Source organism: Lampetra planeri, chromosome 61 (assembly GCF_965212315.1).
Source record: "Lampetra planeri chromosome 61, kcLamPlan1.2.h2, whole genome shotgun sequence".
Taxonomy (NCBI): domain Eukaryota; kingdom Metazoa; phylum Chordata; class Hyperoartia; order Petromyzontiformes; family Petromyzontidae; genus Lampetra; species Lampetra planeri.
In genome coordinates this window covers 344,569-488,747 of record NC_136167.1, presented here as the reverse complement: position 1 = coordinate 488,747, position 144,179 = coordinate 344,569, and the positions used below count along the sequence as shown (strand labels likewise).

At 50.9% G+C, this 144,179-nt stretch overlaps 5 protein-coding genes and 1 long non-coding RNA gene across 8 annotated transcripts; 3 read left to right on the top strand and 3 right to left on the bottom strand.

Annotated features, from left to right (window-relative positions):
* Positions 1-950: 950 nt before the first annotated feature.
* Positions 951-2,971, bottom strand: LOC144736578 (uncharacterized). The gene is made up of 2 exons (XR_013588775.1): positions 2,916-2,971; positions 951-2,771 (listed from the first exon to the last, which is right to left on the bottom strand). It is a non-coding gene; the product is annotated as an uncharacterized LOC144736578 (long non-coding RNA).
* A 3,063-nt stretch (positions 2,972-6,034) lies between these two features.
* ZBTB34 (zinc finger and BTB domain containing 34) lies at positions 6,035-17,164 on the top strand. The gene is made up of 4 exons (XM_078619067.1): positions 6,035-6,426; positions 10,653-10,799; positions 11,802-12,010; positions 13,334-17,164. The coding sequence occupies exons 2-4, from the start codon at positions 10,653-10,655 to the stop codon at positions 14,826-14,828; spliced, it is 1,851 nt and encodes a 616-aa protein (XP_078475193.1). The 5' UTR covers positions 6,035-6,426; the 3' UTR covers positions 14,829-17,164.
* Positions 17,165-28,846: 11,682 nt separating this feature from the next.
* RALGPS1 (Ral GEF with PH domain and SH3 binding motif 1) lies at positions 28,847-105,211 on the top strand. Its single transcript, XM_078619140.1, is given in 20 exon segments — positions 28,847-33,389; positions 34,002-34,115; positions 35,997-36,047; positions 38,216-38,299; positions 41,031-41,120; positions 42,668-42,760; positions 43,816-43,942; positions 76,714-76,851; positions 80,113-80,203; positions 80,668-80,735; positions 81,833-81,852; positions 81,854-81,996; positions 83,009-83,160; positions 84,939-84,993; positions 85,934-86,014; positions 90,161-90,269; positions 91,642-91,734; positions 96,313-96,418; positions 99,826-99,917; positions 102,100-105,211. Coding segments are annotated over 20 exon segments (1,797 nt in total). The 5' UTR covers positions 28,847-33,329; the 3' UTR covers positions 102,130-105,211.
* On the bottom strand, positions 46,039-65,264 carry ANGPTL2 (angiopoietin like 2). The gene is made up of 13 exons (XM_078619083.1): positions 65,258-65,264; positions 62,763-62,882; positions 62,154-62,232; positions 60,786-60,888; positions 60,641-60,739; positions 58,214-58,324; positions 55,797-56,149; positions 54,348-54,757; positions 53,652-53,852; positions 52,949-53,145; positions 51,073-51,209; positions 49,623-49,756; positions 46,039-49,375 (listed from the first exon to the last, which is right to left on the bottom strand). Exons 1-13 carry the CDS (start codon positions 65,262-65,264, stop codon positions 49,176-49,178), a joined length of 2,151 nt encoding a protein of 716 aa, XP_078475209.1. The 3' UTR covers positions 46,039-49,175.
* On the bottom strand, positions 66,466-75,289 carry LOC144736577 (uncharacterized). Its single transcript, XM_078619141.1, has 2 exons — positions 74,579-75,289; positions 66,466-67,211 (listed from the first exon to the last, which is right to left on the bottom strand). The coding sequence occupies exons 1-2, from the start codon at positions 74,999-75,001 to the stop codon at positions 66,660-66,662; spliced, it is 975 nt and encodes a 324-aa protein (XP_078475267.1). The 5' UTR covers positions 75,002-75,289; the 3' UTR covers positions 66,466-66,659.
* Positions 105,212-116,972: 11,761 nt separating the features above from the next.
* Positions 116,973-141,813, top strand: SLC2A8 (solute carrier family 2 member 8). 3 transcript variants are annotated; one of them, XM_078619132.1, is made up of 11 exons: positions 116,973-117,228; positions 119,942-120,170; positions 122,035-122,197; positions 122,871-123,077; positions 124,105-124,204; positions 125,511-125,737; positions 127,196-127,342; positions 128,855-128,963; positions 130,892-131,095; positions 131,360-131,505; positions 133,011-141,813. In XM_078619132.1, exons 2-11 carry the CDS (start codon positions 119,977-119,979, stop codon positions 133,296-133,298), a joined length of 1,785 nt encoding a protein of 594 aa, XP_078475258.1. In that variant the 5' UTR covers positions 116,973-117,228; positions 119,942-119,976; the 3' UTR covers positions 133,299-141,813. The 3 variants fall into 3 exon arrangements, with proteins under 3 accessions (XP_078475258.1, XP_078475260.1, XP_078475259.1); XM_078619134.1 differs by having other exon boundaries at positions 128,860-128,963; positions 133,011-133,255; XM_078619133.1 differs by lacking the exon at positions 116,973-117,228 and adding an exon at positions 117,432-117,446.
* Positions 141,814-144,179: the final 2,366 nt, after the last annotated feature.

The window sequence follows — 144,179 nt, the reverse complement described above, 5'->3', positions numbered from 1 at the left end:
AGCCCACGAGGTCAGAACAAAACTCTGGATTCTCAAAACGGAGGTTTGAGATGAATGTCTGAAAAGTAGGCCAATCGACAAAATAAACAAAATGGGACATCCAACACTTAAGCTAGTTACAAAGACTACAACGGAGATTTAACACGAGGCTGGTTCTAACACGTGACTGGGTCTAACTGGGGGTTAGTGGCTATTATAAAACCGGTCTATGGACCCCAAAGGCCAGGCTTAAGAACTATACAAGGCCCGGTCTTCTCTTTTCGGCTCATATACCGGTGTATATTGACACTGAGTGGCAAGGATTATACACCAGTGTGCGTATGGAACAAGTGTTAAATGATTAACACTTGATTTATACTCAAAAAGTTTCCTAAAAACTAGCTAATGCCACAATGGCCTGGGTCCAACTCCCTTGTCCTAAGAGTTTGCCATTGTAAACGAGACGACACACAGACCAGGCTTAAAGCAACTAGTTTTACTCGGCAAGCCTAATAATTAAAGACCAAAGTTGGGCCTGGTATGTAGCTTGGAGTGTTGGCCATTATAAATCCAGTACCTACACAGAAAGGTCAAACTATAAGGCAGACTGGTTCGACTTCCTATACAAGCTGGACTGGCTATTCCAACTTAAGCTGGGTGTCTATACTGTAAATGTGGAGCGTTGTGTAAAATTAACCCACTTAATAAATATAGGTTGAGTTTATTCTACAAGCTGGAGTCGTTAAGTTCAAGCCTCTCACCTGGGTTTACTATACCCTACAGAACTGCCTTAAATAAACATCCATCCCTGTCTGGGATTGAGTTTATTGCACGCTGGAATGTTGTCGACACAAATTCAATACGCAAGCTTTAAGAGCCCCCCCAACCCCCCCATCATAACGAAAACTACACTGCGCTGACCGCTAGGTGGTCCACATGAAACACGACAAAGTCGTGTAGCTGCCATAGGCTGTATATAAATCGTTGTTGTTCATAACCCAATCTCTCTCTCTTACCTCCAACACGCAGATCTCTCTGGGGGGTGAGGGGAAGAGAGGCTTAAGGCTTCGAACGCCTAAGGGCGCTCATTTTGAGCGTAAAAATGAGAATATTTATTAAAGAAATCGCAACACAATAGGACACACACACAGTCAGCCTGGCCCTGTTTTAAATGTGGATTCGCTTGTCTGTGAATCACTAACGGCGCCTCCGATTCGGGGAGAATTCGTGGCCAAACGCACCATTCCAGAATAATTTCTTTTCTAAATCTTTACCCGGGTGAGCCTTTCCGATTGCTAAAATCATCCCTTCTCCCTTCGCAAATCAATGTCAATCAACGTCTAGTGTTTACGACTTGCCAAAACCCTCCACCCGCCCGCCCTATCACCCCCTAAAATAACTTTGGCGATGGCTTTGCCACAACGGATGGGGCTTCGAAGCCATCTCATGGACGGGAAACTTTTGTGGTAGGCACAGTCGTCGCCGCCGCCTCTTCAAGTTCCTCTACAAAGATCGGTTTGGGTGGGAATGGGTCTCTTCCCAGGCTCGTGAGAAGCCCGCTTCAAACTCCCTTACCCTCAAATGTAGCTAAAACGCTCCCCCCGTTGTTTTTGACAAATTCACAAGTTACGCACACACTGCACTTTTTTTTAGGCCCGGCTAACACTCACACACGTAACTCCACTGCTAGATGACAATACAGTACAAACAATATACTAGGTGGCATATGCCCAGCATACTTTTTATCTAAAACACGTAGTACAGCCAAACATTGAACGCAACACTGCACACGAAAGCTTTGGAAACTCAAAGGTAAGGGCTGTGGGTCACCCTCATATCGCTAAAGGAACTTAGTTATTATAAAGCGCTGTCCAACTTGCTGCCACATTTCTCCCCCACCTCATGGCTTAACGATGCTACCATAGTTATCACTTTTAACCCGCTGTATAAATTGAAACGGTGGTTTAATGCCAAACTTGCCACCAACCACCACGCATTTTTGGAGAAAATGCCAACTTAACAAAAAATATATTAAAGCTGGAAATATCCCACGGATATTATTGGGATGTGGGGGGGGTGGGGAGACCCCCCCCCCCGCTTCTACAAAATCACCAGATATGGGATTCCTTTTTTTTATTTTAATGTTTAAATTAAATTATCTAAATTACGAGAACTCATCAATAATTCAAAATTGCCAACTCCGCTGCCCACTGACGCAAGAGCCAGGCTGATGACGTCACCGCCCGAGCTGCGGGGTTTCCCGCGGCCCCTGCAGCCACCGCCCAACGAAGGACGCCGCCGCCATTTTCTTCAACGCAGCGTAGAAATTTTTTTGTTCTAAATTTTTTTAAAAACTACCTCTGGTTTTTTTTTCTCCCTCCTCTCTCAAAAATCTTTAGACTTAAAAAAATCGCGGCCTAATTTTTAACCCCGTCTCACAGGCACACGTCGCGTTTTATTGCCCCAACGCGGTGTGCTGTGAGCTCATCTCAACAAAAATAAAATCGGCTCTTTCGCACTTACTATTAGTTTTTGATCCGGACACCCAAAGCTTTAAAGAGCTCGTTAAATGTTACGGTAAATCTTTTCGTTGGAAGTAGGTTTTTTTTTTGAAGCTGCCTGTGTAAACATTTGTTTTAAACGAAATAGTTCGAATATCTAGGTTTCTTCATCGGTGTTTGTTGGAGATGTCCACCAGAGGCCCGCTTTAAGGTCAATGGCCGATGCAATCAAAAGTCGTCTTCTCGGCATTAAATGTTCCTCGAGTCCACCCAACGGCAGAACAGCGTAACCTGGAAGAGAAGGAGCCCAAAATAAATACACGGCGGGAAAAAAAGAAACGTTTTTACGAAACATTACTTGCGTCCTTTGTTACATTTTTCTTTTTAACCAAAAAATCTTTAACGCGGAGACGATGTCCTTGCTTCCTCACGTACCTGCGCCCGCTCTCCAACTGACGCGGTCGCGTGACGCCTGTCCTTTATATTGCCAGGAAGTCACGTGCCCTCATTAGCATATCATTAACATATTTTTGAAAACGTACAAACATTTATTTTTTAAATATATTTCTTTGGTCATGGAAGGTTAGCGCAGACTCGTTAAAAGGGAGCGTAAGTAAAATTATTCTCGCTAGAGAATATATTTTTTGTTTTTTTAAAACGCTAGCGTGGGGAGTGGCTTTGACAAAAACCTAAAAAATATTCAAATGTAATCACGTGGTAGCCGCGCTAACCAATCGAGTGAAGCCTTTCCCTTACATTGCCAGGAAGTCACGTGCCCTCATTAGCATATCATTAACATATTGTCGAAAACGTAAAAACACATAAAAAAAAACATTTTTTGTTGTTATGGAAGGTGAGCGCAGACTCGTCAAAAGGGAGCTTAAGTAGAATTATCCTCGCCAGAGAATATATTTTTTGTTTTTTTTTAACGCAAGCGTGGGGAGTGGCTTTGACAAAGCCCCAAAGATTATTTAAATATCATCACGTGGTAGCCGCGTTAACCAATCCAGTGAAGCCACGGGGGCCAAGGCGATCACGGGCGTGGTGCGTGTCTGTGGCAAGCGAATTCTACCGCTTCCGGAAGATTCTTCCGACATGAGAAGACAACAACAAAACTTTAGCGCATCTTCTGGATGAGGTAGACCAGCCGCACTAAAATTGCTAAATGAAACGCAACTTCCTCTTCTGGAAGATTGGCATCGATTCTCTCCACACCACCCCCTTGCCCACCATATTGTGGAATCGAAAAGTCTAGTAATCGAGGCGTAGTAATCGAGGCGTAGTAATCGATTCCTCAACCGGGTTATAAGACGCACCGAAGAATAAGACGGCATCGATTCTCCACCGCCACCTCCGCCTTAGTGGAATCGAAAAGTCCACTAACCAAGGCATAGTAATCGATGCGTAGTAATCGATGCGTATTAATCGATTCCTCAACCGGATTATAAGACGCCCCTCCGAAGCTGTGCCTGCTACCAATGCTTAGTCAGGAGTAGTAAGTTGCAGTAAGGGGCCGTTCATAAATGACGTCACGCACCTAGAGGGGGGGGGGGGGTCAGACATTTGTGACGATGTGTGACGAGGGGGGGGGGGCTTTGAGAAACGTGACGTCACATCAAAATGCGCAACTTTAAATAAATATAGACAACACGTTCTACTTAATTAAAAATACTTATTAATAAATGTTTTCTCCTACAACATCAGAGTGCAGCGCCACATTGAATATAGAGTTAGCCTGATAACTTTAATCTACATTGTCTTATGGTTGTTATTGTTTGACTTGCATCCCACTGGGATTTTTGCACACAGCGTTGAAATGCGGTGTTTTTCTGGAAGACTTTGCTGTTTTATTCCAGAATTTTTCTGTTGCGTGTAGTCACTTTAAGATGTTTCTTGTTCATGTTTTTGTTTTGGTTGCGTTTGCACCCGAGTCAAGAGCCGCATGACTCACAGGGTTATAGATAATAAATGAATTATAGATTTGAAGCTTTCGTGACTGCAATGATTCATACTTTTAGTTCTTTCGGTAAAGTCACGTAGGTAAAAAAAGTGAAATTAAAATGAATAAAAATTAAATAATAAAAATCACGACGTTTCGGAGGCAACACAAGTCTCCGGTCCCACCTGATGACGGAGACTTGTGTTGCCTCCGAAACGTCGTGATTTTTATCATTTTATTTTTATTCATTTTAATTTCACTTTTTTTACCTACGTGACTTTACCGAAAGAACTAAGAGTATATTATTGGTAGGAACGAAGTGAACCAGCCTACAATAGATTATATCGTCCGTCCGTCCGATGTCCAATTAGGTGTAGCAACATGGCCCCCTACTGCAAACACTTGGCAGGACCCTACAAAAACCTTTAGACTCAGTGAGGCTTTCCTGGCTAAACAAGTGTAACATTCCCTTATAATTCCCTGAGATAGTTTTTAATTAAAACATTTAAATTAAAAATTAACTCACAGCGGCCTAAAGCCTACGGCTAGGCCTAAAGCCTAGAACTAGGCCTCAAACTCTCCCTTCGTATCGTACCCCCGCCATTTCATTTTATTATAGCCATTCATTTGTTCGTTCCTACCAGCCCACCCCGCAGGGACCTGTTAAATGAAACTGAAATGAAACTGAAACCACCAAGCACCACCGGACACAGCCAATTAGTAAGGTTTGTGTGAAGTGGCTGCCAAGGAGATCCCTTCTAGCGACAGTGGAGGGCAGCACTTTGCCACCTGCTCTGCCACTGCGAGTGATGTTCATGGAAACGAGAGATATAGCCTGGGATAAAGAAAAAACACAATAAAATAACCTCCCTGATTGGATTAACTATAGAACAATAATAGTTAGATTAACTCGCTAAGTAAGAAACGCTACATTTTCTGACTATCATCAACATATGCTAAATTGACTTGTTCTTTGTACTATTATCATGCGTTTGTATTGTTTGTTGTTGTAACGTTCTTAGCCGCCCATTTTCGCTCATCGGATTCCTGCAGTATAAATAAATATTCTGATTAATTTGGCATTGATGTCGAATGAACATCAGTAATAAAAAATCGCGTTACACCCATCTGCTTTGATCCACATTGCACACCGTAGCTGTTGGGCTGTTTGGAATGTACCACTCACGCACCGGGGGAACGACGCAAAAAGTTTCGAATGAACTTGTACTTTAAAACATTTTTAAAAAACAAGGCGCAGCATTATAAATGAGGAAAAATATTATTATAGAATAATTAACAAACTGAAATACAAATAAACGCAATATTTTTGTTTTCTTTGTAAAATTGTGAAATAATATAATCCAAACACCCCTGTGGTTGACAATGGTTTCTCCCTCCTTGGGTTGTCGCTACAGGAATCGCGGATAATTTTTTTTATTTAAATTGTAATTAACCTTTAAAATATGCTTTAAATATACAATACGTAGCCGTGTTCAAATAACCGCGTCAATTATTTGTTTTATGTAAATATTTTACAGGTCAGTCCAATGATGCCAAATTAACATCAGTAATAATGAATCGCGTCACCGCCATCTGCTTTGATCCACATTGCTCACCGTAGCTGTTCGGAATGTACCACTCACACACCGGGGTAACAACACAAATTCTGTGCATTGGCTTCTACTTTAAAACATTAAAAACAAACCAAGACGCAGCATTACAAAATCACGGCAATTTATCAATAACAATTAACGAACTTACATTTAAATCAACGTAATATGGTTACATTTAATTTGTAAAATTGTGAAATAACTCCATACAAACACCCCCGTGGTTGACAATGGTTTCTCCCTCCGCGGGTTGTCGCTCCAGCAGTAAGCTAGAGAAATTACGTTTCATTAAATTGTCATTAAACTTTAGAACATGCTGTAAATACACAACACTCTGCCGTGTTCAAACAACCGCGTACGGTAACAGGAAGAGGACGTGGAGCACAGGGGCTTAAAGGTGAGCTTAGACACTTCGCGAAAGCCAGGGCCCTATTGCTACTGTACCCAATCAGTGTCAACAACGCGAGCTGCAGTCGTGTTCGATCCACCGCTGGATGTTAAAGAGATGGGGGCCTTCACTCCCCAAGCTGACACGAGACGCGTCCTTCTCGCCACGGCACGCGAGCTGAGTCCATCGCTACAACTTCTCCTGTGGCGGTGATGGTGGTTGTGGTGGTGGCAGTGTTAGGGTGCGATTTGACGCACCTTGGGTACCTCTGCTCCTAAACATCTCCTCTTAAACATCTCCTCCTAAACATCTCCTCTTAAACATCTCCTCCTAAACATCTCCTCTTAAACATCTCCTCCTGCTGTTGCCGAGTCTCAAACCACATCGGCTGTCCTCTTCCCAAGCGCCCTTCTCACTCTGTCGGCAGTCGGCGCGATGTCGCTTAAGCCACCGCGCGTTCTCTCATCTCGGAGATGTTGACTACCTCGCCTGGTGCACAGGAGGTCGTGGGTTCGATCGCGACTCAACACTGCCCATAGACTCAACACTGCCCATAGACTCAACACTGCCCATAGACTCAACACTGCCCATAGACTCAACACTGCCCATAGACTCAACACTGCCCATAGACTCAACACTGCCCATAGACTCAACACTGTCCATAGACTCAACACTGCCCATAGACTCAACACTGCCCATAGACTCAACACTGCCCATAGACTCAACACTGCCCATAGACTCAACACTACCCATAGACTCAACACTGCCCATAGACTCAACACTGCCCATAGACTCAACACTGCCCATAGACTCAACACTGCCCATAGACTCAACACTGCCCATAGACTCAACTCTACCCATAGACTCAACACTGCCCATAGACTCAACACTGCCCATAGACTCAACACTGCCCATAGACCCAACACTGCCCATAGACTCAACTCTACCCATAGACTCAACACTGCCCATAGACTCAACACTGCCCATAGACTCAACACTGCCAATAGACTCAACACTGCCCATAGACTCAACACTGCCCATAGACTCAACACTGCCCATAGACTCAACACTACCCATAGACAAACACTGCCCATAGACAAACACTGACCATAGACTCAACACTGTCCATAGACAAACACTGACCATAGACAAACACTGACCATAGACTTAACACTACCCATAGACTCAACACTACCCATAGACTCAACACTACCCATAGACTCAACACTACCCATAGACTCAACACTACCCATAGACTCAACAACACCCATAGACTCAACACTACCCATAGACTCAACAACACCCATAGACTCAACACTGCCCATAGACTCAACTCTACCCATAGACTCAACACTGCCCATAGACTCAACACTGCCCATAGACTCAACACTGCCCATAGACCCAACACTGCCCATAGACTCAACTCTACCCATAGACTCAACACTGCCCATAGACTCAACACTGCCCATAGACTCAACACTGCCAATAGACTCAACACTGCCCATAGACTCAACACTGCCCATAGACTCAACACTGCCCATAGACTCAACACTACCCATAGACAAACACTGCCCATAGACAAACACTGACCATAGACTCAACACTGTCCATAGACAAACACTGACCATAGACAAACACTGACCATAGACTTAACACTACCCATAGACTCAACACTACCCATAGACTCAACACTACCCATAGACTCAACACTACCCATAGACTCAACACTACCCATAGACTCAACAACACCCATAGACTCAACACTACCCATAGACTCAACAACACCCATAGACTCAACACCGCCCATAGACTCAGCACTGCCCATAGACTCAACACTACCCATAGACTCAACACTGCCCAAAGACTCAACACTGCCCATAGACTCAACACTACCCATAGACTCAACAACACCCATAGACTCAACACTACCCATAGACTCAACACTACCCATAGACTCAACACTACCCATAGACTCAACAACACCCATAGACTCAACACTACCCATAGACTCAACACTGCCCATAGACTCAACACTGCCCACAGACTCAACATTGCCCACAGACTCAACACCGCCCATAGACTCAACACTGCCCATATACTCAGCACTGCCCATAGACTCAACACTACCCATAGACTCAACACTGCCCAAAGACTCAACAAAGCCCATAGACTCAACACTACCCATAGACTCAACAACACCCATAGACTCAACACTACCCATAGACTCAACACTGCCCATAGACTCAACACTGCCCATAGACTCAACACTGCCCATAGACTCAACACTGCCCATAGACTCAACACTGCCCATAGACTCAACACTGCCCATAGACTCAACACTGCCCATAGACTCAACACTGCCCATAGACTCAACACTGCCCATAGACTCAACACTGCCCATAGACTCAACACTGCCCATAGACTCAACACTGCCCATAGACTCAACACTGCCCATAGACTCAACACTGCCCATAGACTCAACACTGCCCATAGACTCAACACTGCCCATAGACTCAACACTGCCCATAGACTCAACACTGCCCATAGACTCAACACTGCCCATAGACTCAACACTGCCCATAGACTCAACACTGCCCATAGACTCAACACTGCCCATAGACTCAACACTGCCCATAGACTCAACACTGCCCATAGACTCAACACTGCCCATAGACTCAACACTACCCATAGACTCAACACTGCCCATAGACTCAACACTGCCCATAGACTCAACACTGCCCATAGACTCAACACTGCCCATAGACTCAACACTGCCCATAGACTCAACTCTACCCATAGACTCAACACTGCCCATAGACTCAACACTGCCCATAGACTCAACACTGCCCATAGACCCAACACTGCCCATAGACTCAACTCTACCCATAGACTCAACACTGCCCATAGACTCAACACTGCCCATAGACTCAACACTGCCCATAGACTCAACACTGCCCATAGACTCAACACTGCCCATAGACTCAACACTGCCCATAGACTCAACACTACCCATAGACAAACACTGCCCATAGACAAACACTGACCATAGACTCAACACTGTCCATAGACAAACACTGACCATAGACAAACACTGACCATAGACTTAACACTACCCATAGACTCAACACTACCCATAGACTCAACACTACCCATAGACTCAACACTACCCATAGACTCAACACTACCCATAGACTCAACAACACCCATAGACTCAACACTACCCATAGACTCAACAACACCCATAGACTCAACACTACCCATAGACTCAACACTGCCCATAGACTCAACACTGCCCACAGACTCAACATTGCCCACAGACTCAACACCGCCCATAGACTCAACACCGCCCATAGACTCAGCACTGCCCATAGACTCAACACTACCCATAGACTCAACACTGCCCAAAGACTCAACACTGCCCATAGACTCAACACTACCCATAGACTCAACAACACCCATAGACTCAACACTACCCATAGACTCAACACTACCCATAGACTCAACACTACCCATAGACTCAACAACACCCATAGACTCAACACTACCCATAGACTCAACACTGCCCATAGACTCAACACTGCCCACAGACTCAACATTGCCCACAGACTCAACACCGCCCATAGACTCAACACTGCCCATATACTCAGCACTGCCCATAGACTCAACACTACCCATAGACTCAACACTGCCCAAAGACTCAACACTGCCCATAGACTCAACACTACCCATAGACTCAACAACACCCATAGACTCAACACTACCCATAGACTCAACACTGCCCATAGACTCAACACTGCCCACAGACTTAACATTGCCCACAGACTCAACACTACCCATAGACTCAACACTGCACCATAGACTCAACACTGCACCATAGACTCAACACTGCCCATAGACTCAACACTGCCCATAGACTCAACACTGCCCGTAGACTCAACACTGCCCACAGACTCAACACTGCCCATAGACTCAACACAACCCATAGACTCAACACTGCCCATAGACTCAACACTGCCCATAGACTCAACACTGCCCATAGACTCAACACTGCCCATAGACTCAACACAACCCATAGACTCAACACTGCCCACAGACTCAACACCGCCCACAGACTCAACGCCGCACCTCCGATTAGCACTGTTGGCTACGTACGACTGCGAAAGAAGTTCAACGTACCTACATTACAGGACATGCACAAACGGTACTGCGTTGTTCATCGTGCCCGTGCGTTGCAGATGACGACGGATGTGAGCGAGGCCATCCCCTTCATGGCCGCGTGCCATGGCCCCACCATCCTGGCGGAGCTCAATCGCCTGCGCCTCGACGGGCAGCTTTGCGACATCACGCTGCACGTGGCTGGCCATGCGTTTGGCGCACACAAGGTGAGCCGGACTCTTCACCGTAACCCCTCGTGCCTCTCTTGCCACGTGGTGCTTCTGAGACAACGTCACCGCCTACACTACTCTAGCAAAGCTGTCCCTGTGCCTAATCCTAAACCTCACACTAAGGCAAAACCTTGCTCTAACCCTAAACCTCACACTAAGGCAAAACCTCACTCTACCCTAAACCTCACACTAACCCTAAACCTCACTCTAACCCTAAACCTCACACTAAGCCAAAACCTCACACTAATCCTAAACCTCACTCTACCCTACACCTCACTCTACCCCTACACCTCACTCTACCACTACACCTCACTCTACCCCTACACGTCACTCTACCCTAAACTCACTCTACCCCCAAACTGGTTTGGGCTGTACGCCGTATGGACCTGAAAACTAAAGTTCCCCGTACAAGAATACAGGATACACAGTACGGCTTGACACGTACGCATCTGACTGTGGCTAACCCCAACCTTAACCATATCCCCGGCTCTCACACACACCCCCAACTCTTATCCCCTACCTCCTAACCCTACCCCTGACTTGAACCTCGATCCCCTCAATCCCCTAACGCCCTATCCCCTCCACCCCCCCCAATGTTCAAGCCTGCGTACTTTACTACGCGTTCTTCGTACTCATTGACATGTACATTTTTTCTCTAACCCCTCCCTCTCTCTGCCTCCGCCCCCCTCTGTCTATTTAAGGCCACCCCACAGAGACGATCTCCCTCTCTGTACCTGTGTTACTCTCTCTCTATGTATCTTGGTGATATCTGTCTGCTTATATGTCCGTCTATAGTTCTCTGCTTAGAATTTCTGTTGCTATTTCATTTATACCTGATGACGATTGCTTGCGTTGCAATCGAAACGTCGTATGCTATTATTTAATTTATTATTTTATCTTTATACGTCACTTTTACCGAAAGAACCAAACAATAATTCATGCAGTCACGAAAGCTCCAAAATTAAGATTCCCCCCACAACTCTCCACCCCCACCCACAGGCCGTGCTTGCCGCGAGCTGCCCCTATTTCCGCGACCACGCCGGGCTGCAGGGCCTGAGCGCGCTTCACGTGGGCGTCGTGCGAAGCCCGCGTGTGTTCGCCCAGCTGCTGGCGTTCTGCTACACGGGCAGGCTGGTGCTGACACGCAGGGAGATCCTCGCCTTCCTCACCGCCGCCAGCTTCCTCCAGCTGCAGCCCGTCATCGACCGGTGAGATGGGGGGCGGGCGGGCGGGAGTGAGTAGGGCAGGTGGGCGGGTGAGAGAGAAATGGGAGTGAGATTAAAGGAGAGAAACGGCGATTGGGAGGGATGGATGAGAGGGAGGGCGGGCGAGAGAGGAGATGGAGGAATGAGAGAGAGAGAGAGAGAGTGGGGGCACCGCAGTCGCGAGGAGATGTTAACTCCCTCGCCTGGTGTACAGGAGGTTGTGGGTTCAATCCCGACCCTGACGCCTGCTGTTTATTTGGAGTTCTCGCATCATCATCATCACGGTGGCTAGGAGATGTTAACTACCTCGCCTGGTGTATAGGAGGTCGTGGGTTCAATCCCGATCCTGACGCCTGCTGTTTATTTGGAGTTCTCGCATCATCATCATCATCACGGTGGCTAGGAGATGTTAACTCCCTCGTCTGGTGTACAGGAGGTCGTGGGTTCAATCCTGACCCTGACGCCTGTTGCTGCATATTTGGAGTTTGCGTGTCTCTCTCATCATCATCACGGTGGCTAGGAGATGTTAACTACCTTGCCTGGTGCACAGGAGGTCGTGGGTTCGATCCTGACCCTGACGCCTGCTGCTGTATATTTGAAATTTGCATGCTTACTCTCTCTCTCTCTCCCCGTGGTCGCGTTGATTTTTCGACGAAGTCCTCCATTTTTTCCCTCCACGTGTTAGAATCAACATCGCGCGTTCAGAGTATTTGGTTGCAATACATTTTCACGCGATGAGCCTCTTTGTTGAGCTATCGTTTATGGCCAGGCCCCTGAAACACAGCGAGTTGGCACAGTAGGGGGCGCAGGTGGTGCATGTGCCAGTGATCGGTCAACCCATGGCACCTGCTGGGTCTGTCCAGTGACCTCCTGCCAGCAGCCAGAGCCTTCGACACTTCAAGTGGCCTTAAAGTGCACCTAGCCTGGCACAGGTGCCCTGGTGACGTCATCGCCACTTAGTGGCGAATGGCGGTTGTTGTGTAAGTGTATTGTCTGGGTATGTGCCTGCGTGTACGTATGGGGGGGCGGTAGTGCCGTGGTTAGCGCGCTGTGCTACTCCAATTTTCTGAACCGGTCCTGGGCCTCCCCTAGGTCGACTCGGCCTCGAATGAGTAGCTCTTGCGGTCTGTAAACGTCGCCACTAGGGAGACAGGAGGCCGTGCGTGGTTTCTGGCCACCCACCCCCTCGTGTGCCGTGCCGGCCTTCACAGGCGCTGCTACTCGCTAACAGCACTTGCCCCAACAGTTCTGTTAAGGCAATACTGGGGGCGGCATCTTTGTCTTTACCTTTGTTTGCGTGCGCGCGTGCGCGTGTCGTCACCCCAGCTGCGTGCAACTGCTTGCCGGGATGCTCAGCCCCACGTCCCACCTCACCGACTCCTCCCACGACTCTCCGGGCCTCCTCGAGCCCTCGCCTCCTCCCCCGCCTCCCCCACCTCCGCGGTCATCGTCGTCGTCGTGCGATCGGCCTCTCCTCCCCTCCACGCCGCCGGCCCATGTCCCCGGCTCGCACGGCCCGCCTCTCGCACGCGAGGACGAGTTGCCGGCGGTGGCCGGTGGCGGCGGCGGTGGCGGTGGCGGTGGTGGTGGTGGCGGTGGAGGCGGCGCAAGCTGCGGAGGGAGCGAGGCTTCCAGCTGGACCGAGCTGGGCTGGCCAGACGGGTTCGTGCAGGGCTCATCGCCGGAGGACGTCACTTTCCCTCCGGCGGTTTCGCGCCATCAGCATCACCAGCAGCAGCAGCAGCAGCAACGCCATCGGTACCATCAGCACCAGCAGCAGCAGCAGCAGCTGGTGCTGTTGCCAAGCCGGCGCCCCAGGAAGTCGGCCACGAGCGTCCGTCTCCAAATCAAGACGGAGCCGCCGGACGAGCAGATGCGTCGCGACGACCTCGACGACGACGACGATGTCAACGACGTCGACGATGACGACGAGGAGGAGGGGGGGAACTACAACAACAGTGCGGCGGAGGAGGAGGAGGAGAACGAGGTGGTGATGGCGGAGTGGGTGGGTGACGGCGGCGGCGACGACCGCGACGAGAAGCCGGCGGCGCGCAGACGGCGCAAGCCGCGGGTCATCCAGCACGCCGACCTCGCCGCCCGCCGGGGCCTCTTGGTGCCGCGGGCGTTCTCGCTCGCGCCGGCGTCGCTGGCACCCGCCAACGCCGCCGCCAACGCCGGCGTCATCCGCGCACGCAGCACCTCCCCGCAGCAGCACCCGGCGTCGGCCGATCTCTCGCCGCATTCGGACGGAGCCCTCCCGTCGGCCGCGGCCTACGCCGACTACTTGCAGAGCGCGGCCGGTGGTAGCGGCGGCGGCGGCGACGACTGCGGCGCCGCATCGGTCACCGGCGCGACGTCATCATCAGCGGCTGCGGCGGCGCCGACGCCGACGTCCGGCCAGGAGCGGTGGATGCGCTACAACCCGCGTCTGACGTGCCTCTACTGCGGCAAGTCGTTCAACCAGAAGGGCAGCCTGGACCGCCACATGCGGCTGCACATGGGCATCACGCCGTTCGCGTGCCGGCACTGCGGCAAGCGCTACACGCGCAAGGACCAGCTGGAGTACCACATCCGCACGCACACGGGCAACAAGCCCTTCCCGTGCGCGCTCTGCGGCAAGTGCTTCCCCTTCCAGGCGACGCTCAACCAGCACGTGCGGAAGAACCACGGGCGCGGCGAGGGTGGCAGGGCTCTGCGCGGCGGCGACGACGGCGGGAGGGCCGATGGCGGCGGCGGCGGTGGGGAGGAGGTGGAGGAGATGGAGGAGGCGCGGGCGGAAGTTGCGCCGGAGAACGATGTGGATCGGAGCGCGAACTCGTGACGGGCTTTGAAAGCGCGTCGGTGCGTCCCCCGGGTCGTCACCGGCCACGTTATTGGGCGTCGTCGCTTCCGCGTGCCGGGAGCTTTCTCACCCCTCCCCACCCACCCCTCCCCCCCACCGCAAGCCGGATTTGCGGAGCTCCGGGCGACGCGCCGTGCCGCGTTGCCGCGACGTCCGACGTTTCGCTACGCGTCCTGGCAGCTTAAATCAGGAACGGGGTGGGGGGCGGGGTGAGGATGCTACTGCCGGCGTGGGTTTTCGCGGCCGTGCAGCCCGGCTCTGCGACGTATTGTTGGGAGGTTGTGCCGCCGCGTTATTGGTTTTCCCTCCGCGCATTGTGTTGGGAAGCTGTGCGGCAAAGCAACGCCACTTATCTTCTTGGTTCTTTCGGTAAAGTCACGTAGAAGGGAAGTAATAAAATAATAAAAATAAAACACAATAATTTTTTTTATAATTTTTATTATTTTATTACTTCCCTTCTACGTGACTTTACCGAAAGAACCAAGAAGATTAATCCCTGCAGTCACGAAAGCTTTAAATCGAAATTCAACGCCACTTAATTTTTTTTTTACTTTTTTATTTATCCGTGCGTGGTGGCGAAACGTCGGACTCCATGCCAAACTGACACGCGCTCTGAGCGCCCCCGCGGGAACAACCGCGATAACGTGCGGAGTGTGGGAACGTACGGAGATCGGAGCGTATGGAGCGGGGAACCGTACGGAGTGTGAAACGTGCTCGCTTATTTTTTTATTGTACGAATGCTAGAAACCCGCACATCCTATTGGACGTGACCGTCCCTCCCTCCCAGCCAGCCAGCCAGCCAGCAAAACTTTTGATCCTATACGGAGCCTTGTCTCTCTCCACCTTTCTCTTGCCTTCTCATCGAGATGTCTCGCTTTGTCTGTTCCTGTCTTTCTGTTCCTAATCGCGATGGTGTGGGGCATGGGGTGACGTCACCATCGCTCAGACGTCCGCGCGATGACGTCATCATTGCGCAGACGTTCACGATGTGACGTCATCCACATCACCGAGGCGTTCAGCAGCGTCACCCGTGACAACAACAACATGCCTTCCAATCACTCCAGACCAGGTGCCAGCATCATGACCAACTCGGGCATTGAAGTCACCCAACAAGATGACTCTATTCCGAGGGTCCACTTTAGCCGGCACCTGTGACAGGAGGTCATAGAAGGCATCTGACTCATCGGCCTTGCCTGCATCCCTCCACGGATGTTCGGGCATAAGTAACCACGACCACCACTCCTCGCCTCCGGTTGATGGGAAGGCGAGCCCAAAAGTAACCTGGAGCTTACAGCTTCCCACACCTCACCGCCACGCTCCCACGCCCCCTTTATTCCCTGTTGTTTGGCAGTCTCCTGCCCCGAGTAGAGGATTGTCCACCCCTCGTGGTGGCAGAAGCCAGAGCCGGTCTACCGGACCTCCTGTTTACCACAGAGATCCAGGCGGTACCGGTCCAGCTCCCGACAGAGGAGTGGCAGCCTCTCCCCTCACCCCCTCCATCCCGGCCGATACGCTATCATACTCGCAGTATTAGAAAGAAAAAAAGTTTTGCTGGCTGGAGGGAGGGAGGGAGGGAGGGAGGGACCGACAAGGCCAAATTGACGTACGGGCAACTGAAAATAAACTATTGCACACGTGTACAAAATGTATAAAACGACAAAAATGTGTCTATTATCTGCTTCTCTGTAAGTCGTATGTTTTCTTTAACGATCGTTACTCCGATATTCCAAGCAATATGTATTTTTTTCATCGCCGCGTATTATTATTATTAATTTGAGCTCGTAGCTTGTGCACTATGAACTCTTAAGAGCTACAGGGCGGTGGGACGGAGGGGGAGGGAAGCAAAGCCAGTCCGTGTCTCCCAACTGAAATTCTCAGAGGACGTCCAACCGATGAGATGGAGCGATGAGTCGGTCGCTAATTCTTTTTTTCAACCGGGAGATCGAGCAAAGCGAGTAGACCGTGTCAAAGTGGTGGCGGTGACCTGCTGCGTGTTGTGTACGCATGCAAGTTGAACTTCTTTCGCACCATACGTAGCCAACCGTGATAATCGGAGGTGCGGTGTTGCGTCTATGGGCAGCGTCGAGTCTATGGGCAGTCAGTATGTCTGTTGAACTTCTTCTGCACCGTACACACTCATCCAGCAGTGGATTGACCACGGCTGATGACGACGACGATGATGGCCGTGACGATGAAGTTCAGATTCATCTTCTTGGTTCTTTCGGTAAAGTCACGTAGAAGGGAAATAATAAAATAATAGAAATAAAACATAATAAAATAATTCTCACGACGTTTCGGCCACAACGCAAGCAGCCGTCCTCAGGTGAAGAACAGGTCTGTCGAGAAGACAGCGTCATTCAGACACTGTGTCATTCAGACACTGTCTTTCCGACAGACCTGTTCTTCACCTGAGGACGGCTGCTTGCGTTGTGGCCGAAACGTCGTGAGAATTATTTTTATTAGGTTTTATTTTTATTATTTTATTATTTCCCTTCTACGTGACTTTACCGAAAGAACCAAGAAGAAGAGGGGTTCTGCTGGACAACGTCGCACATGATCTGGGCACGCGTGAACATCCACAGAAAATTAACGTCACACATGGGCGGTTAATTTACGATTAGCGTGGATTGCCACGTACGGTGCAAAAAAGGCTCTGCGTGCGTGCGTGCGTGCATTGTTGGCAGTCGTGGATATGTGGCGGTCGCTCATTGCACTTATTCTTTGTTTAATCGTCCTCACGAACGAATTGACCGTGCACGGGATTCGATTGCGCGAACTTCAGATCGTGCGTCGAGCACTCCCACCCTTGGCGGTGAGCCAGTCTGTTCGCCGTAACGCCTGTCACCTTATCCCGTCCTTGCGCGGTCTGCCAACCCCCCCCCCCACGTTTTTCCCAAGGTGGCCCCCATCGTCGTCGACGGAGGGCGCAACGTTGCAAAGTTCGTCCCGTCGAGCCGGCTCCGATCTCCAAAGAGAGACCTGGGGGGGGCGGGGGGGGGGGTATGAGTCTGCTGTCGGTAGGGGGGGTGGGGGCGGCGATGATTGCTTCGTGGAGTTTTTCCAATCGAATAAATTTGCGGGTACATTTTACCAAATGTGTGTGTGTTGCGTGCGCTCGTTTGTTGGAGTTCTTTCGCACCGTACGTAGACGTTTCCGCGCTCATCGGACGTGTGGGTGGAAGGACAAACTAAACGCAACACGTTGTCCTGCGGAGGGAGCTGGTAGGAACGTTGGGTTGCTCGGTCAATGGCCTGCAGGGTCAACGGCGGCGTGGTGTATTCCGCAAATATGCCCGACTGTGAGGGCGGGCACAAGCCGGCGTGAGTAGGTTAAACGTTGAGTTTTATAAGGGCACCACGGGGTGACCACCCCCCACCCAGCCCCACCCTCCCCACCCAGTCCCTCCCCACCCAGTCCCTCCCTGCACGACAGACGGATACAATAATCACCTGTGGGCTGGTGAAACCAGGAGGTTCCTACCAGTAACAGCCATTGGTTATGTACTTTAATGTTATACTGTATATATTTGTTCAATACTGTTACAAATTATATGTAATTTGCTTTATAAATTACTTGATTTGTGCTTTAAGTTGTATTTTTTTTTATACATAATTTGGTTCAATATCACACAAACTCTTGTGACGTGCAGTTATTTTTTTTAAAGCCAAATCGTCGAAACAACCAAATTCAGCACGTGGCTCGAACGTCCAACTTCCTCTGTTTCATCAAAGCTCTCCGTATTTTTTTATTTAACATCGTTACATTGGTTAACTATTGAGAACAATAGGGGGTGCAAGGCTGCAGTGAATGTTACGGACCACCGGTGTATAACCTGTCGTGTGCCCCCCCCCCACACACACACACGTAGGTCGACTCAGCCTTAAATGTGTACCCGGTTGGACGTGTTGACATGAGCGCAACAAACGAGAGTCAACAGGAAACGTTCCTGACCACGGCGATTCGCTTGCGACTCACCGCCACCCGCACACCCCACTCGCTCTTCACATAACTTCCAAATAAGCCGATGTTGTTGTACTATCGTGTGCGCGTGTGTGCGCGTGTGCGTGCGTGTGTGTGTTCGCGCGTGTGTGTGTGCGTGTGTGTGTGTGTGTTCGCGCGTGTGTGTGTGTGTGCGTGTGTGTGTGTGCGTACGTGTGTGTGCGTGCGCGTGTGTGCGCGTGTGTGTGCGTGCGTGTGTGTCTGTGTGCGTGTGTGTCTGTGTGTGTGCGTGGGGGAGCGGTGGTGTAGCGGTTAGCGCGCTGCGCTATGAACCCTGCGACCCGAGTTCGATTCCCGCTCAAGGCCAACACCACGTGACGATTATCTGAACCGGTCCTGGGCCTCCCCTGGGTCGACTCGGCCTCAAATGAGTACCTGGTGCGGTACGTAAACATCACCACTAGGGAGACAAAGGCGGTCGGGCGTGGTGCTGGCCACCCACCCCCTCGTGTACCGTTGCGGCCTTCATAGGTGCTCGCTAACAGCACTTGCCCCTACAGTCTGTTACAGGCTACACGGGGGATCTTTGTATGTGTGTGCGTGCGCGTGTGTGCGCGCACTAGGGGAGACAAAGGCGGTCGGGCGTGGTGCTGGCCACCCACCCCTTCGTATGTGCTACTCGCGAACAGCACTTGCCCCAACATTGTGTTAAGGCTACACGGGGGATCTTTATCTGTATTATTTGTGGGGAGTTCAGTCCGCGCTGTCGACCAATACCAAATGCCGGACCTTCCCCTGGGTCGACTTAGCCTAAAATGAATGCCTGGTGATGCGACGGTGTTACATTTCAGCATTTAATTATCATTGCCTTGTGTTCTACAGCGAGCCCTCTACACTAGTAGGGCTAGGAGATGTTAACTACCTCGCTTGGTGTACATGAGGTCGTGGGTTCGATCCCGACCCTGACGCCAGCTGCTGTATATTTGGAGTTTGCGTGTCTCTCTCATCATCATCATCACGGTGGCTAGGAGATGTTAACTACCTCGCCTGGTGTACAGGAGGTCGTGGGTTCGATCCCCACTGACGCCTGCTGCTGTCCTCCGGTCCTTCCCCCCCACTCTTACCACATTTAGAATCAACGTGCACTTAGAGCATTTGGCTACTGCTATCAATTACTTTACTATGCAAGTAAAATTGTGTTCTAATGGTTTTTTTCTAGGGCTTAGCTTAATCCGGAACTGCATGACACGCGGCCTGGTGGCTTCTAAAAGAGCTCTATCAGGGCCTTACCCTATAAAGGTTTTTGGGTTAGATCGCGTTATTTATAAATGTGTCGTAACCCTCCACCACCCGACACGGCCAATCAGCAAGAAATAACCTCTCCGCCTAAAAATCGTTGCACCTGATGAGTTAAACGATGACGCCACCCTGCTGCTGCTGCTCTGTTTAAGACCGGGAGAAAGAGCAGAGCCTCACCATTCTGGCGAATTGCCCGATGATGCTGGATGCAATTAGCAGCGAAACGTCGTACAACTCAAAAAATAAATTGTAAATATTGTGGTTTCACTCTTCAACACACCGGTGGGCTAAAGCGGTGAACTATTTTGTCTCTTGTCAACGTGACACTTTTTTGCTGATTGGCCGTGTCGGGTGGTGGAGGGTTACGACACATTTATAAGTAACGCGATCTAAACCCAAAAACGTTTCTTATGAATAATATTGGTCGCGAAAGCCTGCTACGTGTTAAACTTACCCGGTAAAATAAAAATATATAGTTGAGTCGTTCAGCCGTCTCCCACGTATAATCTTGAGCCCTGGGGTTAATTTCCACGCTTGCCCCAGCCTGCCCTGCCTCTTAACACCGATACCACATACCACGTACAACGTGTACACACACAATGTCCACAGCTGTTATTGTAAATACAATAACAGCTCAACAAAGTAGCAGGAGCCAAATGCTCTGAGTGCGTTGACTCTAAATGTGGTAAGAGTGGGGGGGAAGGACCGGAGGACAGCAGCAGGCGTCAGTGGGGATCGAACCCACGACCTCCTGTACACCAGGCGAGGTAGTTAACATCTCCTAGCCACCGTGATGATGATGATGAGAGAGAGAAACGCAAACTCCACATATACAGCAGCAGGCGTCAGGGTTGGGATCGAACCCACGACCTCCTGTACACCAGGCGAGGTAGTCAACATCTCCTAGCCACCGTGATGATGATGAGAGAGACACGCAAACTCCAAATATACAGCAGCAGGCGTCAGGGTCGTGATCGAACCCACGACCTCCTGTACACCAGGCGAGGTAGTTAACATCTCCTAGCCACCGTGATGATGATGAGAGAGACACGCAAACTCCAAATATACAGCGGCAGGCGTCAGGGTCGTGATCGAACCCACGACCTCCTGTACACCAGGCGAGGTAGTTAACATCTCCTAGCCACCGTGATGATGATGAGAGAGAGAGAAACGCAAACTCCAAATATACAGCAGCAGGCGTCAGGGTTGGGATCCAACCCACGACCTCCTGTACACCAGGCGAGGTAGTTAACATCTCCTAGCCACCGTGATGATGATGAGAGAGAGAGAAACGCAAACTCCAAATATACAGCAGCAGGCGTCAGGGTTGGGATCGAACCCACGACCTCCTGTACACCAGGCGAGGTAGTTAACATCTCCTAGCCACCGTGATGATGATGAGAGAGACACGCAAACTCCACATATACAGCAGCAGGCGTCAGGGTCGTGATCGAACCCACGACCTCCTGTACACCAGGCGAGGTAGTCAACATCTCCTAGCCACCGTGATGATGATGAGAGAGACACGCAAACTCCAAATATACAGCGGGCAGGCGTCAGGGTCGGGATCGAACCCACGACCTCCTGTACACCAGGCGAGGTAGTCAACATCTCCTAGCCACCGCGGTGCCCCCATGTTCCTACTCAGCGGCTTGTATATTTACTGTTATCATAAACCACACCAAAGACAAAGATCACCCGTATAGCCTGATCAGATTGTTGGGGCAAGTGCTGTTAGCGAGTAGCACCTTATGAATGCCGGCACGGCACGCGATGGGGTGGGTGGCCAACACCACACCCGACCGCCTTTGTCTCCCCAGTGGCGATGTTTACACACCACACCAGGTACTAATTTCAGGCTGAGTCGACCTAGAGGAGGCCCTGGACCGGTTCAGATAATCGTCACTGGTGTTGGCGGTGAGCGGGAATCGAACCCGTGTCGCCGGGTTCATAGCGCAGCGCAGCGCGCTAACCGCTACACCACCGCTCCCACAGTGTCCCACACACACAGACACAACAACAACAACCGCCATTCGCCACTAAGTGGCGGTGACGTCACCACGACGCTTGTGCCAGGCCATGTGCACCTTGAGGCCACGTGAAGTGTCGAATGCCCGCTGGCAGGAGGTCACGGGGCAGACCCAGCAGGTGCCACGGGTCGACTGACCGACACACAGACACACACACACGAGTCCCACCACCACCCAATGCACTCCGCGTGTATGTCCGTGTGTGTCTGTGTGTATGTCTGTGTGTGTCTGTGTGTGTTCTGTAAATAAGTGACTTGAGTCACGCGCAGAAAAGGGGACCGTCCATAAATGACGTCACGAGATTTTGGACGGTTTTTGACCCCCCCCCCCATCGTCACACGGCGTCACAAAAAGTCAGACCCCCCCCCCCTCAACTATGCCCCCCCCCTCAAAAAAAAACATGCTTCAAATCGATTTAAAGCTCTCGTGACTGCATGGATTCGTATTCTTGGTTCTTTCGGTAAAGTCACGTAGAAGGGAAATAATACAATAATAAAAATATTAAACATTACAATTATCTACAACGTTTCGGCACCACCGCCATCATCATCATCAACGGTCTTATTCACTGCTGGATGAACCCCGTCCCAAGGCGTCCACTAGATCGTGTCGACTGGACATCTGTGTATGAAGAGCTTCATAGCTCATCGGATTTCTCCGGTCTGAAGATTGTGTGATTCTGGGATAATTGGGGTTTATACTGGTAGGAACCTCCTGGTTGCACCAGCCCACATGCGATTATTGTGTCCGTCCGTCCGTCGTGCAGGGAGGGGCTGGGTGGGGAGGGGCTGGGTGGGGAAGGGAGGGTGGGGAGGGGCTGGGTGGGGAGGGTGGGGCTGGATGGGGGGTGGGAGGGGTAGGGCTGGGTGGGTTGGGTGGGGAGGGGCTGGGTGGGGAGGGGCTGGGTGGGTTGGGTGGGGAGGGGCTGGGTGGGGAGGGTGGGGCTGGGTGGGAGGGGTGGGGCTGGGTGGGGAGGGGCTGGTCACCCCGTGGTGCCCTTATAAAACTCAACGTTTAACCTACTCACGCCGGCTTGTGCCCGCCCTCACAGTCGGGCATATTTGCGGAATACACCACGCCGCCGTTGACCCTGCAGGCCATTGACCGAGCAACCCAACGTTCCTACCAGCTCCTTCCGCAGGAATGTGTTAGTTATTAAACAGATTTGTCGGTGGACCCTTGTTGTTTTATGAAGGGCCATTGGTCCGAAACGTCGCCTAACATGTCTTTACAGCCACAGTGTAGCTTCTAGGTTTGAAGCTTTCGTGACTGCAAGGATTCATACTCTTAGGTTTTTTCAGTAGGTAAAAAATAATAAAAATTAAAAGTAAGAAATTCTAATAAATCAATTAAATCACGACGTTTCGGAGGCAACACAAATCTGCGTCTTCAGGTGGGACCGTCACAGCTAAATTTGGATACAGATTTTGATACAAATTTACTTGATACAGTAAATTTAGCTGTGACGGTCCCACCTGAAGACGCAGACTTGTGTTGCCTCCGAAACGTCGTGATTTAATTGATTTATTTTCATTTATTATTATTTAAATTTTATTATTTTATTATTATTTTATTACTATTATTAGTATTATTTTATTTTATTGTTTTACCTACGTGACTTTACCGAAAAAACCTAAGAGTATAAACTTCAACCATTTAAATATCGACTTAAAGCTTTCGTGATTGCAGGAATTCATATTCTTGCTACGACGTTTCGATCACAACACAAGCGATCGTCATCATTGCTTGTTTTCTACCAGATGACGATTGCTTGTGTTGCAAACGAAACGCCGAATTTTTTTATTTAATTTATTTTTCTTTCTAAGGTGACTTTATCGAAATAACCAAAGCGTTTTCATCGCTTGCGTTGCGATCGAAACGTCGTTTTTTGAAATTTTCTTTACAACCTATCTACGTGACTTTTACCGAAACACCCAAAGAATACCTCTACCATTTAGTTTAACACGTAGGTTTTTAAATAAAATAAAAACTTTTTTCCAATCTTTGTAACGTTTATGAATGCGTGTTTTAACGATGAAGTTAATCGGCGCATTTAAAAGGTTTGCAGCAAGCGGGTCATCTCGTGGAAGAAGCGCTCGATTTCAATTGCCGACCCTGAGTCAGTGATGGAAATTCCACATTACCATGGCCGGGGTCCAGTATGCTCGCCGTACAGGTCAACCACAGCACAATACGAGCTCATTGTGACGACAGCAATCGATTGCGGATCGAAAAATCGATAACCAACCAAAACAAAATCGATGGTGTTTATCTCCCGTCACAATACACGTATCGATTTCTGACTCGACGAACCGATTTCTGCCGGAATCGATTAATCGACGAAGCCATCGATTTTGTTTTTGCATCGCGACTATCAAAATTCCGCGTGGCCGCGCCCCGCGTTTGTATTTCGCAGCGCGGACAAGCGTCAGCCGTCGAGTCTCGCGCTCCCATTGGCCGAGGGGCGTCCACCGCGCTCGACCAATCAGACCGCGGCGATTGATCCGAGCCGTTCGGGCTCTCCGTCGGCTCGACCAATGGGAAGCCGCGGAGCGGGGCCACCGCGCGCATGCGTTGTAGGGAATGTGAAGCCGCTATAACGGCCATGTTTAAGCGGGGGCTAGACGGTTTGCTGAGGGAAGCGTAATTAACAAAAAGGGGTTTCGTTAAAAGTGAGAATGTTTAATTGAAACGGCACGGGAGAGGATTCCGATATCCCCGGACGCGATCTGCGTTACACCTCGAGTCCGCCGGCTGCCGTCGAATTTACCCGGCGTTTTTGATTGTCCCTGGGAAGGGACTTTGCGGCCTAGTGCAACCCGCGGGAGAAGAGGCACCCTGCCCGGCGAGGGAACTAGTCGAGAGGCGGTGAATGTTACAGGTAGCATCGGAGTTAAGATTTTTTTGTTTAATTCTGAAATGTTTGCATTGTTAAATACTCGTGTCCGTGTCAAACCGTGCGCTGTGCTTGTTATGTATGAGTTTTGTTTGTAAATAATGCAATAAATGTAAAATCTATAGTGATGTTTTGGTAGGTACTGTGCCGGTAAGGCTGTTTGTATGTGTGTACGCACTGTATTTTACGTAAAAAATTGTGTTAAATGTGTAATACTTTTAGCTATGTACGAACCTGTATTTGTACACGCACGTATACATTCACGCGCTGTATGTATTTCCCCCGGTATTTTTGAAACATTTGTTTTAATTGAATGTAAACACACTTGTTAGAATGTACACACCTGCGGTATTTCGCAATCGTTCAAGTGTACGCGAAATGTTTATGATTAATGCTGCTTTGAAATGCTTAATGTGAACGGGTGCGCACAAGTACTGGACGTGTATATGGTGCTAATCGCACCTCTGAGTAGCACGGTTGGCTACGTGCTTTGCTAAAGAAGTCCCAACGTACATACAGCCCATCATCCCTTCGGGGGCGGTAAAGTTGGTACCACTTTGTGGCTGTCCTATGGATAAGACTCGCGGCCGCCCTGCGAATGTGGAATTTCCACCACTTGATCAGGGCTGTAAAACAGATGACCAAACGCCTCCGTGTCTCATTTGAGTAGCTCACTTTGAAATATTCGTTTATATGTATAGGTACGTGAATTACGCCGTGCTGAATTGTCAAGTACATACACTGTATATGTGTTTGTGTATGTCCAGCTTGTGTGTTTTCTATGTGTGTGTGCAGTGTTTTTTTTATGTGCACCTAGCCTGGCACAAGCACTGTGGTGACTGCGCTACCGATTAGTGGCGATTGACAGCTATTGCTACTCTTTTCGATTTAAAGCTTTCGTGACTGCAGGGATTCATCTTCTTGGTTATTTCGGTAAAGTCACGTAGAAGGGAAGTAATAAAATAATAAAAATAAAACATAATAAAATAATTCTCACGACGTTTCGGCCACAACGCAAGGCAGCCGTCCTCAGGTGAAGACCAGGTCTGTCGGGGAGACAGCGTCACCTGAGGACGGCTGTTTGCGTTGTGGCCGAAACGTCGTGAGAGTTATTTTATTATGTTTTATTTTTATTATTTTCTTACTTCCCTTCTACGTGACTTTACCGAAAGAACCAAGAAGATTGCTACTCTTGTTATGTGTGTGTATATATGTGTGTGTGTGTGTTTATGTGTATAAGGAAACATACATCTTTTAGGGAATATCTGAACCGGTCCTGGGTGCTTCCCTAAGTCGACTCAGCCTTAAGTGAGTACCTGGTGTGGTACTGTGTGTGCATCGTCAGCAGTGGGGAGACAAAGGCGGCCGGGCGTGGATTTCTTGACCACAACGCGAACTCTCACGTGCAAGAAGCCAAGCTTAATAGGATCTCATTTCGTACCACTTATCCCCCCCCGCCCTCAGCAGTGTTGGCTAAGTGGAGGATGTTGGTGGTTAAGGGTCTGCGTGAAACGCGTTAAGAGGGTGACAACATCAGGTTATTGTGCAGAATCGAGCTTTTTGGGTGAAATCGATAAAGCCGGCCACCACTGCTCTGACACGGCCTAATCAGTAAGGGGGTGTGTCACGTTAACAGAACGTGGACATTAATTCTAGATTTGAAGCTTTCGTGACTGCAAGGATTCATACTCTTTGTTTCGGTAAAGTCACGTAGATAAAACAATAAAATAAATGAAAACAACTCAATTAAATCACGACGTTTCGGAGGCAACACAAGCCTCTCTCATCAGGTGTAAAAAAATGAACCCGTAAAAACAAAGTTTTTCACTATAAATCCTTTATATGCGTGGCGGCTAGAGTCCTCTCGTCCTCTGGCTTGAGATGGCTGCCACCTATGGGTCAGATGATTGCCTGCCACCATTAAGCAATTGGTAATTAAATATAATTTTTTTTCCTTAACAGTGTAAAGTTATGGAAAAAAATGTTCACGAAAATAAATTATCACGCACAACGAGTCTGTGTGCAAAATGTCAGCTCGATTGGATCACGGGAAGTGGGTTAAAAAACGACCGAAAGATTTGCACGGTCATAAGCGCGCAAGCAAGCAAGTGAACTTAATATAAAGGATTTAAAAAGGCACAGCAAAATGGTTAGTTATTTTGCTGTGCCTTTTTTAGTTCGTTATTTTGCTGTGTCCTTTTTTACACCTGACGAGGGAGGCTTGTGTTGCCTCCGAAACGTCGTGATTTAATTTAGTTGTTTTCATTTATTTTATTGTTTTACCTACGTGACTTTACCGAAAAAAAACAAAGAGTAAGAACGTGGCCAATTCGTTACTGGTTCAGCACTAACCGGTTGTGTGTGTGTGGAGCGTTAAACCCACTCCAACATTTGCAATTCAATTCTGGCTGTCGTCTGATGAGGCTGCTTGTGGTGGTTGTTGTTAATACCGGCGAAACGTCACGGTGACTCCAATTGTAAATGTTGGAGTGGGTTTACTCTGTCTAACACGTGGGCTTTCGCGACCGATATCATCCACAAATAGAGGTTTTGTTGGGGGGTTAAGATCGTGTAAATATAAATGTCGCGTCGTTAAACTCGCCACCACCACCCCGCACCGTCAACTAGCAAGGTAGGTTTGTGTCACATAAACAAAACGTTTCGTTTCCCGGTACAGCCGCACATCGATTGTGCGTCGGAGAGTGAAACCCACGACAACATTTACAATACTCTTAGTTCTTTCGGTAAAGACCGAAAAAACGTCGTGATTTAATTGATTTATTAGAATTTCTTACTTTTTATTTTTATTATTTTTTACCTACTGAAAAAACCTAAGAGTATGAATCCTTGCAGTCACGAAAGCTTGAAACCTGTTGTTCAGCGTCTGTAAAACAATTTCAAGCAAATTTCTTGCTCTGTCGAGATCATCTGGAGGGGGGGAGGGACGAATGTTGATGTCGTTGTGCGTGCAGCCCTCCTGAGGGCCACTCCACTGCTGGATAAAGGCCTTCTCACTAGAGCGGCTCAGATACAAAATGTAGCAGGTTACTTTTGCACGTGCGAGGCTTTCGCGGCCAATATTATCCATGAAAGAGGTTTTTGGGTCAGAGCGCGTTTAAATATAGGTGTGTCGGGTGGTGGCGGGTTTAACGACACGTTTATAAACCTCTTATGGATACCAAGTTACTATTATTATTTATTCGTGAGAGATTGGAAAGAATGGAAATTTGAGGGCGGAAGTAATGCCAGTTCAATCTTGATTTGAAGCTTTCGTGACTGCAGGAATATATACTCTTTGGTTCTTCCGGTAAAGTCGCGTCGGTAGAAAAAAATTAACCCGTGAAAACAAAGTTTTTCACTATAAATCCTTTATATGCGTGTTCAATGGGCCACAACCCAGCCCACATTGGTCTTTGAAACGGGCGGCTAGAGTCCTCTCGTCCTCTGGCTTGAGATGGCTGCTACCTATGGGTCAGATGATTGTCTGCCACCATTAAGCAATTGGTAATTAAATAAAAAAAAATTCCTAAAAAGTGGTCTTTGAAACGGGCGGCTAGAGTCCTCTCGTCCTCTGGCTTGAGATGGCTGCTACCTATGGGTCAGATGATTGTCTGCCACCATTAAGCAATTGGTAATTAAATAAAAAAAAATTCCTAAAAAGTGTAAAATTTTGGAAACATTTTTTCACGAAAATAAATTGTCACGCACAACGAGTCTGTGTGCAAAATGTCAGCTCGATTGGATCACGGGAAGTGGGTTAAAAACGACCGAAAGATTTGCACGGTCGTAAGCGCGCAAGCAAGCAAGTGAACTTAATATAAAGGATTTAAATAAAAGCATGGTCTGCTTTCCCACCTGATGATGGATGCTTGTGTTGCGCCCGAAACGTCGGGATTTATTTTATTTTATACCTACGTGACTTTACCGAAAGAACCAAAGAGTAATGACAGTTCTTTGGGTTGAATTTAGCTGCCTTGTGGAAATATAGGCATTAATGCAGCCATATCTAAACATTGTATGGAGTCTCTCTTAGCCACATATGAAGATTGTCTGGGTGTTTCTTAGTCATATCTAAACATTGTGGGTTTCTATTAACCATATCTAAACATTGTATGGGGTCTCTCTTAGCCATATATGAAGATCGTCTGGGTGTTTCTTAGTCATATCTAAACATTGTGTGGGTTTCTATTAACCATATCTAAACATTGTATGGGGTCTCTCTTAGCCATATATGAAGATTGTCTAGGTGTTTCTTAGTCATCTAAACATTGTGTAGGTTTCTATTAACCATATCTAAACATTGTATGAGGTCTCTGTTAGCCATATATGAAGATTGTCTGGGTGTTTCTTTGCCATATCTAAACATTGTATGGGGTCTCTCTTAGCCATTTATGAAGATTGTCTGGGTGTTTCTTTGCCATATCTAAACATTGTGTGGGTTTCTCTTAGCCATATCTAAACATTGTATGAGGTCTCTCTTAGCCATATATGAAGATTGGGTGTTTCTTTGCCATATCTAAACATTGTGTGGGTTTCTCCTAGCCATATCTAAACATTGTATGGGGTCTCTCTTAGCCACATGAAGATTGTCTGGGTGATTCTTAGTCATATCTAAACATTGTATGGGGTCTCTCTTAACCATATATGAAATTTGTGTGGGTTTCTGTGAGCCATGTATGAAATTTGTGTGGGTGTCTCTTAGCCATATATGAAAATCGTGTGGGTGTCTCTTAGCCATATATGAAAATTGTCTGGGTGTGTCTTCGTCATGTCTATACACAAGATTGAGGGTTAGTCACAGTTGAAAGAGGAAGGGTTGAAGGCAGTCGTGGGCTCGTACTTGCTTGCGCAAACACTCTAAGACTCCTGTTACAGAGAAATCCGGTTCGGTTTGCGCAACCACCAGAGAGGCAAAGAGTCCAGCGGTGATGGCATCGGCCCAGCGCTTGCCCATTGCAGTAACAGGAGCGAGATGGAAAAACATCATCATCATCATCGGCGGAAAGTGGAAAAACATCATCACGAGATGTCTTATTTGCACTGTACACGTTCGTTGCGAAATGTGGATTTCCGTATTTGTGAAATGTCCGTGGTGTTCTTCTTCATACGATGGTGTGGCAAATGTAATTATCGTACTGTACTTGTGTGTTCCCACGTCAGCGCTCACCGACTTTGCCAACCCGCGCTGACCAGCGTGGTGAAGTATGCGGTTCTCTTTGTGGGTTGTCGGTGGCCGGGCTGCCGAGACCATCGGCACGTTACACTTGAGAGCCCCAATTTGATGGCAACAAGTCTTTGTGACTTTGTTGGATCCCTGTGTGTAAGTCTGTATCAGAGGTCGCAAACGGGTTTTGATTCCTTACCCGTACCCGTACCCGGCCGCACCAGGGTCGCAAACGGGTACCTGTACCCATACGTACCCGTACCCTACCCGTACCCGGCCAGATATCAGGTAAGGTACGGGTATCGGGTACCTGATTGCGACCTCTGGGATGAAGCCATGTTGCAGTCGCGGGTGGGTTGATTCTAGGAACTTGAATTGTGAGAAGAGACAAGACGTTGGGAAATGAGTGACAAACGGTTACTCACCAGTGATTCACGGCCTACCCGTACCCAGCCGCACCAGGGTCGCAAACGGGTACCCGTACCCGGCCGGGTACGGGTAGCCGGGTATCGGGTAGGGTACGGGTATCGGGTACCCGGTTGCGACCTCTGGTCTGTATGCCTCCTCTGCATAAGGGAATGTACGTCTGCAGGTCTTCACGCGAGTCTGTGTGTGGTCTGTCTGAGCCTGAGGGGTGGTAGTGTAGCGGTTAGTGCTACGCTGCGCTACGAACCCGGCGACCCGAGTTCGATTCCCGCTAGTGGCCAACATCTTTGACAAATATCTGAACCGGTCCTGCACCTCAAATGAATGCCTGGTGTGGTGTGTCGTGAACATCACCACTGGGGAGACAAAGGCGATCAGGCATCGTGCTGGCCACCCACCCCCATGCGTATTGTGCTGGCCTTCATAGGTGCTCGCTAACAGCACTTGCCCAAACAGTCTGTTAATGCTACACGGGGAATCTTTGTATTTGTGTGAGCCTGTGGATTCCATGTGAGTCTGAATTGCAATGTGAGTCTGTGGGTCTGTGTATTCTATGCACGAGCGAGGGAAGAGAGATGGGCTGATGTGGTACAGAAGGATGTGGAGCTGATCGGAATTGCCGATTGTTGGTACACGCGGTGTCAAGTTCGGCCTCTGTGGAGGAGGTCCGTGAAGGACGCTGCTGGGCAGTTGGAGGCAGTCGCCCTCCAGCAACAACGGAGGGCAGAGGGACGACGCTCACAACAACGGGCAGAGTGCCAGGCGGCTAAAACACAGCCAAGTTGGCACAGTAGGGGGGTACAGCTGGTCATCTCAGTCGGTCAACCCATGGCACTTGGGTCTGTTCCTTGACCTCCTGCCAGCGGGCATTCGACACTTCACATGGCCTCAGAGCGCACCTAGCATGGCACAAGCACCGTGGCGACGTCACCCCCACTTAGTGGTGGTTGTTGTGATAGCCTGTGCAAGTCTAATGGGTCTCTATATGGGTCGTTGATTTCCAGGGGCTGAGACCACCAACCACACTCCACTTGAGAAACAGGTTTAAGCACACTGATCAGTAAGACCCTTTTTTAAATCCTTTATATTAAGTTCACTTGCTTGCTTGCTTGCGCTCTTACGACCGTGCAAATCTTTCGGTCGTTTTTTAACCCACTTCCCGTGATCCAATCGAGCTGACATTTTGCCCACAGACTCGTTGTGCGTGACAATTCATTTTCGTGAAAATGTTTTTCCAAAATTTTACACTTTTTAGGAATTTTTTTTTTTATATTTAATTACCAATTGCTTAATGGTGGCAGGCAATCATCTGACCCATAGGTGGCAGCCATCTCAAGACAGAGGACGAGAGGACTCTAGCCGCCACGCATATAAAGGATTTATAGTGAAAAACTTTGTTTTTACGGGTTAATTTCTTTCCTTCATTGACACGCGGCCTTAAAATGATGTCTGCAATGCGATACGAACTGTGTTTGTGTTCTTGTCGACTCTGTGTCTAGGGGGGTGGGACACCCCAAGGGCCCCCGCGCCCACCCCCCCCCCCACAGCGACATCTGCCTGGGCCTCCCATTGAGCCCACAACCCCTCCCGCGACTCCCTTTGTGTCTGTCAAAACAAACAGCGGTCATAACGTCCCTTTATTCGGTAGCACCGCGGGAGAAACGAGGGCACCGAGGTGCCTGGGGGCGTCCGTTGGTTGGGGAGAAGTCCGGAGCCGGGCCAACTCCACGGGGTGACCCCCATGAGTCTGGAATCATGGGGGGGGGGGGGTGGGTGTGGAACAGCTAATTCGTATTTTGTTTTGTTTCTGCAGGCCCAAATGTGTCTCCGAGTACGGAAGGACCGAGTCCAAATAATCCTACTCGTTGGAAATTTGGGGTCAGAGGGAGGTCGCTGTTGAATGTAACAACGGGCTGCATGCGGACCGCGAGCCGATGACACGCAGCTGTGATTCCAGAGACTCAACACTACCCATAGACTCAACACTGCCCATAGACTCAACACTGCCCATAGACTCAACACTGAGACCCATAGACTCAACACTACCCATAGACTCAACACTGCCCATAGACTCAACACTACCCATAGACTCAACACTGCCCATAGACTCAACACTGAGACCCATAGACTCAACACTGCCCATAGACTCAACACTGCCCATAGACTCAACACTACCCATAGACTCAACACTACCCATAGACTCAACACTGCCCATAGACTCAACACTGCCCATAGACTCAACACTGCCCATAGACTCAACACTGCCCATAGACTCAACACTACCCATAGACTCAACACTGCCCATAGACTCAACACTGCCCATAGACTCAACACTGCACCTCCGATTAGCACGTTTGGCTACGTACTGTGCGAAAGAAGTTGAACACACATACATTCTACGATACACCACTATACACCACACTGGGATGCAGTACATAATTCACTACACTTACGTACGCCTCGGAGCTAGATCTGTGGTATCCTCTTCCGCGGGCCGTCGCCTTGACAGCGTCGTCTTGGCAACGTGAAAGGTCGCGGCAACTGCTCTCTGCTCTGCGAGATCTCCGAATGCGATCACAGTCGGGGGTGCGATACGGAAAAATGTATAAATAAAGTGGAAAGAACGCGTTGTTGTTGTTGTTGTCGGTGATTGTTGTTGTTGTTGTTGCGTGCGTCAGGTGCCGGCGCTGTGAGCCCATGACGGCGGGAGGCCCGGCCCTGAGCTATGGACATGGCGGTCGGGAACAAAAGCCACAATGCGTCCTCCTGTGCTCAGGCACCTGAGGTGGGTGATGGTGGCGGTGGTTGTGGTGATCCGATGGTGGTGATGTCATGGTGGTGGTCGTGGTAATGTAATGATGGAGACAGTGGTGACAGTGGTGGTGGTGGTAGCTTTGTAGCTACACTCACTGCTAGGGATCGTCAACATCATGATCAGATGTGAACTACCTCGCCTGCTATGCAGAAGGTCGTGGGTTCGATCCCGACCCTGACGACGCCTGACGCTATGTTTGGAGTTTGCGTGTCTCTCTCTCTCATCATCATCATCACGGTGGCTAGGAGATGTTAACTACCTCGCCTGGTGTGCAGGAGGTCGTGGATTCGATCCCGACCCTGACGATGTCTCTCTCCCCCGTGGTCGCGTGTTTTTTCTCCGGGTCCTCTGCTTTTTCTGAAATCGACGTCACGCGTTCAGAGTATTTGAGCTGCTATGAATTTCCACCTAATGGTGACAAGCCACATTTCGTGGCCAGGGTCACTTCTGAAAACGAGCAACATGGCTCAGTGGTGTGGGTGCCTTACCGGATAACAAAAAACCATAAAGCTTTTGTTTATTTATTTTTTGTCGTCATCGTCCTCTCTCTCTCTCTCTGTCTCCCGCCCGCCCCCCTGCCAGTCGACCAGCAGCACGGAGTCGATGTCGGAGAAGCCGTCGGCCGCCTCGCAGATGTCTAAGAGCTACGACGCGGTGGTGTTCGACGTGCTCAAGGTCACGCCCGAGGAGTTCGCGGTGAGGACCCACCTCCACCCACCTCCACCCACCTCCACCCACCTCCCACCACCTCCACCCACCTCCACCCGCCCGCAAACGCACTCTCGTCACGTGGAAACTCCACGTTCCCTCACGTCGGGAACCGAGTCCGTCCGTACGGAGGACCGGTTCCCGAGGAGGGAATCGATCCGTCCGTACGGAGGACCGGTTCCCCATAGAGGGAATCAAGTCCGTTCGTACGGAGGACCGGTTCCCCAAGGAGGGAATCAAGTCCGTCCGTACGGAGGACCGGTTCCCGAGGAGGGAATCGATCCGTCCGTACGGAGGACCGGTTCCCGAGGAGGGAATCGATCCGTCCGTACGGAGGAACGGTTCCCGAGGAGGGAATCGATCCGTCCGTACGGAGGACCGGTTCCCGAGGAGGGAATCGAGTCCGTCCGTACGGAGGAACAGTTCCCGAGGAGGGAATCGAGTCTGTCCGTACGGAGGACCGGTTCCCGAGGAGGGAATCGAGTCCGTCCGTACGGAGGAACGGTTCCCGAGGAGGGAATCGATCCGTCCGTACGGAGGACCGGTTCCCGAGGAGGGAATCGAGTCCGTCCGTACGGAGGATCGGTTCCCGAGTAGGGAATCGATCCGTCCGTACGGAGGAACGGTTCCCGAGGAGGGAATCGAGTCCGTCCGTACGGAGGACCGGTTCCCATAGAGGGAATCTAGTCCGTCCGTACGGAGGACCGGTTCCCGAGGAGGGAATCGATCCGTCCGTACGGAGGACCGGTTCCCATAGAGGGAATCGATCCGTCCGTACGGAGGACCGGTTCCCGAGGAGGGAATCGATCCGTCCGTACGGAGGACCGGTTCCCTTTGGAGGGGCCGTATTCGGGAATCGATCTCGGGTCGCCAGGTCCGCAGGCGCGGCGTTAACCGTTGCACTACCCTAACAACAGACGTTACCCACAAGCGAAACCAGCTTGTAACCACACGTACGTGCGCACGTTACGTACACTGCAAAAACGGGAACGGCGAATGATAGCGATATTTTCTGGATGTGCAAGCAGCCCAGCGCGCACCGATTGCTTCCGACAAGACCGTTACGTAAGCATCCCCCCCCCCCTTCTCCGGTTATTTTAATTAATTTTTATTTTCCAACAGCCTCCTAAAGCAGTGGCCAGGAAAATCTGCGTAATCTCTCTCCGAGCGGCCGAGGGAACGTCGGAGCCAAAATATTTCGCGTTGCCCGCGGCCACGTGCCTTTACCGTCGCGATCAAAGACAAAGATCCCTCCGTGTAGCCTGTTACAGACTTGGCTTTTGTTATTTTCAATGTATTATTTTTCTTTTAGTTTTTATTATGAAAATGTTATTTTAGTATTTATATTTTATATTACATTTTTCACATTTTTTGTTTTCTATTTACGTGACTTTACCGAAAGAAACTAGAATCTGTAACAGACTGTAGGGGCAAGTGCTGTTAGCGAGCGTCACCTATGAAGGCCGGCACGGTTTTCAGCACCACACCCGTCCGCCTTGGTCTCCCCGGAGGCGACGTTAACACACCAGGTGCTAATTTAAGGCCGAGTCGACCTAGCGGAGGCCCAGGACCGCTTCGGATAATCGTCACGGGCGTTGGCCTTGAGCAGGAGTCGATCCCGGCTCGCCGGGGTCACGAACTCGCTACACTCGCTCACACCGTGCAGAACGGCGGGGGGTGGGGTGGGAGGCCATACCAACTCTCCACGCAGAAAATCGCCCGAATCGGGAGTCGAACCCAGGTCTCTCTTGCCGTGAGGCGCCACAGCCAGTTGCCTATTGAGCCACCCTCCAGCCTGCACGGTTGTGTGTGCCCCCTGTCTGGAACAATGGTTTAATCTTGGTTGTTTTTCGTTACGCTTGCACACAGAGTCAGATAACGTTGATGGATTGCCCGGTCTTCAAAGCCATTCAACCAGAGGTAAGCTCCTTCACAATGGCAATGATAAGGATCTGGAAGAACAACAAGCCGGCTAGCCTGACTGGCGCAAGACACGAGGGCTCTGTCTTGTTTGGGGATAGGATCGTGAGAGTACAAATGTGGTCGCGTAAAACAAAGAAAGATGGTTCTAGATTTGAAGCTTTCGTGACTGCAGGGATTCATCTTCTTGGTTCTTTCGGTAAAGTCACGTAGAAGGGAAAGGATAAAATGATAAAAATAAAACATAAAATAATTCTCACGGCTGCTTGCGTTGTGGCCGAAACGTCGTGAGAATTATTTTATGATGTTTTATTTTTATTATTTTATTATTTCCGTTCTACGTGACTTTACCGAAAGAAACAAGAAGATAGTTCTAGATTTGAAGCTTTCGTGACTGCAAGGATTCATACTCTTAGGCTGTTTCGGTAAAGTCACGTAGGTAAAAAAATAAAATTAATAGAAATAATATTAGAAATAAAATAAAAATCACGACGTTTCGGAGGCAACACAAGTCTGCGTCATCAGGTGGGACCTTCACAGCCAGATTTACTGTATCAAGTGAGGCAAAAAATGTTTTCGTCGCGCAGCGTAGCGCTAACCGCTACACCACCGCTCCACACCATCACCACAGACAAATACGAAAGAGTCAGATTATACACATATACACAGACATTGTTACTGATGAGAACAGACAACACCAATGACAATGGAGATGATGAGTATAATGATAATGTTTAAAATGATGATGGTGTTGATATGAAGGTGATTATGGGGAGGGATGATGATGATATTTAAGATTATGATTACATTTCTTTATAATAAAAAAAATTTGTCTCACTCGATACAGCAAATTTAGCTGTGACGGTCCCACCTGATGACGGAGACTTGTGCTGCCTCCGAAACGTCGTGATTTATTATTTTATTTCTATTATTACTTCTACAACTTTTATTTTTTACCTTCGTGACTTTACCGAAAAAGCCTAAGAGTAAAGAAAGCTAGCCCTGTAGCCTTAACAGACTGCTGGGGCAAGTGCTGTTAGCGAGCACCTGTGATCGGCACTGTGGCACACGAGGGGGTGGGTGGCCAGCACCACGCCCGGCCGCCTTTGTCTCCCCAGTGGCGATGTTTTTCTGTCTCCACTCGTGCTGCGTGCATGACATAATAATCATCAGTGTGGTTAGGTTATAATTTACACTATGAGATCTCTTTTACCAGTGGCAAAATATAATGGTAGGTTTTTACCCTTTTAACTGGTACAAAAATAAAGGTGTCAGTTTTGTACCAGTTAAAAGGGTAAAAACCTACCATTATAGGTTATAATTGTGAACCGTGCTGGTCGCTTGCCGTTATCATTGTCGTCACGTAATCATTGTTAATAGTGTTGCGTCCTTGATGTTATCATCGTCGTCGTCGTTACGTTAGAATTGTGAATAGTGTTGCATTCTTGACGTTGTCATCGTCTTGATTTAAAGCTTTCGTGACTGCAGGGATTCATATTCTTGGTTCTTTCGGTAAAGTCACGTAGAAGGGAAATAATATTTTCTTTTGTTTTATATTAATATTTTTTATTTATTTCCCTTCTACGTGACTTTACCGAAAGAACCAAGAATATGTTGTCATCGTCGTTACATTATAATTGTGAACCGTGTTGCGTTCTTGACGTTATCATCGTCATCGTCGTTACATTATAATTGTGAACCGTGTTGCGTTCTTGACGTTATCATCGTCATCGTCGTTACATTATAATTGTGAACCGCGTTGCGTTCTTGACGTTGTCATCGTCATTGTCGTTACGTTATAATTGTGAACCGTGTTGCGTCCTTGACGTTATCATCGTCGTCATTGTCGTTACGTTATAATTGTGAACCGCGTTGCGTTCTTGACGTTGTCATCGTCATTGTCGTTACGTTATAATTGTGAACCGTGTTGCGTGCGTGACGTTATCATCGTCGTCATCGTTACGTTATAATTGTGAACCGCGTTGCGTTCTTGACGTTTTCATCGTCATTGTCGTTACGTTATAATTGTGAACCGCGTTGCGTTCTTGACGTTGTCATCGTCATTGTCGTTACGTTATAATTGTGAACCGTGTTGCGTTCTTGACGTTGTCATCGTCATTGTCGTTACGTTATAATTGTGAACCGTGTTGCGTGCGTGACGCCGGCAGGAGCTGTCGAGCTGCGGGTGGAACAGGAAAGAGAAGCACAGCCTCGCACCCAACGTCGTCGCCTTCACTCGCAGATTCAACCACGTACGCGCTTCCCCTCCGGATCAGCGGGGTTCCATCGCGATCGCTCGCTCGCTCACGCGCCTAGCTCGCTTTAGCTGCCGAACACATCGCTCGCTCAATCGCTCACACGCTCGCTCGCTCAATCGCTCACACGCTCGCTCGCTCTCGCGCCTAGCTCGCTTTAGCTGACCAACGCATCGCTCACACGCTCGCTCGCTCGCTCAATCGCTCACACGCTCGCTCGCTCTCGCGCCTAGCTCGCTTTAGCTGACCAACGCATCGCTCGCTCAATCGCTCACACGCTCGCTCGCTCAATCGCTCACACGCTCGCTCGCTCACGCGCCTAGCTCGCTTTAGCTGCCCAACACATCGCTCGCTCAATCGCTCACACGCTCACTCTCGCGCGATCGCCCGCGCGCTTGTTTTGCTCACTGTCGTACCGATTCCCCATCTCGCTCAATTGGGCGCTCGCTCGCTTATCAACTCGTACGTTCACTCGCTTACCCACTCAACACCTCGCTGGCTCACTCACTCGCTCTCCTGCTCACTCGCTCACTGATGCTCCACCTCGCTCGGCCATTCTGTTGTTTTGGTTCTTTTTTGTATTCCGCATCGCTGCACTTTATTTTGTTTCACTTTTTGTCGTTTTGGTGGCCCAGGTGACGCTTGCAAAACGAGACTCTCCCCATAGCGGGTTCCCTTTTGAGTTTTCACCTTGTCACACACAACAGCAACTCGGAACGTGAACTGACCCGCTCGCTCACCCCGGCACCTACCCACTCACCCATCCACTCACTCGATCACTCATTCCTTCACCCTCTCGCTCATTCACCCAATCATGAATTCACCCGTTCGCTCGGTCAATCTCCCACTCATTCACCCGTTCACTCGCTCAATCACCCACTCACTCATTCATCTCTCTTTCAAGTGAGACTCCTATCCTGGTCTCTCAAGGCTGGTTACAAAAAAAAACATCCATCCGGACCACTGCCTTATTCACCCACGCATTCATTCACTCATTCACCCACTCATTCACCCACTCATTCACCCACTCATTAATTTACTCAATCACCCACTTATTAATTCACTCAATCACCCACTCATTCACCCACTTATTAATTCACTCAATCACCCACTCATTCACCCACTTATTCATTCACTCAATCGACCCACTCATTCACCCACTCAATCACCCACTCATTCACCCACTCATTCACCCACTCATTCACCCACTCATTCACCCACTCATTCACCCACTCAATCACCCACTCAATCACCCACTCATTCACCCACTCATTCATTCACTCATTCACCCACTCATTCATTCACTCAATCACCCACTCAATCACCCACTCGTTCACCCACTCGTTCACCCACTCATGCACCCACTCAATCACCCATTCATTCACCCACTCAATCACCCACTCAATCACCCACTCATTCACCCACTCATTCACCCACTCATTCACCCACTCATTCACCCACTCATTCACCCACTCAATCACCCACTCATTAATTCACTCATTCATTCACTCAATCACCCACTCATTCACCCACTCAATCACCCACTCATTCACCCACTCATTCATTCACTCATTCACCCACTCATTCATTTACTCAATCACCCACTCAATCACCCACTCGTTCACCCACTCATGCACCCACTCATTCACCCACTCAATCACCCACTCATTCACCCACTCATTAATTCACTCATTCATTCACTCAATCACCCACTCATTCACCCACTCATTCACCCACTCATTCACCCACTCATTCACCCACTCATTCACCCACTCAATCACCCACTCGTTCACCCACTCGTTCACCCACTCGTTCACCCACTCATTCACCCACTCGTTCACCCACTCGTTCACCCACTCGTTCACCCACTCGTTCACCCACTCATTCACCCACTCGTTCACTCACTCATTCACCCACTCATTCACCCACTCATTCATTCACTCAATCACCCACTCATTCACCCACTCATTCACCCACTCATTCACCCACTCAATCACCCACTCAATCACCCACTCATTCACCCACTCAATCACCCACTCATTCACCCACTAATTAATTCACTCAATCACCCACTCATTCACCCACTCATTCACCCACTCATTCACCCACTCATTCACCCACTCATTCACCCACTCATTCACCCACTCATTCACCCACTCAATCACCCACTCAATCACCCACTCATTCACCCACTTATTAATTCACTCAATCACCCACTCATTCACCCACTCATTCACCCACTCATTCACCCACTCATTCACCCACTCAATCACCCACTCAATCACCCACTCATTCACCCACTCATTCACCCACTTATTAATTCACTCATTCACCCACTCATTCACCCACTTATTAATTCACTCATTCACCCACTCATTCACCCACTCAATCACCCACTCAATCACCCACTCATTCACCCACTCATTCACCCACTTATTAATTCACTCATTCACCCACTCATTCACCCACTTATTAATTCACTCATTCACCCACTCATTCACCCACTCAATCACCCACTCAATCACCCACTCATTCACCCACTCAATCACCCACTCATTCACCCACTCATTCATTCACTCATTCACCCACTCATTCATTCACTCAATCACCCACTCAAATCACCCACTCGTTCACCCACTCAATCACCCACTCATTCAGCCAGGTCACTATAAAGTGAGACTCCTCTGAAACCATCCGGGGTGGGTTTGTCGCTCCGTGCGTTGTGCAGGTGAGCTTCTGGGTGGTACGGGAAATCTTGAAGGCTCGCACTCTCAAGATCCGGGCGGAAATCTTATGCCATTTCATCAAAATCGCCAAGGTGGGACGTTTAACGAAAATATATTTTTGTTTTACCAGGTCAGGCCCCACTGAGCCGCTAGTTGTTATAGCTCTTTTTGTAGGAGCAACCTGGCAATCACAAATGATAGGTGAACGACTCTTTTGTTCTTTCGGTAAAGTCACGTATAAAGATAAAGTAATAAATTAAATACTAGCATACGACGTTTCGATTGCAGCACAAGCAATCGTCATCAGGTATAAATGAAATAGAAACACAAATCTAGTATACTTAGAAATGTAATGTAATACAACAGAGTCGGATAACATAACAGTCAACAATTCTAGATTTGAAGCTTTCGTGACTGCAAGGATTCATATTCTTAGGTTTTTTCGGTAAAGTCACGTAGGTAAAACATCAAAATTAATAAAAATAAAAGTAAAATATTAATTTTGATGTTTTACCTACGTGACTTTACCGAAAAAACCTATGAATATAACAGTCAACACCCTCTGTTGTATTACATCACATTTCTAAGTATACTAGATTTGTGTTTCTATTTCATTTATACCTGATGACGATTGCTTGTGTTGCAATCGAAACGTCGTATGCTAGTATTTAATTTATTATTTTATCTTTATACGTCACTTTACCGAAAGAACCAAAGAGTAATTCCTGCAGTCACGAAAGCTCCAAATGATAGGTGAACGAAGTGGCCGATCATCGTGTGGACATTTGTAGGAAATGTTATTCCATTTAATCAAAATCGCCAAGGTGGGAGGTCTGACTCGCGAAAACAAAAATTTTCTAAGTGGAGATCATTTTCAGATGATGTTGATGTTGCTGTGATGGATGTTGGTGATCTTGTTGATGTTGATAATGTTGATGATGTTGATGATAATGTTGAGGATCATGTTGTTGTGATTGATAATGTTGTTGTTGATGATGTTGGTGGGGTTGATCTTGTTGATGTTGTTGATAATGTTGTGGTTGGTTTTGTTGATGATGTGGTTGATGGTGTTGATAATGTTACTGTTGTTGTGGTTGATGTTGTTGATAATGCTGATGTTGGGGTTGTTAATGATGTGGTTGATGGTGGTGATAATGTTACTGTTGTTGGGGCTGATGTTGGGGTTGATGTTGGGGTTGATGTTGGGGTTGATGTTGGGGTTGATGTTGATCATGTTGATGTTGATCATGTTGATGTTGTTGGGGTTGACGTTGTTGATGTTGTGGTTGATGTTGTTTATAATGTTGATGTTGTTGGGGTTGATGTTGTGGTTGATGTTGGGGTTGATGTTGATCATGTTGATGTTGGGGTTGACGTTGTTGATGTTGTGGTTGATGTTGTTGATAATGTTGATGTTGTTGATAATGTTGATGTTGTTAGGGTTGATGTGCTTGATCTGGTTGTCAATGTTTCGTCTTTTTGTTGACGTTGATAATATCGCAGATGCGTTCGTTGTTGTTGTTAACATCATTGTCATTTATACGCGTTCGTTAATCCCCCCCTCACCCCACTTCGCTCAAGAAATGCTCACAAGTGACATCATCACATCTCTACCCCTCTATTGATGGTGGTTCTGCAGAAGCTGCATGAGCTCAAGAATCTGCACGCTCTCATCGCCGTGCTCTCAGCCCTGCAGAGCGCCCCCATCTTCCGTCTCGCCAAGACCTGGGGGGTACGAGCATTTAGGCCCGCACGCAACAAACAAAGGCAAAGATCCCCCGTGTAGCCTGTAACGGAGCGTCGGGGCAAGTGCTGTTTGCGAGTAGCAGCACCTGCGAAGGCTACCAGCAGTGTGGCACACGAGGGGGTGGGTGGCCAGCACCACGCCCGGCCGCCTTTGATAGTCAGTATAGAGACTCATAGATACCCACAGAGATCCAGACTAATAGAGATACACAGAGACTCATAGACACCCATAGAGACCCAGACTAATAGAGATGCACAGAGACTCATAGACACCCATAGAGATCCAGACTCATAGAGACCCAGAGACTCATAGACACCCATAGAGATCCAGACTAATAGAGACCCACAGAGACTCATAGATACCCACAGAGATCCATACTAATGGAGACGGACAGAGACTCATAGACACCCATAGAGACCCAGACTAATAGAGATGCACAGAGACTCATAGACACCCATAGAGATCCAGACTAACAGAGACCCACAGAGACTCATAGACACCCATAGAGATCCAGACTCATAGAGACCCAGAGACTCATAGATACCCATAGAGATCCAGACTAATAGAGACCCACAGAGACTCATAGATACCCACAGAGACACCCGTAGACTCTGTGAGATGCACAGAGTCTCATAGATACCCATAGAGACCCAGACTAATAGAGACGCACAGAGACTCATAGACACCCATAGAGATCCAGACTAAGAGAGACCCACAGAGACTCATAGATACCCATAGAGACCCAGACTAATAGAGACACACAGAGACTCATAGATACCCATAGAGACCCAGACTAATAGAGACCCACAGAGACTCATAGACACCCATAGAGATCCAGACTAACAGAGACACACAGAGACTCGGAGACCTCATAGAGACCCATAGAAACGCTCAGACTAATAGAGAAATCACGACGACGACGATGATGATACACCCACTCGGCTTGCTGTTATCCGCTGTGAAATTGTAGTTGATTTCTCTGCGTCTACATCAGCAGCCCAGACGAAAGAAAAATTAAAGATGATTTCCCTTCTTCCCAGCTGCTGAGCCGCAAGGACAAGGCGTCGTTCGACAAGCTGGACTACCTCATGTCCAAGGAGGACAACTACAAGCGCATTCGGGAGTACGTGCACAGCATCCGCATGATGCCCTGCATCCCGTACCTCGGTAAGCCCCCGGGGCCCGCCGGGACGGACCAGCAGCAGCGGAGGGTCGGTGGATCGCCGTGTGAATGTCGTGAGGTTCCCTTCCCCCCCACCCACCCCCCACCAATCCGTGGGTGGACGTCGAAGAGCTCCCGGTACCTTGGCTCTGCCAGGGGCGCCACGGTGGCTATGAGATGTTGACTACCTCGCCTGGTGTCCAGGAAATTGTGGGTTCGATTCCGACCCTGATACCTGCTGTGTATTTGGAGTTTGCGTGTCTCTCTCTCTCATCATCACGGTGGCTAGGAGATGTTAACTACCTCGCCTGGTGTACAGGAGGTCGTGGGTTCGATTCCGATCCTGACACCTGTGTATTTGGAGTTTGCGTGTCTCTCTCTCTCATCATCATCACGGTGGCTAGGAGATGTCAACTACCTCGCCTGGTGTACAGGAGGTCGTTGGTTTGATCTCGACCCTGACGCCTGCTGCTGTATATTTGTAGTTTGCGTGTCTCTCTCTCTCATCATCATCACGGTGGCTAGGAGATGTTAACTACCTCGCCTGGTGTACAGGAGGTCGCGGGTTTGATCTCGACCCAGACGCCTGCTGCTGTATATTTGTAGTTTGCGTGTCTCTCTCTCTCATCATCATCACGGTGGCTAGGAGATGTTAACTACCTTCGCCGGCCGTCGCAGAGCCTCGCGGTTCGAATGCGGTCGGGGGCCGTCCCGGTTGTTGCAGAGGAGGTTGCCGATTTGTTTGATTGCTTATTTATTCAGACCGCCGCAACGCCGGCGCGCTCCGTCCACGCGAGAGGCGTCCCTCCCTCCCCCGCGGTGAAGCTCACGCGGGCCGGCGGTGGTCAAGTGGCGACGTTATTTATTTGGTAAAGTGACGTAAACGAACGCCGACTGCGGTGGGGTCGGTGGGGGGGCGGGGACGGGGAAAAACGTGAACACCCCGTCGATCTGCCCTCCCTCGCCCCCCCCCCGCGAGATAAATCGTCTGCGCGTGAACTAGCGAAGGAATTAATTAATCCGAGCGTGTGCCAAGGTTTCTCTCTCGAACACGTGGTAAGCATTCATCACGGCGAGATCGCAGCTCCATACGGAAAATGGAGTTCAATTATATAATTCATTCAAGGACAGTGCATATCATTATCATCATCAGAGTTGTTTCTTTTTGTTTGCATTTTGACTGCTTGTGTTGTGGTTATTGCAAACATGATGCCTTGTATAAAGGTGTCAGTTTTGTACCAGTTGAAAGGGTTAACACCTATTACTATATTTTGCCACTGGTAAAGGAGATGTCTCATAGTGTAAATGCTTAGCCCGAGCTCTCAATACTCTGATAGTGCGCTGTCTTTGAGTTGTACGCCTTTTGGCGTCATCTGGTCCAACACCAATGGAGACTAGGCTCTAAGAAAAGCTGTCTCGGGTGTGGACCAATCAACTTCAAGGACAGTGCATATCATTATCAGAGTTGTTTATTTTTGTTTGCATTTTGACTGCTTGTGTTGTGGTTATTGCAAACATGATGCCTTGTATAAAGGTGTCAGTTTTTGTACCAGTTGAAAGGGTAAAAACCTATTACTATATAATTAATTCTATATATATTTTTTTACTAACACAAACCCACACTCGTGTTCTTTCAAAGTATCCCCTTTCGACATCACGTATATTTTCAGCAGCGCGTCGTTCCAGTTTTCCGCGCGCCCGAGTCGCTCGCATCATCTGCCGAGCACACGCGCTTGGCAGGCTCGAGAGAGAGAGACGCACGTAGGCCGAGGCCCCCACCGCCGCCACCGCAGATTATAAACGATCCCTCCTGTAGCCCACACAGGGGCGGGGACGGTGAGCGAGCAAGCGCTGTTAACGAGCACCTATTGAGGCCGGCACGGCGTGGGGTGGGTGGTGCAGTGTGGCCGGAACCACGCTCATCCGGCCCCGCCGGCGGTGTCCGTTGGCACACGGCGTCAGATACACGCGGTGGGGGCGGAGGTGGGGTGGCAGCCACGCTGACGTCGTCACGTGGTTTCACTCATCCGCCGGAGATGCACGCTCGGTGACGCGCGGGCGCGCTTGGCGTCTCCGAATCGGGGTGCGGAGGACGCGGGGAAAAAAACGAGGAATGGTTTTTATTCGCGCGCTCGTCGCAGCGAAAGGCGAGGTGGAGAGACGCGGCGGGGGCAGCTCCGATTCGGATTTAGTCAACGCAGGAAGATATGAAGCGGTAGCGTGGGTCGGACTCTGTACACGCGGTGCATCGTGTGCTGTGTCGTAGTGTATGGAAGTGTATAGTAGTGAGTACGTGTGTTCTTTCGCACCGTACGTAGCCAGCCATGCCAGTTGGAGGTGCAGTGTTGAGTTTGGGCAATGATAGTCTATGGGTAGTGTTGAGTCTATGGGTAGTGTTGAGTCTATGGGCAGTGTTGAGTCTATGGGCAGTGTTGAGTCTATGGGTAGTGTTGAGTCTATGGGTAGTGTTAGGCTATGGACAGTGTTGAGTCTATGGGCAGTGTTGAGTCTATGGGCAGTGTTGAGTCTATGGGTAGTGTTGAGTCTATGGGCAGTGTTAGTCTATGGGCAGTGTTGAGTCTATGGGCAGTGTTGAGTCTATGGGCAGTGTTGAGTCTATGGGCAGTGTTGAGTCTCTGGGCAGTGTTAGTCTATGGGCAGTGTTAGTCTATGGGCAGTGTTGAGTCTATGGGCAGTGTTGAGTCTATGGGCAGTGTTGAGTCTATGGGTAGTGTTGAGTCTATGGGCAGTGTTAGTCTATGGGCAGTGTTAGTCTATGGGCAGTGTTGAGTCTATGGGCAGTGTTGAGTCTATGGGCAGTGTTGAGTCTCTGGGCAGTGTTAGGCTATGGACAGTGTTGAGTCTATGGGCAGTGTTGAGTCTATGGGCAGTGTTGAGTCTATGGGCAGTGTTGAGTCTATGGGCAGTGTTGAGTCTATGGGCAGTGTTGAGTCTATGGGCAGTGTTGAGTCTATGGGTAGTGTTGAGTCTATGGGTAGTGTTGAGTCTATGGGTAGTGTTGAGTCTATGGGTAGTGTTGAGTCTATGGGTAGTGTTGAGTCTATGGGTAGTGTTGAGTCTATGGGCAGTGTTGAGTCTATGGGTAGTGTTGAGTCTATGGGCAGTGTTGAGTCTATGGGTAGTGTTGAGTCTATGGGTAGTGTTAGGCTATGGACAGTGTTGAGTCTATGGGCAGTGTTGAGTCTATGGGCAGTGTTGAGTCTATGGGTAGTGTTGAGTCTATGGGCAGTGTTAGTCTATGGGCAGTGTTGAGTCTATGGGCAGTGTTGAGTCTATGGGCAGTGTTGAGTCTATGGGCAGTGTTGAGTCTCTGGGCAGTGTTAGTCTATGGGCAGTGTTAGTCTATGGGCAGTGTTGAGTCTATGGGCAGTGTTGAGTCTATGGGCAGTGTTGAGTCTATGGGTAGTGTTGAGTCTATGGGCAGTGTTAGTCTATGGGCAGTGTTAGTCTATGGGCAGTGTTGAGTCTATGGGCAGTGTTGAGTCTATGGGCAGTGTTGAGTCTCTGGGCAGTGTTAGGCTATGGACAGTGTTGAGTCTATGGGCAGTGTTGAGTCTATGGGCAGTGTTGAGTCTATGGGCAGTGTTGAGTCTATGGGTAGTGTTGAGTCTATGGGCAGTGTTGAGTCTATGGGCAGTGTTGAGTCTATGGGCAGTGTTGAGTCTATGGGTAGTGTTGAGTCTATGGGTAGTGTTGAGTCTATGGGTAGTGTTGAGTCTATGGGTAGTGTTGAGTCTATGGGCAGTGTTGAGTCTATGGGTAGTGTTGAGTCTATGGGCAGTGTTGAGTCTATGGGTAGTGTTGAGTCTATGGGCAGTGTTGAGTCTATGGGCAGTGTTAGTCTATGGGCAGTGTTGAGTCTATGGGCAGTGTTGAGTCTATGGGCAGTGTTGAGTCTCTGGGCAGTGTTAGGCTATGGACAGTGTTGAGTCTATGGGCAGTGTTGAGTCTATGGGCAGTGTTGAGTCTATGGGCAGTGTTGAGTCTATGGGTAGTGTTGAGTCTATGGGCAGTGTTGAGTCTATGGGCAGTGTTGAGTCTATGGGCAGTGTTGAGTCTATGGGCAGTGTTAGTCTATGGGCAGTGTTGAGTCTATGGGCAGTGTTGAGTCTATGGGCAGTGTTAGTCTATGGGCAGTGTTGAGTCTATGGGTAGTGTTGAGTCTCTGGGCAGTGTTGAGTCTATGGGCAGTGTTGAGTCTCTTGTCAATGTTGAGTCTACGGGCAGAATGTATATTTGTTGAACTTATTTCTCACCGTACATAGCGAACTGTGTGAAACATTGGTTGGTACAACCTAAAATAAGTAGTTGTAGCCCAGCTGCGACTCCTATTGTTTTTGGTTTTTACCGCCGTTATAAAAGTTGCGTCTGAAATTGTACCAAATCGAAGGAAGATGCACCAGGAAGATCACATCGGTGATTGTCATGGGCACTTTGGCCCTAAAGATAAATAACGTGATGACAACAACATTGATGATTTTTTTTAAACCGCAGTTTTGCTGAGCACAGGGCCACCAACGGCCCACAAAATGCCAAGCGGCCGAAGTTGTAATCGATAAGATTCAAACACGACCCTTGAATTGAGCAATGTGATGACGATGATAACACTGTTTATAGCCTGACGTGGAACACGATGCTGCTGCTGCTGATGATGATGATGACGATGGCGACATCGTCAGCGTCGCATCCCATCCGAAGCCATTCCATTAACACGGGCGCTGACAATAATCCACAACACGGCAGTCAAGTAGAAAACGAGGGCGATCGATAACAACGACTGGTCGACGATTAGGTGATTATGATGATGATGATAATAACGCTGTGATGTAGCCTGACGATGCTGCTGCTGATGATTGAGTTTAACACGAAGGCTTGTATCACCCGTAATACAAATCGCGTAAATATATTTTACGCGATCTAACCCAAAAAAAACCTGTATTATGATGATGATGCTGATGATGATGCTGACGAGAACACGGATATACCAAGCTGATGACGACGATGACGACGACGACGATGATTTGCTATGGCGATATTGGCAGCGTCGCGTCCCAACCGAAGCTATTCCCTGACCACGCCCGCTGACAACAATTCGCGACACGGCAATCTAGTCTAAGACGAGGGCGATCCATAACAACCACGGCGACTCCGACCGCACGCATCGATCGTCGCGACGGTAGCCACCCCACCACCGCCACCACCTCTCCCGCCCGCCACTCAGTGGTAGAAGTTTGGGTTGGGCCGTATCATGAGCACGATGCTCTTGAGCGAGTAGGCCGTGCCACGGAACGTCGTCCAGTAGGCGCCGTCTTGCTCGCTGCCCGCGTAGCGGCCGCCCTCGTACCACACGCCGTTGAGGTTTGCGTGCGAACACGCGTTGTACCACCAGCCGCCCTTCTGGTGGTGCGCGCAGTTCCCTGCGGCGAGGGGCGGGAGGGGTGGGGGGGAAGAGACGGGGCGTCAAGGACGAGCGAGGCGAGCGCGCTTGGTGAAGTGTAAAAAAAATGTACTCTTAGGGTTTTTTTCGGTAAAGTTACGTATGTAAAAAAATAAGAATAAATGAAAATGAAGCAATACATTTAAAAATAAAAAATAAGAATAAATGAAAATAAATCAATTAATTGATTTATTTTCATTTATTTTTATTTTTAATAAATCAATCACCCCTGAAGGCGTCGTTGTCGCGGTCGTAGGTGCTGAACGGCTTCCCGTGGTGCAGCCCCATGGAGTCGCCCGCCGTGCCGCGGAAGTGGCCCAGCCTCAGGCGGTAGTTGTCCTCCTCGCTTTCCACGCGGAAGCTACGCCCAGCGCGGAGAGGGGAGAGGGGATGAGAGTGGGAGATGAGGGGGGAGATGAGGGGAGGGGGAGGGGAGATGAAAGGGGAGATGAGAGGGGGGTGATGAGGGGGTGAGATGTGAGGGGCGAGATGAGAGGGAGGAGATCAGGGGGGGAGATGAGAGGATGGAGATGAGAGGGGCGAGATGAGAGGGGCGAGATGAGAGGGGCGAGATGAGAGGGGCGAGATGAGAGGGGCGAGATGAGAGGGGCGAGATGAGAGGGGCGAGATGAGAGGGGCGAGATGAGAGGGGCGAGATGAGAGGGGCGAGATGAGAGGGGCGAGATGAGAGGGGCGAGATGAGAGGGGCGAGATGAGAGGGGAGGAGAATAGAGGGGAGGGGGAAGGGGAGATGAGAGGGGAGGGGAGTGGAGGAGAGGGGGAGGGGAGATGAGAGGGGAGGAGCAGGGAGAAGGGGGGAGATGAGAGGGGTGAGATGAGAGGATGGTGGGGATGGTAGTCGCTCAGATGAGAGCAGGGGTTACCCCTCCGCCCACCACCCACCCCGCCAATGAAGCTCGAATTTTGGCCAAAATCCTTGTTGTTAACAAGTTCGTTCATTAGCTTTGACTGCGTGGGCTTGTCTGTCTTATCCGTCTTGTGTCTGTCCATCTGTTTCATTCGTCTGTCGTTCCGTCCCTCCGTAAAGGGGGGACGCACGGAAACGCCGGGATCCAGGCCTGCTGTGACTTTAACCGGATTCTATGTCCTAGATTTGAAGTTTTCGTGTCTGCAAGGGTCCACACTCTTTGGTTTTTTCGGTAAAGTCACGTAGGTTAAAAAAGAAAACAAATAAATTAAATCGCGACGACGTTTCGGAGGCAACACAAGCTTCCGTCAAGTGAAGAGGGCTCTCTTCACTTAATGCAGTCATTTTGCTGTGACGGTTCCACCTGAAGACGGAGGCTTGTGTTGCCTCCGAAACGTCGTGATTTAATGTATTTGTTTCCTTTCTTAACCTACGTGACTTTACCGAAAAAAACAAAGAGTATTCTCTGTCCTGTCGAGCCGTGCCAAAAGAGCCGTTCCGGACTGCGCGCGGATATTGTGACCTGTGGCCCCGTCAACTGACCGTCGACCTGCCTGAGCCGTGGGCACGTGGGACCCACGACAATCTACGTCGTGGCGACCGTATAATTCACAAGCTGAACGATGCGGTGATTTTTTTCCCGTTGGACGACGTCGCTTGCGACGGTCGGGCATTTTTCGGCGGGGTGCTCGAATCGCGGCGGTGGTCGAACCCCGGTGGCGGTGGATTCCCGGTGGCATCGGCGGTACCTGCCATACTCGGCGAAGGCGCGACGCCCGTCCCAGTCCTGCAGCGCGACGAGCAGGCGGTAGTTGCGCTCGCTGGTGAGCGCGTGCATCGTTTGGAGCCCCAGCCAGTGCTCCTCCTCCACGCGGCCAAAGCCGATCTGATCGCCGACGCAACCGGCACACACGACTCTCCATCGCTCACTCGCTCGCCGTTTCTCTCGCCCGCTCGTTCATTCGTTCGCTCACGGAACTCGCTTGCACGCTCGCCACGCCGCTCGCTCGCTCGCGCATTCATTCACTCGCTCGTAGACAAAGTCCCTTTTGCACGCACCTTTACATCATACGCACCTAGTTTACACAACAAAGGCTCATTCCTAACAGCGTGCTTCAGCCGCACCGATCCTCACAAGAATAATATCCAGGGCCTACCTTGGCTCCTCCCACCCTCAACCAGTATATATACAAGGACCGTTTTCTTGGAATCTCTCTCACTTGATACAGCTATCGTGCTGTGACGGTTCCACCTGAAGACGGAAGCTTGTGTTGCCTCCGAAGCGTCGTGATTTTTATTTTACTTTTATTAATTTAAATTTTTTACCTACGTGACTTTACCGAAAAAACCTAAGAATATAAAGATCCCCCCCCCCCCGCCCGCCGCCTCCGTCTAGCCTCAACAGACTGTTGGGGTAAGTGCTGGTTAGCGAGCAGCGCCATCGAACAAAGACGGTGGGCACCGCATCGCGCGCTTTCAGAAGCGCTTATGCGGCCGTCTGGAACGCATTTTTAAATCATCGTCGTCTAGATTGACAAACTCATTTGCTTTTTGTGTTTAGTTTATTATCTTTTCCCTGCACCTCCAATTAACACGGTTGGCTACATACGGTGTGAAACAAGTTTAACGTACACACTACCCATAGACTCAACACTGCCCATAGACTCAACACTGCCCATAGACTCAACACTGCTCATAGATTCAACACTTCCCATAGACTCAACACTTCCCATAGACTCAACACTTCCCATAGACTCAACACTGCCCATAGACTCAACACTGCCCATAGACTCAACACTGCTCATAGACTCAACACTACCCATAGACTCAACACTGCTCATAGACTCAACACTGCCCATAGACTCAACACTGCTCATAGATTCAACACTTCCCATAGACTCAACACTGCTCATAGACTCAACACTGCCCATAGACTCAACACTGCTCATAGATTCAACACTTCCCATAGACTCAACACTGCCCATAGACTCAACACTGCTCATAGACTCAACACTACCCATAGACTCAACACTGCTCATAGACTCAACACTGCCCATAGACTCAACACTGCTCATAGATTCAACACTTCCCATAGACTCAACACTTCCCATAGACTCAACACTTCCCATAGACTCAACACTGCCCATAGACTCAACACTGCCCACAGACTCAACACTGCTCATAGACTCAACACTACCCATAGACTCAACCCTGCCCATAGACTCAACACTGCCCACAGACTCAACACTTCCCACAGACTCAACACTGCTCATAGACTCAACACTGCCCACAGACTCAACACTGCCCATAGACTCAACACTGCTCATAGACTCAACACTGCCCATAGACTCAACCCTGCCCATAGACTCAACACTGCCCACAGACTCCACACTTCCCATAGACTCAACACTGCTCATAGACTCAACACTGCCCACAGACTCAACACTGCCCATAGACTCAACACTGCCCATAGACTCAACACTGAACCTCCGATTATCACGGTTGGCTATGTACAGTTCGAAAGAAACTCAACACACACACACACGACATGTTCTTCACGAACGGAGGGAAGGGGGGTGGGCAGTGGAACGAACAAAAACTCGTCCTCCCCCCCCCCCCCGTTACCTTGTACGCGTCCCAGTCGCGCGTGAACGAGACGGCGCCGTCGCTGCGCCGCTGCACCACGGTCCAGCCGCCGGGGTCGCGCTCCTGGTCGCACCACGCGTGCCGCAGCAGCGGGCTGCCAGCGGCCGGGCGCAGCAGGTAGCGCCCCGAGCGCCGGTAGCCGGCGTCCCACGCCTCCTGGCAGTCGCGCCATGGCCCTGCCACACGCGGGAGGCCGACGGCCGTGTTAGTGGGAGCGGGGCCGCGGTAAGGGTGGCGGCGGTGGCGGCGGTGGTGGTGCTGGCGGTATCGTTACCAGTGGTGTGAGCAGCAGCAGCAGCTTCGTTGGTATCGGCGGTGTCAGTACTGTCAGCAGTGTCGGCAGCAGCAGTGTCATTTCCATAGGCATCATAAAGAGTGTCGTTTGCATAAGGATCATCAGCAGTGTCGTTTGCATGGTCATCGTCAGCAGTGTCGTTTCCATAGGCATCTGCAGCAGTGTTGTTTCCATAGGCATCTTCAGCAGTGCAATTTACATAGGCATCAGCAGTGTCAGCACAAGCAGCAGTGTCAGTGGTGCCACGTGTTATTGGTATCTGTAGTGGTGTTAGTTGTCACGATGTGTGGATGTTGAACTTTTTTGGCGCCACCGCACGTAGCCGAACGCGCTCATCGGAGGTTCGAGGGAAAGAAGAACAGCGACACACAGAGAGGCTCCGATCACCTTCCAGCACCACGTGTGGCTTCTCCGTGGCCCTCACCGCCACCCCGTCCGGCGCGGGCGGCACGGCCGCGTCGCGGGAGCCGTGCCGCATCACCGCGTTGTCCGGTGCGGCGGCCGCCCCCCCCCCGCCGCGATTCCCAACCTCCCGGCCACCGTCACTCCCGGGCGCCCAGTTCGCGCCGCCGCCGACGGCGGAGAGTCCTTGGGATGAAGAGCGACAGGGGACACGTTCGGAGCTCCGTTCGGCACCGGCGCCATCGCCACGAAGGCGGTGCGAGAACTTTACGGAGACACCGGGTTAGAGTGTCGTTGCCTGCAAGAAAAACTAAAATAATAAATGGCTCTATCGGCACCGAGGCTGCCGCAAGGACACGACGGAGCCGGCCCTCGGCACGGTTTTGGCGCCGGCCATCGTAGCGCGGCGGTCGTGTTGCCACGGTTCCCTGCGGTGAGTAACAGCGTCTGTAGAAACGACGGCGCTGCTGCTGCTGCTACGCCTCTCTCTAAATACAATGACTCAGAGCCGCTCGCGCGTTTCGAGATTCGGCGGTGAACCGGGACACGCCCCCCCCCACCCCCACACCCTGCGACTCGCAGACGACTCGGAACGGGGAAAGGGTGAATTCCCTGTGATCTCTAAGTCGGCTCAAACCGTGACCCCCCACCCATCCCCGCATCAAGCGGCATGCGCGCCACCTTGCTTCCCCGCCCATTCATCGCCGGCACCGTGCTGCCGTCGTGCCGTCTGCGTCGCCAGCGCCGGGGTTCGCTCGCTCTCGCGTTCTCCAGTCGCCAATCTCCCCGCGGCGTCACCACCTCCTCCACCTCCGCCTCCACCTCCTTTGCCGCAACCGTACGAAGTTTCCGAGCCGGCAGAGTCCCCGCCGTTGGGCGTCGCACGCCAGGCGCGGTCCGGCGAGGGGATCGGCGACGCGACGCTGCCGCCGTCAGCCCCTCGCTCCGCCGAGGGCAGCGACGAGGTCGCGCGGCGAGGGTCGGGGGGCGGTGGCGGCTGGGCGTCGAGCGGCCGCTGGTGGCAGCAGCGCAGGCCCAGGCGGGCGAGCGTGGCCGTGTGGTTGCCGACGGTCTCCGACAGCGCGTCGTAGCTGCACGGGTTTCGGGGTGGGGGGGGGGAGAGCGGGTGGCAAGGATTGGTGGGTGACTGGCGTGCGTGCGAGCCACCAACCGTCGTCACGTGCGTGGGCAGTTGACCGTCTCCTGGCTTTTACTGCCTGGGTGCGACAGGCAGTAGTGGAGGTGGCGATCCTGTATATTTGAAGTTTGCGTGTCTCTCTCAACATCATCATCACGGTGACTAGGAGATGTTAACTACCTCGCCTGGTGTACAGGAGGTTGTGGGTTCGATCCCGATCCTGACGCCTGCTGCTGTATATTTAGAGTTTGCGTCTCTCTCTCTCTCATCATCACGGTGGCTAGGAGATGTTAACTACCTCGCCTGGTGTACAGGAGGTCGTGGGTTCGATCCCGACCCTGACGCCTGCTGCTGTATATTTGGAGTTTGCGTGTCTCTCTCTCATCATCATCACGGTGGATTGGAGATTTTAACTACCTCACCTGGTGTACAGGAGGTCGTGGGTTTGATCCCGACCCTGACACCTGCTGCTGTATATTTGGAGTCTGAGTGTCTCACTCTCTCATCATCATCACGGTGGCTAGGAGATGTTAACTAACTCGCCTGGTGTACAGGAGGTCGTGGGTTTGATCCCGACCCTGACACCTGCTGCTGTATATTTGGAGTTTGCGTGTCTCTCTCTCATCATCATCATGGTGGCTAGGAGATGTTAACTACCTCGCCTGGTGTACAGGAGGTCGTGGGTTTGATCCAGACTCTAACGCCTGCTGCTGTATATTTGGAGTTTGCGGTGTTTCTCTCCCCGTGGTCGCGTGGATTTTTCTCCGGGTCCTCCGTTTTTTTTCCCTCCACATTTAGAAAACGTGTGTATTAGAGTGTAAGTTTCCACGTGCTGATGATAATCCTCTTGGTTAAGCTATCAATCGTGGCGAGGTCGCTTCTGAAAAAGAGCTACATAGCTCAGTGGGCCTTAACCTGGTAAAATAAAAAAAAATACTTTTATTAGTTCAGTTTGAAAAATCCGTTGTGTGCCCACAGCGCGTGCGACTCACGTGCTCTGTATGCGCACGTAGTGTCCGTGCAGGCCCAGGCTGTGCGTCTCCTGCTCGCTCACGCGCTTGTGCAGCTCCGAGCGAGCCGCGTGGAGGGTGCGGCCTTGCCTAGATCCACCCTGACCACCGCCGCCGCCGTAGTCACCGCCACTGCCACCGCCACGATCCAGCACGGTCTCGCGCAAGATGCGCGCGTACAGCGCCGTGACGCGCTCCCCCACGGCACGGCCTGCCCGGCGGAGCGCCTGCACCGCCGCCCGTAGCCCTACGCCGCCCCCGGTAGTGCCGGTAGTGCCACCGGTAGCGCCGCCGTCTCCGCCGGCCGCCGCCGCCGCTGCCGCCGCCAAATCCTCCTGGTCAGGATCCGGAGAGGCGTCTCGCGGTGTTGATACTCGCGCATAGGATGGGGTGACCACTCGCAGCTCCGCACGGACAGATGCAAGAATCCACTTGCCGTGCTGCGCGAACAACTCTCGGCCTTCCCGCAGCCAGCAGCAACCTGACAGTGCCTGCTCTTAGGTTTTTTTCGGTGAAGTCACGTAGGTAAAAAAATAATTATAGAATAGTATCTTCTTGGTTCTTTCGGTAAAGTCACGTAGAATGTGACTTTACCGAAAGAACCAAGAAGATGAATCCCTGCAGTCACGAGAGCTTTCAATCGAAAGATAGAATAGTAATGAACGAAAATAACTAAATTAAATCACGGCGTTTCGGGGGTAACACAAGCTTCCTTCATCAGGTGTAAAAAAAAAAGGCACAGCAAAATAACGGATGAAGGAAGCTTGTGTTGCCTCCGAAACGCCTTGATTTAATTTAGTTATTTTCATTTATTATTATTTTTTTATCGTTATTTTTTACCGACGTGACTTTACCGGAAAAAAAACCTACGAGTATGAATCCTTGCAGTCACGAAAGCTTCAAATCTAGAACTGACAGTACCTGTCATTCCCAAGTCCTAGCCAGACCCAATCTTGGAATCCTCATTCATCAGGGGAATGTGCGGCGTGGGGGGATAGATGGTAATTGAGAGCGTTCCCGGTATGAAGATATGAAAAAGTTGAGACTGAGAAATCCTTCCCTTCTCATGAAGTTGCACCCTGCTTGTACGTATGTACGTTGAACTTCTTTCGCACCGTACGTAGCCAACCGTGTTGAACGGAAGCGCAGTGTTGAGTCTATGGGCAGTGTAGAGTCTATGGGCAGTGTTGAGTCTATGGGTAGTGTTGAGTCTATGGGCAGTGTGTAGTCTATGGGCAGTGTTGAGTCAGTGGGTAGTGTTAGTCTATGGGTAGTGTTGAGTCTATGGGCAGTGTTGAGTCTATGGGCAGTGTTGAGTCTATGGGCAGTGTTGAGTCTATGGGCAGTGTTGAGTCTATGGGCAGTGTTGAGTCTATGGGCAGTGTTGAGTCTATGGGCAGTGTGTAGTCTATGGGCAGTGTTGAGTCTATGGGCAGTGTTGAGTCTATGGGCAGTGTTGAGTCTATGGGCAGTGTTGAGTCTACGGGCAGTGTGTATGTATGTTGAACTTCTTTCGCACCATACGTAGCCAACCGTGCTAATCGGAGGTGCTTGGGTGGGCAGCTTGGATGGGAATTGATTTATTTTGAGAGAATGCTCGCTTGAGCCAGCTAGATTTTGACTCGTGACGTACAAACTCCACCCGCTCACTCTCGCACTCATTCAATCACTGGCGCGGTGCCCTTCATCGCAAGGCAACCAGTGACCACCAGGGGCCGCTAGTGGCCTCAGGTGGCCTTGAGTGCCCGCCCCGAACGAAATGTGTGGTGGCCCTCACGCTGATGATGATATCTTCACGGCGAAAGTGCCCCCCTTCTGAAAATGAGTGAAGAACGCTGCTCTATCAGAACTGGGCGAGAGCGTTCAAACTCCACACAGAGAGGGCACCCGCACCGGGCATCGTACCCCATGGCTCCTCCTTGCTGCGAGCGTGATCGTCACACTGCCACCCCACCCCGTCTCTCTCCCTGCCACCCGCCCTGCCTCCAACCCTGCCACCCACCCTACCACCCACCCTGCCACCAGCCCTGCCACCAGCCCTGCCACCAGCCCTGCCACCCGCCCTGCCACCAGCCCTGCCACCAGCCCTGCCACCAGCCCTGCCACCAGCCCAGCCACCAGCCCAGCCACCAGCCCTGCCACCCACCCTGCCACCAGCCCTGCCACCAGCCCTGCCACCAGCCCTGCCACCAGCCCTGCCACCCACCCTGCCACCAGCCCTGCCACCAGCCCTGCCACCCACCCTGCCACCAGCCCCACCACCCACCCTGCCACCAGCCCTGCCACCAGCCCTGCCACCCACCCTGCCACCCGCCCTGCCACCAGCCCTGCCACCAGCCCTGCCACCCACCCTGCCACCCGCCCTGCCACCCATCCTGCCACCCGCCCTGCCCACCCACCTCGAACTTCTCGCCGATCTCCGTCGAGTCGTCCAGGTCGGAGAGCTGGCGCTGCAGCAGGGCAAGCTGGCGCCCGTGGGTGCCCAGCTCAGCCCAGAACTTGTCCACCACCTGCAATAGAGCAGTGCCTCCAAGTAAAGATACGAGCAAGGCATTTGTACATCGTGGTAAAGCTGCGAGCAAAGCGTTATATACCTCGTGACAGAGCTACTAGCAAGCGTGTTAAACTAGCAAGGCATTATACACATTGTAGTATAGCTGGTAGCAAGGCATTATACACATTGTAGTATAGCTGGTAGCAAGGCATTATACACATTGTAGTATAGCTGGTAGCAAGGCATTATACACATTGTAGTATAGCTGGTAGCAAGGCATTATACACATTGTAGTATAGCTGGTAGCAAGGCATTATACACATTGTAGTATAGCTGGTAGCAAGGCATTATACACATTGTAGTATAGCTGGTAGCAAGGCATTATACACATTGTAGTATAGCTGGTAGCAAGGCATTATACACATTGTAGTATAGCTGGTAGCAAGGCATTATACACATTGTAGTATAGCTGGTAGCAAGGCATTATACACATTGTAGTATAGCTGGTAGCAAGGCATTATACACATTGTAGTATAGCTGGTAGCAAGGCATTATACACATTGTAGTATAGCTGGTAGCAAGGCATTATACACATTGTAGTATAGCTGGTAGCAAGGCATTATACACAGTGTAGTATAGCTGCGAGCAAGGCATTATACACATTGTAGTATAGCTGGTAGCAAGGCATTATATACATTGTAGTATAGCTGGTAGCAAGGCATTATACACATTGTAGTATAGCTGGTAGCAAGGCATTATATACATTGTAGTATAGCTGGTAGCAAGGCATTATACACATTGTAGTATAGCTGGTAGCAAGGCATTATACACATTGTTGTATAGCTGGTAGCAAGGCATTATACACATTGTAGTATAGCTGGTAGCAAGGCATTATACACATTGTAGTATAGCTGGTAGCAAGGCATTATACACATTGTAGTATAGCTGGTAGCAAGGCATTATACACATTGTAGTATAGCTGGTAGCAAGGCATTATACACATTGTAGTATAGCTGGTAGCAAGGCATTATACACATTGTAGTATAGCTGGTAGCAAGGCATTATATACATTGTAGTATAGCTGGTAGCAAGGCATTATACACATTGTAGTATAGCTGGTAGCAAGGCATTATACACATTGTTGTATAGCTGGTAGCAAGGCATTATACACATTGTAGTATAGCTGGTAGCAAGGCATTATACACATTGTAGTATAGCTGGTAGCAAGGCATTATACACATTGTAGTATAGCTGGTAGCAAGGCATTATACACATTGTAGTATAGCTGGTAGCAAGGCATTATACACATTGTAGTATAGCTGCGAGCAAGGCATTATACACATTGTAGTATAGCTGGTAGCAAGGCATTATACACATTGTAGTATAGCTGGTAGCAAGGCATTATACACATTGTAGTATAGCTGGTAGCAAGGCATTATACACATTGTAGTATAGCTGGTAGCAAGGCATTATACACAGTGTAGTATAGCTGGTAGCAAGGCATTATATACATTGTAGTATAGCTGGTAGCAAGGCATTATACACAGTGTAGTATAGCTGGTAGCAAGGCATTATACACAGTGTAGTATAGCTGGTAGCAAGGCATTATACACATTGTAGTATAGCTGGTAGCAAGGCATTATACACATTGTAGTATAGCTGGTAGCAAGGCATTATACACAGTGTAGTATAGCTGGTAGCAAGGCATTATACACATTGTAGTATAGCTGGTAGCAAGGCATTATATACATTGTAGTATAGCTGGTAGCAAGGCATTATACACATTGTAGTATAGCTGGTAGCAAGGCATTATACACATTGTAGTATAGCTGCGAGCAAGGCACAGAGTACCTTGTGGGTTAGCTGCTAGCAAGGTATTGCATACCTTGTGATACAGCTACTAGCAAGGCGTACAGCCGTTTCAATATTGGCGAAAGAAAGTGTTTTGTCTATTTTTTGTGTTTTTCCCTTGTGATGAACATTGAGATAGCTCAACGAAGCGGCTTGTCATCACGTGGAAATATCTAGCAGCCAAATACTCTTGAGCGCGTGACGAAATGTGGAGAGAGAAATCCACGTGACTACGGGGAGAGAGACACGCAAACTCCAAATATACAGCAGGTGTCAGGGGTCAGGATCGAACCCACGACCTCCTGCGTACCAGGCGAGGTGGTCAACATCTCCTAGCCACCGTGATGATGATGAGAGAGAGAGGGACACGCAAACTCCAAATATACAGCAGCAGCAGGCGTCAGGGGTCGGGATCGAACCCACGACCTCCTGCGTCCCGCGCGTGGCAGAGAGCGAACATCTCCCAGCCGGCGCCACTCACCGCCGTCGCCGCGACGCCGGCGGGGGTCCCTGCGTCCTGGGGGGCGCCGGCCCCCTCATGCAGCACGCAGATGGGGCCCGCGGGCAGGTGGGGGGGGCACTACGAAGGTGTGGTGGCAGCCCGCGGTGGCGGCGGCGGTAGCCACGCCGGCGGTAGCCGCGCCGGCAGAGACGGTGGCGGTGGCAGCGGCGGTGGCGGTGGCGTCTCGCTTGGTGTCGTCGCGTAGCCTCGTTGCCGTGTGCACGTAGCTGCGGCCGCGAGCGACACGGGAGGGGAGGGGTGGGGGGGGAATGGCAATGGCGGTGAGAGGCTCCGGTTTTTATTTTTTTATGATTCTGACGAAGGGCGAAAGCGTTATTGTGCTGTGGGGTAGACTCATGCTGGCTAGACTCATGCTGGCTAGACTCATGCTGGGTAGACTCATGCTGGGTAGACTCATGCTGGCTAGACTCATGCAGGGTAGACTCATGCTGGCTAGACTCATGCTGGGTAGACTCATGCAGGGTAGACTCATGCTGGGTAGACTCATGCTGGGTAGATTCATGCAGGGTAGACTCATGCTGGGTTGACTCATGCAGGGTAGACTCATGCTGGCTAGACTCATGCAGGGTAGACTCATGCTGGGTAGACTCATGCTGGCTAGACTCATGCTGGCTAGACTCATGCTGGGTAGACTCATGCAGGGTAGACTCATGCTGGCTAGACTCATGCAGGGTAGACTCATGCTGGGTAGACTCATGCTGGGTAGACTCATGCTGGGTAGGCTCATGCTGGGTAGACTCATGCTGGCTAGACTCATGCTGGGTAGACTCATGCTGGCTAGACTCATGCTGGGTAGACTCATGCAGGGTAGACTCATGCAGGGTAGACTCATGCTGGGTAGACTCATGCTGGGTAGACTCATGCAGGGTAGACTCATGCTGGGTAGACTCATGCAGGGTAGACTCATGCTGGGTAGACTCATGCTGGGTAGACTCATGCTGGGTAGACTCATGCAGAGTAGACTCATGCTGGGTAGACTCATGCTGGGTAGACTCATGCTGGGTAGACTCATGCTGGGTAGACTCATGCTGGGTAGACTCATGCTGGGTAGACTCATGCGGGGTAGACTCATGCTGGGTAGACTCATGCGGGGTAGACTCATGCTGGGTAGACTCATGCTGGGTAGACTCATGCTGGGTAGACTCATGCTGGCTAGACTCATGCTGGCTAGACTCATGCTGGGTAGACTCATGCTGGGTAGACTCATGCGGGGTAGACTCATGCTGGGTAGACTCACAGGGGGGTAGTAGACTCACAGGGGGGTAGTAGATTCATGTGGGGGGGGTATCAGACTCACAGGGGGGTAGTAGACCCACGGGGTGTAGACTCATGGGGGGGGGGGGTAGACCCACGGGGGGGGGGGTAGACCCACGGGGGGGGGGGGGTGGGTAGTAGACTCGTGGGGGGGGGTAGACCCACGGGGGGGGGGGTGGGTAGTAGACTCGTGGGGGGGGGGGGGTAGTCGACTCACGCGTGCCTGATGTAGACGAACTCGGTCTCGTTGGCGTGCTGCTCCAGGCGCTCGACCCGCACGTGCGTCTCGTCCGTCGCTTGGTAGCCGACCACCGCGGCGGCGGCGGCGGCGAGTGACAGCAGCAGACACACGCACGTCCTCGCCATCCTGGCAAACACCAAGATCCACCACCACCACCGTAGCGACCTCACGGTTACCGTGGCGAACTCACCCCGACCTCGCGGTTACCGTAGCGACCTCGCGGTTACCGTGGCGAACTCTCCCCGACCTCACGGTTACCGTAGCGACCTCGCAGTTACCGTGGCGAACTCTCCCCTACCTCGTGGTTACCGTGGTGAACTCTCCCCCACCTTACGGTTACCGTAGCGACCTCACGGTTACTGTAGCGAACTCCCCTTGACCTCACGGTTACCGTGGCGAACTCCCCCCGACCTGACGGTTACCGTGGCGACCTCGCGGTTACCGTAGCGAACTCCCCCCCGACCTCGCGATTACCGTAGCGAACTCCCCCCGACCTCACGGTTGCCGTAGCGACCTCACAGTTACCGTAGCGACCTCTCCCCGACCTCGCCGTTACCGTAGGGCGGACGTCTTTCTCCCGCTCACCTGCCGCTGTCAATCCCTCCTCCTCCTCCTGTCCTGGCCGCAGTGAACTCGCGGTGGGGGGTGCGGCGTGGGCCGGAGCGCCACCGATGGTAACGACGCCGTCCTTGTTTCTCCGCGAGGCTTCAATGCGGAACCTCGTGGGGGGGCGGGGTGGGGGGCTTCTGGAGCGGTGCGTGCGTGCGAGCGAGCGAGCCCTCTCCTCCTCCTCCTTCTCTCCGTCTCGTCGGCGAGAGTTTCACTCGGCCTCTGGGACGCTTCTTTCCCTGTGCCGGGGGGGGCGGGCGATGGGGAGGAGCGGATTTTTTTAAAAGTAAAAAAAACTCGAACGCAACAAAGAGTCTTCGGCGGCGGCGGCGGCGGCGGTGTGTGTGTGTGTCACGGTCGTTATTTATATATTTACGTTGCTCACATGTGCGTTGCGTTATCTGTGCGTATCTGCGGGCGGTGGGGCGGGCGGGCGGGCGGGGGGGTATTGGCCCGTGAGAAGCGAGTTGTGCTCTGTGGGCTGTGGCTGCGTTTCTTTAGACCGAGGGGTGAGGAGGACGCCGGCTTCGCTCCGCTCGGCTTGCGAATCCACCAGCGGTGACGGACCCTTCACCCCCCCCCCCCACCAACAACCCCCTCCCCCCTTCGCCCCCCCCCCCCACCACCAACCCCCCCCCCTTCGCCCCCCCCCCCCACCACCAACCCGCCCCCCCCCGCACCCGACTGCTGCCCCTGTCCGACCCGAGCGTGGTCAACGGGTTCGCCGCAGTCGCGTATCGTGGTGGGGCAAAGCGTGTGTGTGCCGTGACTGCCGCGTCTTCCAAGACATCTGGCCGGCGCTCGGAGCGAGAGAGACGGGGAGAGCGAGAGAGAGAGTGAGCGAGAGAGTGACCGATAGAGAGAGCGAGAGAGGGAGCGATAGAGTGAGCGAGAGAGTGAGCGAGAGAGAGAGCGAGAGAGGGAGCGAGAGAGAGAGCGAGAGAGGGAGCGATAGAGTGAGCGAGAGAGGGAGCGAGAGAGTGAGCGAGAGAGACAGAGAGAGAGAGGGCGAGAGAGAGAGAGAGAGAGAGGGCGAGAGAGAGAGAGTGAGCGAGAGAGGGAGCGATAGAGTGAGCGAGAGAGGGAGCGAGAGAGAGAGACAGAGAGAGAGAGTGAGCGAGAGAGTGAGCGAGAGAGGGAGCGATAGAGTGAGCGAGAGAGGGAACGAGAGAGTGAGCGAGAGAGACAGAGAGAGAGTGAGTGAGAGAGACAGAGAGAGAGAGGGCGAGAGAGAGAGAGTGAGCGAGAGAGGGAGCGATAGAGTGAGCGAGAGAGGGAGCGAGAGAGAGAGACAGAGAGAGAGAGTGAGCGAGAGAGTGAGCGAGAGAGTGAGCGAGAGAGAGAGCGAGAGAGGGAGCGAGAGAGAGAGCGAGAGAGGGAGCGATAGAGTGAGCGAGAGAGGGAGCGAGAGAGTGAGCGAGAGAGACAGAGAGAGAGAGGGCGAGAGAGAGAGAGTGAGCGAGAGAGGGAACGAGAGAGTGAGCGAGAGAGACAGAGAGAGAGTGAGTGAGAGAGACAGAGAGAGAGAGGGCGAGAGAGAGAGAGTGAGCGAGAGAGGGAGCGATAGAGTGAGCGAGAGAGGGAGCGAGAGAGAGAGACAGAGAGAGAGAGAGTGAGCGAGAGAGTGAGCGAGAGAGCGAGCGAGAGAGCGAGCGACAGAGTGAGCGAGCGACAGAGTGAGCGAGCGACAGAGTGAGCGAGAGTGGCATTGAGCGAGCAATTGCAGGGCTGCACCTTAAACTTTTTATCGCAAGCAACGTTATTTTGTTTCCTCTCTGCGTCCGCGTTATTGACGAGCGTGTGTTGAGGGTTTCTACCCTGTCTTGGGTGTTTTTTGTTGCGTGGGTCGGTGTGGTGAAGTATGGTCAATCAACTGCCACCGCCACTCGAGACATAGACACAGAGAAGAGAGGGGAGTATTGGGTGGGTTAGTGAGTTGGTGAATGAATGGCTGGGTGAGTGGGTGGGTAGGTGGATGAGTGGGGGAGTGTTTGGGTGGGTGAGTGGGTAGGTGGGTGAATTGGTGAGTGGGTGATTCGGTGGGTGAGTTGGTGAGTGGGTGAGTCGGTGGGTGAGTGGGTGAGTGGGTGAGTTGGTGAGTGGGTGGGTGGGTGAGTTGGTGAGTGGGTGGGTGGGTGAGTTGGTTAGTGAATGGGTGGGTAAGTTGGTGAGTTGTTGGGTGGGTGGGTGAGTTGGTGAGTTTGTGAGTTGGTGAGTGAGTAGCTGAGTGAGACACAGACATAGACACAGGAAGAAAAGGCAGAGATCTGAGCCCCCTGTGAATCTGGGAGTTACAGAATTACATTCTCAGCTGTTGACTTGTACACCAAATGTAATGAAATGAGAGGAGGTGGGGGGAGGAAGTTGTTCTCAGAAATATTTACAAATTACTTCACTTGTCCACATGCATATCGAGTGGCACCCTCGCAGCGTGGATGGATTACACGCGTAAAATATAAAAAATATCTCACTTTGCATCACAGTAAGTTATGGCTTCTACGTGCCGGCCGAATCGCCCTTGAGAATCGCTTTCTTTGGCTTCGGTGCGCTTTGCTCGGGGAAATACGCTCCTGGCTCGGTGCATGCGAGTGTGAGCGAGTGTGAGCGAGTGTGAGCGAGTGTGAGCGAGTGCGTCGGTGCATGCGAGTGTGAGCGAGTGTGAGCGAGTGCGTCGGTGCATGCGAGTGTGAGCGAGTGTGAGCGAGTGCGTCGGTGCATGCGAGTGTGAGCGAGTGTGAGCGAGTGCGTCGGTGCATGCGAGTGTGAGCGAGTGCGTCGGTGCATGCGAGTGTGAGCGAGTGTGAGCGAGTGTGTCGGTGCATGCGAGTGTGAGCGAGTGTGAGCGAGTGCGTCGGTGCATGCGAGTGTGAGCGAGTGCGAGCGAGTGCGTCGGTGCATGCGAGTGTGAGCGAGTGTGAGCGAGTGTGTCGGTGCATGCGAGTGTGAGCGAGTGCGAGCGAGTGCGAGCGAGTGCGAGCGAGTGCGAGCGAGTGCGTCGTGCGGGTAGTTGGTGTTGGTCGCACAATCGACGCACCCTTACGAGTGGTCGCATTTCCCACTTGTGCGTGTGTGTGGACGTGTGTGTGTGCACGCGTGTGTGTGTGTGCACGTGTGTGTGTGTGTAGACGTGTGTGTGCACGTGTTTGTGTGTGTGTGCACGTGTGTGTGTGTGGACGTGTGTGTGTGTGTGCACGTGTGTGTGTGTGCGCGTGTGCGTGTGTGCGCGTGTGCGTGTGTGCGCGTGTGTGTGCGCGTGTGTGCGCGTGTGTGTGCGCGTGTGTGCGCGTGTGTGCACGCGTGCGTGTGCGTGCGCGTGTGTGCGTGTGCGTGCGCGTGTGCACGCGCGTGTGTGTGTGTGCACGCGCGTGTGTGTGTGTGTGTGCGCGCGTGCGCGTGTGTGCACGCGTGCGCGTGTGTGCGTGCGCGTGTGTGTGTGCACGCGCGTGTGTGTGTGTGGACGTGTGTGTGTGTGTCTGCCTGCAACGGGGTGCGGTAGTTGTAGTGGTTAGCGCTACGCTGCGCTACAAACCCGGCGACCCGAGTTCGATTATCTGAACCGGTCCTGGGCCTCGCCTAGGTCGACTCGGCCTCAAATGAGTACCTGGTGCGGTGTAAAAACTCCGCGACTGGAGAGACAAAGACGGCCGGGCGTGGTCCCTCCCTCCCTCCCTCCCACCCTTCCTGGCGTGCCGTTCCGGCCTTCACAGGTGCTGCTTCTGCTACTGCTCGCTATCGGCACTTGCCCCGACAGTCTGTTACAGGCTACACGGGGGGTCTTTATCTCTGTGTGTGCCTGCGTGAGTCGAGAGCGAGCGCACCGCGTGCGCGGACCTGCGACGGTCGCGCGATTGAACAACGCGTGAGTCGGTGCACTTAGTGAGGGGGGGGTGTACGTGTGTGTGTGTGTACGTGTGTGTACGTGTGTGTGTGTACGTGTGTGTGTGTACGTGTGTGTGTGTGTGTGTACGTGTGTGTGTGCGTGTGTGTGTGTACGTGTGTGTGTGCGTGTGTGTGTACGCGTGTGTGTGTACGTGCGTGTTGTGTGTACGTGTGTGTGTGTGTGTACGTGTGTGTGTGTACGTGTGTACGTGTGTGTGTGTACGTGCGTGGTGTGTGTGCGTGTGTGCGTGTGCGTGTGTACGTGTGCGTGTGTACGTGTGCGTGTGTACGCGTGTGCGTGTGTACGTGTGTGTGTGTGCACGTGTGTGTGTGGGTGTACGTGTGTGTGTGGGTGTACGTGTGTGTGGGTGTACGTGTGTGTGGGTGTACGTGTGTGTGTGTACGTGTGTGTGTGTGTGTGTACGTGTGTGTACGTGCGTGTGTGTGTATACGTACGTTACCCGTACGTGCTGCGGCAGTGCAGATCCCGGCTCTCGACCGAGACACCAAAGAGGAAATGTGTCGTGGGAGCGGTTGGCGTCGTTCCTTCCCAAGAATTCAACATTTCTTAGAAAAATCTTTGCGGACTTCCCGCGTGCTTGTGCTCTCTCTCTCACACTCTCTCTCGCTCTCTCTTGCACTCTCTCTCTCGCTCTCTCTCTCTCGCTCTCTCTTGCACTCTCTCTCTCGCTCTCTCTCTCTCTCGCTCTCTCTCGCTCACCCCGCCGGCTCCTCCCTGGGTTCCCTCGCTCGTTCGCCCGGCGCACGCCGACTCGCTCACTCGCTCGCTCGCTGACCCTCTGACCCGCTCGCACAGATAAAGGCAAAGATCCGCCGCCCCGCCGTGTAGCCCCAACAGACTGTTGGGGCAAGTGCCCGTCAGCGGAGTAGCAGCACCTACGTGAGGTGGGTGGGTGGCCAGCACCAGGCCCGGCCGTCTTTGTATCCCCAACGCTGAAATTTATCCACCGCACACCACAAACTAATTGAAGGCTGAGTCTACCTAGGGGGAGGCCCAAGACCGGTTCGGATAACCGCTACCGGTGTTGGTTTGCCGTGAGCGGGAATCGAACTCGGGTCGCCAGGTTCGCAGCGCTAACTGCTGCACCACCGCTCCCCTCATCAAAGATCCCCCGTGTAGCCTTAACAGACTGCAGGGGCAAGTGCTGTTAGCGAGTAGCACCTATGAAGGCCGGAACGGCACACGAGGGGGTGGGTGGCCAGCACCACGCCCGACCGCCTTTGTCTCCCCAGTGGCGATGTTTACACACCGCACCAGGTACTCCTTTCAGGCTGAGTCGACCTAGGGGAGGCCCAGAACCGGTTCAGATAATCGTCACTGGCGGTGTTGGCCGTGAGCGGGAATCGAACTCGGGTCGCCGGGTTCGTAGCGCAGCGTAGCGCTAACCGCTGCACCACCGCTCCCCACATACACACACAGACACAGACAGACACACACACAGACACACAGACACACACGTACACGTACGCACGTATACACGCGTACACAACAACAAGATGGGTTATTTAAATATTTTCAAGACTTAGCAGCACAATTATTCAATAAACTGTACGATTTTTTTTTTCCACTCAACAAAGCTCAAGTATGTGGCCTATGGGGGGGGGGGGGCTCTTGTCTGTAACCATGGGTTACACTTTTTAAAATAAACAAGGGGTGTGGTCCCAATACAGAAGCGGCAGTCCATGCACACTTCAGTCTTCGCTCGCTCAAACGTTGTCGCCGTCGCCGCCGGCATCGTTGTTATCATCGACTGCGGCATTATCATCATCAGCAGCAGCAGCAGCGGCATTATCATCATCAGCAGCAGCAGCAGCGGCATTATCATCATCATCAGCAGCAGCGGCATTATCATCATCATCAGCAGCAGCGGCATTATCATCATCATCAGCAGCAGCTGCGGCGGTATTATCATCTGCAGCAGCGGCACGATCATTATCATCATCATCAGCAGCAGCGGCATTATCATCATCATCAGCAGCAGCGGCATTATCATCATCATCTGCAGCAGCGGCGGTATTATCATCTGCAGCAGCGGCACGATCATCATCATCTGCAGCGGCATTATCATCATCTGCAGCAGCAGCGGCACGATCATCATCATCAGCAGCGGCAGCAGCATTATCATCATCATCTGCAGCATCAGCATCATCATCTGCAGCAGCAACACGATCATTGTCAGCAGCAGCAGCGGCATTATCATCATCATCTAGACTCAACACTGCCCATAGACTCAACACTACTCACAGACTCTACACTGCACCATAGACTCAACACTGCCCATAGACTCAACACAGCACCTCCGTTAGCACAGGTTGGCTACGTACGGTGCGAAAGAAAGTTCCAACGTACATGCGTACAACACGTACACGCGTACAACACGTACATGCGTACAACACGTACATGCGTACAACACGTACATGCGTACAACACGTACATGCATACAACAAGTGCCTATGTCAAGGCACTTGACGTATTTTTAAAGCGGTAACAAAAGCCGAGCGTGGTTTAGAGGGCAAGGGGGCAGTGGACGGGGGGGGGGGTCACACGCGGGGGGGGAGGTGAGGGGGGGGGTCACGAAAGGCAGCAGGGGAGGGACAGGAGGGAGTGGAGGGGCGAGGGGAGGGAAGGGGGAAGGGAGTGGGCGATGTAGAGGAGGGTGAGGCTTCGAGAGGGGGAACGAACGGTGATTTCATGAGAAGCGGCAGCAGTAGCACAATCGCCGCCGTTATTGTTAGCGCCTCCGATTAGCGCCGGTTGGCAACGCACGGTGCGAAAGAAGCTCAATATACGTACGGCAGTCGCAGCGTTATCATCATCTTTAGCAGCATTATTATCATCTTTAGCAGAATAATTATCATCATCATCAGTAGCACCATCGCCGTCGTTATCATTAGGGCCTTCGATTAGCGTGGTTGGCTCAACATGCATATGGCAGTAGTAGCAGCATCATCATCATCATCTTTAGTAGCAGCATCATCATCATCTTTCGCAGCATTATTATCATCATCATCAGTAGCACCATCGCCGTCGTTATCATTAGGGCCTCCGATTAGCGCGCTTGGCAACGCACGGTGCGAAAGAAGTTCAACATGCATATGGAAGTAGTAGCAGCATTATCATCTTTAGTAGCATAATGATCATTTTCGCAGCATTATTATTATCATCAGTAGCACCATCGCCGTCGTTATCGTTAGGGCCTCCGATTAGCGCGCTTGGCAACGTACGGTGCGTAAGAAGCCCAACATGCGTACGGCAGTAGCAGCGTCATCGTCATCAACAGCGGCAACAGCATAATTATCATCATCATCTTTGGTAGCATAATGATCATCTTTCGCTACATTATCATCATCAGTAGCACCATCGCCGTCGTCATCAGTAGCGCCTCCGATTAGCGCGCTTGGCAACGTACGGTGCGTAAGAATCCCAACATTCGCACGGCAGTAGCAGCGTCATGGTCATCAACAGCGGCAACAGAATAATTATCATCATCATCATCATCTTTAGCAACTCTTAATGGGTGCAGTGTCATCATCAAGTCCACAGGGGGTGATCGGGCCATGACTTCCGTGGCACCTGGGACTGTAAATCTCCCTCAATGGATTCTGTCGTCACTGGAAGTCTGGTTCGGTCGGGACCTGCAGATCACCGTGTGTCATATCACTCCTTACCCCCTCCTCCCCGCCGCCACCCATTGTCGTCTGCGTCAAACCCTTTCCCGTTCCGATGACGTACGTGTACGTACGTTGACGTATGTGTACGTGTTCGTCTATGGGTAGTGTCGGTGGTGATGTCACGTGTTAGTCTATGATGACGTCACGTGTTAGTCTATGGGTGGTGTTATTGATGACGTACGTGTTAGTCTATGGGTGGTGTCAGTGATGACGTCACGTGTTAGTCTATGGGTAGTGATGACGTCACGTGTTAGTCTATGATGACGTACACGTGTTAGTCTATGGGTGGTGTTAGTGATGACGTCACGTGTTAGTTTATGGGTGGTGTTAGTGATGACGTCACGTGTTAGTTTATGGGTGGTGTCAGTGATGACATCACGTGTTAGTCTATGGGAGGTGTCAGTGATGACGTCACGTGTTAGTCTATGGGTGGTGTCAGTGATGACGTCACGTGTTAGTCTATGGGTGGTGTTAGTGATGACGTCACGTGTTAGTCTGTGGGTGGTGTCGGTAGTAGTAGTCTCGCAGAAGTAGTAATAGTAGCAGTAGCGGCAGCAGCAGAAGTAGTCGCAGCAGCAGCAGCAGCAGTAGCGGCAGCAGCAGTCGCAGCAGCAGCATCAGTAGTTGCAGCAGCCGCAGGAGCCACAGTAGCAGCAGCAGTAGCAGCCGCAGCAGCAGTCGCAGCCGCAGCAGCCGCAGCAGCAGTAGCAGCAGCAGTAGCAGCCACAGCAGCTGCAGCAGCAGCAGTAGCAGCCACAGCAGTAGCAGCAGCAGTAGTAGCAACCACAGCAGCAGCAGGAGCAGCAGCAGCAGTAGCAGCAGCCGCAGCAGTAGCAGCAGCAGTAGCAGCAGCCGCAGCAGCAGTAGCAGCAGCAGTAGTAGCAGCAGTAGCAGCCGCAGCTGCAGCAGCAGCAGTAGTAGCCACAGCAGGAGAGCAGCAGCAGCAGTAGCAGCCACAGCAGGAGCAGCAGCAGCAGCAGCGGCTGCAGCGTCAGCAGCCACAGCTGCAGCAGTAGCAGCCACAGCTGTAGCAGTGTAGGGTTGGCGGATCGCCACAAGGAAGGGGTGGGGGGGAGGTGTAAAACTCCGCTCTCTTGCCAGGAGCCTGGCTCGTAGCCAGGAGAATGCGGTACAGCCAAGTGTGCACTCCATCCGTTTTGTCACGATGGGATCGAGCGTTGCTCCCTCCCCCCACCCTCGCATTTATTGGGTTTGCTCCGGGTGCCCATTAATTGCCCGACAACGTCTTGATACGTAGAGGACTGCAGAGCTTGGGGTGTGGGGGGGGGGATTTGACGTCGGCTCATGCCGTGATTGCTGCTGCTGCCTGCTTCTCCGCTCGCCTCTATTTTTCACATCAACTTAAAACAACAATTTTTATTTTACCATTGAAGGCTGCGCTACTAAGCTAGATATTGCTTATATACAGAAGCGGCATGGCCATCGCAAATGATAGCTCAACGAAGTGGACTTATCATCATCATCATCACTCGGGATTTTATCGCAGTTAGACAAATACTCTGAGGGAAAAACCGGTGGACCTGGAGAAAAAATCCACGCGACCACGGGGAGAGAGAGAGACACCGCAAACTCAAAATATACAGCAGCAGGCGTCAGGGTTGGGATCAAACCCACGACCTCCTGCACACCAGGCGAGGTAGTCAACATCTCCTAGCCACCATGATGATGATGAGAGAGAGATACAAACTCCAAATATACAGCAGCAGGCATCGGGGTCGGGATCGAACCCACGACCTCCTGCGCACCAGGCGAGGTAGTTAACATCTCCTAGCCACCGTGATGATGATGATGAGAGAGACGCAAACTCCAAATACACAGCAGGTGTCAGGATCGGGATCGAACCCATAACCTCCTGTACACCAGGCAAACCGGTCCTGGGTTATCGCCCTTCATCAACACGCGCCGACCGGTGTGGTGAAGTATGGTCAAACAACCCTCATGACTGACGCTGCCTTGGGGGGGAGGGATGGGGGGGGGGATGACTTCATCCAGCAGTAGATTGACAAAAGGAGATGTACATTGTTCCTCTTAATCGAACGCATCAAGCTAATGGCGTGCGTGCTCATATCGACGACTGTCGCCTTTGTGATTCAAAGTTCATTTATTAGGTATAGCCCTGTGAGCCATTCGGCTCTTGAATCGGGTGCAACCGCAACAAACAAAGAACATGAACATGAACAAGAAAACATCTTAAAGTGACTATATGGGACTAAGTGCAAACAGAAAATCCAAGAAAAGACAGCAAAATATTGCAGAAAAATGACCGTACACCAACGCTGTGTGCAAAAATCCCAGTGGGATGCAAGTCAAACAACAACAACAACCACAAGACAACTTAGATTAAGGCCATCAGTCTAACTCCGCACTACAACAAACAAACATGGCCAAACCAAAAAACTTCTCGAAAATCACCAAAATAAAGCCATAAAAGCAAATGAAACAGTGGTGATAATCCGGCGAATTCCATAACCGCCTCTCCGCGGTTACTCCGGCCGAAGTAACCGATCCGAGGCCACCGGCGGTGGGACGTGACTCACCGCGGTTACGAGAAACCTCCCGCCGCCACCACCACCACCACCGCCGGGCGGAATTTCCACCCCGTTTAGGATTCCTTCCCACTCAGCTCACGTCGTTTGCCTGCCGCGGTCTCTCCTTGACGACGCTCGCTCGCTCGCCCGCCCGCCCGCCAGCCCCCCCTCCTCCAGCCCCGCTCGCTCGCTCGCTCACTCACCAAGCTGTGGAAATGTTTTGTTTTGCCAAGTTTCTGCAATTTTCTACGAGCTCCCCCACCCACCCACCGCTGCCCGCCCGCCCGCCCGCCCCCGTTCAGGTGTAGCGAGTGTCTTTTTATTTTTTTAAACGAAGTGTCCAACATTCTTACTCTGAGTTTTTCGGTAAAGTCACGTAGGATAAAAAATGAAATTAAAATAAAAAAAAAATCACGACGTCTCTGAGTCGTGATTTTTATTATTTTATTTTTTATTAATTTTAACTTCATTTCTTACCTACGTGACTTTACCGAAAAATTAAGAGTATGAATCCTTGCAGTCACGAAAGCCTCAAATCTAGAATCCCCACATTCTATTCTCTTCTAGCCCGTGGCGCGATAGTTCCATTTGACTGGGGGACGACTGTGTGTTGTATTGGCGAGGTCTGGGAGTTCTAGATTTGAAGCTTTCGTGACTGCAAGGATTCATATTCTTAGGTTTTTTCGGTAAAGTCGTGTAGGTAACTTGATACAGCTATCGTGCTGTGACGGTTCCACCTGAAGACGGAAGCTTGTGTTGCCTCCGAAACGTCGTGATTTTTATTTTATTTTACTTTTATTAATTTTAATTTTTTACCTACGTTACTTTACCGAAAAAACCTAAGAATACGAGGTCTGAGAGTTTTCGTGGTGTTGCTGTAACTGCCTTGGCCCAGGCTTGTGAATACTTGTGCAATTTTAACTTGGGCACTTTTTGTTGTTGTTTCGCTATTTGCTTTAGCTCTTCTACTATGCTTTGCACCCCCCGCCACTTGTTTGTATTGTTCGCTGCCGTAACTCTGTGACCTCCACCCACCCACCCACCCACCCTCACCCCCCCCCCCCCGGACAACCTGTGCAAAAGAACTTCGTAGCTCTGTGACTGCAGGGATTCATCTTCTTGGTTCTTTCGGTAAAGTCACATAGAAGGGAAATAATAAAATAATTTAAATTAAACAATAATAAAATACAATTCTCACGACGTTTCGGCCACAACGCAAGCAGCCGTCCTCAGGTGAATAGCAGGACTGTCGGGAAGACAGCGTCTGAATGAAGACTTCCTCAGGTGAAAAACAGGTCTGTCGGAAAGACAGCGTCTGAATTCTGAAAGAACAGGTCTGTCGGAAAGACAGCGTCTGAATGGCATTCAGACGCTGTCTTTCCAAGAACAAGGCTGTCGGAAAGACAGTGTCTGAATGGCATTGAGACGCTGTCTTTTAGTATTTCCCTTCTACGTGACTTTACCGAAAGAACCAAGAAGAAGCTTCATAGCTCATCGGATTTCTCGAGGGTAAAATAAAGATTGTGATTTCTGAACGCGCCACGTTCTGGCGAGGGACGGAGATACCCATTGTACGCACGCGAGAGCCACGCACACAACAACAACAACAACCGCCATTCGCCACTAAGTGGCGGTGACGTCACCACGACGCTTGTGTCAGGCCATGTGCACCTTGAGGCCACGTGAAGTGTCGAACGCCCGCTGGCAGGAGGTCACGGGGCAGACCCAGCAGGTGCCACGGGTCGACTGACCGAGATGACCGAGACGACTGGCTGATGCACCACCAGTGCCCCCTACTGTGCCAACTTGCTGTGCTTTAGCCACCCGGCGCTCCGCTCGTTGTTGTGAGCGTCGCTCCTCTGCCCTCCGTTGTTGTTGGAGGGCGACTGCCTCCAACTGCCCAGCAGCGTCCTTCACGAGCCTCCTCCACTGAGGCCGATCTTGACACCACTGGTACCAGTCATCGGCAAGTCCACTCAGCTCCACGTCCTCCTGTACCACATCACTCCATCTCTTCTCTAGCCCGTGCCGCGCCCGTTTAGCCCCCTCGATCCGTCCAAACCAAAGCTGTTTGGGCATGCGGTGTCTGGGCATGCGGGCTACATGGCCCAGCCAACGCAGCCTTGCCACGCACACACACCCGCTCGCACACACACAAGCGCACACACGTGGTTTTTACGTTTGGGTCTACAGGGTGGCGTCATTGGCCGCCTCTTTGTACTCCTCTCCCCTCCCTTCTCCCCTTCTGCCGAAGTTCCTTTGCCCGTCCCTGCTCCCCACGTCCAGTGCACGTGGTCGTTGCATTGTGCCACTTCACCATGACACGCACTTTGCGTAGAATATTTTCATCGTTGCGGCTGGTTTTGCGCTGGTGTCAAACTAACACAGCGGCGGTCGGCGTTTGTTTTCCTCTCTCTTCTAATAATGTTGCACTCTCTCTCTCTCTCGCCACGGTCGAAACAACGTGACGTCTCCGGCGCCCACGGTTTTGAGCGGACCGTCCGAGAGGTCGCGAGCAAGCGCCGGCGCGCGTTAATGGGATTCGGCCTTTCCATTCCTAATTATAGGGATGCAGAGCTTGGGCAATAGTTGCTAGCGCCGGTACTGACCGCCTTCCTTACCCCTCGCCCCACTCGTCTGTTGTTTTCGCCCGCCTTGCGAACGAATACGTAACTTTATCCTTTAAGAGGAGCGGCCCGGCTATAGGATCCGTCCAGAAGGAAGGAAGCGATGGCGAGGTGGTGGGGGGGGGGTTGGGGGGTTCTGCCCGCCGGATCGTGAGCGCCGTCGCTCTCCCGCGCTGGCGTGCGTCTGCGTCGCGCTGACGCCGTGGTGAAAATGCGCGGCCCGAAAAACTCCAAAAAATACACCGACATATTTCCAAACGTCGGCCGTGATGAATGTTCGCCACGGCCCGCTGTCGCGGGAGGTCAGATAAGGCCCGGATTAAGGAACGTGCAAATCCGTACCACATGTGCGGCCGCTCGCTTCCGCGGTGCGCACACTCTACAGCGTCGTTGCAGACGCCGCTGTGTAAACATCATCATCATCAACGTATCGTCGTCATCGTCATCGGCTTCGTCGTCATTTTAGTACGTTAATTTAATTGTTGTTATTAGCCACGTGGCAATTTGCTGAGCGAGCGAGCGTGCGTGCGAGCGAGAGGTTCCCAATCGAGTTTACGTTTCGTCGGAGGTTGTCCATCTGGTGGCGTTAAAATAAGCACCACTCTGGTCGGGAAGCCGGCAGCGGTTTGTCCTATGGATAAGCCTCGTTCCCGCCAGAGGAATGTGGAGTTTCCGCCGTGCATCCAAAAATGGGAGGGGAGGGGAGGGGCTGGGTGGGGAGGGTGGGGAGAGGCTGGGTGGGGAGGGGCTAGGTGGGGAGGGTGGGGAGGGTGGGGCTGGGTGGGGGGGTAGGAGGGGTGGGGCTGGGTGGGGAGGGGAGGGTGGGGCTGGGTGGTGGGTAGGAGGGGTGGGGCTGGGTGGGGCTGGGTGGGGAGGGGAGGGTGGGGCTGGGTGGGGGGTGGGAGGGGTGGGGAGGGGAGGGGAGGGAGGGGCTGGGTGGGGGGTGGGAGGGGGCTGGGTGGGGAGGGGCTGGTCCGTCGTCTGCATACTCGAACGATGTTAGGATGTCGATGGCAATTTTATCGTGTCGCTATCGTAAGATCGAAATATCCTCCGAAGTCGTTTAGTTGAATAGCCGCTCGACGTACGTTGGCACGAGCAGGGACACTGGCGGTGGGCGCCATCCGCGAGTCCACGGAGGAGGTGTAACCCACCACCGTTGCCCTGTGCGCCACGCAGGGATCTACCTGTCGGATCTCATCTACATCGACTCTGCGTACCCGGCCTCCGACAGCATCATGGAGAACGAACAGCGCTCCATCCAGATGAACAACATCCTCAGGGTCATCTCGGACTTCCAGCAGTCCTGCCACTACGGTAACCTTTGACCCGGGCGGGGCCGTCTGGAGCGCCGCGGGTCGACCAGGACACAGCTCGTGGGTTTTTTAAAATAAATTTTCTTCTTTTTTTTTTCTTAAAATTTTTGTCTTTTTTCTTTCTCTCATTTCTTTCCTTTTTTTCTTTCCTTTTTCTATCCTTTACTTTTTTCTTAATTTTTTCCTTTTCTTTCCTTTTTTGCCCCTTTTTCTGTTTTTCTTTTATTTCTTTCCTTTTTTCTTTTCTTTTTTTCTTTCATTTTTCTATCCTTTTCGTTTTTTTTTCCTTTTTTCGTAAATTTGTATCTTTTTTTTTCTTTACTTTTTTGTCCTTTTTTTCTTTTTATATCTTTTTTCTTTCTTTTATTTCTTTACTTTTTTCTTTCTTCTTTCCTTTTTTTCGTTCATTTTTCTATCCTTTTCGTTTTTTTTTCCTTTTTTCGTAAATTTTATCTTTTCTTTCTTTACTTTTTTGTCCTTTTTTTCTTTTTATATCTTTTTTCTTTCTTTTATTTCTTTGCTTCTTTCTTTCTTCTTTCCTTTTTTTCTTTCATTTTTCTATCCTTTTCGGTTTTTTTTCCTCTTTTCGTAAATTTTATCTTTTCTTTCTTTACTTTTTAGTCCTTTTTTTCTTTTTATATCTTTTTTCTTTCTTTTATTTCTTTACTTCTTTCTTCTTTCCTTTTTTTCTTTCATTTTTCTATCCTTTTCTCCTTTTTATTTAAATTTTTTATTTCCTTTTTTGTACTTTTTTCTCTTTTTTTCTTTCTTTTATTTCTTTCTTCTTTCATTTTTTCTTTCCCTTTTCTATCTTTTTTATTTCCTTTTTTTCTTACATTTTTTTCTTCATTTTTTCATTCTTTTTGTTTTCAAAGCAATTCGATTTTTATTCAACCCGTTTGCACCGTTTGTGCGTTACGAAACGCGGACCATGGCAGACAGTTGTCTCTCCGTCCGGCCAGCTATTACGTTGGGCGGGGGGGCAACGGTGACGCGGGCCCTGCCGTGGTGCGGGGGGGGGGGGGGGGGGGTCCCCTTTGTCGCAGAGTTTCGCGGTTTCAAATCTGGCAGGCCGCCCCGGTTAATACTGTGCGGGCGTCTTGACCGTAACCGACAAATCGCGACGCCCTCGTCGCGGTTGGACGCCAGAGAGATCCCGTGCAGTTGCATCGCAAAGGTAGATCGGTGCGTGTGCGCGGCAGCGTCCTTCACGAGCCCCCCCTCCTTCACAGCAACCGATCCCGACACTCCCCGTATACCGGTCATCGGCGAGCCCAATCACCTCCACATCTCTCGTCCACTGCCACACTCACTCACGCACTCGCTCAGACGCGCACGCACGCATTCTTGCACGCAGGCACTCGCAATCGCGCCACCATCGCAGACGGACGCTTTGCTGCCATGGAGTGGTGGAACGCACGCACGCGTGCTTCACCGAGTGAAAAATGCGTGCGTGTTCGTTTTGCCTTGTGGTCGCGTACCTTCTCTCTACCTCAAAGGCATCCCTGTCAACCCCATATAATATCAGCGCCTACCTTGTTACAGACCAATTCAGACCTTCTTGGTCACTCCGCGCCCCTTATAAACCTCAAAGTTCTTCCTACAAAGTCCCATCGCAAGGGAGAAACACAAACAAATAGACAAAAACATTTTTTTTTTGCCCGCGTTGAAACGGCTGTAAAACTTCCCCGTACAAGAATACGGGGCAAACCGTGATGGGTTGACCGCTATGCAAATTGGCACAATTTTTTTTTCCCCTCCCCACTCCCGCCCCCCCACCCATCCCCCCGAGACACTCGAACCAACGCCGCTGTGAACCTAGGTTCGAACCCAGGGCCTGGCTGCCTCTACCCCAGACACAGGGGCTCGTGATGGCCGTTGAACGGGGGAGGGGGGCGGAGATGTAAGGATAAGCGGGGGGTTGTCGGTGTTGCTTGGGTTGCCATTACGATGACTCGCGTTGACCTAGGTTAGCCTCCTCACCGACTCTCTCCCGACTTGTTTTTCGGAGGGCGCTGCCAGGTTTCTACATTAGAGGGCGTTCGTGCGTGCTCATGCCCATGTAGTGTGCTTGTGCTGTGTGCGCGTGTGTGTCGGGAGCGGTGGTGTTGCGGTTAGCGCTACGCTGCGCTATGAACCCGGCGACCCGGGTTCGATTTCCGCTCACAGCTAACACCGGTTGACGATTATCCGAACCGGTCCTGGGCTTCCTCTAGGTCGACTCGGCCTCAAATGAGTACTTGGTGCGATGTTTAAACATCGCCACAGGGGACACAAAGGCGGCCGGGCGTGGTGCTGGCCACCCACCTCCTCGTGTGCCGTTCTGGCCTTCATAGGTGCTCGCTAACAGCACTTGCCCCAACAGTCTGTTAAGGCTATACGGGGGTCTTTGTCTTTGTAGGAATGCATGCGTTTGCATCACATTTATCCCCCATTAAGACGGAAACAGTCTTAATGATGCCGAGTTATAATTCCTGGCGAAATGTCACACTACTCGAATGTTGAAGTGGGCTTACTCTCCAACACACAAGCGGTTAGTGCTGTACTAGTAACGAATTGTCAATGTTGTAGTGGGTTTAACTCTCGAACACACAGCAACCGGTTAGTGCTGTACTAGAATCGAATTGTAAATGTTGTAGTGGGTTTAACTCTCCAACACAGCAACCGGTTAGTGCTGTACTAGTAACGAATTGTAAATGTTGTAGTGGGTTTACTCTCCAGCACACAACCGGTTAGTGCTGTACTAGAATCGAATTGTCAATGTTGTAGTGGGTTTACTCTCCAGCACACAACCGGTTAGTGCTGTACTAGTAACGAATTGTAAATGTTGCAGTGGGTTTAACTCTCCAACACACAAGCGGTGTGTGCCTGAACTCGTAACGGATTGGCCACGTTTTGTTTACGTGACACAACCTCACCGATTGGCCGTTTCGGGTGGTGGTGGCGGCGGATTTAACGGCACAATATTCATATTTACGCGCTGTGACCCAAAAAAAACCTCTTGTAATAATGGGGCAGCGCACCGACTGGTGCGCCCCGCTACGAACCCGGCGACCCGAGTTCGATTCCCGCTCACGACCTCTGCATCTCCGCTGCCGCCTTGCAAGTTACGCTGGCTACACGGTTCGTTTTGGACGTCGCGTTTAGTTTTTTTTGGGTGGTCTCTGCTCTTCTCGGGCCGCGCCTGCCCGCAGCACGCGGCGCGCCGTGCCGTTTGTGCGTTCCGTTTAATAAAAAAAACAATGTCTGTGTCTTGGTGCAGAGCTGCCTTTCCTGAGCCACGTGCAGAAGTATCTCAAGTCCGTGCGTTACATCGAAGAGCTGCAAAAGTTCGTAGAGGACGATAATTACAAGTGAGTGGTGCACTCGCTTGCGGCGATGGACGCGCGTGTGCGGGGCTGACGTGTTAACATCAGCACTGGGGGAGACAAAGGCGGGCGGGCGGGCGGGCGAGGTGTCAACCAACCCACCGTCTCTTGTGCCGTGCCGGCCTTCGTATAGCTGGTTAGCTATACCACACACGGTGAACCTGGCAAGCTGAGTTCGATGCCCACCCACGGCCAACACCAGTGATGATTATCTGAACCGGTCCGGGGCCTCTGCCTCTCCTAGGTCAACTCGGCCTCAAATGAGTACCTGGTGCAGTGTGTAAACATCGCCATTGGGGAGACAAAGGCGGCCGGGCGCGGTGCTGTCCACCCACCCCCTCGTGTGCCATTCCGACCTTCATTGGTGCTCGCTAACCACGCTTGCCCCAACAGTGTGTTCAGGCTATTTACTGGGGGATCTTTCTGTGTGTGTGTGTCCGTGTGTGCAGGCTGTCCCTTCAGATTGAGCCCGGTGCGAGCACGCCCCGGCTCTCCTCGTCGAGAGAAGACGTCCCAGGTTTGCCCCGATTTTTCTCGTCTCATTCAACGAATCAAAGATTCTCGTTTTCACAGCCGGGGCGTGGCGAGCTCGCGATTCGGAGAGGTCGACTCACGAGTTGGAAGGCCGAGGTGGTCACACTCGGGTTTTTTGGCGGTCGACTAATCGCGTTGTCCGACGACCGCTCCGACCGACGCTCAGTAAAAATTGTAATATGAGAATATCCGGCTCACTGACGTATCACACCTTGTCATGGTGATTGGCTCTGCCGGTCCTGGTTTACAGCCAATGGGGGGAAGCCTGGGGGCGTGGCCCTGACGTGATGGAAGGGTGACAGCTATGGAGATTGGTTCTGCTGGCTTTGGCCACAGCCAATGGGGAGACGAGTCAGGGGCGTGCTCCCGGGAGCTGACGGAGGGAGCCTGGAAGATTCGACGCAGGCTAACGAGAATTGGCTGAAACGCACCACGTGACCCGGGTATTAAATAGGGGTGGAGATGAACGACACGTGGTCAGAACGGGAACCAACGGAGGAAGGGGCCAAGCGGGAGCGGGGCTCCGAGTTGCCACGTGGCAGTGTGTCTCTCTCGGTCTATCTGTCACTTCACGTTGTCTACCAGCAGCGTGAAGTAGATGTAACCCAAAGTGAATAAAAGACGGATTCCACAAGTCGTCTCGAAGAGTCTTATTACGAAATGATCAATCGCTTCGTGAGCAGTGCGATCGTCACGTTGGTTCGGCCGTCGTCATCCGATCCTAGTCACGTGCTACGTTGTTGCTATTCAAACAAGTGCCACCCCACCCCCCGTGTCCTGAGGGGTGGGGCCTAACCAGCAAGAGGCGGGGCCTAACAAGTAAGAGGCGGGGCTTGAGGAAGAAGGGGCGTGTCCGAAAAAGGAAAGGCGCATTGAACTGGGTTTGGTGCGTCGCGCGCTATCCCACACCTGATGACGATTGCTTGTGTTGCAGTCGAAACGTCGTGAGAATTTTATTGTTTTATTATTTTATTATTTCCCTTCTACGCGACTTCACCGATAGAACCAAGAAAAATGATTCGATTGCGTAATCCATGCTGTCATCCTCCACCGCCCCCCCTCTACCCCCACCCCTGACAGTTCACGCCCCCTGCCCGGCCCCCCCCCTCACCGGGCCCCACCACTCGCCCGGCGCCGCCTTGCTTGGCACCGCGCGGATCCCCCGTCGTGTCCACCCCGCCGGGGGTGGGAGCCCGGTGCCTCCCGGCACAGAGACACCGCAAGAGCCACAGCCTGGGCTACTGGTGAGTGATTGATGCATTCCTCATTAACCTAACCAGCCACAACCTGAGCTACTTGTGTGTAACCGACTCATGAACCCATTAACTTAACCGTCACCTCACCATTGGAACCTCATTTGCCAGGAAAAAATATGATAATTGGTGTTTTACCCTTCTATCTGGCAACAAAACTGACACCTTTTTTTACAAGGAGTCATGTTTGCATAGACCACAATACCTGCAGTCTTTGAGTTGTGCGCCTTTTGGCGTCATCTGGTCCAACACCATGTGAGACTAGGCTCTAAGGAAAGCTGTCTCGGGTGTGGACCAATCAACTTCAAGGACAGTGCACATTATCAGAGTTGTGTTTTTTGCTTGCATTGTGACTGCAGGTATTGTGGTCTATGCAAACATGACTCCTTGTAAAAAAGGTGTCAGTTTTGTTGCCAGATAGAAGGGTAAAAAAACAATTATCAATGCATACATTATCAGAGTTGTGTTTTTTGTTTGCATTATGACTGCAGGTATTGTGGTCTATGCAAACATGACTCCTTGTAAAGAAGGTGTCAGTTTTGTTGCCAGATAGAAGGGTAAAAAAACAATTATCAATGCATACATTATCAGAGTTGTGTTTTTTGTTTGCATTATGACTGCAGGTATTGTGGTCTATGCAAACATGACTCCTTGTAAAAAAGGTGTCAGTTTTGTTGCCAGATAGAAGGGTAAAAAAACAATTATCAATGCATACATTATCAGAGTTGTGTTTTTTGTTTGCATTATGACTGCAGGTATTGTGGTCTATGCAAACATGACTCCTTGTAAAGAAGGTGTCAGTTTTGTTGCCAGATAGAAGGGTAAAAAAACAATTATCAATGCATACATTATCAGAGTTGTGTTTTTTGTTTGCATTATGACTGCAGGTATTGTGGTCTATGCAAACATGACTCCTTGTAAAGAAGGTGTCAGATTTGTTGCCAGATAGAAGGGTTAAACACCAATTATCATTAACCGTAACCTGTTTGTGTTTTGTGCTCAGCATGGTGCCGCGTCTGAGCGACGTGGAGGTGCGGAGCGCCACCTTCCCGCACGGCCGCGCGAGACACCTGCTGGACGACAGCGTGTTGGAGGGGGGTGGCGGCACGTCGCCCCGCAACCACGCCACCTCCGCCTCCAACGGGCTCTCCCTCGGTACGCTCGCTCGCTCAATCGCCCCGCTCGCTCGCCCACTCTCTCGCTCGCCCACTCACTTGCCCATGTGCGCACTCGCTCGCTCACCCGCTCTGTCGCTCGCTCGCTCGCCCACTCGCTTGCTCGTACGCGCACTCACTCGCTCGCACACGCACTCACTCGTTCATACACTCACTCACTCGCTCATACACGCACTCACTAGCTCATACACGCACTCACTCGCTCATACGCTCAGTCAATCGCTCATACACGCACTCACGCGCTCATACGCTCACTCACTCGCTCATACGCTCACTCACTCGCTCATACACGCACTCACTCGCTCATACGCTCACTCACTCGCTCACTCGCTCATACGCTCACTCACTCGCTCATACACGCACTCACGCGCTCATACGCTCACTCACTCGCTCATACACGCACTCACTCGCTCATACACGCACTCTCTCGCTCATGCGCTCACTCACTCGCTCATACGCTCACTCACTCATACACTCACTCATACACTCGTACACACACTCGTACACACATTCATACACGCACGCACTCTTTCGCTCGCTCATACACACACTCACTCGCTGATAAACTCACTCGTACACGCACTCATACACTCACTTATCCAATCACTCGCTCATACACTCACTCATACACTAACTTGCTCGCTCATTCACACGCTCATAGGCGCACTCATACGCTCACTTTTACACGCACTCGCTCATACACTCACTTACTAACTCGCTCGCTCGCTCATAAGCTCACTTGCTCATATGCTCACTCGCTCACATTCTCATTCATGAACTCACTCGTATACCCACTTTTACATCCACTCAATCACTCACTTAGTCACTCATACACTCACTCATGCACACACTCACCCATTTAGTCACTCATTCACTCATGCATCCACTCAGTCACTCATACACTTACTCACTCATGCCCTCACTCATACAGTTACCCACTTATATACTCCCTCATATATATATACCCATGTGTCTGCGTGTGCGTGTACACGTGTGTGCGTCTGTGTACGTATGTACACGGGATGCAGTAGTGTAGTGGTTAGCTCGCCGTGCTACGAACCTGGCGACCCGGGTTCGATTTCCGCTCGCAGCCAACACTAGTGGCAATTATCTGAAACGGTCCTGGGCCTCCCCTAGGTCGACGCAGCCTCAAATGAGTATCCTGTGCGATGTGTAAACATCGCCACTGGGGGAGACAAAGGCGGTCGGGCGTGGTACTGGCCACCCACCCCCTCGTGTGCCGTTCCGGCCTTCATAGGTGCTCGCTAACAGCACTTGCCCCTACAGTCTGTTGAGGCTATATGGGGGATCTTTGATGTGGGGAGCGGTGGTGCAGCGGTTAGCGCTTCGAACCCGGCGACCCGAGTTCGGCCTTTGTAGTCGCTGCTCGCTAACAGCACTTGCCCGAACAGTCTGTTACAGGCTATACGGGAGATCTTTGTCTTTGTTGTTACGTGTGTGGATGAGCGGTGGGCTCGGCGGTTAGCGCGCTGCGTTATGAACCCGGCAGAAACCACTGTTGAATATCCGGACCGGTGCCGGACCTCCCCTAGGTCGACTCGGCCTTAAACGAGTGCCCGGTGCGGTGTGTGTGGTAAACATCGGCTCTGCCGTGGTGCCGGGCGCCCGCCCCCCCCGCCTCGTGCGCCCTGCCGGCTTTCGCAGGCCGCTGCTCGCCCAACAGCACTTGCCCCAGCAGTGTTTTGAAGGTTGCTACGCTCGGGGGGGGGACCTTTGTCTTTGTGTGTGCACCTCCAGGCAGCAGCGAGAGCTCCCAGCAGAGTGAGGACGTCGCGTGGCCTCAGTTTGAGAGGTACACAAGACGCACCGCACATCTCCCCACCTACACCACCCCCCCATCCCCGCATCCTGCAAATACTCGGGGTCAGAGGTCGCAAACGGGTTTTGATTCCTTACCAGTACCCGTACCCGGCCGCACCAGGGTTGCAAATGGCTACCCGTACCCGGCCGGGTACAGGTACCCGTTCCCTACCCGTACCCTACCCGAAATGAGTGACAAACGGTGACTCACCAGTGACTCACGGCCTACCCGTACCCGGCCGCACCAGGGTCGCAAACAGCTACCCGTACCCGTACCCGGCCGGGTATGGGTAGCCGGGTATCGGGTAGGGTACGGGTATCGGGTAGGGTACGGGTATCGGGTACCCGGTTGCGACCTCTGCTCGGGGTGCGGGCGCACTACCCCCCCCACCCGCCACCCTCTACCGTGGATCGGTTCCCTGGACAAAATGCCCCCCCACCCCACCCCCTCGGTCCCATGGAGGCCACGCGTATCCCGCCCGCGACTGGTGCAGCGCGTGATGCGGGTCGCTGTCGTCGCACGGCGGTTGCGTTGTGAGGGCGGCGCGAGAGAGAGGCGAGAGAGAGGCGAGGGGTGACCGTGGCAATGCCGCGGCAGCGCAGTGACAAACTGGCCACTCTTCTCCTGGCAGATGTCGTGGGCATTCCCATGCCCCTCCCTCCCATGCCCTCTCTCCCACCCTCCCTCCCACCCTCCCTCCCACCCTCCCTCCCACCCTCCCTCCCATGCCCTCCCTCCCACCCTCCCTCCCATGCCCTCCCTCCCATGCTCCCTCCCATGCTCCCTCTCATGCCCTCCCTCCCACCCTCCCTCCCACCCTCCCTCCCATGCCCTCCCACCCTCCCTCCCACCCTCCCTCCCATGCTCCCTCCCATGTCCTCATCCCATGCCTGCATCTCCACCCCCCCCCCCCCCTCTGTGACGGTGCCAGGGTGCGCTTATACGCATCCCTGGGCCCTCTGAGCCGCGATGGGAACCACAGCGCGTACCGCGGTCGGTACACGTACGGCAGGTACCAACCTCCTCCCCTCCTCCTGCTCCTCACGCCACCCTCACTTCCTCGCCATGCATGCAGCTCCTTCCGCCAGTCTCCCTCCCTCCCTCCGTCCTCTCCCCCCTCTCTCCCCTCTCTCCGCAGGCGTTTGATTGGTCGGCGTTCACAGGTGGCGGGATGCTTTTCTTGCGTCGGGAGCTCCAATGCTGATGAATATTTTAAAGGAAGATGCAATGCCCCCTCCCCGCCACCCCTCTCTCCAATAAACACAACAGCCAGATGCTATGTCATGTAGGGTGTGCTGCTCCAGTGAGTTGCCCGGTTTGGCATGTTAGTTTACGGATCTCTGTGTAAGTCTATGAGTCTCAGCCGCATAGCCTGGTTTGGCATGTTAGTCTACGGATCTCTGTGTGCGTCTATGGGTCTCAGCCGCATAGCCTGGTTGGCATGTTAGTCTACGGATCTCTGTGTAAGTCTATGGGTCTCAGGCACATAGCCTGGTTGGCATGTTAGTCTATGGATCTCTGTGTAAGTCTATGGGTCTCAGCCAGATAGCCTGGTTGGCATGTTAGTCTACGGATCTCTGTGTAAGTCTATGGGTCTCAGGCACATAGCCTGGTTGGCATGTTAGTCTATGGATCTCTGTGTAAGTCTATGGGTCTCAGCCGCATAGCCTGGTTGGCATATTAGTCTACGGATCTCTGTGTAAGTCTATGGGTCTCAGCCGCATAGCCTAGTTGGCATGTTAGTCTACGGATCTCTGTGTAAGTCTATGGGTCTCAGCTGCATAGCCTGGTTGGCATGTTAGTCTACGGATCTCTGTGTGAGTCTATGGGTCTCAGCCACAAAACTGGTTGGCATGTTAGTCTACGGATCTCTGTGTGAGTCTATGGGTCTCAGCCACATAGCCTGGTTTGCATGTTAGTCTACGGATCTCTGTGTGAGTCTATGGGTCTCAGCCGCATAGCCTGGTTGGCATGTTAGTCTACGGATCTCTGTGTAAGTCTATGGGTCTCAGGCACATAGCCTGGTTGGCATGTTAGTCTACGGATCTCTGTGTAAGTCTATGGATCTCAGCCGCATAGCCTGGTTTGCATGTTAGTCTACGGATCTCTGTGTGAGTCTATGGGTCTCAGCCGCATAGCCTGTTTGGCATGTTAGTCTACGGATCTCTGTGTGAGTCTATGGGTCTCGGCTGCATAGCCTGGTTGGCATGTTAGTCTACGGATCTCTGTGTAAGTCTATGGGTCTCAGCCACATAGCCTGGTTGACATGTTAGTCTACGGATCTCTGTGTAAGTCTATGGGTCTCAGCCGCATACCCTGGTTGGCATGTTAGTCTACGGATCTCTGTGTAAGTCTATGGGTCTCAGCCGCATAGCCTGGTTGGCATGTTAGTCTACGGATCTCTGTGTAAGTCTATGGGTCTCAGCCGCATAGCCTGGTTGGCATGTTAGTCTACGGATCTCTGTGTGAGTCTATGGGTCTCAGCCGCATAGCCTGGTTGGCATGTTAGTCTACGGATCTCTGTGTAAGTCTATGGGTCTCAGGCACATAGCCTGGTTGGCATGTTAGTCTATGGATCTCTGTGTAAGTCTATGGGTCTCAGCCGCATAGCCTGGTTGGCATGTTAGTCTACGGATCTCTGTGTAAGTCTATGGGTCTCAGCCGCATAGCCTAGTTGGCATGTTAGTCTACGGATCTCTGTGTAAGTCTATGGGTCTCAGCTGCATAGCCTGGTTGGCATGTTAGTCTACGGATCTCTGTGTGAGTCTATGGGTCTCAGCCACATAACTGGTTGGCATGTTAGTCTACGGATCTCTGTGTGAGTCTATGGGTCTCAGCCGCATAGCCTGGTTTGCATGTTAGTCTACGGATCTCTGTGTGAGTCTATGGGTCTCAGCCGCATAGCCTGGTTGGCATGTTAGTCTACGGATCTCTGTGTAAGTCTATGGGTCTCAGGCACATAGCCTGGTTGGCATGTTAGTCTACGGATCTCTGTGTAAGTCTATGGATCTCAGCCGCATAGCCTGGTTTGCATGTTAGTCTACGGATCTCTGTGTGAGTCTATGGGTCTCAGCTGCATAGCCTGTTTGGCATGTTAGTCTACGGATCTCTGTGTGAGTCTATGGGTCTCAGCCGCATAGCCTGTTTGGCATGTTAGTCTACGGATCTCTGTGTGAGTCTATGGGTCTCAGCCGCATAGCCTGTTTGGCATGTTAGTCTACGGATCTGTGTGTGAGTCTATGGGTCTCAGCTGCATAGCCTGGTTGGCATGTTAGTCTACGGATCTCTGTGTAAGTCTATGGGTCTCAGCCACATAGCCTGGTTGGCATGTTAGTCTACGGATCTCTGTGTAAGTCTATGGGTCTCAGCCGCATACCCTGGTTGGCATGTTAGTCTACGGATCTCTGTGTAAGTCTATGGGTCTCAGCCGCATAGCCTGGTTGGCATGTTAGTCTACGGATCTCTGTGTAAGTCTATGGGTCTCAGCCGCATAGCCTGTTTGGCATGTTAGTCTACGGATCTCTGTGTGAGTCTATGGGTCTCAGCTGCATAGCCTGGTCGGCATGTTAGTCTACGGATCTCTGTGTGAGTCTATGGGTCTCAGCCGCATAGCCTGTTTGGCATGTTAGTCTACGGATCTGTGTGTGAGTCTATGGGTCTCAGCTGCATAGCCTGGTCGGCATGTTAGTCTACGGATCTCTGTGTAAGTCTATGGGTCTCAGCCGCATACCCTGGTTGGCATGTTAGTCTACGGATCTCTGTGTAAGTCTATGGGTCTCAGCCACATAGCCTGGTTGGCATGTTAGTCTACGGATCTCTGTGTAAGTCTATGGGTCTCAGCCGCATAGCCTGGTTGGCATGTTAGTCTACGGATCTCTGTGTGAGTCTATGGGTCTCAGCCACATAGCCTGGTTGGAATTAAGAACCGGGCGGCATCTTCCTTTAAACGTCTGCGTGGAGGTTGAAACTAATCATCTGTCCGCCGCTCCTCCTCCTTACCCCCCCCCCTCCCGCGATTACCAAACTCCTTCACGGTACCACTGGGACTGCAACGTGGGCCAACACCGTGGCTCTTAACCTCGGCTAAACCCTCGCACGGTTCCCACCCCCATCCCCCGGTGGCCCCCTCTTGCTTCCACGACGACCGCGGCAAAAACGGAACGCCGCCTGCTCTCTGCTCTCGCCGTCCCGCTCGCTAGCACCGCCCAGAGGGTGCTCGGCGGGGAAGCGGCGGCGGCGGCGGTGGGAATCGTGGGGGGTTTGCGGGCGGGCGACGTTTGGCCGGTTGGGACCTGCTGTGGCGTTTGGAGCGAACCGGCGTCCCCCACCGGTTGCTAGCCGTGGCCGGGAGTTGAACTCGCGTCTGCGCTGCCCTTGGTAGTGCGGCGCGCGAAACCGCTGCGCCGCACTGCTCCACCCCTTCAGGGAGCGGTGCTCGTTTTGCCGTCCTCACACGGAGCGGGCGAATGAACGGAGAGGCCGATTCGAACTGTGACCACGAATTTTGGAGCTCGTGGGCTTCCCACGCGGCGGACGTGCTCGTGAGCCGGGGCCGCCGTCCGTCCGAACGCCGTCACCGCTTTTCCCCTGGCGCATCCGAGCCGAGCCGGCGCAGAGCCCCGGATGGTTTCCCACCGGCCGTTTGCCGAGCTGACCCGGAACCAGAGGTCGCAAACGGGTTTTGATTCCTTACCCATACCCGTACCCGACCGCACCAGGGTCGCAAACGGCTACCCGTACCCGGCCGGGTATGGGTAGCCGGGTATCGGGTAGGGTACGGGTATCGGGTACCCGGTTGCGACCTCTCCCAGTAGCGAAGCGTTCATACGCCGGCCTCGTAGGGCAATTCGAATCTGGCCCGGGGCCCAGGCCTCACTGAAAGAAAAAATAATTTTGTAAAGTTGTCTCTGTCCTAATTCTAGATTTGAATCTTTCGTGACTGCAAGCATTCATACTCTTAGTTCTTTCGGTAAAGTCACGTAGGTAAAAAAATGAAATTAAAATTTATAAATAAAATAATAAAAAATCACGACGTTTCGGAGGCAACACAAGTCTCCGTCATCAGGTGGGACCGTCACAGCCAGATTTGCTGCATCAAGTGAGGCAGCGATTCAAGATGCAAGCTCTTAAATACAAGTTGTCTCTCTGTCCCCTGCAGTTCCCCCGCCACCCCGCTGTCGGGGGTGACCAGCCCTGCAGCCGGCGCCGTCACCATCGAGGGAGCGCTCAAGAGGAAGACCCTGCTCAAGGACGGGCGCAAGCCGGCGGTAAGACCGCTCCCCGCCCTCCTTCGTCAGTTCAGCGTGGCCCTGCTACAGAGGTCGCAAACGGGTTTTGATTCGTTACCCGTACCCGTACCCGGCTGCACCAGGGTCGCAAACGGCTACCCGTACCCGGCCGGGTAGGGTACGGGTATCGGGTACCCGGTTGCGACCTCTGCCCTGCTGCTGCGTGCGATAGACGGCTGTGGACCGCGTGTGGAGTCTATGCTAGTCGGGCGCGTGATGATTGCAGCAATGCAGGATGCGCGTGTGTACGTTGAACTTCTTTTTGACCGAACGTAGCCGACCATGCTAATCGGAGGTGCAGTGTTGAGTCTATGGGTAGTGTTGAGTCTGTGGGTAGTGTTGAGTCTGTGGGCAGTGTTGAGTCTATGGGCAGTGTTGAGTCTGTGGGTAGTGTTGAGTCTGTGGGCAGTGTTGAGTCTGTGGGCAGTGTTGAGTCTATGGGCAGTGTTGAATCTATGGGCGGTGTTGAGTCTATGGGTAGTGTTGAGTCTATGGGCAGTGTTGAGTCTATGGGCAGTGTTGAGTCTATGGGTAGTGTTGAGTCTATGGGTAGTGTTGAGTCTATGGGCAGTGTTGAGTCTATGGGCAGTGTTGAGTCTATGGGCAGTGTTAAGTCTATGGGCAGTGTTGAGTCTATGGGTAGTGTTGAGTCTATGGGCAGTGTTGAGTCTATGGGCAGTGTTGAGTCTATGGGCAGTGTTGAGTCTATGGGTAGTGTTGAGTCTATGGGTAGTGTTGAGTCTATGGGTAGTGTTGAGTCTATGGGCAGTGTTGAGTCTATGGGCAGTGTTGAGTCTATGGGCAGTGTTGAGTCTATGGGCAGTGTTGAGTCTATGGGCAGTGTTGAGTCTATGGGTAGTGTTGAGTCTATGGGTAGTGTTGAGTCTATGGGCAGTGTTGAGTCTATGGGCAGTGTTGAGTCTATGGGCAGTGTTGAGTCTATGGGTAGTGTTGAGTCTATGGGCAGTGTTGAGTCTATGGGTAGTGTTGAGTCTATGGGCAGTGTTGAGTCTATGGGTAGTGTTGAGTCTATGGGCAGTGTTGAGTCTATGGGCAGTGTTGAGTCTATGGGCAGTGTTGAGTCTATGGGTAGTGTTGAGTCTATGGGCAGTGTTGAGTCTATGGGTAGTGTTGAGTCTATGGGTAGTGTTGAGTCTATGGGCAGTGTTGAGTCTATGGGCAGTGTTGAGTCTATGGGCAGTGTGTATGTGCGTATGTTGAACTTCTTTCGCACCGTACATAGCCGCCGGGCGTGGCGCTGCCCACCCGCTCCCTTCGTAGGCGCCGCCACTTGCCCCAACAGTGTGTTGAAGGCTACGCCGGGGGGGTGGGGATCTTTGTCTGTGTGTAGCTGTCATCGTGGACGCGATTCTGGGTGGCACTCAGCGGCTCGCTGCTCATCTACTACCCCTCCAAGGCTCTCAAGGCCACCGAGAGGAAGCACGTACGTTACCCCCCACCCCCCTCACCTACCCCCCCCACCACCTCACCACCACCCTCACCTACCCCCCCCCCTCACCTACCTACTCCCCCTAGCTGTGACCCCGTACTCAAACCCAACACCTCGGCAGCACCCTGCTCAATGTGTGTCCCGCACCGAGGATTCGCACGGTTGCCTACGTACGGTGCGGAAGAAGTTCAACATACACACAACCCATAGACTCAACACTGCCCATAGACTCAACACTGCCCATAGACTCAACACTGCTCATAGACTCAACACTGCCCATATACTCAACACTGCTCATAGACTCAACACTGCCCATATACTCAACACTGCTCATAGACTCAACACTGCCCATAGACTCAACACTACCCATAGACTCAACACTGCCCATAGACTCAACACTGCTCATAGACTCAACACTGCCCATAGACTCAACACTGCCCATAGACTCAACACTGCTCATAGACTCAACACTGCTCATAGACTCAACACTGCCCATAGACTCAACACTGCTCATAGACTCAACACTGCCCATAGACTCAACACTGCCCATAGACTCAACACTGCCCATAGACTCAACACTGCTCATAGACTCAACACTGCTCATAGACTCAACACTGCCCATAGACTCAACACTGCTCATAGACTCAACACTGCCCATAGACTCAACACTGCCCATAGACTCAACACTGCTCATAGAATGGTAGGTTTTAACCTTTTAACTGGTACAAAACTGACACCTTTATTCAAGGCATCATGTTTGCAATGACCACAACACAAGTAGTCAATAAAGCAAACAAAAAGAAGCAACTCTGATAAGGATAATAATATGCACTGTCCTTGAAGTTGATTGGCCCACACCCGAGACGGCTTTCTTTAGAGCCTAGTCCCCATTGGTGTAAGGCCAGATGACACCAGAAGGCGTACAACTCAAAAACAGTGCAATATCAGAGTATTGAGAGTTCGGGCAAAACATTTACACTATGAGATCTCTTTTACCAGTGGCAAAATATAATGGTAGGTTTTTACCCTTTTAACTGGTACAAAACTGACACCTTTATTCAAGGCATCATGTTTGCAATGACCACAACACAAGTAGTCAATAAAGCAAACAAAAAGAAGCAACTCTGATAAGGATAATAATATGCACTGTCCTTGAAGTTGATTGGCCCACACCCGAGACGGCTTTCTTTAGAGCCTAGTCCCCATTGGTGTAGGGCCAGATGACACCAGAAGGCGTACAACTCAAAAACAGTGCAATATCAGAGTATTGAGAGTTCGGGCAAAACATTTACACTATGAGATCTCTTTTACCAGTGGCAAAATATAATGGTAGGTTTTTACCCTTTTAACTGGTACAAAACTGACACCTTTATTCAAGGCATCATGTTTGCAATGACCACAACACAAGTAGTCAATAAAGCAAACAAAAAGAAGCAACTCTGATAAGGATAATAATATGCACTGTCCTTGAAGTTGATTGGCCCACACCCGAGACGGCTTTCTTTAGAGCCTAGTCCCCATTGGTGTAGGGCCAGATGACACCAGAAGGCGTACAACTCAAAAACAGTGCAATATCAGAGTATTGAGAGTTCGGGCAAAACATTTACACTATGAGATCTCTTTTACCAGTGGCAAAATATAATGGTAGGTTTTTACCCTTTTAACTGGTACAAAACTGACACCTTTATTCAAGGCATCATGTTTGCAATGACCACAACACAAGTAGTCAATAAAGCAAACAAAAAGAAGCAACTCTGATAAGGATAATAATATGCACTGTCCTTGAAGTTGCTTCTTTTTGTTTGCTTTATTGACTACTTGTGTTGTGGTCATTGCAAACATGATGCCTTGAATAAAGGTGTCAGTTTTGTACCAGTTAAAAGGGTAAAAACCTACCATTATATTTTGCCACTGGTAAAAGAGATCTCATAGTGTAAATGTTTTGCCCGAACTCTCAATACTCTGATATTGCACTGTTTTTGAGTTGTACGCCTTCTGGTGTCATCTGGCCCTACACCAATGGGGACTAGGCTCTAAAGAAAGCCGTCTCGGGTGTGGGCCAATCAACTTCAAGGACAGTGCATATTATTATCCTTATCAGAGTTGCTTCTTTTTGTTTGCTTTATTGACTACTTGTGTTGTGGTCATTGCAAACATGATGCCTTGAATAAAGGTGTCAGTTTTGTACCAGTTAAAAGGGTAAAAACCTACCATTATATTTTGCCACTGGTAAAAGAGATCTCATAGTGTAAATGTTTTGCCCGAACTCTCAATACTCTGATATTGCACTGTTTTTGAGTTGTACGCCTTCTGGTGTCATCTGGCCCTACACCAATGGGGACTAGGCTCTAAAGAAAGCCGTCTCGGGTGTGGGCCAATCAACTTCAAGGACAGTGCATATTATTATCCTTATCAGAGTTGCTTCTTTTTGTTTGCTTTATTGACTACTTGTGTTGTGGTCATTGCAAACATGATGCCTTGAATAAAGGTGTCAGTTTTGTACCAGTTAAAAGGGTAAAAACCTACCATTATATTTTGCCACTGGTAAAAGAGATCTCATAGTGTAAATGTTTTGCCCGAACTCTCAATACTCTGATATTGCACTGTTTTTGAGTTGTACGCCTTCTGGTGTCATCTGGCCCTACACCAATGGGGACTAGGCTCTAAAGAAAGCCGTCTCGGGTGTGGGCCAATCAACTTCAAGGACAGTGCATATTATTATCCTTATCAGAGTTGCTTCTTTTTGTTTGCTTTATTGACTACTTGTGTTGTGGTCATTGCAAACATGATGCCTTGAATAAAGGTGTCAGTTTTGTACCAGTTAAAAGGGTAAAAACCTACCATTATATTTTGCCACTGGTAAAAGAGATCTCATAGTGTAACTGCTCATAGACTCAACACTGCCCATAGACTCAACACTGCTCATAGACTCAACACTGCCCATAGACTCAACACTGCCCATAGACTCAACACTGCCCATAGACTCAACACTGCCCACAGACTCAACACTGCCCATAGACTCAACACCGCCCATAGGCTCAACACTGCCCATAGACTAACACTGCCCATCGATTCACCACTGCCCATAGACTCAACACTGCCCATAGACTCAACACTGCCCACAGACTCAACACTGCCCACAGACTCAACACTGCCCATAGACTCAACACCGCCCATAGGCTCAACACTGCCCATAGACTAACACTGCCCATAGATTCACCACTGCCCATAGACTAAACACTGCCCATAGACTAACACTGCCCATAGACTCAACACTGCCCATAGACTCAACACTGCCCATAGACTCAACACTGCTCATAGACTCAACACTGCCCATAGACTCAACACTGCCCATAGACTCAACACTGCTCATAGACTCAACACTGCTCATAGACTCAACACTGCCCACAGACTCAACACTGCCCACAGACTCAACACTACCCATAGACTCAACACTACCCATAGACTCAACACTACCTATAGACTCAACACTGCCCATAGACCCAACACCAGTGGCGATTATCTGAACCGGTCCTGAGCCTCCCCTAGGTTGACTCAAACACAAATGAGTTCCTGGTGCGGTGTGTAAACATCGCCACTGGGGAGACAAAGGCGGCCGGGCGTGGTGCTGGCCACCCACCCCCTCGTGTGCCGTGCCGGCCTTCATAGGTGCTACTCGCTAACAGCACTTGCCCCAGCAGTCTGTTATGGCTACACAGGGGAACTTTGTCTTCGTATAAACGTGGGAGCGACAGGGTTGCGGGTCGCGCCTTGCGCTACGAACCCAGGCGACCCGAGTTCGATTCCCGCTCGCGACCAACAACCGGCGTCAAAATATTTGTACCGGGACGTGGGCTTCCCCCAAGGTCGACTCAGCCTTTAGCGCGTTACCTGTCACAGCGAGTACCTTCGTAGGCGCCGCTTGCTCCCAACGGAGTCTGTTGTTCGAGGCTGTCGGACGGGATCTTTGTCCATAATCGACGTTTTTGGGGTTAGATCACGTTATTTATAAATGTGTCGTAACCCTCCACCACCCGACACGGCCAATCAGTAAAAAAGTGTCACGTTGACAAAAGACAAATAGTTCACTGCTTTAGCCCACCGGTGTGTTGAAGCGTGAAACCACAACATTTACAATTTTTGAGTACGACGTTTCGCTGGTAATTGCATCCAGCATCATCGGGCAATTCGTTTGGCCATGTTTGTTTGTTGTAGTACGGAGTTAGACTGATGGCCTTAATCTAAGTTGTCTTGTGGTTGTTGTTGTTATTTGACTTGCATCCCACTGGGATTTTTGCACACAGCGTTGGTGTACGGTGCTATTTCTCCAATGTTTTGCTGTCTTTTCTTGGATTTCCTGTTTACACTTAGTCACATATTCACTTTAAGATGTTTTCTTGTTCATGTTTTTGTTTGTTGCGGTTGCACCCGATTCAAGAGCCGAATGGCTCACAGGACTACACCAAATAAATGAACTTGAACTTGATCCCGGCCTTAAATAGAGCAGCAGCAGCAGCAGGGTGACATCATTAACTCATTAACTCATCGGGTGTCTTTGTGCCACCCGTGCAGTTTAAGTCGGTGCCGTGCAAGGTGGTCTCCGTGCTGGGCTGGATGTCGGTTTTGCCCGACCTTCCCGAGCACCCTGACGTCTTCCAACTCACCGACTCGGAGCGAGGTGAGCGGCAGCGGCCGCAGCAACGCTCGCATCGCATCCCCCCGGGACGGCCAGAGCCGGGGCTCGAACTGTGTGTGTCTGGCTCACAAGACAACGGACGCCCAGACCACGGGCACTCGAACCCGGGTTCTCGGCGTCGCTGGCTCGCAAGCAAGGCACCCATCCACAGGGGTCGAACCTAGGCTCGCAGTGATTCGTGGCTATTTTTAAATCCTTTATATTAAGTTCACTTGCTTGCTTGCTTGCGCGCTTACGACCGTGCAAATCTTTCGGTCGTTTTGTAACCCACTTCCCGTGATCCAATCGAGCTGACATTTTGCACACAGACTCGTTGTGCGTGACAATTTATTTTCGTGAAAATTTTTTCCAAAATTTTCCACTTTTTAGGAAAAAAAAAATTATATTTAATTTAAAATACCAATGTGATAAAAATGAAACTCTTACTCAAGAAAAACAGAAATGAATAATAAAATAAAACCGATGCCACGCATATAAAAGATTTATAGTGAAAAACTTTGTTTTTACGGGTTAATTTTTGAGCCGTCAAAGATGCCCAGGCCCCCAGGGTTTGAACCTTGGTTCTCAGGTGTGCCAGCCGAGTGTCTCCAACAAGGACCAAAACGCTCGGATGTGGAACATCGGCATCGCTGTCAATAGCTGTTACGGGCCTTCAAAGTGGCACCGAGTCCCAAGGCTTGAACCTAGCCCCGCCACCTTAGGGGGGTGTGTTCCCTAATGATCCCAACATGGCGATTATATGTGAGCTCCTTTTTTATTTTTTGTTGAGACACTTAAAGACTCGGGGGCACGAATGACCCCCCGGGACCTCGGGTGATGTTCTCATTCACTCTGACAAACGTCCATTGCACTATGAGACATCTCCTTTACCAGTGGCAAATATAGTAGTAGGTTTTTACCCTTTAAACTGGTACAAAACTGACAACACAAGCAGTCAAAATGCAAACAGAGTTGTTTCTTTTTGTTTGCATTTTGACTACTTGTGTTGTGGTTATTGCAAACATGATGCCTTGTATAAAGGTGTCAGTTTTATACCAGTTTAAAGGGTAACATCCATTGATGAACTCGGTGGGATGAGAGGCACTTAACCTGCGGTGGTCTGACCCCAGATGCTTTCTCGATGTTCTTGGCACGGCCATTGCGAGCTCTTTCCCTCGAGATAGCCAGCTCCCCCCCCCCATCTGCCCCCGGGGCTTTGACCCTACGACCTCGTCGCAGCCGTCGGGATGTGTTCTTTGGGTAGACGGTGGGACAAAACTCTGCACAGAAGGAACCGTGGAATGCCAGAGCAGAGGGCGGTTTTGACGATGCACGGCAAGCCAAGCCGCCCGCCACGGCCGCTGCGGTGGTCAGCACGCCCGGGAAATCGCGATCCGGAGGTCGCCGTTCGATTTTGTCTCCCGGCAACGGGGCACGATTACCCTTCCCCACCGCCCCCCCCCCCCACACACACATCCACCCACTTTTCATCCAACCTATCTACCCACCTACCATCCATCCACCCCTACCCACCCACCCATCCACCCACCCCTACCAACCCACCCATCCACCCACCCCTACTCACCCACCCATCCACCATAATCAACCACCCACCCCTACCGACCCCACCCTAACCATCTACCCACCCATTCCTACCCAACTCCACCCACCCACCTCTACCCACCCACCCACCCACCTCTACCCACCCACCCACCTATACCCACCCACACCTACCCATCCACCCTAACCCCTACCCACCCACACCTACCCACTCACCCTAACCCCTACCCACCCACACCTACCCACTCACCCTAACCCCTACCCACCCACACCTACCCATCCACCCTAACCCCTACCCACCCACACCTACCCACTCACCCTAACCCCTACCCACCCACACCTACCCACTCACCCTAACCCCTACCCACCCACACCTACCCATCCACCCTAACCCCTACCCACCCACACCTACCCACTCACCCTAACCCCTACCCACCCACACCTACCCACTCACCCTAACCCCTACCCACCCACACCTACCCACTCACCCTAACCCCTACCCACCCACACCTACCCATCCACCCTAACCCCTACCCATCGACCCCTACCCATCCACACACTCACCCCTAACCAACCCCACCCACCCCTACCCATCTACCCACCCACCTTACCCACCCACCCCTACCCATCCACCAACCCAACCCCACCCACCCCTACCCATCTACCCATCCACCCACTCACCCCTTACCAACTCCACCTACCCACCCACCCCTACCGACTCCTCCTACCCACTCCTACCCACCCACCCCTACCCATCCACCCCTACCCACCCACCCATCCACCCATTCACCATAATCAACCACCCACCCCTACCGACCCAACCCTAACCATCCACCCACCCCTACCCATCTACCCACCCATTCCTACCCACCCACCCACCCCTACCCACCCCCACCCACCCCCACCCACCCTTACCCATCCACCCCTACCCACCCCCACCCACCCCTACCCATCCACCCACCCACCCATCCACCTACTCACCTCTCACCCATACACCCACCCATCCCTATCCAACCCCACCCACCCCTACCCACTCCACCCACTCACCCATCCACCCACCCACCCCTAACCAACTCCCCCTACCCACCCACCCATCCACCCACCCACCCATCCACCCACTCACCCCTAACCAACTCCACCTAACCACCCACCCCTACCCACTCCTCCTACCCACCCCTACCCACCCACCCACCCATCCACCCACCCACCCCTAACCAACTCCACCTACCCACCCACCCACCCATCCACCCACTCACCCCTAACCAACTCCACCTAACCACCCACCCCTACCCACTCCTCCTACCCACCCCTACCCATCCACCCACTCACCCATCCACCCACTCACCCCTAACCAACTCCACCTAACCACCCACCCCTACCCACTCCACCCACTCACCCCTACCCATCCACCCACCCACCCATCCACCCACTCACCCCTAACCAACTCCACCTAACCACCCACCCCTACCCACTCCACCCACTCACCCCTACCCACCCACGCCCCCATGGGTGTGCATCGCGGTGAAGTCGATGGACAGGGTCACCGCGTGCGGCGAGGTGAAACGTGTGGGTAGTGCCTCCCGTTGTTCAAGAGGGAGGTGTGCTGGCCAGCGTGGGAGAGAAGGCCGGCTTGCCCCGGGGAGAGGTGCTCTCTCATTCCCTCTAGTTAGAGGTGCCACCGTGCCCCCCTCCACCTCACCGCCGTGCCCCCCATGGCCCCCTCCCCATGCCCCCCCTCACCGCTCTGTCTCTTGCCCCTGTGGCGTCGTCGTCGTCATCGTCGTCGTCATCGTTGTCGTCATCGTCGTCGTCATCGTCGTCGTCATCGTCGTCGCTGTCATCCCCTGCAGGCAACTCGTACAAGTTCCAGGCGGGGACGAGGCTCAACGCTCACCTCTGGCACAGGCACCTGGACAGCTCCTGCAAGAGCAACCGTCCACAGGTGAACTCCAGCACCCGGTGCAACACCCGGTCCACCGCGCAGTCCACCGCTCATTTCACCGCTCGGTACACCGCTCGTTTCACCGCCCGGTCCACCGCTCGTTTCACCGCCCGGTCCACCGCTCGTTTCACCGCCCGGTCCACCGCTCGTTTCACCGCCCGGTCCACCGCTCGTTTCACCGCCCGGTCCACCGCTCGTTTCACCGCCCAGTCCACCGCTCGTTTCACCGCCCGGTCCACCACTCATTTCACCGCCCGGTCCACCGCTCATTTCACCGCTCGGTCCACCACTCATTTCACCGCTCGGTCCACCGCTCGTTTCACCGCTCGGTCCACCGCTCATTTCACCGCCCGGTCCACCACTCATTTCACCGCTCGGTCCACCGCTCATTTCACCGCCCGGTCCACCGCTCATTTCACCGCCCGGTCCACCACTCATTTCACCGCCCGGTCCACCGCTCATTTCACCGCCCGGTCCACCACTCATTTCACCGCCCGGTCCACCACTCATTTCACCGCCCGGTCCACCACTCGTTTCACCGCCCGGTCCACCACTCATTTCACCGCCCGCTCCACCGCTCATTTCACCGCCCGGTCCACCGCCCAGTCCACCGCTCGGTCCACCACTCAGTCCACTGCTCTGTTCACCGCCCAGTCCACCGCGCTGCTGCAGTGGCGGCCGTCCTGGTTAATCCGGCGGCGGGGGGAGCGTTGACGGTAAACGCCGGGCGTAGAAAGGCCGCAGCGTGCGCCGGCGTCACGGTCACCGATTTGCCGAAGATGCGACGGGTCGCACCGCAACCTACTGAGTTGGGAAAAGCCTCGCGGCAACGTCGCCCGCCCCCCCCCCACCCCCCTCCTCTACGCGCAGTCGAATAAACCTACCGCAGGCCGGTGCCGCGTTCGTATTGAGCTGCGCAGTGGTGGGGGTGGGGGGGGTAACCCCTGGGCTGGAGACGCGGTGAGATGCGGTGAGACGCGGTGAGATGCGGTGAGATGCGGTGAGATGCGGTGCTCTGAGATGCGCGAGACCACGTGGGCCGTCGCGTCCGCTGCGTGCAAATCTTTGCCTTGTCCCGATTGTCGCCGCTCGTTGCGTTCACCCAGCCGATCGGAGGAACGTGAAAATCGTCGAGGCCTCTCGGCATGCCGCCTGTTCGGGCGGCGGCGGGTGGGGCGTGGCTCGTGGTGGGGGGGGGGGGTTCCCACCTTCGGGGGAGGCAGGGTCTATGGGAAGTGTTGAGTGTGTGGGCAGTGTTGAGTCTATGGGCAGTGTTGAGTCTATGGGCAGTGTTGAGTCTATGGGCAGTGTTGAGTCTATGGGCAGTGTTGAGTCTATGGGCAGTGTTGAGTCTATGGGCAGTGTTGAGTCTATGGGCAGTGTTGAGTCTATGGGGAGTGTTGAGTCTATGAGCAGTGTTGAGTCTATGGGCAGTGTTGAGTCTATGGACAGTGTTGAGTCTATGGGCAGTGTTGAGTCTATGAGCAGTGTTGAGTCTATGGGCAGTGTTGAGTCTGTGGGCAGTGTTGAGTCTATGAGCAGTGTTGAGTCTATGAGCAGTGTTGAGTCTATGGGTAGTGTTGAGTCTGTGGGCAGTGTTGAGTCTATGAGCAGTGTTGAGTCTATGAGCAGTGTTGAGTCTATGGGTAGTGTTGAGTCTATGGGCAGTGTTGAGTCTATGAGCAGTGTTGAGTCTATGGGCAGTGTTGAGTCTATGGGCAGTGTTGAGTCTATGGGCAGTGTTGAGTCTGTGGGCAGTGTTGAGTCTATGGGCAGTGTTGAGTCTATGGGTAGTGTTGAGTCTTTGGGCAGTGTTGAGTCTATGAGCAGTGTTGAGTCTATGGGCAGTGTTGAGTCTATGGACAGTGTTGAGTCTATGGGTAGTGTTAAGTCTATGGGTAGTGTTGAGTCTATGGGTAGTGTTGAGTCTATGGGTAGTGTTGAGTCTATGGGTAGTGTTGAGTCTATGGGTAGTGTTGAGTCTATGGGTAGTGTTGAGTCTATGGGCAGTGTGTACAGTATTGCACACGTTCATTGGTGTGGACTCGCGTACGTATGCCGTGTTCATACGTTTCATCATTCACCTGTGCCGGGTGGCGGTTAGGCAACTCGCGTCACCCGACCGCTGGTTCCCGGCTGAGTGACGGAGTGGTTTTTTTTTCTGCGTTCCGACGCTTTGCAGGTGCCGGCAAACCTCATGTCGTTTGAGTGAAGCCGACTGCAAAGATCCGGTTGGGGGAACGGCAGCGCGATGGAGAATGCCATTTACCTGGGGATAGCACGTGGTCAACAACACATGGATAACACGTGGGCAACAACACATGGATAACACGTGGGCAACAACACATGGATAACACGTGGGCAACAACACATGGATAGCACGTGGTCAACAACACATGGATAACACGTGGGCAACAACACATGGATAACACGTGGGCAACAACACATGGATAACACGTGGGCAACAACACATGGATAACACGTGGGCAACAACACATGGATAACACGTGGGCAACAACACATGGATAACACGTGGGCAACAACACATGGATAACACGTGGGCAACAACACATGGATAGCACGTGGTCAACAACACATGGATAGCACGTGGTCAACAACACATGGATAGCACGTGGTCAACAACACATGGATAGCACGTGGTCAACAACACATGGATAGCACGTGGGCAACAACACATGGATAGCACGTGGTCAACAACACATGGATAACACGTGGGCAACAACACATGGATAGCACGTGGTCAACAACACATGGGTAACACGTGGTCAACAACACATGGATAGCACGTGGTCAACAACACATGGATAGCACGTGGTCAACAACACATGGGTAACACGTGGTCAACAACACATGGATAACACGTGGGCAACAACACATGGATAACACGTGGGCAACAACACATGGATAACACGTGGTCAACAACACATGGGTAGCACGTGGTCAACAACACATGGGTAACACGTGGTCAACAACACATGGATAGCACGTGGTCAACAACACATGGGTAACACGTGGTCAACAACACATGGATAGCACGTGGTCAACAACATGGATAACACGTGGTCAACAACACATGGGTAACACGTGGTCAACAACACATGGAAGACACGTGGAAGACGACACATGGAAGACAGCAACACATGGTACACAACACATGGTACACAACACATGGAAAACATGATTAACACGTGGAAGACAACACGTAGAAGACAACACGTGGATGATAACGCATGGAAGCATGAAACCCAAGCCCCCGAGACGTCCTGGTCAATGGGGGGGGGGGAGACCTAGAAAAAAAACACCGACAAAAGATTTCAACTGCAAACGTGCAACTCGGCGCGTGGCGACGACCCACCGTGTCCTTCCGGAATCCAGCGGGGCGACGTTTTGCGTGCGAAGCCGTCGGGGGGGGGGGTGGGGGGGCGGTCCGGGCGACGGACCGGCACTCCGTCTCTCCCGTCGTCGGAAGGTCGGGGAAAAGCCTCGCGGATCCCTCTCCGGACACTGTCGAGTCAAATCGGCTGGGTCACGCGGAGCGACGGGGCGTGGCGTGGCGGGGGTAAACCCGCACCTCTTCGGAGATCGTCTGGGAACTGCGCGGAAGAGGTGGGGGAAGAGAATCAGAATCGCGTTATTTGTCCTGGGAGAAATCTTGTGAGCTGTGAAGATTTTTTTTGTTTATTTTTTTTCTCTCTCTCGCAGATGTCCAGTAGTAGGCCACGCACACGCGCGACGGGCTCTCCCAGAGCGAACCTTCGGCCAGCGTCGGAGCCGGCAATTGCAGGGCCGCGCCTTTACCTCCCATGCAAATTGTCGTAAAATCTTAAGAAGTTGTTACCGTGTTCTCCGGATCGTGAGATGCTGCACGTTTCCCTCCCCCCACCACCCCACGCCCCACCACCACCACCACCCGATATTTTAAAGTAAAAGTTTGAGCGTGCGACTTAACAACTCGGCAATTGCTTGCGCGCAAGAGCGTGAAGTGGGGGGGGGGGGGGGGTGGGGGAGCGGTGGTGCAGCGGTTAGCGCGCTGCGCTCCGAATCCCGGCAGGCCCGAGTTCCAATTCCCGCTTGCGGCCAATGCCCAACACCGGTTTACGATCATCTAAGCCGGTTCTGGGCCTCCCCTAGATTGATTCGGCCTCAAACGAGTCGACCCCCCCCGCCCGCCCACCCCGGCGTGTCAACACGGTGCCGTTGTCGCATCGCGAGCGAGTCTCTCTTCTCCGTTGCGAAGCGTTTCTTGCGAGATAGCTGGCTCGGGAGACGCGGCGCCCCACTTCCCTGTCGATTGTTGTTGTTGTCGTTATCATCATTTTGTTAGTTTTTTCGGTAAAGTCACGTAGGTAAAAAATGAAATTAAAATTAATAAAAATAAAATAATAAAACATCACAACGTTTCGGAGGCAACACAAGTCTCCGTCATCAGGTGGGACCGTCACAGCCAGATTTGCTGACCATCTGCCATCATCCTTTATATCACTTGATGCAGCAAATCTGGCTGTGACGGTCCCACCTGATGACGGAGACTTGTGTTGCCTCCGAAACGTCGTGATTTTTTATTATTTTATTCTTATTAATTTTAATTTCATTTTTTTTTACCCACGTGACTTTACCGAAAAAACCAAGAGTATGAATCCTTGCAGTCACGAAAGCTTCAAATCTAGAATCATTATCATTTCTCGTCTGACCCAACGACCGCCCCCTCGCTCGCCCCCTCGCTCGCCCTGTCGCTCGCCCCCTCGCTCGCCCCCCCGCTCGCCCCCTCGCTCGCACGTGCGGTGAGGTTCAAGTGTGGGTGGCGGTCAACCCACCGACCCCGTTTCCCCCCTCCCGCTCCACACCGCCTGCCACCGTCTTCCGGGAGGCGTCTGGCGCAGCGTGGAAGAATTGACGAGGAGGAGGAGGCCCTCCAGAGCGGCGTTGTCACGGGAGAGGCCCTTTGTGCCTCTCGCGGCCGGTCGGGGAGCGGCGATTGCAGCTGCTACTCGTGACCCCCCCCCCCTTACCCCCTTAACTTTCCTTGTTTCTTTTTTTACCTTTTGCCGATTTTCGTTCCGCTTTATTTAGCCCATGTTGGGTTTATGTTTTCGAAATTGTTTGATCCGTCAGTGTTAACCTTGAGGCCTGTTTGTTGTTATCGTTGAATTCGTCGACTTAGCCCGTTTTGCGTTTGGTAACCCGTTCTGTTTTTCGCGTTAACTTTTATTCATCGCTCTGTTCTCCGCGTTGTAATTTTTTTTTCTTCTAAATTAGCGTTCGTTAAAGTTTAATTTATTTCTTCGATTTGTTTATTGGGATGAAACCACTTTCCCTCACGGGGAAACTAGCGACGTTTTTTGCTGCCTAACCTATGGGGGAAAAAAAACGCATGGACCTATACACACACGTACACACACAAATACACACACAAAGTTCCCCTGTATAGCCTTAACAGGCTGTAGGGGCAAGTGCTGTTAGCGAGCACCTACGAAGGCCGGAACGGTACATGAGGGGGTGGGTGGCCAGCACCACGCCCGACCGCCTTTGTCTCCCCAGTGGCGATGTTTACACACCGCACCAGGTACTCATTTGAGGCCGAGTCGACCTAGAGGAGGCCCAGGACCGGTTCAGATGATCGTCACCAGTGTTGGCCGTGAGCGGGAATCGAACCCGGGTCACCTCACACACGTACACACATATACACACACACGTACACACACACGTACACACATAATACACAGCACATACATACACACAAACACGTACACATACACACGTACACACACATACACACATACATACACACACACGTACACACATAATACACAGCACATACATACACACAAACACGTACACATACACACGTACACACGTACACACATACACACGTACACACGTACACACATACACACGTACACACGTACACACATACACACGTACACACACGTACACACACATACACACACACGTACACACAATACACAGCACATACACACAAACACACGTACACGTACACATATACACACATATACACACGTACACACACGTATACACACATAATACACAGCACATACATACACACGTACACATCTACACACGTACACAGACATACACAAACGCATAAGCACGCAAGCACACACACAAACACTAATACGTACATACTCGTACACATAAGCGGGCAAACACAGAAGCACACAACGCTCACAATCACGTGTGTGCAGGGTGATCAGAAACGTCTGTGGGCTGTCTTGGAGCAGTGAATCCGCGCGTTCTTAGGATGAGTTCCCATTAAAAGTCCCACCGTTGTTCAGACATTTGATCAAATGTGATGGAAGTAGATGAACGCTCGTTATTTTTCTGGCACGTGCTTGAGCTCGCCTTGCCCTGCACACGACTCGCAGAGAGAGACTCACAGCCCTGGCTACCAGCGACTGAGTCAGAGACTGAGTCAGAGACTCACAGAGACTCACAGAGAGAGACTCACAGAGACTCACAGAGAGACTCAGAGACTCACAGAGAGACTCACAGAGACTCACAGAGAGAGACTCACAGAGAGAGACTCAGCTGAGTAGTGTTGAGTCTATGGGCAGTGGTGAGTCTATGGGCAGTGTTGAGTCTATGGGCAGTGTTGAGTCTATGGGTAGTGTTGAGTCTATGGGCAGTGTTGAGTCTATGGGCAGTGTTGAGTCTATGGGCAGTGTTGAGTCTATGGGCAGTGTTGAGTCTATGGGTAGTGTTGAGTCTATGGGCAGTGTTGAGTCTATGGGCAGTATGTGTGCATGTTGAACTTATTTTGCACCGTACGCAGCCAACCGGCCTAATCAGAGGTACCGGACTGATGATGGCGATGATGGGCCAATGATGCCGTGCAGGGTAATGAACAAAGGTTCATCAGGAACGTCCACTGCTCTGTCAGCTCACAGACATTTACATCAGCCCTCGCACACAAAGACACGCACGCACGCACACGCCTGTGTGTACTGTATTGCACACGTGCATTGGTGTGGACTAGCGTACGTGTGCCGTGTTCATACGTTTCACCATTCACCTGTGCATGTGGGTGTGCGCGTGCGCGCGTGTACGTGTGTGTGTGCGCGTGCACGCGTGTGTGTGCGCGCGCACGCGTGTGTGTGCGCGTGCACGCGTGTACGTGTGTGCGCGTGCACGCGTGTACGTGTGTGCGCGTGCACGCGTGTACGTGTGTGCGCGTGCACGCGTGTACGTGTGCGCGCGCGTGCGTGTAAATGTATGCCGAGATATATTCGAGTTGAAACCATTTGATGATTTAGTTTTGCAGTTTGAAGCCGGCTGGACTAATTGGGTGATAAAACAAGACGTGTAAATGTGTCCCCGTATTTCCACGCGAATACAACATGCTAATTCAATCCATGGGCATAGTTGCCTTCCACACTTACGTACACCATCGGTACAGAACCCTCGGATCTTCCCATACAGAAAACCCTCGTCTCATCCTAGACAGTAAACCCTTGCCCGATGCAGAATCAGAATCTCTATTTATCCTGGAGAAATCCGATGAGCTATGAAGCGCTATTTCACAGACGGTCCAGTAGGGGACACGGGGTCAGAAAGTTCGTTACAGAACCCTAATCTTCGACACAGCTCATTCAGGGTGCCTTGGCCCGACTCGTTATTTGCCGGAGAAATCCTGCTAAATTTCGATGTAAAGCTTTCGTGACTTCTTGGTTCTTTCGGTAAAGTCACGTGGAATGGAAACACTAAAATAATAAAAGTAAAACGTAATATGTTTTATTTTAAAATAATAAAAATAAAACATAATATGATGTTTTATTTTTATTATTTTATTGTTTCCATTCTACAAATAAAACGTAATATTATGTTTTATTTTAAAATAATAAAACATAATCTTTTTATTTTTTTATTTTATTGTTTCCATTCTACGTGACTTTACCGAAAGAACCAAGAAGATAAATGCTGCTAAATTATAAAAAAAAATTCTGAGTAAATCTGCGAGCCTTTGACGGCACCACCCCCACCCACCCACCAAACTTCATTCTCTGCCGTGATAATGTTGACATGCGGACCGCTCGTTGGGTTCAGGGATGCGTGACGAGACGTCGGAGAGAGAAGCTTGTGTCCACATTCTTGAGAGAGAGAGCGAGCGAGCGTGTCACAGCCGATTCCTCGTGGGATCTAAAGGTCGCTTTCCTCGTCGCCCCAAATGTGTCTGCCTGAAACCCCGGCACCAAAGCAACACAATCGGGGCTCGCCTTGGCCGGATCCATTATTTTTCCGTGGAAATCCTCCAAATAAAAAATAAAAAGCGTAAGGGTAAATCTGCCAGTCTTTGACGACCTCCCTCCACTCCCAGCCGTGATGATGTCGACGTACAAACGGGGAGCTCGTGACGAGACGTCTGGAGTTGAGGAGGTTGTGTGTCCACAGCCTTGAGAGAGAGAGCGAGCGAGCACGTTACAACCGATTCCTCGTGGGATCTAAAGGTAGCTTTCCTCATCCACCCAAGTTTGTCTCCCTGAAGGCCCCCCGTGCCCCCGACACCCAAGCAACACGATCGGGGCTCGCCTTGGCCAGACCGCGGCTCAAAGTCAGATCAGCGGCGGGGGCGGCGAGGAGCGGGAAACTCGACCACGCCGCTCTTCCGATGCGTCTGTGCCGCCGTGGAAGAGTAGGCCGAAAAAGAAAACAAAAAAGCACCCTCTGTAGATATTCTTAGGTTTTTTTCGGTAAAGTCACGTAGGTAAAAAAAATTGCAATAAAAATTAATAAAAGTAAAATAAAAATAAAATAAAAATCACGACGTTTCGGAGGCAACACGGAAGCTTGTGTTGCCTCCGAAACGTCGTGATTTTTATTTTATTATTATTTACTTTTATTAATTTTAATTTTTTTACCTACGTGACTTTACCGAAAAAACCTAAGAATATGAATCCTTGCAGTCACGAAAGCTTCAAATCTAGAACCCTCAGTAGAGATGGCGTCTAACTCGTGGAGCGATTCAAGCCTCTGGTGGATGGGGAAGCCCTTCCATCAGCGGTGGCGTGAGAAGGCCGTTGCAGGGCTGCGCTTTTGGCCCGCGGCTTCACAAAATCTCTTCGAAACCTCGGTGTTTGTATTTTTCTGCAAACTGATTGAAGGCTTCCTCTGTAGCGGGCGAGGTATGAGTGCAGGAGGACCCGTTTACAGCCCATACCTGTCAACCCGCCATCAGCGCCCGACCTTATCACAGAACAAATTCAGACCGTATTGGTCACCCCGTGGCCCTGGTAAATCTCAATGTTCATCCCACAAAGGTCCCCATCGCAAGGGAGAAACACAAACAAATGGACAAAAACATTTGCCCGTATTGCAACGGCCGTACGCCCGGTATGGACCTGAAATCTCAATTTCCCTGCGACAAAAATAAGCCGTGATGGGTTGACGGCTATGAGAGCCACCGCTTTCGTGTCGGCCCCAGCCTGAGGTGGTACGAACTGCCCCCTCCCTCCTAGGTTGGCTCAGCCCGAAATGAGAATGTCAAGACGTCGATGAATGTGTTGGTTCTTAAGCTCGCGAGCGCGTCGCGTCAAATCGCGTGTTTGGTGAATCGACGGAAAAAAGTCGCTCGATTTCCCCCTGCGTCATTTCTCCGGGTTATCGTGACCTCGCCCCCAACTTGCAGCCACTAGAGGCCGATATAAACCCTCACAGTGTTATATACAACAACAACAACAATATATAGACTCGATTATTGGATTCGATATAATCGCGAAAATTTAATCGCCCTCCCCCGGGTGGGGTGGAGTTGGTGTGGTCCTCCTGGGTGGACTCGGACTGAAATTAATCTCATTGAGATCTGCGAGCAGAGGGGGTCGGGTTTCTGTCGACAGAGCTAACCGCGGGGTTGCCACCTTTGCCAACAACCTCCGTACATCTCAAGTCAGCACTGGGGTCTTTCGTTAGAACTGTGTGCAGTTGACCAACCCAAACTCAGGCGAACACATTCCTAGACTGTCCCGGTAAAACCTGGACGGGTGGCAACCCCTCCCCCCCCCCGTTATTAAACCTGGCGCTGGAGAGATATTTAAGTTGCGATTGTGGTTATTCATCTTCTTGGTTCTTTCGGTAAAGTCACGTAGAATGGAAGTAATAAAATAATAAAAAATAAAACATAATAAAATAATTCTCACGACGTTTCGCCACAACGCAAGCAGCCGTATTTAGGTGAAGAAACAGGTCTGTCGAGAAGACAGCGTCTTTTATTATGTTTTATTTTTTATTATTTTATTACTTCCCTTCTACGTGACTTTACCGAAAGAACCAAGAAGATGATTCCCTGCAGTCACGAAAGCTTTACATCTAAATTGTGGTTATTGTTGTTGGGTTTCGTCACACGTTGACATCTAAAGCAAGTTTTACGGTCGTGAGGTTTTTAGATTCGGAACTCCGCTTATCCGCGGCGATCTGGTGGGTGGGTGGAGCCCAAATATGGGTCGCTGCGTTGACAAGGAGATGTTGACTACCTCGCCAGGTGTGCAGGATGTTGTGGGTTCGAACCCAACTCTGATGATGCCTGTTGCGTATTTGGAGTTTGCGTGTCTCTCTCTCTCATCATCATCATCACGGCGGCTAGGAGATGTTAACTCCCTCGCCTGGTGTACAGGAGGTCGTGGGTTCCATCCCGACTCTGACGCCTGCTGCTGCATATTTGGAGTTTGCGTGTCTCTCACTATCATCATCACGGTGGCTAGGAGATGTTAACTCCCTCGCTTGGTGTGCAGGATGTTGTGGGTTCGAACCCAACTCTGATGATGCCTGTTGCGTATTTGGAGTTTGCGTGTCTCTCTCTCTCCGCGTGGTCGTGTGGATTTTTTCTCCGGGTCCTCCGGTTTTTTCCCCCTCCTTCCACATTTAGAATCAACATAACCACGCGTTTCGATTAATTGGCCTTACCTGGCAAAATAAAAAAAAATACATTTCAAGGGTCCTATTTATCCGTAGGTTTGTCTGCCACGATTTTACTCCGCTGATCCGCGCATGACAAAAAAAAATTAATGAAAACAAAAATCGGACGCGGCGTTTGACGACGTGGATCGTTAACATCGCGGGGTCGTGGGTGACGGCGGCGTTTGCAGCTTCCGGAATCTCCAGGCTGCTGGAGGAATCCGCTGAGCTTCAAAGCTTCTTTTTCGCTTGCGTGGGAAGCCTTCATCCAGCAGTGGATTGATCGTGGCTGGTGATGGGGGGGGCTACAGCAGTGGGTGATCGAGAGCGACTGTGGACCCCATCGACTCCGATGCGGATAATAGGGGGGGGGGTCATCTTCTTGGTTCTCTCGGTAAAGTCACGTAGAAGGGAAATAATAAAATAATAAAAATAAAACATAATAAAATACAATTCTCACGACGTTTCGGCCACAACGCAAGCAGCCGTCCTCAGGTGAAGAACAGGTCTGTCGGAAAGACAGGTAAAGAGCAGGTCTGTCAGACGCTGTCTTTCCGACAGACCTGGTCTTCACCTGAGGACGGCTGCTTGCGTTGTGGCCGAAACGTCGTGAGAATTGTATTTTATTATGTTTTATTTTATTATTTCCCTTCTACGTGACTTTACCGAAAGAACCAAGAAGATGAATCCCTGCAGTCACGAAAGCTTTAAATCGAAATAGGGGGGGGTTGAATGACAGTTAAGCTACTAACGAAACAAAATGCTGCAGCGTTTAAAATGTTCCTTCATTTCCATCGCGAATGCGCACTGCTTGGCTTGAAAAGTTTTTTTGTTTAAAAAAAATAATAAAATGTATAAAAAATAATGTGCTTGTAATGTTTTCATTGTGTTTTTGTGTGTGTACCAAGAACGTATTTTTATAATATATATTGGGTGGGTTATGGTTGTACTTTATTAAGCCCTAATCTCTGCCATTACATACAATGAAACAAGAAAAGGTCAACAATTAAAAAACAGAGCAATGTAATACAATACACTATTAGACATTATTGTAAAAAATAAATTAAAGGTCCATCCCATGTGTTAGTGATTTTTTAAATATCTTAGGCAGGAAATGAGTTTTCAAATTGAGATTTGGTCCACCCCCAATGTTGACTCCATGGCTACGGTCTTGGTGTGTACACGTTGTATATTAATCCATTGGGAGTGTTTGATAAATATAAAAAATAACACATTTCTGTCACTTTCGCCCCTGTTTGGTTCGATCGATCCCGACCCTAACGCCTGCTGTATATTTGGTAATTGCGTTCAGTTAAAACACATTCCTGCGGAGGAAGCTGGTAGGAACGTTGGGTTGCTTGGTCAATGGCCTGCAGGGTCAACGGCGGCGTGGTGTATTCCGCAAATATGCCCGACTGTGAGGGCGGGCACAAGCCGGCGTGAGTAGGTTAAACGTTGAGTTTTATAAGGGCACCACGGGGTGACCAGCCCCTCCCCTCCCCACCCAGCCCCTCCCTCCCCACCCAGCCCCTCCCCACCCAGCCCCTCCCCACCCTCCCCGCCCCTCCCTGCACGACGGACACAATAATCCCCTGTGGGCTGGTGTAACCAGGAGGTTCCTACCAGTATAATACACATTAAAACTAATTACTAATCTACAGCTCATTACTAATCGTAACAATTAACTGATTACTAATCTATTATATAATTACAATACCCCCCCCCCCCTCTGCCTCAAATCACTGCACTGAACGAGTTAAATGATGGCATCACCCTGCTGCTGCTGCTCTATTTAAGGCCGGGATCAAGTTCAAGTTTCATTTATTAGGTGTAGCCCTGTGAGCCATTCGGCTCTTGAATCGGGTGCAACCGCAACAAACAAAAACATGAACAAGAAAACATCTTAAAGTGAATATGTGACTAAGTGCGAACAGAAAATCCAAGAAAGCACCGTGTACACCAACGCTGTGTGCAAAAATCCCAGTGGGATGCAAGTCAAACAACAACAACAACAACCACAATACAACTTAGATTAAGGCCATCAGTCTAACTCCGTACTACAACAAGCAAACATGGCTAAACGAATTGCCCGATGATGCTGGATGCGATTACCAGCGAAACGTCGTACTACTCAAATTTGTTTGTAAATGTTGTGGATTCACTCTTCAACACACCGGGGGGCTAAAGCAGTGAACTATTTTGTCTTTTGTCAACGTGACACTTGTTTTTGCTGATTGGCCGTGTCGGGTGGTGGAGAGTTACGACACATTTATAAATAACGGGATCTAACCCAAAAACAGTTTATTATGAATAATATTTGGAGTTTGCGTCTTTCTCTCTCCCCGCGGTCGCGTGGATTTTTCTCCGGGGTCTGCTCCGAGGTTTTCCCCTCCACATTTTGAAAGGTGCGTTTAGAGTAATTGTCTGCTATTCATTTGCACGTGATGATAAGCCACTTCGCTGGGCTATCATTTGTGGCCATGTCGCTTCTGAACGAGAGCTGCATAGCTCAGTGGGCCTTAGCTGGTAAAATTTTTTTAAAATTAACCCGTAAAAACAAAGTTTTTCACTATAAATCCTTTATATGCGTGGCGGCTAGAGTCCTCTCGTCCTCTGGCTTGAGATGGCTGCCACCTATGGGTCAGATGATTGCCTGCCACCATTAAGCAATTGGTAATTAAATATAATTTATTTTTTCCTAAACAGTGTAAAATTTTGGAAAAAAATTTTCACGAAAATAAATTGCCACGCACAACGAGTCTGTGTGCAAAATGTCAGCGCGATTGGATCACGGGAAGTGGGTTAAAAAACGACCGAAAGATTTGCACGGTCCTAAGCAAGCAAGCAAGTGAACTTAATATAAAGGATTTAATAAGTATAACCCGTAAAAACAAAGTTTTTCACTATAAATCCTTAATATGCGTGGCAGCGAACTTAATCTAAAGGATTAAAAAATATATTCGCCTGTGGAGGACGCGGGGATCGACCCCGCGACCTTTGGCATGGGAAGCGAGGGCGCTACCAACTGCGCTACTCCGCCACGGCTTGTGGAGGGGTTACGCTCTGGGCTCTTACACTGTGACGTTCAGCCAAAGCCATGAATGAGTTCTATTTGAATATATGTAAAATATATTTTTTTGTCTAAAAAGTGTTAAATTTTGGGAATTTTTTTTCACGAACATTTATTGTCTCGCACAACGAGTCTGTGTGGAAAATGTCAGCTCGATTGGATCACGGGAAGTGGGTTAAAAAACGACCGAAAGATTTGCACGGTCGTAAGCAAGCACGCAAGCAAGCAAGCAAGCGAACTTAATATAAAGGATTTTAAAAAAAGTTTATAGAAGAACATCCTTCATTGTTGGGAAGAAATGCAATGAAAATAGGCCATGTCTCTCTCTCTATGTATCTCTGTGATATCTGTATCTGCTTATATGTCTGTCTATATGTCTCTGGTTCTGTGTTTTGTCTCTCTCTCAAATTTAGCATTCTCAGGAAGAACGTAATCAACCAGGTAGGGTGTTGACTGTTATGTTATCCGACTCTCTGTTGTATTACATTACATTTCTAAGTATACTAGATTTGTGTTTCTATTTCATTTATACCTGATGATGAATGCTTGTGTTGCAATCGAAACGTCGTATGCTAGTATTTAATGTATTACTTTCTCTTTATACGTGACTTTACCGAAATAACCAAACGAGTAATTCCTGCAGTCACGAAAGCTCCAAATTAAGTATGAAAATAGGCCAATCAGTTTCAAAGACAGTGCCAAATATGAGTTTCTGAGCCATGTTTTGTGTTTGCATGTTCACCACAATCACTGTCTTTTTGGTTCTTTCGGTAAAGTCACGTAGAATGGAAGTAATAAAATAATAAAAATAAAACAATAAAATAATTCTCACGACGTTTCGGCCACAACGCAAGCAGCCGTCCTCAGGTGAAGACCAGGTCTAGAGAGACAGACCTGGTCTAGAGAGACAGACCTGGTCTTCACCTGAGGACGGCTGCTTGCGTTGTGGCCGAAACGTCGTGAGAATTATTTTATTATGTTTTATTTTTTATTATTTTATTACTTCCCTTCTACGTGACTTTATCGAAAGAACCAAGAAGATGAATTCCTGCAGTCACGAAAGCTTTAAATCGAAACACAATCACTGTGTTGTAGTTAATGCTGTAACTTGATTCCTTGAAAAATAAATCTATTTGGTGTTTGAACATTGCCAGAAAGGGGGGGGGGAGTCAACGACTATTCTTGTTTTTCATGAGAAATAAGTTTAAAAAACACATTTTGGAGCAGGATGGGAAACATTGGTGGTTCCTTTGGCAACGTTCCTTGTACGTCCGCAGGCGACGTTGAGCGGTGAAGTCATGCTCCCCCCCCCCACACGTGGTTTGTGTATCGTGCTGTTTGTGGCGAACACAAAGGGAAGCAGATTGAAGGCTTCTCTCTCTCTCTCGTGACCACGGGATGATGCTGCTGCTGCTGTTGTTTATGAAGGCTGTAAAGTTGTAAAAAACACGAAATTATTGACACGGCGGCAAGGGAGAGGAGGTGTCACGTGCCGGTCACGATGTCGCAGAGCTCGAGACACGAGATTAGTTCGTGGTGTATTAAACATTTTTTAAAAGTTTCCATTTGATCCTAACAGCTTATTTTTGTGATGTGTTTGTGTGAGTGGGGGAGCGGTGGTGTAGCGGTTAGCGCGCTGCGCTATGAACACGGCCAACACCAGTGACGATTATCTGAACCGGTCCCGGGCCTCCCCTAGGTCGACTCAGCCTCAAATGAGTACCTGGTGCGATGTGTAAACATCGCCGCTATGGAGACAAATGCGGCCGGGCGTGGTGCTGGCCACCCACCCCCTCGTGTGCTGTGCCGGCCTTCATAGGTGCTACTCGCTAACAGCACTTGCCCCTACAGTCTGTTAAGGCTATACGGGGGATCTTTGTCTTTTGTGTTGCTCATTCACGAAACACGTGGCAAGGAGCTATTTTAACACCGTTCGGACTTAAGGAGAAATCTTCATCGAAAAGCCCTCGCCATTCGCGAGTTATGGATTCTCGAGTCTTTCATATTCGCGGGGTTTCAGATGCGCTTCTACGGCCGTCTGGAATGCTCATCAAGATATTAGGAAGCCACTGGAATTGTAATGTAACCACACTCAACACTTCCCATAGACTCAACACTGCCCATAGACAACACTACCCATCCACACACCACCCACACACACCACCCACACACACCACCCACACACACCACCCACACACACCACCCACACACACCACCCACACACACCACCCACACACCCCACCCACACACACCACCCACACACACCACCCACACACACCACCCACACACACCACCAAAACTCACCACCCACACACCACCCACACACACCACCCACACACACATCACACCACCCACACACCCCACCCACACACCCCACCCACACACACCACCCACACACACCACCCACACACACCACCCACACACACCACCCACACACACCACCCACACACACCACCCACACACACCACCCACACACACCACCCACACACACCACCCACACACCCCACCCACACACCCCACCCACACACACCACCCACACACACCACCCACACACCCCACCCACACACCCCACCCACACACACCACCCACACACACCACCCACACACCCCACCCACACACCCCACCCACACACACCACCCACACACACCACCCACACACACCACCCACACACACCACCCACACACACCACCCACACACACCACCCACACACACCACCAAAACTCACCACCCACACACCACCCACACAGCACTCACACCACTCACAAATTGTCGTCACTTTTGAAACTGCCCGCTAAGTTGTGGCACGCCGTCTGTGCAACCCGCGCGGTGACGTCATCACGCACGCAGGGGCCACCTGCGCGGTGACGTCATCACGCACGCAGGGGCCACCCGCGAGGTGACGTAATCACGCACGCAGGGGCCACCTGCGCGGTGACGTAATCACGCACGCAGGGGCCACCTGCGTGGTAACGTAATCACGCACGCAGGGGCCACCCGCGCGGTGACGTAATCACGCACGCTGGGGCTACCCGCGCAGTGACGTAATCACGTACGCATGGACCCCTACGCGATGACGTAATCACGCACGAGGCGGCTAATTTGTTTACGTCCTGCCTCCCCTGGAGTTTAAAGCGGCGTTGCGAGGGATGAACCGACTCCGCCTCAGACGATAAGAAAATAAAGTTAAATATTTACTTATTTTCGGGGCTCCTCCTGCCACAAAAGGGGGGGGAGGGCCGCGTCAAGTTCGCCGTTCTTCAGCGACTCGCGCGCGCCGCCGCCTCCGATGCTGCCAAGGCCGATTTCGTGAGGGCCTCGGTAAGCCTGCGGCCTTGCCTGACGCGCCCTGCCCGCGAGAGGCGCTCGCCGCCTGGTTCGGAGGGGTGTTGGGGGAGGGTGGCGACCGGCGAATTTCGTGAGGGCCTCGGTAAGCCTGCGGCCTTGCCTGACGCGCCCTGCCCGCGAGAGGCGCTCGCCGCCTGGTTTGGAGGGGTGTTGGGGGAGGGTGGCGACCGGCGAATTTCGTGAGGGCCTCGGTAAGCCTACGGCCTTGCCTGACGCGCCCTGCCCGCGAGAGGCGCTCGCCGCCTGGTTCGGAAGGGTGTTGAGGGAGGGTGGCGACCGGCGAATTTCGTGAGGGTCGTCAATGACAGTTTGTGGTTGGATGGGCAGCCGGAACCGGCCACGGGAATGTGGAATTTCCACTCTGACGCTTCAACTGGCTGGCGGCTACCTTATTTCCTCTGCATTATGGCTATCGTCATAATCTATATTGCCGCTAAGGTAAAGTCTCTCATAGCAGTCAACCAACCACGGTTTACCCCGTATTCTTGTACAGGGAAACACAATGTGTCTTATTTGTTTGTGTTTCTCCCTTGTGATGGGACTTTGTCGGATGAACGTTGAGATGTATAAGCGGCACGGGGTGACCAATACGTTCTGAATTGATCTGTGATAAGGTAGGGCATTGATAAGGGGTTGACAGGTATGGGACCTAATCTTGATTTGAGGCTTTCGTTACTGCAGTAATCCATACTCTTTCGTTCTTTAGGTAAAGTCATCCCTTTCTTACCAATATAACCTCTTGCCACGGCAGCTTTCTCGCCTACCTCACCATTTTCTTGCTGTGGTTGTTCCACTCGATGAAGATTGCTTGTGTTGCGATCGAAACGTCGTGATTTGTTTTATTTTATTTCTGCCTACGTGACTTTACCGAATGAACCAATGCGTATGTGTTGTACCCACCGTTGGTTGTACATGTTGTTTATGCCATTTATTGTGAAAATTCCGTCACAGTTCCTATGATCACCGTTTCATTGCTTTCATGGCTTTATTTTGGTGCTTTCGAAAAGTGTATTGGTTTAGCCATGTTTGTTTGTTGTAGTATAGAATTAGACTGATGGTCTTAATCTAAGTTGTCTTGTGGTTGTTGTTGTTTGACTTGCATCCCACTGGGATTTTTGCACACAGCGTTGGTGTACGGTGATTTTTTTTCTGCAATGTTTTGCTGTCTTTTCTTGGATTTCTGTTTGCACTTAGTCACATATTCACTTTAAGATGTTTTCTTGTTCATGTTTTTGTTTTTTGTTTGTTGCGGTTGCACCCGATTCAAGAGCCGAATGGCTCACAGTGCTATACCTAATAAATGAACTTGAACTTAATAGCGCTCGTGCTGTGGAGAGGTCGGCTTCCGTCACGGAAACGTGGAATTTCCACCGAGACGCTTTAATTAATATTCTCGTCATCCAGACTTTATCCATCAAAGGTAAGGATATCCTGGCCTCCGTCATAGTAACGTAGAATGTATCCTACCGGCCCAATGCTGCCTACACATACGAGTACTGTTCGCCGGTGTGTTCTTAAGCAGATATTATATGTTACTCTTTAAAAACCAATACAATCAAAACGTTGTGATGACTGTTTTAAGGGCTATTAAAATTACTTAATTGATCATAGCGGCCCAACGTTGTCACCCACTTCTTTATGAAGGCGTCCCTACTACGCCTTGTCTGGATGTTTGACCATACTTCACCACACTGGTCAATGCGGGTTTATGGACCGGTTCTTATACCACTGATATTAGCCTCGTCCGGGGAATCGAACTCAGGTGGGCTGGATTGATAGTCCGGTGTGATAACCACGACGCCAAACGCTCCACTTCGCCGCATTGGCGAGATGTTGACTACCTCGCCTGGTGTACAGGAGGTCGTGGGTTCGATCCCGACCCTGACGCTTGCTGCTGTATACTTGGAGTTTGCGTGTCTCTCTCTCTTATCATCATCACGGTGGCTAGGAGATGTTAACTACCTCGCCTGGTGTGCAGGAGGTCGTGGGTTCGATCCTGACCCTGACGCCTCACTGCTGTATATTTGGAGTTTGCGTGTCTCTCTCTGTCTCTCCCCGTGGTCGCGTAGACTGTTTCTCCGGGCCCTCCGGTTTCCCCCTCCACATTTATAATCAACATCACGTGTTTAGAGTTTTTGGCTGCAATAACTTTCCACGTGATGATAATAAGCCACTTTGTTGAGCTATCGTCTGTGACCAGTAAAAAAAAAATATTTTATTGTAAAAATGTATCCGACAGTGTTGTATGTATGTACGGTATATTGAACTTATTTTGCACCGTACATAGCCAACCGTGCTATAATCGGAGGTGCGGGGGCTAATCGGAGAGATGCCTTCAGCAGTGGGTTGATAATAATCTTGATTTGAAGCTTTCGTGACTGCAGGAATCTATACTTTTTGGTTCTTTCGGTAAAGTCACGTTTCAATTGCCACACAAGCGATCGTCCTTAGGACGTCGTGATCTAGTATTATTATTTTTACGTGACTTTACCGAAAGAACCAAAGAGTATGGATTGATAATGGCTGATGTTTTTATATTTGTAAGCAAGTCATTGGTGACTCAATTTTGCTACACTTGCCAACCCGGTTTAAATCACGGGCGGACGAAACTTGTTTTCGAACTCATCATCTCAGCGATGCCAGCTCAGCTCTCTGAACTCTGAGCCACCATGTGTTTGTGGTTTAGTTTGTTGCTGCGGGAGGGACGGAGGGAGCCGAGAGATGGAGGAGTGGGGTGGAGTCATCGGAGCAGCAGCAGCAGAAGCGAGCGACTCCATGAAAGAGCCGCTTCTGGGCTCACGTGGTGGTGGTGGTGGTGGCAGCGGTGGGCGGCTGGAAGAGCGAGGTGGTGACTACGAGGAGGATGAGGAGGGAGAAGGAGAGTTGGATCCGCATGTGGTGGAGCAATACTACAGGTGCGACGTCGCATGCGCACACAACGCGTACGTGTGTGTGTTGAACTTCTTTCGCAGGCGAGGAGGTAGGTGAGTGAATTAATGATTGAGTGGAGCGGGTAGGCAAGCGGAGGGGAGTTGAGTTGCCGAGCAGGCGAGTAGGTAGGTATATGCACGTTGAACTTCTTTCGCGCCGTACATAGCCAACCGTGCTCATTGGAGGCACGGGGGAAGGACAACAAACCAAACACAAGAAGCAGTTGTAAAATACGACACTCCACTGCTGATGTACGATACTCTGCAGTGCCAATGCGACAAACGGGATTTTTCAACTGCGGGCCACATATGACCCATAAGCGACTTTGAGGTTGGGAATAGGAGAGGAGGAAGAGGTGGTGATGGGTGGGACGAGTGGTGTGCAGGGTGGAGGAGGGCGGGTTCAGAATATCTATTCATACTGGAGGAATCCGATGATCTATGAAGCACTTTATCACAGGTGTCCAGTCGGGGCACGGGGTAAGACCGTTACAACAAAAAACAATACAAAAATGATAGTGGTGCAAGGTACAAGAAAGGTAAACAGATCACCCAAATCTTCTTGGTTCTTTCGGTAAAGTCACGTAGAAGGGAAGTAATAAAATAATAAAAATAAAACATTTTATTACTTCCCTTCTACGTGACTTTACCGAAAGAACCAAGAAGATGAATCCCTGCAGTCACGAAAGCTTTAAATCGAAAGATCACCCAAAGACATACAAATAATACTAAACCATCCCCATCTTACCAGGCAAAGCCCACTGAGGTATGAACTTGTGTTTCAGAAGCGACCTGGCCACCACAAATGACAGCTCAAAAAAAAAAACATAATTTGGACAGTAATAGCAGCCAAAATAATAAAAATCATCGCAATGCGTGTTTCTAAATGTGGAGGGAAAAACCAGCCATGGCTTTGTCACCCATTCCAATTCTTGTTAAAAGGTATTTCGATGGACGCTTTAGGTTTTTCCTGGATTTGACAATGGGGTTAATGAATTAGCTAAGTATAGTGCAGATTTGACATTTAAAGCATTTAAAGGGGTGCGGCAATTGGTCAGGTGGGCCCCCCCCCCCTCTCCAATATTTTATTTGCGCAATTTGCGGAAGCCAAAACGTTACCGCTCTAGTTAAATGAATAAAAATCTTGGAACGTAAGTGAAATAATTTTTATAAAAATAAAATTTAAACCGCGTTTGAAATAAGTTTGATGTTCTTCTTACACTGTTTTTCAAAACAAATCTCGGTGGCGAGGACATGTTTTCTCCCTCGCCTGATAAACAGGAGATCGTGGGTTCGATCCCGACCTTGACACGCTGTGGCTATGAGATGTTTACTACCTCGCCTTGTATAAAGGAGGTCATGCAAACTCCAAATACTCGCCTGCTGTATATTTGAAGTTTCCACGTCTCTCTCTCCCCGTGGTCACGTGGATTTTTCTCCAGGCCCTCGGTTTTTTTTAACTCGTTACGCTACTGATAATCGCTGTTGTGTTGGCTGTGACGAACCTGCTGACCTCTGCCGAAAAGCACCGCTCGGCAAAGGAAGTCACGTGTGCACTCGGCGTTCTCAAATTCTGTACGTGACGAGAGAGAGAGAGGAAAAACAACAAGGCTTACAGAATAATAGTACACGCCGGAAGAAAAAAAAACTGAGTTTCAAACAACTTTGCACGTAACCCCGTAAATAGCACACCGGTGCATGATCTGATAGAAAAAAAACATGCGGAAGGAGTTCCACGGTTCTTTTGTCTGGTCACCTGCTCCACCCCACCCCTCCCCTACCCCCCTTCCTCCCCTCCCCCTCTCCTCACCCCTGACCTCACCTCCCCTTGCATCTCTCCCAACCGCAGCAAGGTGCAGAACGGGCGCCTGTACTTGGCTGTGCTGAGCACGGCTCTGGGGCCGCTGAGCCTGGGACTGACGCTGGGGTACAGTTCCCCGGCCATCCCTGACCTCGAGCGCAGCCCCGAGGCCCAGCTCAGGCTGAGCCCCGCACAGGTGTCGTGGTTCGGGGTGAGTGGCCACTGTGTGGGAGCCGCAGTGGCTAGGAGATGTTGACTACCTCGCCTGGTGTGCAGGAGGTCGTGGGTTCGATCCCGACCCTGACGCCTGCTGCTGTATATTTGGAGTTTGCGTGTCTCTCTTTCACTCATCATCATCACCACGGTGGTTAGGAGATGTTAATTACCTCGCCTGGTATGCAGGAGTTCGTGGGTTCGATCAGGACCCTGATGCCTGCTGTATATTTGGAGTTTGCGTGTCTCTCTCTCTCTCATCATCACCACGGTGGCTAGCAGATGTTAACTACCTCGCCTTGTATGCAGGAGGTCGTGGGTTCGATCAGGACCCTGATGCCTGCTGTATATTTGGAGTTTGCGTGTCTCTCTCTCTCATCATCACCACGGTGGCTAGGAGATGTTAACTACCTCGCCTGGTATACAGGAGGTCGTGGGTTCGATCCCGACCCTGAAGCCTGCTGCTGTATATTTGGAGTTTGCGTGTCTCTCTCTCTCATCATCATCACGGTGGCTCGGAGATGTGTCTGTTGAACTTGTATCTCACCGTACACAGCCAACCACTCTAATCGCAGTTCCGGGATTTCACAACGGCATTATAACCATCGGCGGCGAGTGACGCGCGTGTTAACGCGCGCGTGACGTCCGCACCCCGTCCCCTGTCCTCCCAGTCGCTGGTGACGATCGGCGCGGTGCTGGCGGGGCCGCTGGCGGGCCTGCTGGTGGAGCGCCTGGGCAGGAAGCCGACGCTGATGCTGAGCGCCGTGCCGTTCGTCGTCGGCTGGCTGCTGCTGGTGACGGCGCAGAGCCCTGCGGCGCTGTACGCGGGCCGCACCCTCACGGGGCTAGCGGGGGGCACCGCGTCGCTCGTCGTGCCCGTGAGTGGACACGGTGCCCCCCCCCCCCACGCGCGAGTCTGCGTACAGATGTAGTGACATATGACGTCACTGCTGTGTCGGCCTGTACGAGGGCTGGGGGCGTGGCCTGGGAAGGGAGGCGTGGCCTGGGAAGGGAGGCGTGGCCTGGGAAGGGAGGCGTGGCCTGGAAAGGGAGGCGTGGCCTGGGAAGGGAGGCGTGGCCTGGGAAGGGAGGCATGGCCTCGGCGGAGCCGGCCACGCCAGAGCAGATATAAGCGTGGTGTGAACGGAGGGCGAGGCTGTTGTACTCCGCAGTGAAGACGACATCATCGGTCCTCAAGTCCCGGGTCGTCGTCCTGGGCCAGGCAGCCCGTTGCCTGCCTGGTCCACTCTGTGTCGTGTTCCAGAGTGTTAGTGAGTTGAAGAAGGTGGTCACCACCTCATGTACGGTGTTATATTACTTACCGTTTAATACATAGTGTTGCCTCCAAGCTGTGTGTGTGTGTGCAGCTAATTCGAACCCACTACACAAAGACAACGTCCTTGTCTTTGTGGGCAGTACGCAGCACCGATCTTCCACTTCACGATACATTTTTCAGATGCAGATTCACACGCGCCCCCCGCCCCCCACTCATGGGCACGGTGCCCCCCCCCCCCCTGCCGCCCCCTACCCTACTGCCCCCTACCCTACCCCTAAACCCTCCCTAACTCTTCTTCTTGGTTCTTTCGGTAAAGTCACGTAGAAGGGAAATAATAAAATAATAAAAATAAAACATAACAAAATAATTCTCACGACTTTTCGGCCACAACGCAAGCAGCCGTCCTCAGGTGAAGAACAGGTTTGTCGGGAAGACAGCGTCTGAATGAAACACCCCAGGCTTGGAGCGTATATTTAAGCTGGGTTAGAAGGGGAAGAGCGCCTTGACAAAAGAATTTGCATATCAAGAGGAATTTAGCATATTTATGGGAAATGCAGATATGGGATTAGTACTACTAATTCCTCGCAAACTCTCCACCCCACCCACCCGCCCCCCACCCCACCCCCCAGGTGTACATCTCAGAGGTCTCTCACCCAGCGGTGCGCGGAGCCCTCGGCTCCTGCATGCAGCTCATGGTGGTGCTGGGCATCTTCACGGCCTACGCCGCCGGTGAGAGTCGCGGCACACTCGCCACGGCGATGCTCACCGTGGTGATGTTCAGTACCGTGGCACTCACCGCCAGCCTCACCGTGATACTCTGTACCGTGGCACTCACCGCCAGACTCACCATGATACTCTGTACTGTGGCACTCACCGTGATACTCTGTACCGTGGCACTCACCGCCAGACTCACCATGATACTCAGTACCGTGGCACTCACCGCCAGACTCACCGTGATACTCAGTACCGTGGCACTCACCGCCAGACTCACCGTGATACTCAGTACCGTGGCCCTCACCGCCAGACTCACCGTGATACTCAGTACCGTGGCCCTCACCGCCAGACTCACCATGATACTCAGTACCGTGGCACTCACCGCCAGACTCACCATGATACTCAGTACCGTGGCACTCACCACCAGGCTCACCGTGATACTCAGTACCGTGGCCCTCACCGCCAGACTCACCGTGATACTCAGTACCGTGGCCCTCACCGCCAGACTCACCATGATACTCAGTACCGTGGCACTCACCGCCAGACTCACCGTGATACTCAGTACCGTGGCACTCACCGCCAGACTCACCGTGATACTCAGTACCGTGGCCCTCACCGCCAGACTCACCGTGATACTCAGTACCGTGGCCCTCACCGCCAGACTCACCGTGATACTCAGTACCGTGGCACTCACCGCCAGACTCACCATGATACTCAGTACCGTGGCACTCACCGCCAGGCTCACCGTGATACTCAGTACCGCCAGACTCACCATGATACTCAGCACCGTGGCACTCACCGCCAGACTCACCGTGATACTCAGTACCGTGGCACTCACCGCCAGACTCACCGTGATACTCTGTACCGTGGCACTCAGCGCCGTAACCAAACGGATACATACTTCGATTTTAAAGCTTTCGTGACTGCAGGGATTCATCTTCTTGGTTCTTTCGGTAAAGTCACGTAGAATGGAAATAATAAAATAATAAAAATAAAACATAATAAAATAATTCTCACGACGTTTCGGCCACAACGCAAGCAGCCGTCCTCTTCACCTGAGGACGGCTGCTTGCGTTGTGGCCGAAACGTCGTGAGAATTATTGTACTATGTTTTATTTTCATATTTTATTATTTCCATTCTACGTGACTTTACCGAAAGAACCAAAAAGATGAATCCCTGCAGTCACAAAAGCTTCAAATCTAGAATTCTTGTGTTTAATTTGCAGTCCATCCCCCCCCGCACCTACGATTAGCGCGGCTGGCTACTTACAAGTTCAACGTACACCCCACCCCTGCCCCGCCTCTCCTCTCCGCTGGTGAGGCTTGATCCTTGGCTGGCGCTGGCTGGCCGTGCTGTGCGCTGTGCCGCCCACGCTGATGCTACTGCTGCTTGTGGCCGTCGTGCCGGAGTCTCCGCGGTTCCTGCTGAGCCGCCCCCGGCGCCGAGCGGAGGCGGTGGCGGCGCTGACGGTGCTGCGGGGAGACGCCGTGGACGTCCGCACCGAGATCCGGCTCATCCGGCAAGGGCAGCAGCAGCAGCAGCAGCAGGTCGTTAACCTCGCCCTCATCAGCCTAGGCCGACAAATCTCTTCGTGGTCTTGCCACACTGTCGGAGGTCGCAAACGGGTTTTGATTCATCTTCTTGGTTCTTTCGGTGAAGTCACGTAGAATGGAAATAATAAAATAATAAAAATAAAAACGTGATAAAATAATTCTAAACGACGTTTCGGCCACAACGCAAGCAGCCGTCCTCGGGTGGAGAACAGGTCTGTCGAGAAGACAGAGTCTGAATGACTTATTTTATTATTTCCATTCTACGTGACTTTACCGAAAGAACCAAGAAGATGAATCCCTGCAGTCACGAAAGCTTTAAATCGGGTTTTGATTCCTTACCCATACCCGGCCGCACCAGGGTCGCAAACGAGTACCCGTACCCTACCCGATACCCGGCTACCCGTACCCGGCCGGGTATTGGGTAGGGTACGGGTACGGGTACCCGATTGCGACCTCTGGGATGAAGCCGTGTTGCAGGCGCGGGTGGGTTGATTCTAGGAACTTGAATTGTGAGAAGAGACAAGACGTTGGGAAATGAGTGACAAACGGTGACTCACCAGTGACTCACGGCCTACCCGTACCCGTACCCGGCCGCACCAGGGTCGCAAACGGCTACCCGTACCCGGCCGGGTACGGGTAGCCGGGTATCGGGTAGGGTACGGGTATCGGGTACAAGGTTGCGACCTCTGCCCACTGTATCTCACCACTCTCGGACCTTTCTACGTGTCGCCTTCTGCTGGACATGTGTTAAGTAGAGCTTCATAGCTCATCGGATTCCTTGTGCAGTGTAAATAAATGTTGTGATCTTGCCCCGCTGCTTTCTCAATCATTCCGGTCTCTCTCTCCTCCTCATGCTCAACCCACCCTGTCTCTCTCTCTCTTCCTCCTCCTCCTCCTCCTCATGCTCAACCCACCCTGTCTCTCTCTCTCTTCCTCCTCTTCGTACTCAACCCACACTGTCTCTCTCTCCTCCTCCTGTACAAGCTGCTGGCCGTGACCGTGCTGCTGATGATGCTGCTGATGATACTGATGCTGATGATGCTGCTGATGATACTGATGCTGATGATGCTGCTGATGCTGATGATAACGTCCTTCACCGTGTAGGAGCGGCTGAGCTGGAGGGAGCTGCACATGCCCGTCCTGTACAAGCCGCTGGCCGTAACCGTGCTGCTGCTGATGATGATGCTGCTGATGATGCTGATGATGCTGATGATGCTGATGATACTGATTATGATGCTGATGATGATGCTGATGATACTGATTATGATGCTGATGATGATGATGCTGATGATACTGATTATGATGCTGATGATGCTGATTATGATGCTGATGATGATGCTGATGATGATACTGATTATGATGCTGATGATGATGCTGATGATGATGCTGATGATACTGATTATGATGCTGATGATGATGATGATGCTGATGATGACGTCCTTCTCCGTGCAGGAGCGGCTGAGCTGGAGGGAGCTGCGCATGCCTGTCCTGTACAAGCCGCTGGCCGTCACCATGCTGCTGATGACGCTGCAGCAGTTCTCGGGGATCAACGCGGTGATGCTGTACGCAGAGTCCATCTTCAGGGCAGCGCACATCCAGGTGACGAGCACACGGAACGATGACGCGGACAAAGTCTTCTTGGTTCTTTCGGTAAAGTCACGTAGAAGCGAAGTAATAAAGTAATAAAAATAAAACATAATAAAATAATTCTCACGACGTTTCGGCCACAACGCAAGCAGCCGTCCTCAGGTGAAGACCAGGTCTGTCGGAAAGACAGCGTCTTTTATTTCCCTTCTACGTGACTTTACCGAAAGAACCAAGAAGAAGAATATGACTTTCGATTGAAAGCTTTCGTGACTGCAGGGATTCATCTTCTTGGTTCTTTCGGTAAAGTCACGTAGAAGCGAAGTAATAAAGTAATAAAAATAAAACATAATAAAATAATTCTCACGACGTTTCGGCCACAACGCAAGCGGCCGTCCTCTGGTGAAGAACAGGTCTGTCGGAAAGACTGCGTCTGAATGAAACACCACCAGGCTTGGCAGCGTATATTTAAGCTGCTGGGTTGGAGGGGGAAGAGCGCCTTGACCCGTTTGTCACCCTGGTGCGGCCGGGTACGTGTACGGGTAGGCCGTGAGTCACTGGTGAGTCACCGTTTGTCACTCTTTCTTTCTTTGTCACTCTCTCTTTCTTCACCTGAGGACGGCTGCTTGCGTTGTGGCCGAAACGTCGTGAGAATTGTTTCATTTTATTATGTTTTATTTTAATTATTTTATTACTTCCCTTCTACGTGACTTTACCGAAAAAACCAAGAAGACGTTTGTCACTCATTTCCCAACGTCTTGTCTCTTCTCACAATTCAAGTTCCTAGAATCAACCCACCCGCGCCTGCAACACGGCTTCATCCCAGAGGTCGCAATCGGGTACCCGATACCCGTACCCGGCCGGGTACGGGTAGGGTACGGGTAGGGTACGGGTACGGTCGGGTACGGGTACCTGTTTGCGACCCTGGTGTGGCCGGGTACGGGTAAGGAATCAAAACCCGTTTGCGACCTCTGCCGTTCGCGTGCCGTGCCGGCCTTCATGGTCGCTCTAACAGCGCCTGCCCCGACAGTCCCTTCAGGCTCTGCGGGCGATCTTTTGTCCTTGTGTGTTGAATTTCTTTCGCGCCGTACGTAGCCAGCCGCGCTAATCGGAGGTGCGGGATTAGAAATCGCGTTCGGTGGCGAGTGACGTGTGTAACGTGTGTGTTCGTGTGTGTATGTATGTGTAACGTGTATACGTGTGTGTATGTGTCTGTACGTGTGTGTAACGTGTGTGTACGTATGTGTTCGCGTGTGTATGTATGTGTAACGTGTATACGTGTGTGTATGTGTCTGTACGTGTGTGTAACGTGTGTGTAACGTGTGCAACGTGTGTGTAACGTGTATGTGTGTACTTGTGTGTGTGTGTGTTTGCGTATAACGTGTGTAACGTATGTATATGTGTGTGTATGTGTGTACTTGTGTGTGTGTGTGTGTTTGCGTATAACGTGTGTAACGTGTGTATATGTGTGTGTACGTGTGCATGTGTGTAACGTGTGTGTGTCACGTGTGTGTCACGTGTGTGCAGAACAGTGCGGAGGCGCCCGTGATGATCGCCGCGGTGCAGGTTGGTGTCACGCTCCTCTCTGGGTTCCTCATGGACCGTGCCGGCCGCAAGCTCCTCCTCTGTCTCTCCGGTTCGTCGCTACCCCCGGCACTCCGGGACTCACTCACTCACTCTCTTACTCACTCACTCACTCTCTTACTCACTCACACACTCACTCTCTTACTCACTCACACACTCACTCACTCTCTTACTCACTCACACACTCACTCACTCACACTCACTCATTCACTCTCTCTCTTACTCACTCACACTCACTCATTCACTCTCTCTCTCACTCACTCGCACACTCACTCATTCACTCTCTTACTCACTCACACACTCACTCACACTCACTCATTCACTCTCTCTCTTACTCACTCACACTCACTCATTCACTCATGGACCGTGCCGGCCGCAAGCTCCTGCTCTGTCTCTCCGGTTTGTCACCAGGCCCGGCGCTCCGGGACTCACTCACTCATACACTCACTCACACATTCACTCTCTTACTCTCTCACTCATTCACTCATTCACTCACACACACTCATTCACTCACTCACTCACTCTCTTACTCACACGCTCACACACACTCACACACACTCACTCACTCTCTTACTCACTCACTCGCACACACTCACACACACTCACTCACTCACTCACTCACACTCACTCACTCACTCACACTCACTCACTCTTACTCACTCACACTCACTCACTCACTCACTCACATTCACTCATTCACTCTCTCTCTTACTCACTCACTCACACTCACTCATTCACTCACTCACTCTCTTACTCACTCACTCTCACTCCTCTCTTACTCACACTCACTCATTCACTATCACTCTCTTACTCACTCACTCACACACACTCACTCACACTTACTCACTCTCTTACTCACTCACACTCACTCACACTTACTCTCTTACTCGTGTCTCTCTCTCATCATCATCACGGTGGCTAGGAGATGTTAACTACCTCGCCTGGTGTACAGGAGGTCGTGGGCTTGATCTTTACCCTGACGCCTGCAGCTGTATATTTGGAGTTTGCGTGTCTCTCTCTCTCATCATCATCACGGTGGCTTGGAGATGTTAACTACCTCGCCTGGTGTACAGGAGGTCGTGGGCTCGATCCTTACCCTGACGCCTGCTCCTGTATATTTGGAGTTTGCGTCTCTCTTTCTCTCTCCCCGTGTGTGCGTGGCTTTTTCTCCGAGTCCTCTGCTTTTTCTCTCCACATTTAGAAACGCGCGTTTCGAATCTTTGGCTGCTGTACATTTCTACGCGATGATAAGCCGCTTCGCTGTGTTATCGTTTGTGAAAGCTAGGTGGTCGCTACTGAAAAATAGCTAAATAGCTCCGTAGTCGGGGCCTTAACTGGTAAAGTAAAACAAAATTTTGTTTATAGACGAATATCATTCATTGTTGGGAACAGTAGTGTTCTTTTGGCAACGCTGCTCGGACATACAGGGGCGACGTTGAGCGTTGAAGTCATCCTCCCCACGTGTGCGTAGAAGGGAAATAATAAAATAATAAAAATACAATTCTCACGACGTTTCGATTGCAACACAAGCAATCGTCATCGGGTGTGAAAGCCACAGCGAGAAATTTTTGGAAAAAAAAAACGTCGTGAGATTTTCATTATTTTATTATTTCCCTTCTACGTGACTTTACCGAAAGAACCAAGAATATGAATCCCTGCAGTCACGAAAGAAGCTTTAAGTCAAGATTTAAGATAAAACATAGTTTCGTTTTTATTTAAAGCTTTCGTGACTGCAGGGATTCATATTCTTGGTTCTTTTCGGTAAAGTCACGTAGAAGGAAAATAATAAAATAATAGAAATATAAAACAAAATATTATTTTATTATTTCCCTTCTACGTGACTTTACCGAAAAGAACCAACGATACGAATCCCTGCAGTCACGAAAGCTTTAAATCGAAAAATAAAAAATAGTTTAGTTTTTGGGTTTCATTTCTCTCCCCCCAACCCGTCCCACCCACCCCACCCGCCCCGCCCGCCAGGGGTCATCATGGCCGCCAGCGCCGCGACCTTTGGAGCCTACTTCAAGCTGACGGGGTCGGGCGGCAACGGCACGCTGGGCGCCCTGGACCTTGCATTGCCGTACGCCGGCGGGGCCCCGGACCATGGGTTGGCGATGGAGGGGGCGGCGAGCACCGGCTCGCTCGGCTGGCTGGCGCTCGCCAGCATGCTCCTCTACATCGTAGGTGCGGGCGCACGCAAAGACAAAGGTCCCCCGTGCAGCCTTCTAACAGGCTGGTCGGGGGGGCAAGTGCCGTTAGCGAGCTGCACCTGATGAAGGCCGGAACGTGCCCGACCGCCTTTGTCTCCCCAATGGCAATACTTACACACACACACAAACACACGGACACACAAGGACAACATCCCCTGCATCGTGATATCCCCTTGCATTGTCTCACCGTGTCCCCTCGTGTCCCTCCCCTTGCCTCCCCGTGTCCCACCTGTTGTAGGCTTCTCGCTGGGCTGGGGTCCCATCCCCTGGATCGTGATGTCCGAGGTGTTCCCCGTGCGCTGGAGGGGGGTCGCGAGCGGTGTGTGCGTCGCCGTGAACTGGACCTCGGCGTTCGTCGTCACCAAGGAGTTCCACGACTTCAGCGTGAGAAGCGGAGCGCGCGGAAGCAGCAGCAGCGTCATCGTCATCAGCGGCGGCGGCAGCATCATCACCAGCATCATTGTCATTAGCGTCATCAGCATCATCACCAGCATCATTGTCATTAGCGTCATCAGCATCATCACCAGCATCATTGTCATTAGCGTCATCAGCATCATCACCAGCATCATTGTCATTAGCGTCATCAGCATCATCACCAGCAGCAGCGTCATCGTCAGCGGCGGCAGCAGTAGCATCACCAGCAGCAGGATCAGCCACATCATCATCATTGTCATTAGCATCATCACCAGCAGTATCATCATCAGCATCACCAGCAGCAGTAGCAGCAGGATCAGCCACATCATCATCAGCATCAGCAGCAGCAGCGTCATCGTCATCATCATCAGCGGCAGCAGCAGCATCATCACCAGCATCGTTGTCATTAGCGTCATCAGCAGCAGCATCATCACCAGCAGCAGGATCAGCCACATCATCATCAGCATAATTGTCATTAGCAGCATCATTGTCATTAGCATCATCAGCATCATCACCAGCAGCAGCATCATCATCAGCGGCATCAAGATTATTCACCCATATCTCCCGATTTCCCACACCTCCGATTTCGCGCGGTTGGCTTCGTATGGTGCGAAAGACTTTAGTACGTACGTACAGCGCCATCATCACCACCATCATCATCACCACCATCATCACCACCATCACCGTCACCACCATCACCACCATCACCACCATCACCACCATCGTCACCACCGTCACCACCGTCATCACCGTCAACACCATCATCACCATCATCACCATCATCACCATCGCCAGTACCGTCAACATCATGGGCATCATCGCGTCGTCAGCAGCAGCGCTGCCGTTACTATTCGCAGCACCGACAACATCGTCGGCACCGTCACAAACACCAAGATTACCGCCGCCATCATTACTCTCACTCACAACATCCCCAATATCAGCATCACTACAGACATTTTCAGCAATAACAGCGCCAACCAATACCACCACCACCACCACTCATACCTACAGCACCACAACCACCGTCACCATCACTACCACCATCACCACTTGCACCACCACTCATACCTACAGCACCACAACCACCGTCACCATCACTACCACCATCACCACTTGCACCACCACTCATACCTACAGCACCACAACCACCGTCACCATCACTTCCACCATCACCACTTGCACCACCACTCATACCTACAGCACCACAACCACCGTCACCATCACTACCACCATCACCACTTGCACCACCACTCATACCTACAGCACCACAACCACCGTCACCATCACTACCACCATCACCACTTGCACCACCACTCATACCTACATCATCACAACCACCGTCACCATCACCACTTACACCAGCACCACCACCAACACCACCAGGGCTGTAATCCCATACTCATACTATGGATTCCCTCCCCCTGTGACCCCACTGTGACCTCCCCTTTGTGCCCTACCACCCCCTCCTTGTGCAGGAGTGGTTGGGTTTCCCCGGCGCGTTCTGGTTCTTCGCCAGCGTGTGCGCGGCCGGGTTCGTGCTGACGATCGTCGCCCTTCCCGAAACCAAAGGGCGATCCCTCGAGCAGATCCAGGCTCACTTTGAGGGGCGACCATCGCCCCCCTCTCCTCCACCGCCACCACTCGCTGCTTCCTCAACCCCTGCTGCAGCAGCATCAGCAGCAGCAGCAGGAGCAGCAGCAGGTTCCCTTGGCCAAGCTGCTGTGACTGGGGCAGGGGGTGAACTCTCAGCGCAGGAACCCTGAGGCTTGAGGGTGGTGGAGTTTTTGGTGGTGGTGTTGGTTGGGGAGGTGGTGGTGGTGGTGGTGGAGACGACTTGGAGTTATTTTGTTTCATTGAAATATGTTTTGCCTGGAAACTCGCTTGAGATGGAACCATCCCGATCGCAAGGGCCGTCCCTGGTGTTGATTGGCACCTTACAGAGCAAACACACACGACCGCACGTGTACAAACATTCTAAATCTATATCTTAGACTTACAAAAGGACTCGCCGAATATTGATTCTATGAATCACTACGATTTAGCATCAGTGATTGATATTTTTTTATCGGAGTTTAGTTATCCAATCGCTGCGACGTTCACTCGTCGCCGCGAGAACATATTTTCTCGGAGTAAAAAACCAAAAAAGCGAATGGGTTTTAATCGCAAATGTTTCTAAGTGATCGTACGTGATTCCATTTAAAATAATCGAATCGTGATTTGATTTTTTTTGTACCAGATGCGCATCGATGCGCGTTATCGTGAGCGGTGGCACAGCGGTTAACGACAGTCTCGGTTTACCATCCCGGCAAAGGCTAACGCCATTGGCGAAGTGGTACCTGAACCTTGAAACCAGCTGTATGTGTATGTCATCTGAACTTCTTTCGCACCCTACGTAGCCAACCGCGTTAATCGGAGGGGCAGTGTTGAGTCTATGGGCAGTGTTGAGTCTATGGGTAGTGTTGAGTCTATGGGCAGTGTTGAGTCTGTGGGCAGTGTTGAGTCTATGGGTAGTGTTGAGTCTATGGGCGGTGTTGAGTCTATGGGCAGTGTTGAGTCTATGGGCAGTGTAGAGTCTATGGGTAGTGTTGAGTCTATGGGTAGTGTTGAGTCTATGGGCAGTGTTGAGTCTATGGGTAGTGTTGAGTCTATGGGCAGTGTTGAGTCTGTGGGCAGTGTTGAGTCTATGGGCAGTGTTGAGTCTATGGTGCAGTGTTGAGTCTATGGGCAGTGTTGAGTCTATGGGTAGTGCTGAGTCTATGGGTAGTGTTGAGTCTATGGGCAGTGTTGAGTCTATGGGTAGTGCTGAGTCTATGCGTAGTGTTGAGTCTATGGGCAGTGTTGAGTCTATGGGTAGTGTTGAGTCTATGGGTAGTGTTGAGTCTATGGGTAGTGTTGAGTCTATGGGCAGTGTTGAGTCTATGGGTAGTGTTGAGTCTATGGGTAGTGCTGAGTCTATGGGTAGTGTTGAGTCTATGGGTAGTGTTGAGTCTATGGGTAGTGCTGAGTCTATGGGTAGTGTTGAGTCTATGGGCAGTGTTGAGTCTATGGGTAGTGTTGAGTCTATGGTGCAGTGTTGAGTCTATGGGCAGTGTTGAGTCTATGGGCAGTGTTGAGTCTATGGGTAGTGTTGAGTCTATGGGTAGTGTTGAGTCTATGGTGCAGTGTTGAGTCTATGGGCAGTGTTGAGTCTATGGGCAGTGTTGAGTCTATGGGTAGTGTTGAGTCTATGGGCAGTGTTGAGTCTATGGTGCAGTGTTGAGTCTATGGGCAGTGTTGAGTCTATGGGTAGTGTTGAGTCTATGGTGCAGTGTTGAGTCTATGGGCAGTGTTGAGTCTATGGGTAGTGTTGAGTCTATGGGTAGTGTTGAGTCTATGGGTAGTGTTAGTCTATGGGTAGAGTTGAGTCTATGGGCAGTGTTGAGTCTATGGGCAGTGTTGAGTCTATGGGTAGTGTTGAGTCTATGGGTAGTGTTAGTCTATGGGTAGAGTTGAGTCTATGGGCAGTGTTGAGTCTAAGGGGCAGTGTTTAGTCTATGGGTAGTGTTGAGTCTATGGGCAGTGTTGAGTCTATGGGTAGTGTTGAGTCTATGGGTAGTGTTGAGTCTATGGGCAGTGTTGAGTCTATGGGCAGTGTTGAGTCTATGGGCAGTGTTGAGTCTATGGGCAGTGTTGAGTCTATGGGCAGTGTTGAGTCTATGGGTAGTGTTGAGTCTATGGTGCAGTGTTGAGTCTATGGGCAGTGTTGAGTCTATGGGTAGTGTTGAGTCTATGGGTAGTGTTGAGTCTATGGGCAGTGTTGAGTCTATAGACAGTGTTGAGTCTATGGGCAGTGTTGAGTCTATGGGTAGTGTTGAGTCTATGGGCAGTGTTGAGTCTATGGGTAGTGTTGAGTCTATGGGCAGTGTTGAGTCTAAGGGGCAGTGTTTAGTCTATGGGTAGTGTTGAGTCTATGGGCAGTGTTGAGTCTATGGGTAGTGTTGAGTCTATGGGCAGTGTTGAGTCTATGGGCAGTGTTGAGTCTATGGGTAGTGTTGAGTCTATGGTGCAGTGTTGAGTCTATGGGCAGTGTTGAGTCTATGGGCAGTGTTGAGTCTATGGGCAGTGTTGAGTCTATGGGTAGTGTTGAGTCTATGGTGCAGCGTTGAGTCTATGGTGCAGTGTTGAGTCTATGGTAAAGTGTTGAGTCTATGGGCAGTGTTGAGTCTATGGGTAGTGTTGAGTCTATGGTGCAGTGTTGAGTCTATGGGCAGTGTTGAGTCTATGGGCAGTGTTGAGTCTATGGGCAGTGTTGAGTCTGGGCGGTATGTATGTTAAACTGATTTCACATTGTACACAGCCAACCATGCTAATCGGAGGGGCAGTCTGTGCAGTGTTGAGTGTGGGTAGTATGTACGGTGAACTTCTTTCGCACCGTACGTAGCCAAACGTGCTAATCGGATGTGCAATTGTGAGTTTCTCCCCTCTGCACCAGTCAACAGAGGTCGCAAACGGGTTTTGATTCCTTACCCGTACCCGGCCGCACCAGGGTCGCAAACGGGTACCCGTACCCGGCCGGGTACGGGTAGCCGGGTATCGGGTAGGGTACCCGGTTGCGACCTCTGCACCAGTCAAACACGCACTGCCAGGCGTGGTGAAGTATGGTCAAACAGCCACCGTCATTGAACACGTCCAGCGGTGGATTTGCCAAAGCTGCCAAGCTGGTGATACCGGAGCAGCCGACTTGCAAAAACGCGTGTCGAACACCACGTGTCGAACGCCACGTGTCGAACGCCACGTGTCGAACGCCACGTGTCGAACGCCACGTGTCGAACGCCACGTGTCGAACGCCACGTGTCGAACGCCACGTGTCGAACGCCACGTGTCGAACGCCACGTGTCGAACGCCACGTGTCGAACGCCAGGTGTGGAACGCCACGTGTGGAACGCCACGTGTCGAACGCCACGTGTCGAACGCCACGTGTCGAACGCCACGTGTCGAACGCCACGTGTCGAATGCCACGTGTCGAATACCACGTGTCGAATACCAGGTGTGGAATACCACGTGTCGAAGGGAGAAACTAACCCCGTCTTTTTGTTAAGCGTAAATATATCGCGGGCCATTTGCCGATTTTGTGAAAGTGCAATACTTCTTGTGGTTACCTGAGGAGGGTCTTCGAACCTGTGAGTGCGATGTCCTCCAGCCTCACACCACGGCAGCATCCCCAAGTGCCGCCATCAGAGGGCAACTCTGTAACAGGATCTTTATTGTAGATTTGAAGTTTTCGTGGCTGCAAGGATCCATACTCTTGGTTCTTTCGGTAAAGTCACGTAGGTAAAGAAAATAAAAAATAAAAGATAAAAAAGAAATAAATGAAATCACGTTTCGATTGCAACACAAGCAATCGTCATCAGGTGTGACAACCACAGCAGTAACATTTCTTGCAAGAAAATGTATTGCCGTGGTTGTCACACCTGATGATGATTGCTTGTGTTGCAATCGAAACATCGTGATTTTTTTTATCTTTTATTTTATTTTACCGACGTGACTTTACTGAAAGAACCAGGATCTTTATCTTGGGAGAAATTCGATGAGATGTGAAGCTCTTTTTGGGTTTTTTTTTTCTCCCCACAGATGGTCCAGTAGAGGGCACGGGCATCATAAAGTTACAACAATAAATACAAAAAATCGAGTGCTAATTTAAAATAGATCAAGTGTATCCGTTCAAATTGCCGAAAAACGATGCAAACGTCTTCAATCACAAGTCTGCCTCTGTACGCCCAGCGGTTTAAATGGGTTCACGCTTTGGTGGGGTAGAGTGTGGGTTACATTTTTTTTCTCACCCCAAAACGCTGTTGGTAAGTTTGCACTCCCAGAATGCCGTGTGGGCCGATGGGCTAAAGTCCTTGCGCGTTTTTTTGTTGCTACGTGAAGACACGAACATGGGAAGGAGGCAGCGTGTTGTGTGCCGATTTATTTTCGCGAATTATCCCGGCAAATCGGAGGGTGCCGCCGTATCTTTGTCGGCGTGTCCCAGTGATTTTTTTTGTGTTGGTTACAGCCAGGGGGTTGCCACCATGTCACGATTGTTTACAGCCAGGAGAGTGGCCTTTGATGATGCACGTGGCGGCAGGTTTTGCCCGTGCTCCGAATCATCAGCAGCAGCGTGGTATCAATGGGGCGCTTTAACCAAGCGCAGTGCAGAGCTGGGGTCTGAAACCAAAGCAAGAGCAGCCCTTTTTTTTATGTAGTAAAAAAAATGAGCCATTTTTTTGTTTGTTTCAAATCTGGAGCAGAGGTGGAGTTGGCTCCCGCGCAGAAGGGAATTAATAAAATAATAAAAATAAAACAATAAAATTCTCACGACGTTTCGATTACAACACAAGCAATTAATCATCGGGTGTGAAAACCACAGCAAGAAAATGTTTGGGGAAAAAAAACGTCGTGAGAATTTTATCGTTTTATTTGTATTATTTTATTGTTTCCCCTCTACGTGACTTTACGAAAAATAAAAAATTGTTTCGTTTTTAGGTTTCATTTCTCTCCCCCCCCCCCCCCCCCATGGCGAGATGCAAACGTATCGACGCATACCCAGAGTGGACACTTCGACCACGGAGAGAGACATCAGCTGTCAATGTTCCCAGTGAGACGAGAAACAAAGGACACGCTGACGCCACTACGCTGCTGGAATATTTGTTTTTATTATTTGTTAAATCTCGTCGTGCGCTAATTTGAATAAAAGCACCATCCATGGGCAAAGCAGTGTTGGGTGGAGAGGGTTGGGGGGGGGGGTTAGGAGGCGGGGGTTACCCCTTGCACACGGAACATTGTACACAGGTGCTGGGGCGATGGGTGGGATAGCGGTTGGCTCACTCGCATTGCAGTTCAGCTGATAGGAATCCCCATTAGCTGTGAACAATCCACGTCCTTACCAAGGCAGAAGCAAAACAATACAAGTTGATGGCACTAACACCTTGTTATATAGTAGTGTGTGTGCGTACGTGTGTGTGTGGGGAGTGGTGGTGTAGTGGTTAGCGCGCTGCGCTATGAACCTGGCGACCCGGGTTCGATTCCCGCTCACGGCAAACACCAGTGACGATTATCTGAACCGGTCCTGGGCCTCCCCTAGGTCGACTCAGCCTCAAATGAGTACCTGGTGCGGTGTGTAAACATTGCCACTAGGGAGACAAAGGCGGTCGGGCGTGGTGCTGGCCACCCACCCCCTCGTGTGCCGTTCCGGCCTTCATAGGTGCTCGCTAACAGCACTTGCCCCTACAGTCTGTTAAGGCTACACGGGGGATCTTTGTCTTGTGTGTGCAGAGTATACCACGTGATGTTCTTTATTTAACCAAGAGAAAGGCCGTCGCTGATATTTAACAGTTTTGGGGTCTCTTTGTGATGGAGGCCTGTGGTCACGTGGGAAGTTAAAGCGCATGTTTCCGGGTTGTGCCGCCGTTTGTTGCCCAACACACGATGTCCGACGTTTCGCCGCGAGCGGTGGTAGCGTCTTCAGTTCCTGAAGAACATGGTCATGAAGAAGCTCCCACAACATGGAGCGAAACGTCGGACGCTGTGCCAAACAAACACGTAGCAGCATGACAAAGCTGTACAGAGGCACAACCAAATAAGCCTGCACCAGCAGTGGTGGTGGTTTAACAACTGGTCTCAATCTGTCTGGAGGAAGCACACAGAGGATGCTTATAAATTAATTGTTTGATACGCGTTGGTTCTTTCGGTAAAGTCACGTAGCTATAAAATAAGATGACGGACGCTTGTGTTGCGCCCGAAACGTCGTGATTTATTTGATTTTAATTTATACCGACGTGAGTTTACCGAAAGAACCAAAGAGTATGGATTCCTGCAGTCAAATCAAGATTCATTGTTTGAGTTTCCGTGTCATATCCACCCATATGTGATGGGTTCTCAGGGTACCGATTTGATTTTTCCCTTCGCCGTGTTCAAATAAGTGGCCACAAGATTGCCAAACCAGGACCCCCCCCCCTTCCCTCTCACTCGACGAGGCCATTTTGGTTGAATAAAAACATTAGGTGATGGCCACGTTTTTGAGTGTGCGTCAGAAACTCGTGAAACTAACAAGGCTACAGGAATCATCATTATTGCAGGGCGAGTTGAAACACGAGCGCAGTCGTTAGAGACAGAAAAAAAACCACAACCAAAAACCCCGAACTAAAAAAAAACTTTACACGCAAGCGTTATTGTTACACCACTCAGAAGCTGCTACATTATTGGCACCGTGACTGAGAGCGGTGCAAGGAATTGTGCGCAGAGAATTGCTTCGCGATAAATCTACAAAAACGAATCCTCAGAGAGCAGTTATTTTGGGGGGTGAGATTAACAAGAAATCACAACCATATAAACGGCGGAGATGGATCACCGTGCATGCCACGTTGACATCTCAATTCGCCAAAAAGACTCCGTTCTTATCGACGACGTAGATTTAAAACTTGGGTTTGCTTCAGAAGTTACGTCCTTCCAGAGTAAAAACATGATCTGGGTGGCAACCCTGCCGTGGCGGTAGCGCGAAAATCACAAAACAACAATCAAACACTTCTTGTCAATAACACCATGGCCTTGAAAGAACAACGCGTAACAGGGCAGCACGGAGGCCAGAGGTCGGTAGGATGTTAAGGCCAATTGCCTGAAATGTCACCTCCTCTGTACTTCTGTCAAGGCCACAGTATTATTGAGTGCGAGTTTGTTTTCGTTGTGGCTTTTTTGGAGTGGAATTTAAGTGGTTCTGTCAACTCGCCGCAAATTTTAAATGTTATTATCTTCACCATTATTTAAAATGATCAAACACCCTTCATGATTCATTGACCTTGTACAGTTTAGGGTAATAATGACATTTTCTTCTGCATAGTGGCCTAAACAATACATTGTAGTTCTGTTGAGCTGGTGGTCTAGACAGGGCTGAGAGCTACATCATGGGACCTCCTTTGCCAGTACCAAAATATGAGAAGAGGTTTCCCCCTTTTTTCTGGCAACAAAACAGTTGTGTTAAGATATGAAAACACCAAACTGAAACCTTTTAACAAGGAATCATGTCTGCATTAACCACAATACTTGTGGTTCGCATTCTGACCACAAGCATTGTGGTTAATGCAGACATGATTCCTTGTTAAAAGGTTTCAGTTTGGGTGTTTTAAACATCTTAACACAGCTGTTTTGTTGCCAGAAAAAAGGGGGAAAACCTATTGTCACAGGGCTGAAAGCATTGCACATGCGATGTGGGAGCCACAAGGCATGCATGCTGCAGTGCTTTGCAGAATTGGGGTATGAGTTCATAGAGTGCACATTCCTCAATAGCACGGTGGCATTAAAAAGAAATATTACAGGTCACATGACAGGCACAAATCCATCGCTTTAAATCCATAATTTACATCAATGATGTACGTGTTATTGTATAGTTCACTTTGAAGGCCACGATGTTATTGACACGGAACACGTTTCGTGTTTTTATGCACTACACTGCTCAAGCGTATCACCAAACAATTAGTTTACACTACTGGAGCACGTTTAAGTGGGCTAACATGTGGAACCAACCAGTTTTTTACACCATTGGAACCTCATTTGCCAGTAAAAAATATGATAATTGGTTTTTTTTACCCTTCTATCTCGGCAACAAAACTGACACCTTTTTTACAAGGAGTCATGTTTGCATAGACCACAATACCTGCAGTCATAATGCAAACAAAAAACACAACTCTGATAATGTATGCACTGTCCTTGAAGTTGATTGGTCCACACCCGAGACAGCTTTCCTGATTGCGAAGCCATGTTGCAGGCGCGGGTGGGTTGATTCTAGGAACTTGAATTGTGAGAAGAGACAAGACGTTGGGAAATGAGTGACAAACGGTGACTCACCAGTGACTCGCGGTCTACCCGTACCCGACCACACCAGGGTCGCAAGCGGGTAGCCGGGTATCGGGTAAGGTACGGGTATCGGGTACCCGGTTGCGACCTCTGGTTTGAAGCTTCCTGTAACGAGGAAGAACGCTTAAAACACTCGGGTCCAGGATTCTCATGGGACAGCGTCTAGTCTCGGTACGAATATCTGTCAAGATCTGTCTTTTGGATTGCAGTCTTCCGTTATTTTACGAATGAAAATGGGAAATTTTGGGACTGGAATATGCTCTTTTTTACATTTGGGACAATGAAAAGAAATGAAACTGCCTTCAATGCTGCACACGATAAACACTTGTCATTGGCGACACAAAGACCGGAGCGAGTTTAAGCGAGAATAAAAATCGGCCAAAAATAAAATTGTCGATGCCGTCACAGGATACGATTCTGTTTGTTATATATAGAATAATTGGTTGACGATAACGCTGCAATATTTTATTTTCATATTCTGATTTAAATTCACGGACAAGAACTTTCACAGTTAAGTTTAGTAATTCTCAGTAGAACACATTGATCTGAGGTTATGGCGTTGCAAGAAAAACTATAATAATACTTAGTAAGGTTAGCAAAGTAAAACTTAACAGATGTTTGAGACAATGTCTTATATATTCATCATCTGCACACGGCTTTTTATTGACATTTAAAATTCGGTCACCAAAGGATGAATGACTGACTACCAAATCAATTGTAAAAATGTTTCCTGTGACAGATTAATTTTTGACTAGTTCCCACACGCATGGAAGATAAGCTCGACGTTAGACATGATAGGTCAATTACTCAAGTTGAATCACTGTCATGCCCTCCGTTCATTAAGGGGCCTTGCGCTCTAAGTCCATTGGGCACAGAGCCCGATTTATTTACACGCCTAGAAGAGCGAATTACATGATACTGTAGCTCCATTGATTTAAAATGGGTATTGCAATAATCTTATCCGATATTGGCCACTCAAAGAATTGTAACGGGTAATGTGATTCCCAAACAAAGACACCCCGTGTAGCCTTAAGACTATTGGGGCAAGTGCTGTGAGTGAGTGGCACTGACAAAGGCTGGATCGGCACACGAGAGGGTGGGTGGCCAGCACCACGCCCGGCCGCCTTTGTCTCCCCAGTGGCGATGTTTACACACCGCACCAGGTACTCATGATGCCGAATCGGCCTCAGCGAGGCCCAGGACCGGTTCAGATAATCGTCACCTGGTGTTGGCCGTGAGAAAGAATCGAACCCGGATCGCCGGGTTCGTAGCGCAGCGCACCGACCGCTGCACTACCGCTCCCCACGATGTGATGCCAACTTCAGGTGGTACAGCTACAAGTCATAAGTCTGTACTAATGGACTACTTCAATCTCGGCTATGACAACAAGGGTTCTCAACTGCCTCAGACAAAGACGTTTTACAGGTCACAGCTGAGGAGTTTAACCGGGCTGAAGACAATAATCGTGAGGCTTTGAGTACGATACGAAGTCGCCTATCCGACCCGTCACGTAACTTGCCCGATCACTTAAACGCATGCGCAAAAACCCAGTGCAGTATTTGAGCCCTGGGTGTGTTACCCTACAGACGTTTCACAAATCCGACCGTTTTCACACGGGAATATATTCTTAATCTCACTTCACGTTTTGCTCACTCCTAAAGCACAGTGAAGCATTTCCCAATGTTTGAACCAGTTTGCCATATTTTTCTTAGTCCCGTCACCAATTTTGCGCGAAATGACGCTGCCACTTTACATTTTCCACGGACGTTCAAACGTCCGCAGACACATCGGTCCAACCAGCGGAATTTGAGTACGTGACGTACTACGCCGCATTTCACTCGTAGGAATGCCTGCGACCGGACTCCCGACCGACTGCTAAACCCCCGCCGCGCTTGACAGCTGACGGCAGTGTTCACCCCCAAGGAAGTGGCAGGCAATTTGTTCCATCACCATTGAAATTTCAGGTGCTCTTGAGATGCCTGACCCCGGGTGTTTTGCTGCAGCCATCAATTCGGTGACAGCGGCAGACCCCAGGGCCTCCCAGAGTTACTGGCTTACTGGTTCAACCAGTGCTCAATGTATGTAGCCAGCCGTGCTAATCTAACCCGAATGCCACAGCCATTTAAGCTCACTCTTCCCACCCCACAGGTGACGAAGCACGGGTTTTGATTTTCCACTGCACGAGCAAGACCCGTGCCAGTACCATAGATGGGCGCAATGCCCGTCGAGAACGCCCCCCCACCTCCAAGCTAAATTCGGATGTCTTGTCAGGCCAGAGTATCACAGATTGGTTTCAGCTCGGCCAACGGCAAATATCCAGCGGAAAATTCCGCGTTGGCTCCATGATCGCACGGCACGGATGTGCGTGTTCATTTTCTCCGGGTCCTGCTGCGGTTGTTTTCCCCTCCACATTTAGAATCAACATCATGGGTTGAGAGTATTTGGCTGCTATCAATTTCCACGTGACAATCCACTTCATTGAGCTTTTGTTCGTGGCTAGGTCGCTTATGAAAAAGAGATACATATCTCAGTGGGCCTTGCTTGGTAAGAAGAAAAAAAAAATATCGTAAAACAGCAATAGTACACGTGTGTGTGATCGGTAATGTGTGGTAATAGATTGCGCACTCAACTGCAATCTCCATTATGAGATCTCTTTTACCAGTGGCAAAATATAGTAGTAGGTTTTTACCCTTTTAAACTGGTACAAAACTGACACCTTTATACAAGGCATCTAAAGAAAGCCGTCTCTCGGGTGTGGACCAATCAACTTCAAG

Coding starts and splice junctions, on each gene's coding strand:
- ZBTB34 (XM_078619067.1), top strand. CDS start 10,653: ATGACGACGGATGTGAGCGAGGCCATCCCCTTCATGGCCGCGTGCCAT. Junction 10,800..11,801: donor ATGCGTTTGGCGCACACAAG/GTGAGCCGGACT, acceptor CCCCACCCACAG/GCCGTGCTTGCCGCGAGCTG. Junction 12,011..13,333: donor CTGCAGCCCGTCATCGACCG/GTGAGATGGGGG, acceptor TCGTCACCCCAG/CTGCGTGCAACTGCTTGCCG.
- ANGPTL2 (XM_078619083.1), bottom strand. Junction 56,150..58,213: donor AGATCGGCGAGAAGTTCGAG/GTGGGTGGGCAG, acceptor GATCCTGACCAG/GAGGATTTGGCGGCGGCAGC. Junction 54,758..55,796: donor TACGTGCGCATACAGAGCAC/GTGAGTCGCACG, acceptor AAACCCGTGCAG/CTACGACGCGCTGTCGGAGA.
- LOC144736577 (XM_078619141.1), bottom strand. CDS start 75,001: ATGCCCAGACACCGCATGCCCAAACAGCTTTGGTTTGGACGGATCGAG. Junction 67,212..74,578: donor ACACTTCACGTGGCCTCAAG/GTGCACATGGCC, acceptor ATTCTTGGGAAG/GAACGACGCCAACCGCTCCC.
- SLC2A8 (XM_078619132.1), top strand. CDS start 119,977: ATGGAGGAGTGGGGTGGAGTCATCGGAGCAGCAGCAGCAGAAGCGAGC. Junction 125,738..127,195: donor AGCAGCAGCAGCAGCAGCAG/GTCGTTAACCTC, acceptor TTCTCCGTGCAG/GAGCGGCTGAGCTGGAGGGA. Junction 131,096..131,359: donor CATGCTCCTCTACATCGTAG/GTGCGGGCGCAC, acceptor CACCTGTTGTAG/GCTTCTCGCTGGGCTGGGGT.